The sequence below is a fragment of the Dendropsophus ebraccatus genome, chromosome 1 (genome assembly GCF_027789765.1).
Source record: "Dendropsophus ebraccatus isolate aDenEbr1 chromosome 1, aDenEbr1.pat, whole genome shotgun sequence".
In the NCBI taxonomy this organism is placed as follows: domain Eukaryota; kingdom Metazoa; phylum Chordata; class Amphibia; order Anura; family Hylidae; genus Dendropsophus; species Dendropsophus ebraccatus.
Window position 1 is genome coordinate 94541747 of NC_091454.1, and position 144179 is coordinate 94685925.

The window sequence follows — 144179 nt, forward strand, 5'->3', positions numbered from 1 at the left end:
CTCTCCCCCATCGGTGTCGTTGTGGGTATCTAAAGTAAATGACTTGATGCACATGGAGGATCTCACCTCTGAATTACATGCCAAAGACAAGCGCTTCCATTCCACTTGGTCACCCTGGTTGCAGTATCAGGAATCGGCCGAGTACAGAGACCTTCTGAGATCTCAGTCCTAAGCCTTTGAGGAACATTCGGACAGCTCCCTGAGACAGTGGGGGGTACTGTTCCCCTGCGCTGCAGGGGCAGCCGAGGGCATACCCTACCCCCTTATCCCCTCTCCCTCCTTACCTCCCCGTTCCCCGACCCTTTCTTTTCTTGCTGTCTTTGTATTTTTGTCTTCTCTGCCTTCCTATTTTGTATGTCTTTTCTGTTCTCCTTCTGGTATTTACTGTTCAGTGGTGGACTCCACCGCCGATTATGTTATTGGATAATTGGAAAAGGTGGATTGGGCCGGGCGGGATTGGCGGGCTCTCCGGGGCGGACCCAGTCGGCATACATGGTTCTCGTTTTTGCTTACTGACTTGATGGTTTTTATGATGTATCACCATGTTTAAACTCTGTTTTCATTCTGGTCCTCGACCTGTGGGGCCTGCTGTGTTCAGTTTGGCTCAATGATGTGGATAAATAAAGAATTAAAAAAAATAAATAAAAAATTTGACGGGTGCTGCAACTGTCAAGGGTCCAGTCGGCACAAAGGTATGGTAAACTGCATAAAATAAAAACTTCCCATCAAAGTCTAAATTCCAATAAAATAAACATATTTGGTATTGGAAATGTTCAAACTGTTAAAATGTAATTGGTATTGATCCCGCAGTTAAACGGCCGAAACAAAAACTACCCATCATATCTGGTTACATTGAATCCCAGAAAGATCCCATCTACCCCAGAACTAAGGACTGTGGCGCAAAAATTTTTGCCATCATACAGCTCTGCAGAAGTAAAAAAGAAAAGTGCAATGGGTCAGAATACGTCATAGCCTTTTCTCATTTAAAAAAAAAAAAAAAAATTGTAAGGACACAAACACTATACATTGGGTATCATTGTATTATATATATATATATATATATATATATATATATATATATATATATATATATATATATATATATATATATATATATATATATATATATATATATATATATATATTATATATATATTTTTTTTTTTTCTTCAACAGTTGCAGATCTGTGGGGGTCTGGCTCAAATAGTTTTCTTGTTTCACAGTGCATTTTATGGTTAAATAAAGGGTCTTCAAAAAAGTACAATTAAACCGAGAATTCCATTTTTGGGTCTTCCATAGGCATGGCTTAAAGGACAAGTGCCATGAAAAACTTTTTCCCATTAATTGAAGCACATTACAATTATATAACTCTGTAATATGCTTCAATCACCTATTTGCCTCCCTTCCCTGTCTTTTCCCCCCTCCACCAGGAAGTGTCCTAACTCACACAGACCTAATTACTGTCGTCACCAAGCTCTTCTCTCAGCTCCTTCCCCTGTTACAGCAGCCTCCCCCTCCCCTGCCTTGTCAGGTGACTCAGCTTGCTCAGCTCCCATTGGCTGAACAATTGCAAGCCATCACTTGGACTGGGGAGGGGGGGGGGGGCTGCTGTAACAGGACCTAGAGCAGCCCTCCTGCTGATGACTCATTCTCACAAGAAGGAGCTGCCTGGTGACGGTGACGACAGTCATTAGGTCTGTGTGAGTTTCTTACACTTCCTGGTGGGGGGTGGAGGGGGGAAAAGACAGGGAAGGAAGGCAGATAGGTGATTGTAATGTGCTTCAGTTACTGGGAAAAAGTTTTTCATGGCACTTGTCCTTTAAGATCTCATTAGTTGGTTTGTGAATATTGACAATTATGTTGTTTCTAACATGAAAAAATTATAAAATGAGAAAACATACACACTTTCTATTGAAAATTTAGATTTATTTTCAGGTATAAAGTAGGAAAAACAGAAAAAAAATTCTATTGTTTCATCATTGTTACAACCAAAAATTATTATTCTTGCTGAAAAAAAAAATTCTACTAAGGTTTAGTTTAGCAAATTATCAAATTGAAAAACTTGTTCCAGTTCAGGCAAGTAAGTATTACTTCACAGTGATTAGTAAAGTCTTGGAATGGCAAAGTCACTTAGTAATTAAGTATTATGGGGTGGTCGATAAATGTTCTATCAGAGCATTTTACATGGTCTTTACTGTGCGTGTACAAGTGCTCCAGCTCCTTGGCCATATCCAAATCCCTTGGGTCCAAAATTTTTGGCATAACAAGCTAAAGAAAACAGAAAAATACAAACAATTAACAGACACTAATGAAGCACATTTTGCCTTATTTATGTGTTGTAGACATATCTGCAGCCGACTTGACAGGGTGTTGCTTAGCAGGGTCATCTATCTTTATAAAAGCAGTGACCTTTTCTCAGGATCAGCCATCAAAATTAAACTGGCAGGGGCCTAGCTTGACAAAGTTTTACATAGTTGGAATACTCTTAAGATCCAACATTTAAGTGTTAGTTAAGCCAATACTGTATGTGGTATGAAATTAAACAGTGTGTAAAGATGCACCAAATACAGAAAACAGCACGATCTGTGATAACTTTGGTTCATCCTTGGCCAGTCTGGACCAAGTCTACCCTGTGTATTAAACAGTTCTAGTAGATCTGCCATATTGTATGACTTCAGTTTAGGAACCTAATGTGTCTTTTCCGCTGAATGGATCAATTACATGTGATATTTGATAGCCTGGATTTTACTAGCACAGTATAAAACCAAAGTACAGTGGTACCTTGGTTTAAGAGCGTTTTGGTATAAGAGGTCACAGTTTTTCAAAATTGTGACTTGGTTTAAGAGCTCCCAGTACTGGGTGGTAGGGGGAGTGGGGGGTGGGTCATGGAGGATCATAGCAGATCCACTTCAGGCTGGGGCTTGTATCAGGGGACAGGACTGTGGAGGTAATCTCTTCATAGCTGTAACCCCTCTCTCCCCAGACAGAGAGTGCTGCATGTAAGTGCCTACATATGTCCTGCTCATTCCTTCATGCTCCCTGCAGTCTCTGTCCGCCCTTGTGTTTCCCATCCTCTCCATTACTGTACAGTAACTTATATCACATATTCTGCTGTTTCTGAATGTTTGTTTCATCTGTTTTACATGTTATTCAGAATAAATAATTTTTGGGGTATGGAACCAATTGTCTGCATATCAGTGATTTCTTATGGGAAAATTTGCTTTGGTTTAAGAGTGGATTTGGATTACAAACACCGTCCTGGGATGAATTATGCTCGTAATCCAGGGCACCACTGTACTGTATTCCATCCATTTTCCGAAGGAAGCAAATTCTTCTGCCCAGAGCTTCCTTCTCAAACCTTTAACATCCTATGTTATCATTTAACAACCTTATGTTTTACAGCACAATAGGAGGCCACAACAACTTTTCAGGAAGCTGGAAGTGTAAACCATATTTTCTTTTTTACAAGAGTCATTTTAAAGCAGTATCCTGTGTTATACATCCAAGGTCTGTCTACTGGCCCCTTTTTCAGACGAGAACCAACAAAAATAAATTTGCAGGTTGATACCATAAGCTAGGCATTTCCTAGTGATGCGACTGTTCCACCTTAATCCAGATCTCCTGTATTTGTCTTTTTATGGTCAGCTCAACAGAGCCTTCAAACCAAAAGATTACAGACAGCAAACATAGCATACGTGCTAGCATTCAAGCCTTCTCACCTTTGCAATAGATCTCCCCATCTTTTTCAGTCAAGGTTGTAGATTCTAGACTTTTTCCACATTTCGCACATCTGAAACAATTCTTATGCCATGGCTACAAGGGGAGGAAATAAAGTCAATGGTGAATTATAGAGTAAATATATACGGTATAATAAATTGAATTTATCTATAGAAATACTGCTTAGTCTAGAAAGTAGTTAAAAATGTGCTCTTTTCACCTGTGTTAATTATTTCTATTAACCATCAAAGTGACAGCAATCATCTTCATTTCAGTCTCACCCCTTCATTTCCATAGAAGATAATATTTTACACAGATGTACAATTAAAAAAGGACTAGAAGAACAAAAGCACTAACCTGACATACATAATGTGTGTGGTGGTGGAGGTAAGTAAAAGTTAAAATTTTTTGTGCAATGTTGAGAAGTGGCCCGTAAAATTTACTATGATTAACTCTAGACTTTACTGCGTGACATATGCAGGTCAGCTGCTGCAGTGCCAGATTTATTAAGAGGCCAGTGCATTTTACTATAACCCCGCTTGCTTCATTTCATTAAATTAACAACCGAGTGTGGAAAAGTCCAGTTTTGGTAAGTTTCTTTACTTTAAAAAAAGGAAGCCAAATTAAAGCTACCCTGTACCCACAATCTGATCCCCCCAAACCACTTGTACCTTCGGATAGCTGCTTTTAATCCAAGATCTGTCCTGGGGTCAGTTCGGCAGGAGATGCAGTTATTGTCCTAAAAATCAACTTTTAAACTGGCAGCCCCGTGCCCAACGGCCGGGGCTTAGAGTATCTGTGCCCTAAGTTTGCACCACCCTCTTTCATCATTAAGAATGCCACTGGAATATCTTCTCCTGTCTGAACATTGCACAGGTGACTTAACGATCCAGCCCATGTTTAGTATTCACACAGCTGATGAATAGGAGACAATCTGCCTAAAGCCTTCCGAATGATGAGAAGCGCAGGGAGGAGGGACAGAGAGGTTGTGTCAGCCTAATGCATATACGATCTAAGTTTAAAAGTAGTTTTTTAGGACAATACCTGCATCATCTGCCGAACAGACCCCAGGACAGATCTTGGATTAAAAGCAGCTATCCAAAAGGTCCAAGCGTTCCGGGGTGGGGGGAGGTCAGATTGTGGGTACAGAGTCGCCTTAATATAAAGTTTAATCCATTACCTTTCCAGCTCCCATTACTTTCTCTGCAGCATATACAGATTCACCACATCTGGGACATTTATCAGCTCCACCAAACTTCTGCGCAAACTTAGAAGGATTAACGGAGACAGTGGTACGTGACTGTTGTGATCTGTAACAGAACAAAATTAAAGATTTTTTAATAGTTTTTTTTTTGCCCTCTAAAAAGGGGGTTACAGATAGAATAGATAGACTGCTGGGCTGGAAATTCACCTCAATGTACAGCTGCAGCGAGGAGTTTGAATGCCCCTTGCCATTTTATTCAGTCTCTATGGGTCTGACTAACACTAGCCATGTACAAGAACTCTGTTCCTGTTAGACCCAATGAAAAAAACGTGGCAGCAATGTGCATGTGTGACCATGGCTGTTGTCATGTATATTTGTTCATTTGTTGTAAGAGTACTAATATTACACATGATCTGTTGCCACAACACAAACGGCTATATTTTTTGCATCACTACAGGAACCAATGATTTTGTATACAAAATATAAGAACAAACTGTAAATAAATCATTCTGCCTGAAACTTCTGTGCATTATACAGGCAGATCATGTCACATTGGATATACACCTATTCCTCACCCCAAAGTAAAGGAGAAAGTTACTGATGCATTTAGTACAAGACTGAAGTGTACATAGTAATGAAATATTAACTTACTCTTCAGGTCTAATGCCCAGCCGTTCACCTCTGTCCATATTCAAAGTACCTGCTCCTTGTCCATATCCATAGCCCTTGGGTCCATACTTTTTGCCATAACAGGATCGGCAGTAAATCTCATCCTCATGAATAGCCACAGTTGTGCTATCAAGGTTTTTTCTGCAAACCACTAAAATAAGGAATATATAAAATAATTAATGTGACTGTAATATGTGTTCTGTTATATATTTGCTCTAGTAAATGCAAAGATAGAGGATTTACTTTTGTGCTTTAAAAAAAATAAATCTGTGTGTAAATCTGTGGCTCCACTGATTCAAGCACCCCCCCCCCCCCCCAAATGCCTAACAGGAGGTATACAAAATCCCTTCCTAAAAAAGGACCACCATTCCTGGCCTGCCTGCTTTAGCAATAATGTTCTGCCTGTAAAACAACCATTCTGGATCAGGTTTTCTTATATCTCTGATGTGCTGTTCCTCTGTTATTCCTCCTAGAAATGTATAAATAACAAAGTGTTTGCCACCAATTCCCTACAGTGTCTGGCACAGTCAGACTGTGTAGGGACAGTCAGTTGGTTATAAAGTTAGATTTCTAGTAAGAACACCACAGGAAGGGCACATCACAGGGTTATAAGATATTTAAGAACGGTTATTTCATGGGCATGCATTTGCTAAATCAGACAAGTCGGGAGTGGTAGAGTCCTCTTTGAAAGGGATTGTCTAGCTTTTAGTTTAGGTGGTCAAGGAATCAGCTTTAGCAGTCAAGCTATACAACTGGCATCATCTCTCAACACTGAGCCATGATGCCAGTAAGTACAGCATATGACTATGGAGACTACCAACTGGCTATAGCACTCACATGCGGGGAGCTCGTAAACAAGACACCTGGCGGGGACCACCACAGGGAAACAGTGTTTGTTTTACACAATGGGTGGCTCTTTTCTATTTATGTATTTTTCCCCAAAAACTGTATGGTAGGGTGGGTAATACTATGGAGAGTTGGTAAAATAAACCAGTGAAGTTAAAGGAGTAAAATTGAATATGCCAAAAGGGTGTTCACCTCTATCTGGTCCCCCTCTTCTAAAGGTACTTTTTAGAGATGAGCGAACCTGGAGCATCCTCGAGTCGATCCGAACCCGAACTTTCGGCATTTGATTAGCGGTGGCTGCTGAAGTTGGATAAAGCCCTAAGGCTATGTGGAAAACATGGATATAGTCATTGGCTGTATCCATGTTTTCCAGACCACCTTAGAGCTTTATCCAAGTTCAGCAGCCCCAGCTAATCAAATGCCCAACGTTCGGGTTCGGATGGACTCGAACTCTGTTTGCTCATCTCTAGTCCTTTTACATATAAATATCTGACAGATTTATGATAAAGCCAGGAATGGACTAGAAAATAGGATAAATCTCAGTCTTTCCTTTATGACAGATTCCCTGTTTATAGTTTGTTCCTGACTTTGGCAATCTGTCAGATATCTGTGTGTGTAAAAGGACACTTACATCCAAGATAAAAATTCGGAAGTAGGACCTGCGGGCTCAGTCAATCACTGGGGGAGACGGGACACTGCAGGATCTGTCCACTTAGCCAGTCACCTTTTGCAGCTAAGAACATTGGTTTTAGAAGCAGGAAGAAGAGAAAAGATTGGGGAACCGTTTGAAGGTGATCAGAAGCTGCAGGGAATTTGTGTTAGGCAAGTATAGCTTCTTTTCTATTTCACAGCAGCATGTTCATTTTTACTCGGGCTGGAATAAAGGGAACCTGTTATAACTTCAAAATCTAAATGAACAGTACATGTGAAATAAAGAAAATTTGCAATTTACATTCATTATTATTTTTTAGCCATCATGCTGTAAAACAAAACTATACTTATAGGTCCAGTCTCCGGAAGGCAGATTTTTAGTCTTGTGCTGGTTGTAAAAACAAAAACAAAAAAAGAAACAAAGACTAAACACAGGAAGTCCTGGCCAGTACAGAAAGTCACGGCTCAATGTGTCCATCCATCAAATGACCAGGAATTTCTGTGTTTGGTCTTCTTTTTTCAACCAGCACAAGATTAAAAAGCAGCCTTCAGGAGACTGGACCTGGATACAAGTAAGCATCACTGTAAATCGAGGAACCAATGATTTCGTATAGGAAAAATTAATAAACTAATGTAAATACAGTGGTGCCTTGGATTACGAGCATAATTCGTTCCGGAGCCATGCTTGTAATCCAAATCCACTCTTAAACCAAAGCAAAATTTCACATAGGAAATCATTGAAATGCAGACAATTGGTTCCACACCCCAAAAATAATGATTTTATATTCTGAACAACATGTAAAACAAACAAAACAAACATATATAAACAGCTGAATATGTGATATTTTAAATTACTGTACAGCATAGCAATCAGTATGTGGTGTATAATGTATAATAAGTGCATAAACCTGGAAAACAACAGCAGTTTGTAGATACAGGATGGAACTGCAGATCCCCATAATGCAGTAGTGTAGTACAACAGGCTAGAATGGAGAAGCAGGGGGGATGGGGTGTGTGTTCAACATGGACCAATCAGGACTGACAGAGATTGCAGGGAGCATGAAGGAATGAGCAGGGCAGATGTGGGCACATACATGCAGCGCTCTCTGTACGGGGAGAGAGAGGTTACAGCTATGGAGAGATTACCTGAAGTGGATCTGCCATGATTTGGAAGATGAGGGAGACTGCTTGGGTCAGAGTACAGTGCTGTAGACCACACTATGCAGACCATGCCCCTCCCCCTCTCCCCCTCCCACCCAGTACAGGAAGCTCTTAAACCAAAGCAATGCTCTTAAACCAAGTTACTCTTAAACCAAGGTACCACTGTACATCATTCTGCCTGAAACTTCTGTGCATTATATAAGCAGATTATGTCACTTTGGGTATTCACCTATTCCGCACCAAAGTAAAGGATAAAGTTATTGATACATTTAGTACAAGACCGAAGTGGACAGCTTGTACAACATCTTGCAAACATACTTTAGATCACATCCCCTGTTTAGATCTTGAGTGTATAATGACAGACATTTTAATGCTCATTAGTCTGGAGAGTTGTTTGAGGTATTGCCTAGACTAACAGCCATGTGGTCATGCAGTAGTCCCCAACAGGTATTCTGTTTCTGGCTATTAATACGAATGTTTCAATTCAGTGACAGCAAGCTTTTTAACCAGGTGGAGAACTGCTCATTATATAGTTATAAGGCTGTATATATACACACACAAGATTTTACAGCCCATTTTATTGTGACTCATGACAAACATGATGAACATAACAGAAACAGAAAATATCACCACATATTGTTCATTTAGCGGCCAATGAGAAGTTTGACTTATGGCTGCACACCAACATTACTGTAACAAGCACTGCCATCCTTGTTACAAGCATTAAATTCATTGTACTGCATTTTTATTAAACTGAAGGGGGGGGGGAGAATCCACAAAAATCAGCCAGCTATTATAGCGTTGGGTCAGGCTTGTATAATGGGGACATTCAACAAGTGGAAAATGTGTGCAGTCTGTGGGTAGTCAGCTTCCAGCAACATTTTTCCAGTGGGAATCTGCAAGATGGGAGTCATTAAACAAAAATATAATTGTGCTCAGAGTGCCAAGTAGATGCCATGGAGCTCACTGTTCTCACATTCCACCCTGTAAGCAGCCCTAATCCTCCCAGGCTGATGTGTGCAAGTAGCCCACTGAGCACAAGAAAGAAGAAATCACGACTTTTAGAATGTACAAGTTGTAAAAAGATACCCAACAGTTCTATAGGTTTTATTCAATCTTTGTTCAGCTGGATTCCAGACTGAAAATGGAATATTGTCCTTTTGCGCTCTTGTACACAGCTGTCAATAACTCCATATGAACACGTCCTGAACTGCACATGACAAGTTATATACTTACTGCAGAGGAAGCAGCACTTATGGTAGCTCTTGCCATCACACTGCACCTCTTCGGCGTGGTACACCGTTCTGCCACAGGCCCCACACTTGTTTCCACCTCCCCAGTTAGGCATCTTTTAACTAAAGTAAACAAAGATCAGCCATGTAAATATCAATGCATTTCAATATAGGTCAGAGTCACAGTAAGTTCAAAGACCAGGGACTGTCTTCTCCCCCCAAGCATACTATTACTGGAGATGAGGATCTTAATAAGCCCTTTTTCCAGAATTTTATAGCCATACGTGCATGGGCAGACTTTACTAACTCCACCCCAGCATGTAGTAACTGGTTAATGTCATAACACATACTCCTGTACAGCACAGATTCCTTCTGATTAACCTGAAGTTAGGGCCCTATTCCACCGGACGATTATCGTTTGCATAACCGTTAACGATTAACGATCTCAAACGACCGCTATTGCGAAAGACAAACGTTTGGTCATTTCCATGGAACGATAATCGTTACTTATGATCGTAATTGCGATCGTTTCTCTTCGCTATTTATTCGCTATTGCGTTCGTATCTATTGCGAACGACCGAACAATGTCTTATTCAATGCGAACGATTTGCGAACGAGCAACGATAAAAATAGGTCCAGGTCTTATAAAGCGATCAACGATTTCCCGTTCGGTCGTTAATCGTTAACTGCATTTCAACCGAACGATTATCGTTCAGATTCGAACGATTTAACGATAATCTAAACGATAATCGTCCGGTGGAATAGGGCCCTTACTATAAAGCCTGGCTGCCACCCAAAAGCTCATTTCCCCAACCACACCATTTCTGCTTAATTACAGTAATATATTAAGATTCAGTTGCAGTTAACTTAAAGTTCTATTGTTGCAGCAAACAGACCCATTTCCATATTTGTGTGTTTGGTTTAAAAAAAAAAACAAAAAAAAAAACAAGCAAGCAAACGAGTGGATCAAGGGAGGAAAACCAGGAAGCTCAGGCTGTTAGGTCATTTGTCAGTTCTTATGTTGCAATACTGGAAGTAGTAATTTTAGTTTACGTCATCAGTTTAAATGGGAACATGTAAATTCATCCAAGTAACAACACTTCAAAAGTCCAAGGAGACAAAACAAACAGCTGTCTTGTCTAGTTCTATTTTATTATGAATCTAGCTATACACTGGAGATACTGGGCAATTGAGAAGGTACGTTTAGATCATTTTCAGCCAACCATCAGTGGCTTGTCCTGACAAGAACTACCCTGACAGTGACCATTGGGGGATATACATTTTAAAGTATTTAAAGTATTACATTTTTTTCGCCTCGGTCAGATGGTGGTGTTGAAATGTTTTTCTTAACGATATACAGAGCAGCCCTCATCAATGGGGCCCAGACTAACGGCCCTTTAACATGGGCCTAATGTGGACAAAAAGTGTTGCTAGAAACACTTATTTGGCAGATAATCAACCTATGTAAAAAGGTGAAACGATTCCAGAGGAGCACAAAAACGCTCGCTTGGCGACTGATCCCATAGTCTTTTGTGCAGCCCTATAAATTGTTGCTTACAGGCCACACATCTCCCTACATAAAACAGGAGGCCAATAGCAATGTATTTAAAGGGAATCTGTCAGCACCTATTCTGGTTTACTATAGATATGGTCCAAAATAAATGAAATAAACTCAATGTAACCAAAGCTCCAGGGCCTGATTGATTGTACACCCCAGAGTTCTTAGGGAACTCAGTTCTGTAATTTCACTACCCTTGTATGAAATATTCAGTGTTACTTACTGGTATTGTGCCGAGGGAGTGGCGTAAGGCAAATGTAGTGCCGATCTTCGAAAAAGGGCTCTCGAACTTCCTCAGGTAACTATAGACTCGTAAGCTTAACGTCCATTGTGGGGAAACTATTTGAGGGGCTTATAAGGGACTACATCCAGGAATATGTAGTGGCTAATAGTATTATAAGTGATAACCAGCATGGTTTTACTAAGGACAGAAGCTGTCAAACCAACCTAATATGTTTCTATGAAGAGGTAAGTAGAAGCCTGGATAGGGGGGTGGCTGTGGATATCGTGTACCTGGATTTCGCAAAAGCGTTTGACACAGTTCCTCATGGACGTCTGATGGGTAAGTTAAAGTCTACTGGTTTGGAAAGTTTAATGTGTAACTGGATTGAAAACTGGCTTAATAATCGTACCCAGAGAGTGGTGGTCAATGATTCCTACTCCGAATGGTCCCCGGTAATAAGTGGTGTACCCCAAGGGTCAGTACTGGGCCCTCTTCTGTTTAACTTGTTTATTAATGATATTGAGAATGGAATTAACAGCAATGTTTCTATCTTTGCAGATGAGACCAAGCTTTGTAGTACAGTACAGTCTATGGAAGATGCGCAGATGTTACAGGATGACTTAGACACACTGAGTGTTTGGGCATCCACATGCGCCGTAGTGTGTGGGAGCAGTGCAGGCACACTGAGGGCCAAAGCACGAATCAGGCCGTGGGAGCGCGCACAGTACACAGAACCAGGAAGCTAAAGAGGACATCGCAGGAGGCCGGGGGACGGGCGCAATGAACATTCAAGACAAGCTGGGAGGAGGTAGTGGTGAGATGGGCCAAAGTGCGGCACGAAGACATCACCACTCCCCCTCTTTGACAGTTGTGAAGACAGTTACAGCACAGTTTGGGACAAAGTGCAGGACCGATCTGAAAAAGAAAGGTATGACACACCACTAGGAGACACAGACCTTCATCACACTGTCAGCACCTTAGAACTAGAATAGGTGCTGACAGATTCCCTTTAAATGGTCACACAAACTATACAGGGATCGTTCATGCAGCCGCCTGGTTACTCGATTAGTTGTGCTTTTAAGGGCACTGCAAGCAAGCGCTGATAAGCAAGATTTGCTTTGCTGGCAGTAAGAGGCAGTGCGGGCACCATCATCCACACACATCTTGTTCCAATACATGGTGTCCTTGATATTCATGAACACAGTATATCCTGTTCATAAAGGTCTTGAGTGACCGAAATGTCCAGCAGTGATATGGTATATTAAAATTTATACTGAACCTCTATTACCAGTGTTGGAAACTGTGGGAAAAAAAATTAAATTGCATAAATAAATAAAAAAAAATAAAAAAAAATTGATGGCAACTTGTGTGCAGTTGATATTCTTCTACTCTTCACATTTGTTTCAACCCTCAATCTGAGCGTGCAGACATATTACCAGTTACTCTCCTCCACTGGGCTGGAGGCTTCTGCTGTTTACCCTCCCCTCAGTACCAGTGCTCAGCTCTCTTCATGAGGCTCTAGCAGTGCGTGCTTCAAGATTCTGTCCGTGTTTGAAGTCCTACCCGCCTGGAGCGTTCCGGCATACACAGCGTCTGAGGAACGCAGTATTTGAGCTGTAAGAAGCTAAGTGCCAAGACGGAGAGGAGGGAAACAGCCATTTAAAACGTGTGCCCACCCAGGAATCCAGGACCGCGAGGTTCCCGGATTCGGGGACAGCGCCGCAGCAGCACATCACTCAGGGGCCCACTGGGCCAGGCGCTCAGTCGCATACTAGTAATGTGGGCGGTTTAGGCGGCATGGAAATCCACATGCAGCAAAATCTGCAAGTGTGGAAAGGCAACAGCATACTTACCTTAGCAATCCCCTGGTTCCCCACCAGTATGTTTACCGACCTCCAACAATGGCATGCCCAGTCACAGGCTGTAGTACATGGGTCTCCAAGCTGCGGCCCTCCAGCTGTTGTGAAACTACAACTCCCATCATGCCTGGACAGCTAAAGCTTTGGTTGTCCAGGCATGATGGGAAATGTAGTTTTGCAACAGCTGGAGGGCAGTTTGGAGACCCATGCTGTAGTAGTTACATGGGTTGACATGTCATTAGAGGAGGACAATAAACAAAAAGCAGGGAATTCCCTGAACCCTGCATTCTCAAACCTACAGTATGCAATGTCCCATGAAAGCAGGTGCATTTATTCAGCATAACACTACATGTATGCAGCTGTGATCTGAATAGAGAAAGCATACAGAGCTGCCACTAGCGACAGCAACAGGCAGGTGGGATATAGATTACCAGGCATGTCTTAGAAGGAACAAGGATCTGTTTTTATAATGGTGGAACAACATGGCATTATCATAGAACAGAAATAAATACAAAATATATATTTACATTTTCCTAATTTCATAGGCAGCATTTTCTGCACCCTTCATAGTTCAGGTATATGTTTTGCATTAATGGGATGTAGAAGTGGTTCACACAAACCTTACTAAAAGCAAACTGTTAGAAATTCTATTCTACGTTTGATGACGCAATCCATAGTTTGTCTATAATCTTTGGCAGGCACACATACCTCCCAGATTAACATTCCTTTTCTTTTATATAAGCATTTGGCAGATGGAGGAAACAGCAGCTGACAAAGATCAGGGAAAACTGATTTGTTGTGAATAAGATCAGCTTCAACTGGAAACCAGTCCACGTACTGGTCAGTAATATCCCCAAATAGAATGGGTAGTACACTGTAGTTATTATAGCTATAAATACTGTTTTATGTAAACTACTGTACACACACATGCATTAATATTACAGAACTATCTCCAAGAAGGTTCTTCTAACATGCTTGGTTTCTCTTTTCTCTTCTAGGGGATACTATTCAAAGAAAATGGCAGTCACTGTGCATAATGCATGGTGTGATCCATCACACAATCAGGTCTGGAAAATTGAGTTCTTCTCAAAAAGGTGGTGAAAAGTATCAGGACAACCTTTTATTTTAGAAGTGAAAGGGGAAAACTACTTCGGAATACCCTGATAATGGATGCCTATCTTTTATGCCAGTGCTTCTCAGTTACAGTCCTCATGGCCCACCAACAGGTCATGTTTTCAGACTTCCTTAGTATTTTGCAAGTGATATAGATATAATTATACTTAGTGCATCAGGTATTATAACAGGTGTTCTTTGTACGGAATATCCTCAAAAAATGACCTGCCGGTGGCCCATGAGGACTGGGATTGTTCCTGGTTGTTATTGCAACTTCCCATGCGGATATCCTTTGAACCACAAGAGATATTGCATTAAAAAAAAAAAGAAAAAAAAAAAAAAAAAAAAAAAAAAAAAAAAAAAAAAAAAAAAAGAGAGTACTCCAGGGGTACTCAATGTTTTCATAAAGTAATATAGATGTGTAATTTACTTCTATTTCAAAATTTCAAGTCTTCCCATACTTATGTCCTGCAGGAAGTGGCGTTTTCTTTTCAGTCTGAAAGGCTTTCTATGGGGATTTGCTCCTGCTTTGGACAGTTTCTGTCTCTGACAGAGATGCCAGCAGAGAGCACTGTCAGACTGGACAGAAAGCACCACTTCTTGCAGGACATACAGCAGCTGATAAGTACTAGAAAACTGGATAGAAGTTACAAATCTATAAACCTTTCTGAAACCGGCTGATTTGAAACAGTACCCCTTTTAGCCATTTCGGAGACCATTCTGGTCTTCTTTGACACGCTACATGATATTCCCATAAAACAAAACAAAAAAAACTGTCCTTGATCCAATATGGTGCCCTTCAAGATGGTTGCCATGTTCTAGACAATCTTTTTAATCCTTTTTAATGGAATACCTATCACAGTTCAGTCTGCAGCATTTATTTTCTGAACGCACACACACTTGCCTCTTGTGAACAAAGGCTGTATTTTAAATTCTGGTCAGGCAATGAGAGAAGAGTTTCACTTTGCCAGAAACCATAATGATGACAGAACCATTCAGCAACACACAGATGTTGTGTACTCTATCAGCCAGACACTGTGAAAACACGCAAAACACCACAGTCACTGCACCTCTATGGCTGACAGAACTGCACCTATTATATAGCGCCGTCCTACTCAATGTATACACTTTTTGTTACTTGAAACTGTTATTCTGTAGGATAGTTTTGTTCATTTCCTACACAATTCTGGATTTACAATGACTTGTGGGTCTAAGACTATAGAGGTCTTCTATGGTGTGTTACGCTCTCATTCTGCAGTGAGAGCAGTGTGGTGCATACTAAACTCCTCACTTTGTTACTTGGTGCTCCAAGCAGCAGAGTGTTTTACCAGGACTGTGTCATTCACATGCTGGGGATAAATGCAACAGCACTGTCACAGGGGATGGCTAGATGAATAGCTTTCTTTTTATACATGATTATTTGTATGAGACAATTCTCATATGGATAAATAGGTGTCACAGCCGCACCCAACACATTCCTGCCACAGCCCTATCGGAGGATAAAAATACACAAGCGGCAATCCACCTGCAGCTACAGCTGCCAGTATCTGTACACCAAACCCAGAAGGGGGTCCAAAACCCAGAAGAAGTATAAAGCTTCACACTAGGGTATGTTCACCTGCTGCTAATTTGGCGGTAGGAACTAAGGCTATGCTCACGTAAAAAAGGGGCGTCATTCTCAATATAATGTGCTCCAATGAAGTCAATAGGAAATTGGCCAGCCGTGAACAAACTGTATAGATTATTGGCTGTACAGTAGTTGGTTACAACCACACATTTACAACCTGCTTTTGCAAAATGTCAGTTTTGATCTCATCTGTTCACAATTATTTTTAATGAAAATTAGTCATATTCAGTTTTTATTTTACTGGGTGAACATAGCCTGAATGTGCACCATAAAATATGAAAGGTTATCCTGATTGTTTTACAGTACTTCTTGATACAACTGATTTCAATCTTACTGGGAAAAAGTGAGGCCATAAGACAATACAAAAAGCCTCAACCCTGCAGCGCTACATTGTCACTGGCAGCCTTTTCCAGAGTTTCTTTGTTGCTCACAGCAGGAAGCAGAAATGGATGTTTTTGTAACCCTGCAAGCATTGTCCTCTTTCTATAGAGTGTCCAGCTGTAGCAGGTCTGCACAGTTCTCATATCTGGAATACACGGGCCCATTGTCAGCCTGTTACATGATCTTTAGTCGGAATTCATACTTGTGGCAGTGCTGGCTGAAGCATGTTTTCAAAATCCACAGCAGCATTAATTGAGAAACCGGCAATCCAACTAGATATAAAACACTATGGCCCTATGGTATCGTATGGGAGCAGCTGTATACCTGCAGTAAAAAACAATGATTTCTAAGTCATCCTATGCAGATTAAAATGTTTCTGAAAAGCAAAAAAAAAAAAAAACAACCAAAAACCTGCCTATCCTCCAGACCATTTTTGTGGTTTCCAGTAGTAAAAGTTGCATGGGGAGACCTGCCCCTTAAATAGTGCACTGACATATGGGAGCCAACAGTTCATCCCTCTGACAGTACCTATTGTGGCTGCAGGCAGTATGCTGCCTCTGGCCACAAGAGGATACTCCTGGCGCAGAGCAGGGAGATGAGCCGCCAGAGGAGCGCTGCAGGCAGGCGAGTATGCCCTTGTTCTTTTAAATTACACATGGAAAAGAAGGGGGGGGGGTGAGTTTAAAGAGGACCTGTCACCCCCCGTGTCGGGGTGACAGGCTCCCGACCCCGTTACAGCCCCCTATACTCACCTGATCCCGCCGGGTCCCGCTTTTGGATCCGGTCGGGTCACGGAGATATCAGCTCCCGAAGCCCATCACGCGCGCTGACAGGAGAGTCCGACACTCATAGAGAATGAATGGGGAGTCCGATGCTCAGTCATTCTCTATGGGCACCGTACTCCCCTGTCAGCGCGCGCGCGCCGGGCTTCGGGAACTTTATCTCCGTGACCCGACCTGATCCAAAAGCGGGACCCGGCAGGATCAGGTGAGTATAGGGGGCTGTAACGGGGATCGGGAGCCTGTCACCCCGGCACAGGGAGTGACAGGTCTCCTTTAACTAACCACACACCACACACCTCTCTGGCAAAGTGTCCCTGGAAAAAAAAATGTTTAAGTCTCCCACCTCCCGTTCAGACTTGGCAGTAAATCTGGTGTCTTTTTGAGGGGGGTAGGTATGATCAGGTCTGGTGTGGAGGTGTTGTTAAGGTCTAGTATGGCTGTGACGCCTGCAGCCATCACCTACCAATCCTGTGGTGAGAATTCCTTCGGACAATATGCAGATGGCTCTAACCATTGATTTAATATGGAAATTTGTGTTTTAAGCAGTTAAAAACAATGCCATTCAGACAATGTTTCTACGTTGAGAAATGCATGTGGCCGAAACTACGCTTCCCAAGATGGGGCGTCTTCAAGTTTCGTGCCTAGGGCCACAGCAGCTGTTAATATGGCCCTGCCAACCGTCTAAGGCTAATTTAATGCATGCCTTGTGGCAATGTCCTCAAATACAAACCTTTTGGACAAATGTTCAGAGCTACCTTAAACGAGTGTGGGAGGCTGAGGTACCTCTGAGACTGCGCAATCTAATTTACCACAACTTCACATTAGATCAACCAGAATTATTAATGGGACACACGGGGGCCAAAATGCTGCATTTAGTTAAAAAAAAAAGTGTATCCTGCACCACTGGCTGCAGCCTGAGACCCCAACAATGGGGGAGCTTGTGAGTGTTCTATGCAAACTACTATTATATAACAAAGTAAAGACCAAGAGGCAAAGGGAAAAAAAAAAATTGTAGAGGGCTTTTATTATTCATCATTATTTATTATTAATCATTATATTAGAGGGCTTTTATTATTCATCATTATTTTTGTGCTGAGATAAACGCGCTCATGCTTAATTTTAGGGGTATTGGTTGGTACAACACAGAGGGGTTGAAGGGCATGTTCGGTGTTTTCGGGGGAGACCTATTCTTTTTTATATACGATTTATAATTATGTTCTAGGACATGTCTGAAACAATTTATAGGCAGGAACTGAGTGCCATGGTATAGGTGTCATTCCTGGTAAAATTTGACCCCAGGCCAAAGAGGAGGGCGTCCAGCAGTGATTTTGTGACTAAGTACGGGTAGGAACGTCTGATGTATTAGAGATGTTTTGTAACTAAACCAAAATGGCTGTTCTGTAACCCTTAAAGAGTCACGGTCGTATTTTTTATTTTTTTTGCAGAAATCAATAGTCCAGGCGATTTTAAGAAACTGTGTAATTGGGTTTATTAGCCAAATATGCCATTATCTGCATTTAAAAAGCCTTTTCCCAGGTCCCCCCTCCCTCTTTTCCATCCACTGCAAAAAAATCTGGAAATTGTGACTTGTTGCATCAGACGTACCCTGTCTGCTCTAGGGAGAGGGGAGGGGGGAGGAAGGAGAAAGTTAGCTGACAGCAGAAAGCAGATAACAGAGGATTACAGGCACCAAGCTGGGTGACAGCTGTAATCAGAGCTCAGAGAGGTCAGTGGTGACTGTCAGAGGAGATAAAGGGTGGGGTATTTGTAGATTTAACTCTTTGTTGTCCAGTTTTGGTGTTTTATTTAGCTCTCTCCATAGGAGAACAATGAAGACATGGGGGAGAGCTTCAAACTGTTTTTTTCATAATAAAAATGCATTTTTCAGCTAATAAACCCAATTATAAAGTTTCTTAAAATCGCCTGGACTATTGATTTCTGCCAAAAATTGGCAGTTGGCGCCTCAGTATTCGCTATGCTGTCTATTGAAAACCATAAACATATGTTAAAAAAAAAAAAAAATACAACCAAAGCATTGTGGAGTTTCCCTACATTATCAGCTTAAACTGCATTTCCAAAAATGGAAAATACTTGAGAAATGTATGCACATTAGAAACGGACACGGTTGACAGCTTTGTTGTGGTCAGCACCCACCATTGATACTGCAATTAGGGTCAAGCTACCAAAGCACTGCCAAGGAAAAAAAGAGAACAATTATAACAGACTTATTCATGCAAGGCAGAAGAAAATGCCCATTAACACAATGCAAGACTTGGAAGTAAGACATAAAGAGCTGTTCTGTTCACTGACCTTTTCATCGCCCATTTTTTCAGGAGCAATGGAAAACTGTGTCCTTGCCAGGATGATATTAAAGGTTCTAAAGTACTGTATGTTATAAAAAGAGGACTTCACACCATTGTGGACATGCCAGACTTGGTGCCTTCACACGTACCGGATCTGTAGCGGATTTCACACTGCGATTTGCAGCAAAATCCGCTGCAGATCTTGGTATAATGAAGTGCTCGGCAGCACTGATTGGCTGATGAGGAGCGAGGGGAGCCAGGAGCTTTACACAGCAGCGGTGCCGAGCAGGTAATGTATGCTGCGGGGGTATTAAAGGGGCCGGGTCACATATCTGCGGCAGAATGAAAATTCCACTGCGGGTATGTGACCCCCAAAGCACTTCATTATACCAGGATCCGCAGCAGATTTCGCTGCAAATCGCAGAAGATCCGGTACGTGTGAAGCTACCCTAAATTGGAGGTATATGCCAGAGGGACAGCAATGTATCCTGCTATAGAAGCATATCACCCATACAACCCTGTTTCTTTTTCCATTACCCCACAGCAAACCATTCCTGCTCTGGACAATTCCTGTTACAGACAGAGGTGGCAGAAGAGAGCTGGAGAAACTACACCACTTCCTGCAGGACATACAGAGGCTGATAAGCACTGGAAGACTTTTTTTTCCCTCTTTTTTAAATAATCATTGACAGAGCTGTATAACTTTCTGACTGTACCCTCTACCAGAGACAAAGCATTGGGTGCGGCATCTGGTAAATCTCTTTAGAGATGCACAGCACTAGGAGAAGCTGAGCACACAGGGCTGGTGTGGCACTGCTACTCCCTTCTACTGCTGAGTTCGGCCAGCAGCAGGCTGTTCCTAATAGTTGAGTATCTCTAAATGTCTTTACTGGATGTTGTACCCAATGCTCTCTTTCTCTCGAATAGGGTATAACTATTTAAAGATACACAACACCAATTGCAGTGCAGCTATGCTGTGCCCCTAAACAGCTACAGGACAGCAATGGGTATCCAAGATTGAGGAGTGGGCCAGTTTAGCTACATTTTTGTAATAGAAAGGTTGTGAATAAGTTAAAGCAAATGTACCGTTTAGGTATATCGGTTGGGTTTTATACTTTAATGGATCGGTGCAGGAACTAAGCTGTGGACTGTGCCAATCCATTAAGGTATAAAAACCCAAAGTGATGTAACTGATGGCACATTTGCTTTGAAAGCGACAGTTACACTTTAACTTTTATGAGCCACTTAATGTTATAATTTACAGGGACTCAATGGAGCAACAGGGTCACAAAGCGACTACCAAACAAATGAATTATGCTGCCAATTCCTCCTTTTAGCCTATCCAGTAAAAACCTATGGGAGATTTTTCTGCTTAGGCCTCATCACATATCCATTTTTTTTCTGTCCTAGAACAGGATCCTGATCGAGACAGAAAAATAACCAATTGATTTCAACATGGTCATCCACACATCCAGATATGACCACTGATCCGTTTTGGGGATAAAAAAAAAAAAAATGCCCTTATGCGGTCAGTTGTTTTGGAACCAACAGAAATTAAAGGGGTCTGTTTTTCACTAATGACACAGACGCACCATCCATTTTTCACTGAAGCATTGACTGGCAAGCCCTAGACAGGCTCTACCTGCTGATCTACAAATAAAGCTGCCACACTGATGGTTTCTCTAAGACATCATTGATCCTGCAGAAAAACTTGTGACCTATGCAAAAGTTCATCTGAATTCTTTGCAGGTGGATAATAAACATCATTTATACTAAATAAAAGGAATATAAGTTTTATAAAAGGAACATTTAAGGGGTTGGCCACTTTATAGTAAAATTGCCCAATGTACAGTATTAGTAAGTGTACTCACTGTATATACTGACAGCAGCTCCCTTTGTACCTCAGAGTTAATATCAGACTCCCCTCCTCCAGGCTAGGCTGCCCTGCTCTGTGGTGAGGCTGTCCATAAGATGGCCAACACAGAGGAGCTTGTGGCCATACTCCGCCCCCCCATGTCCACCATGTCTGCCATCTTATGGACTGACTCACCACAGCCTGTAGTAGGGGAATCTGATTTTAGCTTTATTAAGTATACAGGGAGCTGCTGTCAGTAAGTAGACTTAGTTACAGTACACTAAACTATTTTACTATAAAGTGTCCAACCCTTTTTAAGGCCAGATTCACATCTCTGTGATCAACGGGCTGTATATCATACACTGAACTTTTCAACTCCTACAAGACTCCCTGCATTATAACTCATTATGCAATAAGTTCCGAAACAGTTGATGCTCTACACTACTGTACTTACACAGCAGTGCTACTTCAATAGTGGAGTGCTTGAGCCGTTTCAGCACTCACTTGATAAGTTATAGTACAGGGAGGCTCAGAAGTGCTGAAAAATTCAGTCTCTGATGAACAGCTTACAGACATGTGAATATGGCCCTGAAAAAACAATGAAAGAAAATGAGAAATGACATCTCCAACGTGGTAGCATGTACACTACCCAAGAATAAAAGTGTCAGGGATATCATCCAACAAAGGTTTTGCTGCCTCCCCTCCTCTCCATTATTGTACATACATTCCCCAAAGTACCTCTACAATCTGCAGTACAATAGCAGACAGTGTTACGTGAGAATGGTTTTACCAAAAGCTATAATTTTACTAAGGGTATATGACTCATTAAAATGTAGACACAGAATTTTAATGCATTATGTCTGCAGCATTTGCAGTGGCAGCCAAGTAGATAAAGAAATCATCTGACACATACACTGCAGGGGGAAAAAAAAATCTGTGCAGACACTGACTGAGGTATAGATATCAACTGTGAATCACATGTAACATTATAGCATTGTACACGGCTAGATCACAGGATATGGCCATGGCTGTGCTGAGTGAACAGAACGATATACTACACAAGTAGATTTTGTCATCAGCTTTCTATTGAAGCATAAGGCTGCAAGCTCATGACTGTAGTCCTTTTTCGGTTAGAATATACTGATCAAAAAGCCTTTCAAGAGGCTTCAGCAAACCATCAGTATTTCCTGACTGTAAAAACAAACAAAAAAAAGCCATACTCACCTGCAGCCATACTTGTGCGCTGCAAAACTAAAAGGGGGTGGTGAGTATCAGTGTGCCCTCTTATGGCCGGAGGAATAATACTACATCCCCGGGCATAAGAGTGATTGACAGGGTGGGGGGGGGGGGCGTTAAATGGCTCCATGCCCTGTCAAACACAAAGACGCATTTAACACTATACAATACAAAGTAAGTAAAATAGTACTTGGGATATAGGTAAGAAAGTTACCTTCACCCTCAGCGCCCTGTGCACTGTAGGGACATGTCAGAAGGTTAGGTTTGTTTAACCTACAGACAGTTCGGAGAGGAGATACATACACCCAACAATCCATATGCCAGTTACATCCATTGGTACAGGCATTACATTGCTGATGTCCTGCTCATTTGTGGACAACCTAAAGCAGATCTTGTTTCTTACCTCAGAAAGAACATTGACAAACTTGGCTTCGCTACATTGTTTCTTGATATTTAACACTTTTGATGCAAAACACTGCTGTAAATGTACACCAGTTATGGTATAATTAAAAAAAAAAAAAAAGTCTACAGAGTCACCACATATTCTGGCACATGTACCACTCTGATGAATTTGACACAATGTTCACAGACCCATAAAGTCATGCTTGCTACAGTTCCCCCCAGCCCCAGCATTCCGTGTGGCAATGATCACAGCATTTTAAACCTGCAGCCTCCCAGCTGTTGCTAAAAGCCAAAGCTTTGGCTGCCCGAGTACGATGGCAATTGTAGTTTTGGATCAGCTCAGGGCCACAGGTTTGACACCACAGCTCTAGGCACATCAGTTCAAGATCAATCTCCAACCAAAATAAGTATACATACTTATTCAGCATACATATGGCAGATACGTCAATCCACCCCCCACCACCAAATAATCTGGACCCCTTTTTGGCTATGGTCATACCAAATATGGCTAACCAACTATATCTCGTATTAAATTGTAATAAGGCACTGTATATACTATATAACCTCATGGATGGCTGCCCATACTATCATACATTACATAGTAATGGGGCACTGTGTACACTATATAGCCTCATGGGCAACTACCATGATATCATGTATTACATAGTAACAGGGTGCTATGTACAGTATGTGGCCTACTGCGTAACAGCCCACAGCTTGTGTCCCGTTCACATCACATATCATGCACACTCCAGATGTATAGGTCAGCAACCAATTAAAAAGGTTATTATAGGCTTGCTATAGTGTATACCATGGGTCCCCAAACTGCGGCCCTCCAGCTGTTGCAAAACTACAACTCCCATCATGCCTGGACAGCTAAGGCTTTGGCTGTCCAGGCATGATGAGAGTTGTAGTTTTGCAACAGCTGGAGGGCCGCAGTTTGGAGACCCATGGTGTACACTGTGATGTGCTCCAGGCAGGACTCTCAGATAATAATGTAACCCCTGACTTACTTTGTAATTTATTATTATTTTATTTTTTTAGTTATGGAAAACACGGCACTTCCTTTGTTTAGGGTGCGTTCACACGTACAGGATCTGCGGCAGATTTGCTTTGAATCTGCACCATCAAATCTGCTGAAGACCTGCTGCAGATCCTGTATATGTGAACGCACCCATATACTTTTTTTTCCCAGTCTAAACAAAGGAATTCTCATGTTTCCCAGGTAATGTGAGAGCTCAGAGAGAAGGCAGCCATGGGTACGATGGACGCATTGAGCCGTGACTTCATGCTTTCAGGCTTTTTTTTTTCAACCAGTAAACTAGACCCGGATTTCTGGTAAGTACAGCTTTGTTTTACAGGATAACAAAATAAAATAAATGTAATTTGCAAACTTGCTTTATATCCCATCACTGCTGATTTAGAAAGTTATAACGAAAGGGTACACTTTAAAGGGAACCTGTCACCCCCCGTACCGGGGTGACAGGCTCCCGACCCCCCGTTAGAGACCCCTATACTTACCTCATCCCGCCGGGTCCCGCTTCTGGATTCGGTCGGGTCCCGGAGATCTCAGCCGCTGCAGCCCGGCGCGCGCGCTGAGAGATGAGTCCAACGCTCATAGAGAATGACGGGAGAGTCCAGCGCTCCGTCATTCTCTATGAGCGTTGGACTCATCTCTCAGCGCGCGCGCCGGGCTGCAGCGGCTGAGATCTCCGGGACCCGACCGAATCCAGAAGCGGGACCCGGCGGGATGAGGTAAGTATAGGGGTCTCTAACGGGGGGTCGGGAGCCTGTCACCCCGGCACGGGGGGTGACAGGTTCCCTTTAAGGGTGTGTGTCAGTGTGCTGACAGAACAGTATGCCGATGTATACCATGGCGTACCCATGTCAACTGGGTTCTGTGGACCAAATGTAATCTACTAGTGATTACATTTAGTCCATTTCCAAGTTTAAGGTACGTGCACACTGCAGTTCATTCTTGGGAAGGACGGAATCTGCCCGTGCATAGAGTGGAGTCTATGACAAGGGCAGAGACGCGTGCCAACCACAGCCCGCGAGGGGGTGCAAGCTGCAGAATGCGCAACAGGTTTTCCGTCGCCATTCCGTAGTGTGCACGTACCCTTATACAGTTTTTGCAGGTGGTACAGCTTTAACCCCTTGCCAACCAAGGATGTAAGTGTACGTGATCCTGGGTGTACGTGAACCGCCGATATCCTGGGTGTTATTAATAGCCCGGGATCGCGGCTATTAGCGAGCACGGTCCGATTGCTGCGCCCGCTAATGAGCCGTTTAGATGCAGCTATTTAACCCCCATCCCTGGTGTCTATTGGGCAGATCCCCCGCGTGATACGATCGCGGAGCGGCAATATGTTTAACTTACCTGGCCGGGCCTCAGCGTCTGAATGACGCTGATCCCGGCTCAGTATTCTGCTGATCTGGTCTGCTGCAGACCAGACCAACAGAGCACCGATCTAATGGATCGCTGCTCTGTAATATACGCAACATTGATCTCAATGGCAGATCAATTCTGTGTACATAGAAGTCTAATTACCATGAAAAAACAGTTTTTTTTTACATTAATAAAAAGTCCCCTCTCCTAATACAAGTTTGAATCACCCCCCTTTTCCCCCATTTTATAAATAAACTAACATGTTTGGTATCGCTGTGTGCGTAATCGCCCGAACTATTAAATGATCACATTCCTGATCTCGCACGGTAAACGGCATAAGTGCAAAATTGTGCATTTTTGGTCGCATCAAATAAAATAAAGGGTTCGTGTGGGTCTGTAGGTGAAAAGGAAGTACTATGGCCTTTTAAACGTGAGGAGGAAAAAACAAAAAGCACAAAAAACGAAAATTCACATAGTCCTGGAAGGGTTAAAGAGAATGTACACCAGTACATTGCTTTTGTGAATTTTACATGGATAGACTGGCGCCAGTGTGAGGATGATGTTGGCGTGGTCCTTTTTTTGAACAATGGCCCAATTCCCGTGTACAGCACCAGTCTATTAGGGGAGGGCCCATTGTCACACTGGGGGCTGGCCCACCTGCAGTGCTTCACCCCCAGCTGGTGCTTGGTAATAGACCGCCACCAGTGGTACATTCTCTTTGGAATTCTGCAACGTAACAGTGTATGGCCACCACCACACAGTCTTTTTGCCCAGCTGACAGACTTGTTTTAAACGGCCATCATTTTGCGGCTAAATAAATTCTATTATAAAATAACGGCTGTTACCGTTGAAACAGATGTTATATGGCCAGGGAATGACGGCCATCCAAAAAAAAAAAAACAAAAACAAAAAAAAAACACCTTTATAAGGGTACAAACCCACACACCGTATACGCAGCAAATACGCAACAAATACGCAGCAAATACGCAGCAGTTTGATGGTGAAGATTTAATGCTGAGTTCAGTTATTTAGATCTAATCTGCTGCGTTTTTGCTGCGTATTCGCTGCGTATCGCAGCAGTAAATACGCTGTGTATACGGTGTGTGGGTTTATACCCTAAAGGGATTGTCACAAAACCCTATCCACTTTCTTCCAGGACCAGCACCACTCTTCCCCTCAGTTTGGGGGCAGTACTGCAGGTCAGCTGTAATGAGGAGACCGGCTGTGTAACATCACACACAACCTGTGTAGTGGAGAGGTAGCTGATCCCAGCAGCTGCTTCCCATAGACATCAGCACCGGCCCCGAGCTCTGGTGGATTCTATAGTAACAGGCCACGGAGGTCCTGCTGGTGGTCACAGTGGGGAGAGCAGTGGAACCCACCGGGACAAAGCAAATGAGCATCAGAATCAATGGGGCAGCCAGAATGCCATTGCAGGATATGCGGACCTCTATATAGCCGCGGGTGTACAGGAGCCATGGTGTGAACGGGGCCCTAGATTACACCTTGTGCGCAGCGCTCGCAGCTGACAGGTTCCCGGCTGCCAGGAGAGGACACAGCCCGGGTAGTAACGGCAGCCTCCTACCCCACTGCGGAGCCGGGTCCCCGAGCACACAGCCGCCCGCCGGTAACTACTGCTCAATCAGAAGTTTCCCCACTAGGTCTATGGGAGAAGTTTCCATGACCGGACACCTCTCACTGATCACTAGAGCACCGGGGCACATGTCAGCACACGGCTCTATGGAGACCAGCAGCAGGTACACGGAGGCGGCGCTCTACCTCCCGCACATCCCTGGCTATAACACTCACCAGTCCGCAGTCTCCGCCAGTTCCTTCCCGAGCACTACAGTAGACTGAGGTGCGAGATGTCCGGGCGGGGCCCTTACTACAGAGGATGGGCGGAGCCAGGAGGGAGAGCATAGGCCCTGCCACATAACGCTTCTTTTACCGTCTTATGACGTCACAGCCGCCCTCCCTTCTCAGCCGCGATGTCCTGAGTCATTACATGGTTACTGCAGGAGTCACTTCTCTCATCACAGTGTCGTATACTTTGAGGGCATACGTCATACTACAGGAGTCACTGTATACACTATAACCCAGTTCCATATACAGTGGGGATATACCTCACAGTAGGGCAGTCACTGTATACACTATAACCCAGTGCTATATACAGTGGGGATATACCTGACAGTAGGGCAGTCACTTTATACACTATAACCCAGTGCCATATACAGTGGGGATATACCTCACAGTAGGGCAGTCACTGTATACACTATAACCCAGTGCTATATACTGTGGGGATATACCTGACAGTAGGAGAGTCACTGTATACACTATAACCCAGTGCCATATACAGTGGGGATATACCTCACAGTAGGGCAGTCACTGTATACACTATAACCCAGTGCTATATACTGTGGGGATATACCTGACAGTAGGAGAGTCACTGTATACACTATAACCCAGTGCCATATACTGTGGGGATATACCTCACAGTAAGACCCTGTTCCCACTGAGAAAAGGTAGCGGAATTCCGCGACGGAATTGTCCGCCGCGGAATGCCGTTAGCCTCCCGCTCATAATGGGAGTCTATGGGAGGCGCGGGCTCCTGCTCTGTACGCGCTGAAGAATGAACATGTTCCATTATGAGTGGGAGGCTAACGGCATTCTGCTACCTTTGCTCAGTGGGAACGGGGCCTAAGGGAGTCGCTGTATATTCAGTGTCCCAGAGCCAGAGCCCACTGCTTTCATGCAGCATATGTAGGTGTACTATGTGTTGTATGCTCTGGGGCTGAAGTTTGAACTCTCACCACCAGATGTCCGCCTCGGAATTCCGCCTCTCTTGCTCTGTGTGAACGGGGCCTTACCTGTAAAACTGTATTGCCTTATGTTTTTTCTATTGTGAATGCCACAGTATTATCCAAAGAAATGTAGAGGAGACTGCACGTCTAAAGAATCTTCACTTTAATCACACCAGTGCAATGTTTAGACTATAAGAGCAGCCTTTCTCAAGCAGTGATAGTGATAGTATCACTGCTTGAGAAAGGCTGCTCCTATAGCCGAAACGTTGCACTGGTGTGATTACAGTGAAGATTTTTTGGATGTGCAGTCTCCTCTACATTTCTTTGGATCTCTATACGGACCTAGGTCCGGTCCGGTGAGACATGCACCCAAGCTCATACATTGCCTAACTGGTGCTGCTTAGACTTTTTTTCTTGGACTGCCACAGTATTATGTTTTATCATGTACCAATCCCTAAGATGGGTACTCCACAGTTTTTGCCTCCCTGCCCAATCTGGACACCCCTTGGGGATTTAAAGAGAATCTGTCAGGTCTGTGACAGGTACAGAGCTGCAGACAGACAGATAGATGGTAGGGAGATAAAACAAGTGATGCCTTTGTCTTTGCTGATGGCCATTTGCAAAGTTATAAAATTGCGTTTTTCATCAGAAGCTGAAGTGCCACAGCTATCTGCTTGTTTCATTTCCTTGGAATCTGAAGTGGCACACCTGTCTGCAGCTTCACCTAGTAGGGACCTGACAGATTCCCTTTAAGTACTGAAGTATCAGTAGTTTGGGGGATTAGATTGGGAGTAGAGTATCCATAGTGTGCCAGAGAGAGAGAGAGAGAGAGAGATCCTACTGAGGAGATTCTTCAAGGGCCTGGCCTGGAGACCAGGACCCATTTGTGGGACTTTAGGAGAGACGTTATCTATTTTCTCCTACAAGTATCTATCCTACACCACACTTGCACCTGTTCTAGCTGTTGTCATAACTTTCAAAATCTAAATCAGCAGTAGATGTAATATAAAGTAAGTTAGCAATTTACATCCACTATTTTTTTTTAGTTATCATGGAAAACACGTCACTTCCAGTTTTCGGACTCTTTTTTTTTTTTTTCTCAAAGAGTCAAAAAACAGGACGTCCTGTGTATCCCAGGCTATCTGAGCGCTCACAGAGAAGGCAGTCATGTGATTGACATATTAAGCCATGACTCTCTGTACTGGCCAGAATTCCTGTGTTTAGTCTGTTTTTTTCAACCAGCACAAGTCAGAAAAATTTGCCTTCAGGAGACTGGACCTGGATTTCTGGTAAGTTTAGCTTTGTTTTACAGCATGATAACAACAACAAAATAATCGATGTAAATTGCTAACTTGCTTTATATCACATCTACTATTGATTTAGATTTTTAAAGTTTAAACAATAGAGAGACTAAATGTACATCCAGGGGTGGGCACATATCCCTCCTGACCACCTTGAAATGTGCCTCAGCAACACACCACCATCTTGCCCAGCTAAACACCACCTGGCTCCCCAAGTTACTGCATATACTGTGGGAGTATACTTCTTAGTATGGGAGTCACTATGTACACTAAATGACGTGTCCTGCAAGGTATACGTCATAATCTAGAAATGACTATATACTATATCCTAATGACATGTTCTGTGCAGTATGCCTACAGCTCCCAGCAAATCCCCTATTAAACTGCTGGTTTACCCCAAACCATCTTTACTGCCCTCACCGCAAGACCTGTGAACCATGAAACCACTTGTGTATAGACTGATGGTTCTTATATTATAGGTGTTTTTTTTCCTAATAGTATTAATCTGTACATAAGCAAAAACCTTAAAAATATTCATTATTATTATTATTAATAAACTAAATCTACCAGTTCATTGTACTTAATCAGTAGAGCGGCAGTGGTCACTCAAATCATTGTCAATTTAGTACATAGAAATGCAGACAGAAACACCATTTATGTAAGATAAATTTAATTTCTTTATTCTTTAATAAAGAGAGGTGCGGGGGAGGGGGGGGCTGCCCTGGTAATTTGTAGATCGTCCGGGAAGCCCATAGAGAATGGCGGCGGTCTGCTGCCGCTCCTCCTATTTCACGGAGTAAGGGCATCAGATTGTTGATATCCTGGTCGTTTATCTTTCAACATGTTGAAAGACAAACGACAGCCGACATCATTCATGTCGGTTGATCACTGCCTTCTATTACACTAGACAATTATTGTCCGTAATGGCCGATATTGGCCAAATACGGACGATAATTGTTTAGTGTAATAGGGCCTTAACACTAGGGAAATGTGCATTTTCCCTCCCACCAGGAACCTCTGCTATCGCAGTAATGTCATTCAGGCATGCCTTTGCCCCATGTTATTGAAGACTGCAAGACAATTGTAGACCGACAGAGCGTGTACTTTTGCTAACTATTGCTGCCATCTTGTGGAAAAAGTGAAAACATACATCTTTACTTTTATATACAAATTCAGAGTCCAGACCCAGCATTTCATGTGTTTGGATCACGAAAAGCATAACGTGCATCCAATACCTAAGGTTATGTCGTCACATGCTGCAGAAGAGATAACTAAATTGTTGCTTTGATCGGTTAAAGGGATTTTCTCAGATAAGAAGGGAATATCAGACATATTTAAGGGCAAATAGTTAGCACTTAAAATCTGATGACATTCTTGTTTGAGTGAAATATAAAATATAAACCTGCACCTCTCACCAGCTATTCTTAGCACAACTGCAGCTGCCTTATACAGACCAGTAATATAGCTGATTATGATTTGTACATGTACAGCCAGCACCGCTACACAATTCATACAGTAGCCGCACGGGATAGTTGTTGCACTGAATGGTGGTGTGAGTTCTGTCGGGTGGTGCACAGATAAACAGCAAAAATATCCAGCAAATATGAAGATACAAAAAATCCGGCACTCACCATAAACCAACGGTGTGTAAGGTTTATTTAGACACACATAAGCTGTAGCGTGGAAGAAGAAAGGTCACTAGCAGGCCCGTCCTGTAACGTTTTGTCGAGCCAGGGACGTCAGACAAAAAGGATAGGTGCAAATTTATCAGGTTAACACAGGTGAAATAAAGTAAAATGCAAACTGTGAAAAAAGTAACAGAAATTACTATATAAACACATTCAGATTATTCCTTTCATTAAGGCCTAATGGGTCAGTTGCTTCTAATTTCATGATCCAAAACGCTTCTCTGCTTATGCCTGTCTCTCCTGTCATGAAAGAGATTAACTCTTTCTATACCAATGAATTGGAGAACCTTTGGATTGTTACTATGGGCCTTCTAACATGTTCTATAAGGCATGGAACGCCTTTCCCAATGCGTACGGAATACAAGTGTTCCTTAAACCTCGTCCACAGAGGATGTTTTTGGTTTTACCCATGTAATACCTGTGGCATGGGCACATGATTACATATACCATATTGCCTCCGAACATTACATAAGTAGTATTCAGCATCTGTGGACAGTATTGACACTGCCCACAGCGCTTGTTCCCTTTTGGCAGGGTCTGTTGATACTAATTTGTTGGACTTATTATTGATTTTCTGTTCAATAACAAGGACATCTTTCAATACGTGATTTTTTACTATAGGTTATTAGAGGTTTCCTAGTAGTTACATCTCTTAACCCTTTAAGGACGGGGCCAATTTTTGTTTTTGCTTTTTCGGTTTTTCCTCCTTGTGTTTAAAAGGCCATAGCACTTGCATTTTTCCACCTAGAAACCCACATGAGCCCTTATTTTTTGCATCACTAATTGTACTTTACAATGACAAGCTGAATTTTTGCATAAAGTATACTGCGAAACCAGAAAAAAATTCAAAGTGTGGTAAAATTGAAAGAAAAAAACGCATTTCTTTTATTTGGGGGGAATGTGTTTTTACGCCATTCGCCCTGGGGTAAAACTGATTTGTTATGCATGTTCCTCAAGTCGTTTCAATTAAAATTATATATAACATATATAACTTTTCTTGTATCTGATGGCCGGTAAAAAATTCAAACCATTGTTAACAAATATACGTTCCTTAAAATCGCTCCATTCCCAGGCTTATAGCGCTTTTATCCTTTGGTCTATGGGGCTGTGTCAGGTGTCATTTTTTGTGCCATGATGTTTACTTTCTATCGGTACCTTGATTGCGCATATACGACTTTTTGATCGCTTTTTATTAAATTTTTTCTGGATTTAATGTGACCAAAAATGCTGACACCGTTTACCGTGCAAGATCAGGAATGTGATTAATTAATAGTTCGGGCGATTACGCACGCGACGATAGCAAACATGTTTATTTATTTACTTTTATTGAAAACCTGGGAAAAGGGGGGTGATTCAAACTTTTATTAGGGGAGGGGACTTCTAGTTTATACACTTTGATCTGTCATTGAGATCGGCACCGAAAACAAACGAGTGCCGAGCCGTGGACGGCGCCATCTTGGAGCAGTCCCCAGCCGGCAGCAGTAACGGAGATCACTCCTCCGGGACAACATTCCGGAGGAGCGATCCCCTCCACTAGACACCAGGGAAGTGCTGCATCCGGTAATCGTATGCAGCTGTCATGTTTGACAGCTGCATCTGATTACTGTATTAGCGGGCACAGCGATCGGACCGTGCCCGGTAATACCCGCGGTCCCGGCTACAAGCGGTACCTGTGACCGCGGCGGTTCAGAGCGGGGTTGCCGCGCGGCCCCGCTCTGAACACCTCTTACGGGCACATGACATACGGGTATCAGAAAGTTATATAGATTTGTAATTTACTTCTATAAAAAAATGTCAGCATGATGTCAGCAGAGAGCAGTGTGTCAGACTGAAAATAAAAAATTTCCTGCAGGACATACAGTGGCTGATAAGTATGGGAAGACAAGATTTTATTTTTTTTTAATAGAAGTAAATTACAAATCTTTACAACTTTCTGACACCAGTTGATCTGAAAGAAAAAGATTTTTGCTAGATAACCCCTGTTTGACCAAATGATGTGGTCTACAGCCTCCACACCCACATCATGAGGGGTGCGAGTATAGAGGCTCTTCACATCCACAGATGCAAGTAAATAGCTGGGCAACCAATCAGTAGCCTCGAGAGCTTGCAAAAAGCTGTTTGTGTCCTTCAGGTACAAGGGGAAGTTAGGAAGAATAGGATGCAGTATCCAGTCTGGGTACTGAGATAGTCCTTCGGTCACTGCTACTTGTGGATTTTGAGCAGCAGATACCATTTCGGTACCCTGGTGGACTCTGATATTAATTTGAATGCAGTCTTTTGGTTCAACACTTTTTTTTTTTTACTGTGTATTTGCACAGAAGAGTCTGCAGCACTTCTTTGATTTTCATAGTGGGGTCCTTCTTCAACAATTCGTAAATATTACCCTAATTTTTCTTACAGCTTTGTACAAATCCACCTTGTTTGAAAAGAAAAGTCTTAATTTATTCAAAAGTTCAGACCCCTACTTAACCCCTTCAAGACTAAGCCTATTTGGGCCTTAATGACCAGGCTCATTTTTCAAAATCTGACCTGTCTCACTTTATGCGCTCATAGCTCAGTGATGCTTTAACGTATGCTAGCGATTCTGAGATTGTTTTTTCGTCACATATGGCACTTTATATTAGTGGCAAAATTTGGTCACTACTTTGTGTGTTTTTTGTGAAAAACATCAAAATATCATGAAAAATTTAAAAAATTAGCATTTTATGAACTTTGAAATTCTCTGCTTCTAAAAAAAGAAAGTCGTAGCACATAAATTAGTTACTAAGTCACATTACCAATATGTCCTCTTTATTCTGGCTTCATTTCATAAACATATTTTACTTTTTTAGGGTGTTACGGGGCTTAGAAATTTATCAGCAAATTACCACATTTTCGTGAAAGTTTCCAAAACTGATTTTTTTTAGGGACCAGTTCTTTTTTTAAGTTGATTTAGGAGGCTTGTATACTGGAAACCCCCATAAGTGACCCCATTTTGGAAACTAGACACCTTAAAGAATTAATCTAGGGGTATAATGAGCATTTTAACCCTACAGGGGCTGGAGCAAAGTATTCACCATTAGGCCGTAAAAAAATGGAAAATTAAAATTTTCCAATAATATATACATTTAGATTAAAGTTTCTCATTTTAAAAAGGAACATGATAGAAAAAGCACCCCAAAATTTGTAACGCAGGTTCTCATGAGTACAACGGTACCCCATATGTGGGCATACACCACTGCATGGGCACACAGCGGGGCTCAGAAGGAAGGGAGCACCAATTAGCTTTTTCAATGCAGATTTTGCTGTAGAAGTTTCTGAGCGCCAGGTGCGTTTGCAGAGCCCTGTAGTGTCAGCAGAGTAAAATCTCTCCATAAGTCACCCCATTTTGGAAAGTACATCCCTCAGAGAATTCATCTTGGGGTAAGATGAGCATTTTGACCCCACAGGTATTAGAGGAAAGTATTCAAAATTAGACAGTAAAAATGAAAAACTCGAATTTTTCCAATAATATGTTCGTTTAGTTTGAAATTTCTCAATTTCACAAGGAACAAGAAAAAAAAAGTACCCCAAAATCTGTAACGCAGGTTCTCCTGAGTAGAACGGTACCCCATATGTGGGCATAAACCACTGTATGGGCACACAGCGGGGCTCAGAAGGAAGGGAGCGCCAATTAGCCTTTTCAATGCAGATTTTGCTAAAGAAGTTTCTGAGCGCCAGGTGCGTTTGCAGAGCCCCTGTAGTGCCAATGGAGTAAAATCTCCCCATAAGTCACCCCATTTTGGAAAGTGCACCCCTCAGAGAATTTATCTTGGGGTGTAATGACCATTTTTACCCCATAGGTATTAGAGGAAAGTATTCAAAAGTAGACAGTAAAAATAAAAAACTCGAATTTTTCCAATAATATGTTCGTTTAGTTTGAAATTTCTCAATTTTACGAGAAACAAGAGAAAAAAATTACCCCAAAATTTATAACGCAGGTTCTCCTGAGTAGAACGGTACATCATATGTGGGTATAAACCACTGTATGGGCACACAGCAGGTCTCAGAAGGGAAGGGGCGCCAATTAGCTTTTTCAATGCAGATTTTGCTGTAGAAGTTCCTGAGCGCCAGGTGCGTTTGCAGAGCCCCTGTAGTGCCAGCGGAGTAAAATCTCCCCATAAGTCACCCCATTTTGGAAAGTGCACCCCTCAGAGAATTCATTTTGGGGTGTGGTGACCATTTTGACCCCACAGCTATTAGAGGAAAGTATTCAAAAGTAGACAGTAAAAATAAAAAACACGAATTTTTCCAATAATATATTCCTTTAGTTTGAAATTTCTCAATTTATTGAGGAGCAGGAGAGAAAGTTCACCCCAAAATCTGTAACACAGGTTCTCCTGAGTACAACGGTACCCCATATGTGGGCATAAACCCCTGTATGGGCACACAGCCGGGCTCAGAAGGAAAGGAGCGCCAATTAGCATTTTCAGTGCAGATTTTTCTGAGAGCCAGGTGCGTTTGAAGAGCCCCTGTAGTGCCAGCGGAGTGAACCCCCCCCCATAAGACACCCCATTTTGGAAAGTGCACCCCTCAAAGAATTCATCTTGGGGTAGGATGAGCATTTTGACCCCACAGGTATTGGAGGAAAGTATTCAAAATTGGCCAGTAAAAATGAAAAACTCAAATTTTTCCAATAATATGTTCATTTAGTTTGAAATTTCAAAATTTCACAAGGAACAGGAGAAAAAAATGTACCCCGAAATCTGTAACGCAGGTTCTCCTGAGTAGAACAGTACCCCATATGTGGGCATAAACCACTGTATGGGCACACAGCAGGGCTCAGAAGGGAAGGAGCGCCAATTTGCTGGAGCAAAACCGCAGCTAGTATTAGTTATTAGAATAGCGCAGTTACTAAAATAAAATAAATAAAATGAGACTACAGGTAACGTGGGGTGGTTACGGACAGTCTGGGGTGGTTCCGGGTAATCTGGAGGTGGTTACGGGCAACCTGGCGTGGTTACGGGTAATCTGGGGTGGATACGGACAACCTGGGGTGGTTACGGTGAACATGGGGTGGTCACAGGCAACCTGGGGTGGTTACAGGCTACCTGACGTGGATACGGACAACCTGGGGTGGTTACAGGCAACCTGGGGTGGTTACAGGCAACCTGACAAGGATACGGACAACCGGCTGTGGTTACAGACAACCTGGGGTGGTCACAGGCAACCTGACGTGGATACGGACAACCTTGGGTGGTTACAGGCAACCTGGGGTGGTTACAGGCAACCTGACAAGGATACGGACAACCGGCTGTGGTTACAGACAACCTGGGGTGGTTACAGGCAACCTGACGTGGATACTGACAACCTGCTGTGGTTACAGACAACCTGGGGTGGTTACAGACAACCTGGGGTGGTTACAGGCAACCTGGGGTGGTTACAGGCAACCTGGGGTGGTTACAGGCAACCTGCTGTGGTTACAGGCAACCTGGGGTGGTTACAGGCAACCTGACGTGGATACGGACAACCTGGGGTGGTTACAGGCAACCTGGGGTGGTTACAGGCAACCTGGGGTGGTTACAGGCAACCTGACAAGGATACGGACAACCGGCTGTGGTTACAGACAACCTGTTGTGGTTACAGGCAATCTAGGGTGGTTACAGGCAACCTGCTGTGGTTACGGTAAACATGAGGTGGTTACGGGCAACGTGGGGTGGTTACGGACAATCTGGGGTGGTTACGGACAATCTGGGGTAGTTACGGATAAACTGAAATGCTCATAGGTAATCTGAGGTGGGTACCTGTAATCTGGCGTGGTTACGGGCAATCTGGAGGGGGTCATTGGCAATTTGGGGTGGTCAGAGGCAAGGTGCGGTGGTCAGAGGCAAGGTGCGGTGGTCAGAGGCAAGGTGCGGTGGTTACGTGCAATCTGGGGGGGTTACATGTAATCTGGCATGATTACGGCAACCTGCGGTGGTTAGGGCAACCTGGGGGGGGGGGGGGTTACAGACAATCTAGATTTGTTACGGATAAACTGAAGTGCTTATAGGTAATCTGGGGTGGGTACATGTAATTTGGGGTGATTACGGACAATCTGGAGGGGGTCACGGGCAACGTGCGGTGGTTACGTGTAATCTGGGGGGTTACGTGCAATCTGACGTGATTACGGGCAACCTGCGGTAGTTACGGGTAATCTGGGGGGGTTAGGGGTAATTTAGGAGTAAACTGCAATTATTACTATAATAAAAAGTGTGTGTTTTATTTTTTTGTATGTTTGTCACTTTTTGTACTTTACACATTCATTTTCACTGTATTACTATGATTACTGTGATATTTTCTATCACAGTAATCAAATTGGTCTCTGTCACTTTAAATTTTCAGAGTTGGCTGGTTATGTAGCGCATGCGCACTTCATAACCAGCCAGGACGTCGAGGAGGAAGGAGCTCCAGGATCAGGTAATGTATAAGGGGTAGGGGGGTGACTGGGGAACGGGGGGTGACTGGGGGGGGGGTGGGGGGCGACTTGGGGGACGGACCCTGACACTTTTTATCCCCTGTCACCAATCATTGATGGTGACAGGGGATAAAAAGTGCATCCCTGCACTGTGAACAGGCGATCGGCGGTATATAGTATATACCGCCCATCGCCTGTTCCGGGACCCCACAGGGGGGTCCCCGATCACTGCCCCATGCTCTCCGCTACCTTTCCATCGCTGTGAACAGATATACTCATGTTCACAGCGAATGCGGCGGCCATCTTGGATCCGATGGCCACCGGGGGAAGGGGGTTAGTGACTGGCTACTAGGAGGGGGGGGCTGATCTGGGGTCTGATTCACTTATTTCATCTCCCCCCACCGTGGATTCACGGTGGGGGGAGATGAAAAGCACTGCAGCGCCGGCCCATTAGTGACCGCCGTATCGGCGGTCACTAAGGGGTTAACTGCCGGGATCCGGGCTCGGCGCGGATCTCGGCAGTTGCGGCGGGTGCCCGGCTATCACTGACAGCCAGGCCCCGCCGGGGATGACAGGAGTGCAGCTCCTGCGCCCCTGTCATCCCGTGGACGTACCGGCACGTCCATCTGCAGGAACTGTATGTAGATTTGGACGTGCCGGTATGTCCATATGCGGCAAGGGGTTAATAACCCTTCACATTCACTAGGTAGGGGGGTTCCAAAAACGTTGACCACATTCGGAGTTGTTATTTTTTGAATATGATATTGCATCTTCCATCAAAAATCTGCTTGCTAAATATCTTGTTGCATACTTTAGGTATGTCGACAATATATTTGTGGTTTGGAAAGGGCAAAAAAAATTCTTCTCCGATTTGGTACATTTTTGAATACACATAGGGGGGGATTATTTACGAAGACCGACGTACAAGTATGCCGGTCTTAAATAAGGCCAAGCCCTCTTTTTTCGCGGCAGGATTCACTAAGAGGCGCACAGCTCCTAGTGTATCTGGCTGGCCGGGCACTCGAATCTGCGCCTGGCGTACCAAATCTACACCTGCTTCCAGCAGGTGTAGATTTGCATCATGATATACGCCTGATAAATGAGATATCATGATAAATGAGGCGCGAGAGGAAGCCACACCTCCTCTCCACCTCATCACCCCCCCCCCCCCAAGCTCCACCAACCCGCCCATCGGGCAAGCGGGGCGTACGGGTAGCGTACGCCAGGGAGAAGGAGCGAATCTGCACCTTCTCCCTGGTGTACACCTCTGGCATAATGTTCATAAATGTTTCCCATAATGTTTTGAACATGTTATTCACTAGTGTCTTTGGAGGAGATACTTTAGAATTTTTAGATTTTTTGGTCAATATTGAAGAGGGCAGGATTTATACATCGGTGTTTCGTAAATCCACTGCCAGTAACTCAGTGTTACATTTCCAAAGCTCACATCCCGATCACATTAAAAGGTCAATTCTCTTTAGTCAGATGCTTTGTATGAGACGCATCAATAATACCGATGCAGGGTTTCATTCTCAGGCAAACGAGCTTAAAGAGGATGTACCACCAAAGCTTTAATATAGAGATATACCTGTCATCCTGTTGGCGCTGCTTTGTAGAATGCAGTGATGTGGAGCTTTTGTCCCTCAGTTCCCGTATTTTCACTGAAATGTACACTACCGTTCAAAAGTTTGGAGTCACACAAACAATTTGGTGTTTTCCATGAAAAGTCACACTTCTTCACCACCATACGTTGTGAAATGAATAGAAAATAGTCAAGACATTGACAAGGTTAGAAATAATGATTTGTATTTAAAATAACATTGTTTTTACATCAAACTTTGCTTTCGTCAAGGAATCCACCTTTTGCAGCTATTACATCCTTGCACACCTTTGGCATTCTAGCTGTTAATCTGTTGAGGTAAGCTGGAGAAATTGCACCCCACGCTTCTAGAAGCAGCTCCCACAAGTGGGATTGGTTGGATGTGCACTTCTGGCGTACCATACGGTCAAGCTGCTCCCACAACAGCTCAATGGGGTTCAGATCTGGTGACTGCGCTGGCCACTCCATTACCGATAGAATACCAGCTGCCTGCTTCTGCTGTAAATAGTTCTTGCACAATTTGGAGGTGTGATTAGGGTCGTTGTTCTGTTGTAGGATGAACTTGGCTCCAATCAAGCGCTGTCCACTGGGTATGGCATGGCGTTGCAAAATTGAGTGATAGCCTTCCTTATTCAGAATCCCTTTTACCCTGTACAAATCTCCCACCTTACCAGCACCAAAGCAACCCCAGACCATCACATTACCTCCACCATGCTTAACAGATGGCGTCAGGCATTCTTCCAGCATCTTTTCATTTGTTCTGCGTCTCACTAACGTTCTTCTTTGTGATCCAAACACCTCAAACTTGGATTCATCCGTCCACAACACTTTTTTCCAGTCTTCCTCTGTCCAATGTCTGTGTTCTTTTGCCCATCTTAATCTTTTTCTTTTATTGGCCAGTCTCAGATATGGCTTTTTCTTTGCCACTCTGCCCTGAAGCCCAAAATCCAGCAGCGCCTCTTCACTGTAGATGTTGACACTGGTGTTTTGCGGGTACTATTTAATGAAGATGCCAGTTGGGGACCTGTGAGGCGTCTGTTTCTCAAACTAGAGGCTCTAATGTGCTTATCTTCTTGCTTAGTTGTGCAACGCGGCCTCCCACTTCTCTTTCTACTCTGGTTAGAGCCTGTTTGTGCTGTCCTCTGAAGGGAGTAGTACACACCGTTGTAGGAAATCTTCAATTTCTTAGCAATTTCTCGCATGGAATAGCCTTCATTTTTAAGAACTAGAATAGACTGTCAAGTTTCAGATAAGAGTTCTCCTTTTCTGGCCATTTTGAGCGTTTAATTGACCCCACAAATGTGATGCTCCAGAAACTCAATCTGCTCAAAGGAAGGCCAGTTTTGTAGCTTCTGTAACGAGCTAGACTGTTTTCAGATGTGTGAACATGATTGCACAAGGGTTTTCTAATTATCAATTAGCCTTCTGAGCCAATGAGCAAACACATTGTACCATTAGAACACTGGAGTGATAGTTGCTGGAAATGGGCTTCTATACACCTATGTATATATAGAGTGTATATAGATATTGCACCAAAAACCAGACATTTGCAGCTAGAATAGTCATTTACCACATTAGCAATGTATAGAGTGTATTTGTTTAAAGTTAGGACTAGTTTAAAGTTATCTTCATTGAAAAGTACAGTGCTTTTCTTTCAAAAATAAAGACATTTCGATGTGACCCCAAACTTTTGAACAGTAGTATAGATATGCTAATTACCCTCCTATGCTAATCCTGAAACATTTCTTCTATGAAAAGAGTCCGGCCTGCTGCACAGCCCCGCCTTCTGTCTTCTTCACAGCCGCCCCGTCATCACACTGTGGTCGAAAGCGCTATTATCAGAGCAGGGTACAAGTCCTACTGTGCAGGCTCATACCCTGCTCTATGCTTCTCCACTGTACTGACAGTTCTCCAATGCAGCAGCATAGAGCGGGGTATGAGCCTGCACAGTAGAACTCGTACCCCGCTCTGATAGTGGCACTTGTGATCACAGTGTGATGACGGGGCGGCAGTGAAGAAGACAGGAGGCAGGGCTGTGCAGAAGGCCGGACTCGGCATAGAAGAGATGTTTCAGGATTAGCATAGGAGGCATGCAGGCATGAGTACGTCACAGAGGGGGGAGGAGTGGAACTAGAATTCCAGGCGCCCAGCCAGCCTCCAGTGCTTCACTCAGGGTAATTAGCATATCTACATTTCAGTGAAAATAACGGGAACCGAGCGACGGAGGGACAAAAGGTCCACATCACTGCATTCTACACAGCAGCGCCAACAGGATTTGGTGGTACATCCTCTTTAAAAGTAGGTTCCTAAGTAGAGGTTATAGATGAGATAGGAAAGATAGGGGAGAGGGAGATATAGATGAAGCATACAACAAGCATACAACAAAGCTTTACGTCGTGATCAGTCCTCCCCTCTTTGAATTTACAATTAGGTCTAAGATGTTTGATTCGTCTAGTAAGTGTTTTACGTTTGCACTGCAGAATTCACCAATGATTTCTGTGAATACTAATGACATTAAAAATATATTTTTGTGCTTGACAGGACATAGATTTAAGAGATGTAACTACTAAGAACCGTCTAATAACCTATAGTAAAAATCATACATTGAAAGAGGTCTTTGCTACTGAACATTTGCAAAAAACAAAAGGGGTCCATGGAGTCTCAAACGACAGAAATAGCCAGATATTCCTAGTCTGTTGCCAACCCCCCGATATGTAGCCCCTTAAGTCCCACTCGGTTGTGAGTATTGGAACATAAATAGGAAAATACCAGGGTGGTCCCTTTTGTGTCCAAGTCTAACTCTGTTACGAGTATTGCAACATGACAAGGGTTACCAAGGCATCCATCCACAGACAGCTGTTTTGGGGTATTTTCCCCTCATCAGTGTGGAGCAGGATTCTGGCTTGCGGGGGAAATAGAAAATAGACCAACAAAACACAGCAATCACTGAGCTTAGGGAGATCAGCAATAAAAATTCAATGAAGTACTCATTTAAGAGTCTCCCCTGATACATTGCCCCCTATAAATTTAAATATGCAAAAAAGGTCCGTGGAGCCTCAGTTGCTCAGCCAGCTACGCATTTCGAGGAGGCCACCCTCCTCTTCATGAGGCATCATGAAGAGGAGGGTGGCCTCCTTGAAACGTGTAGCTGAATGCAAATAAAAAACTTCTTTCACCAGAACGTAGAGTCAGTGTCCAGTAACATTGAGAAAACCTAGTGATCCAGACATCAGACTCCTGGTCCAGATGGATTGCGCCAAGGAAGCCACTGCTTTATCATTTTTTCTTTGTGATAAGCAGTTTCTAATCAGAGAAGCATTTTGGATTATGACATTGGAAGCAACTGACCTGTTAAGCCTTAATGAAAGGAATGATCTGAATGTGTTTATATAGAAATTTTTGTTGCTTTTTTCACAGGCCCGATGATCGTTTAGCGAGGGCTGCAGGGACATTGTTACCGATGTCCTTGCAGCATACATTACTAAGCATGTCTTCTCCTCCGCTCCATCTTCATCCCAGTCCCGCTCGCAGCATGAACTCCGGAGCTGTGATTGGCTGAGCGGTCTGACAGCTCAGTCAGGCGGCACCGAAGCTGCTGCTGCGCGTGGTAACGAGATGAAGACGGAGCAGAGGAGAAGCCCTGCTAAGTAATGTATGCTGCTTGAATCGTCGGTCGCCCGCCGCGCATCGCTATTCCACACAGCGATGCGCGGTGGCTGACCGATGATTTTAGGTTTGGGCCTAAATGAATGATCATCGGCTGATCGTTTTCTCTGTTCCACCGAGCGATAATCGGCCGAATTGGGCTGATAATTATCGCTCCGTGGAATATGCCACTTAAACTTTCTCTCTCTTTTTTGTCTTAATGGTGACAATAAACTGGGTATCATTGGGTACTACTAGGGCCTGGGTGTCTGAAGTTTAGGAAGATTGCACCAATTAATTTGGTGCACTCACAATTTTATTCTGGTTTATTAAATATTCATGCACATGTGTCAAATATATGGTGAATTATACTTAGATAATTGTATTTGTAGGAAGTCTACACACGTCTCCTTCTGATTTTTACAATCATATATAAACAAACATTTGAAAAAGAAAGTGTAGAAAAATTTTAGAAATAACCATTGCAGGAGGAGGATATGCCTTCAGTTTCCTCAGGACCTTGAAATGCCTAAATTATTGGAGGAACAGAGTGCAGTTTCAGTCAGGAAAATCATTCGTCAAGAAGTCCTCCACCAGATGGTTTTTAAATAGAACCCTATAAAATCCTTCCCCTTTAACAATTCTTGCCAACTTTGTTAGTAACAGGGAAGAATGTTTTTACAACAGAAAGGCAAAATCGGTTATAATTTCCTTTTACATTATACAAATTTTCCAACTGAAACAATTTTAAAAGAAGGGCAACAGAATATGCTCATTGTGTACATTTAAATCACAAATGTTATTTCATTGGATGCAGATAAGGGTTTTGATTCCATTTCTGTTTTTTTCCCACTTAGCTTTAAAGGGGAACTCCAGGTAGAAGTTAAAAAAATTACTTCTGCAGAAGCATAAACCATTACTTACCTATCCATCCCAGTTTTGAAACTACCAAAAATCCATTTGTTTTAGGGGTTTTTGTTCTGTATTGTGTTTCTGTCCTTCCTGGTTGAGCAGTTCCCAGAATTCAGTACTGGTTCCAGAATACAGTGCTGGTTCCAGAATACAATGCTTTCCCTCAGCTGTTCATCATAGTCCACAGTCCTTGCTGCACCTGCTTCTGGCTGGACACAGATGGTGAATCACGTAGGGGATTGGGGGATCCAGCCAAGCCTCCTGTGACATCACGCCCTGCTACCTGTCTGCATCATCAACCTGTCCTCAGCAAACACACACAATGTGAGACAGAGACATGGAATATTTGTCTAAGGTGGGAGAGCAGTGCGAGCAGGAGACAAAGCTCAAATTTACTCACCGAAATTTCTTCTTTCCATGAGTCCGTAGGCAGCACAGAGACATAAGGGTTAACCAGATTATCCCATACTGCTAGGCAAAAGAAACAAGATTAATTAATCATGGCAATTAATTCATTAAACCATTAGGCCAACACCATAAAACCCCGCCAAAGACAAGGAATAGACGTGTAAGTACTGCAGCAATAACATAATTTATTAGGGTGGGATGCTGTGCTGCCTACGGACTCATGGAAAGAAGAAATTTCGGTGAGTAAATTTGATCTTTCTATTTCGTCCTACGGCAGCACAGAGACATAAGGGAAAGCAAAGCAATGTCAACACAAGGGAGGGTAATATTAGCCAGAGAACGCCTTTTCCAGCACTTTTCTGCCAAAGGCCACCCTATCATTGGAGAGAACATCCAACTTGTAGTGTCTCAAACGTAGTAGGAGAGGACCACGTAGCAGCTGAACAAATCTGTTGCAAGGAGACTTGAGCCAGTTCAGCTCAGGAGGTGGATGTAGAGTGTGTAGAATGGGCCCTGATTCCCATTGGTGGAGTTAAGCTCTTAAACTTATAACACTCTGCGATGACATCCTTGATCCATCTTGAAAGGGAGGCTTTGGAAGCTGCTCTACCTTTATTTGGACCCTGAAATTGTAGAAAGAGCGAGTCTGACAATCTTATATCTTCTGTACGAGACAGGTAGGTGAAAACTGATCTTTTAACATCCAACAGCTGGAGTCTGTCCTGGTAGTTATCCTGAGGCTGGAGACTTGGGAGAATTATCTCCTGGTTAAGATTAGCAATAGAAGGCACTTTTGGGAGAAAACCTGGTCTGGTACGTAGAATGAGACAGTCATGCTTAATAGAAAGATATGGCTCTCTGCATGAGAGAGCTTGCATCTCACCGACACGCTTGGCTGAGACTATAGCCACCAAAAAAAGCGTTTTCCATGATAAAAACTTTAGGGAAATTTCATTCAGAGGTTCGAACGGAGGACCAGACAAGACTTCAAGAACTATGGAAAGGTCCCATGTGGCTACTGGACTTTTGACTGGAGGGCGAAGGTTCCTAATAGCTTTGAAAAATCTTCTTACTAAAGGTTGATTTGAAAACTTCCCTTCAAACACATAATTGATTGCTGAGAAATGTACCTTGAGGATATTGAATTTTAGCCCTTTAGCGAATCCTTCTTGAAGGAATTTTAGTACATCTGGGAGAGAAGGCACAGACACCGCCTGAGATCCACACCAAGATCTAAAAACCTTCGCCACTATTATAAACTTTCATAGTTGCTGGTCTTCTTGAAGACAATAGAATATCGGCCACATCGTCCGAAAACCCTTTTTCCAGAAGGTTTAACCTGTCAGCTTCCAGGCTGTTAAATGTAGATTCTGGGGGCAAGGATAAAGAAATCCCGCTTGGGTGAGAAGGTCCGGGCGGACTGGAAGATTCCTGTAGCAACCCTTCGAAAGCCATAACGCGAGCGGGAACCAGGCCCTTCTGGGCCAAAACGGGAGAACTGCTATGACCAAGGCATGATCGTCCAGAATCTTCTTGAGAATTCTCGGGATCATCGGAAAGGGAGGAAAGAGATAAATCAATCTGTTCTTCCAACTGATGGATAGCCCGTCTATGTAATCCGGATGGTCTTGTTTGTAGATTGAACAGAAAGCTCTCACCTTCCTGTTCTCTCTTGTTGCCATCACATCGATGTCCGGATGACCAAAGATGCTGCTTATCCACGAAAAAACCTCGGGATGGAGACTCCATTCTGATTGACATAGCCGATTCCTGCTCAGCCAGTCCGCTGCTGTATTCAGGACTCCCCTGATATGGACTGCTCTCAACTCCTGCAGATTCTCCTCTGCCCACGTCATCAGACACTGACATTCCTTGATCAGCAAGGGGGACCTGGTACCCCCCTGTTTGTTCAGATAGAACACGGTTGCTGAATAGTCCGACTGGATCAGGACATGTCGGTTTTGGACATGATGTGAGAACGAGACCAGGGCACGATGCACTGCTCGTAGTTCCCTCAGGTTCGATGAACTCTGACCCTCCTCTGTGGTCCACGCCTGCTGGACCCACAGTTCTCCCATATGTGCTCCCCAACCCACTTTGGAGGCATCGGTGGTGATCAATACCTGGGGGGGCACTGGAAAGTGATCTCCCCCTGCAAACTTTGTCCCGTCTCAACCACCACTAAAGGTCCTGCCGGGTAGCACTGAGGAGAGACAGAGGCCGGTCTAAGCCCGATTGGAGGCGGTTCCACCTGGAGAGAATGTTCTGTTGGAGCAATCTCATGTGCGCCCGAGCCCATGGTACGGCCTCCAGTGAGGCAGTCATCGACCCTAGAACTTGCATGCCCATTCTGATTGTTATTTGAGGACAGGAGAGGAGAGACTGGACCTCTGACATCAGCTTGGATGTTCTTTCTTCCGTTAGGTAGAGCTTCATCGCCAGTGAGTCCACGATGAAGCCTAGGAATTTGCATACTTGGGAAGGAACTAGGTTTGATTTGTCCAGGTTAAGGATAAATCCATGACTCTCCAGAACTCGTCTGGTCATTTGGATATGAATCAGAAGACTCTCTCTGGATGAGGCTTTGACGAACCAGTCGTCCAGGTTGGGGACGATAAAAACTCCTTGAAGCCTTAGGTGCGCTGCCAGGATGACGATGATTTTTGTGAACACCCTTGGTACCGTAGATAGGCCGAAAGGAAGGCATCTGAACTGGTAGTGGAGAGTCTTCTTCCCTTTGAGTATAGCCACCCGAAGGAACCTGCGATGGGACGGCAGGATGGGGATGTGGAGATACGCATCTTTTAAGTCTATGGTGGCAGCAAAATCGTTTTCTTTGAGAATGGCGATAACCGATTTGATTGTTTCCATTTTGAATCTTTTGCAGGTGATAAAACGGTTCAGAAAAGACAGATCTATCACTAGACGCCAGTTGCCTTCCTTCTTCGGTACTGCAAAGATTCTGGAGTAGACACCTCGGCCCTGTTGGTGAAGAGGAACTCTCTCCAATGCATTTTTCTGTAAGAACTCTGATAGAAGCGTATGAAGTTTTGGGCTGTCTTTGTTGCGCAAGAACACATTCGGGGGAAAGTGAGAGAATTCTATGGAGTATCCTCTCGAGATTACCGAATTGGCCCATGCGTCCGAGGTAGTTTTTTCCCATACTGATGCGAAGAGGCTGAGTCTTGCCCCTACCGCTGTGGGAAAACATCTGGCGTCATTGTTTTTTTATCTTTGTCTTCAGCAAATGGCTTTTTCTTAAAGCTGGAATTATCTCCTCGCGGTCTGAATCTGTTTTGTCTCCCTTGGGGAGCGGTTCTCTTGCCTGCCGGTGATCTTCGAAATGTTTTACGAAAGGAACGATTTTGCTTTCGTTTAGGATAGGGAAAGGAAATTCCCTTGGATTCATTGAGGGATTTCAATATGTCCTCCAACTGTGGCCCGAATAAGCCTTCTGGCTGGAATGGGAGGGAACAGAAATGAGTCTTTGATGACAAATCTCCAGGCCAGTCTTTCAACCACAAACTTCTTCTGGCAGTAGTGGCCATAGCCATGACTTTAGAATTTAGACGCAGAGAGTCTAAAGGAAAGTCTGCCAGAAAATCTGAAGCCAACTTCATGGTTTGAACGTCCTTCAGCAGATCCTCCCTTCTAATGCCTCGTTCAATGTCTCTGGATAACTCACTAAGCCAGACTCTTAGAGCTCTTCCTACTGATACTGCAGACATTGCCGCTTTAGCATTAAAAGTTGATGTAGAATAAATCTTTTTGAGAGTAGAGTTCGTCTTGCGATCTAGAGGGTCTTTAAGTAAAGCGGCTTCCTCAGTAGGATACAGAGCTTTTTTAGAAAGTCGGGCAACCGCCAGATCTATTTTTGGTGGGTTATCCAATGACTTGGAAGCTTCTGCTAAAAGACTGTATGCTGCTTTGAAACGTGAACTTGGATCAAACTTTTTCTCAGGCTTTTGCCAATCTTGCTCCATAAAGTCCTTCAGGAGCTGATGGGAAGGAAGCATCTTGTGATTTGTCTTAGGAAAAAAGAAAAGAGCTTCTTTCTTTGGCAAACTGGAAGAAAAGGGTTCTCCTTCCAAAGTGCTTTTTACTGACTTAATGAGCTTCCTGGCATTTTCTTTTTTGAATAAAAAGAGATCCTCCAGGGAGCCCTTATCAGATGCTTCTGAGGCTGAAGAAACTACTTCTCCTTCTGATAGGATCTCTTCCCCCATATCCGAGGAGGATGCGGCAGATGGTACTTTGACATGTTTAGCCCTCTTAGCTGGCTTTTGGGTGACTTCACTCAGTTTCAGATAGTTGAGACTTGAACCACCCAAAAAACTGTTGAGCTTCTGACTGGAATGCAGAGATACCAGAAGCAGGAGCACAGATGATGCAAGTATCTTTTCCATAGTCATCTGGCAGGGGCTGGGAACAGGATTTACAGAGCCTGTGTCGTGATTTGCTCCTCTTTTTTCCCTGCAGTATGCCGACTGGCCATCTAGAAAAAAAGGGGGTAGAAAATACATAAAGCTACTGGATCTGATAAGATACCATAGTCTGCCATTGGTCCCTGCAGAGAGGAAGATACCTTTAATTCCAATGAATGGTGCTGCCCGGCAGAGTGCTGGATAGAGCAACCGCTCACCAGCACAGCTTTAACACATGTGAGGGATAAAGCCGGGCGGAGCTGCGCAGGTGCAGAGAAACAACCCAATGCGCATGCGCCTCCCAAGAATACTCTGCCCCCTCCTGATGCCGGGACGCTGAGGAAGAAAAAAACGGCGCCAGGGTCAACATAGCGCAGGTAATCCAACATATGCGCGCCTTATTACCTTCTATCCCTCCGGACGGAGGAGTTAGCTGTGATCGGGACCGTGATTACCGCTCAGCGGCATACTGCCACCTCCAAGATGGCGCCGGCGTCCAAAGACCGGAAGTCCCGCCTACCATGTGGACCGTCTCTTGCAAGATGGCGCTGGCACTTCCGGTCCGGCTAGCGTGCACACGAGATGCTGGACGGGAGATTCGGGACCCCGGTGAGGCCGCGAGCTACCGTGCGCCATACCAGGAGTGACCAAATGAATAATCTGCAACTCCCACTGGTAGGCAGCCATAACAGAGGACAAACAGAACCCTGTGGTCAGTGCCGTTCGGCCTCCCTGCAGGCGAGGTGAAAATAGAGCAGGGGATGAGGCTGACTACCTCATAGAATCATGGAGCAGTCTTTGCAGAAAAAAGGGAAAAAAAAAAGAGAACAACTTCTGCCTGCAGAAGAAACAAAACACGTCTATTCCTTGTCTTTGGCGGGGTTTTATGGTGTTGGCCTAATGGTTTAATGAATTAATTGCCATGATTAATTAATCTTGTTTCTTCTGCCTAGCAGTATGGGATAATCTGGTTAACCCTTATGTCTCTGTGCTGCCGTAGGACGAAATGGAATGTAAATTGGCACAGAGGTCATTTTTCTTGACTTCCTGGATTGTGGCAGAACTGTACAGATAATACATTATATAGACACATCTAGACATTTTCCTTATGTGGAGTTTCCCTTTAAATGGATTATGTATGTGCTCATGGACCAGAAGGCGAATAAGAAGACAAGCTCCCAAACCCCCCAAAATCTCATCCTGGATAGATTAGGTTTTCTACATCTTTGACATTTAGGCTAGGTTCACACATAGTAAAATTAAAGCTAAATATGACCGGTAATTGAGTAAAAATAAAAATTTGGGAACAGATATTATTTATATTATCATTAAGGCTGTATTTTGCAAAAGCAGGTTGTGTATGAGCTTGATCATTATTTAGATGGTTGTAATCAACTACATCTATTCTATACGGTATGTGCACTGTTGGCCAATTTTCAACGGATTTTAACGTAGAGCATTATTACATTACAAATTCATCTGTATTTTATCCTCAAAATTACAGCCATATTTTACCTTTATTTTAGTGTTAAAGTGACTCTGTACCCACAATCCTCCCCAAACCGCTTGTACCTTCGGATAGCTGCTTTTAATCCTAGATCTGTCCTGGCTGTGCCCTAGAATATCTGTGCCCTAATTTTGCACCACCCCTCCGTCCCTGCTCCCCACCCTCTTCATCATTAGGAATGCCACTGGCAGAATTTTTCCTTTTTCTCCGTAGTGAACACCGCACAGGTGCCTTAACGATCCAGCCCTTGTGCTGTGTTCTCACAGCTAATGAATAGGAAAATACCTGCCTGGGGCGTTCCTAATGATGAGTAGGGCGGGAAGGAGGGACAGAGAGGTTGTGCAAGCCTAATGCACACACACTCTAGGCCACGGCCGTTTGGCACAGGGCTGCAAATTTAACCCCCAGACGAGCTTGGCAAATTAGCTTTTTAAATGCAGCTGTCAAAGTTGACAGCTGCATTTAAGACGCTGTTTCTCCGGTACCTGGTGGTCTAGTGGGGGACACACACACACACACACACGTTGCGGAGGAGCAATCCCTGCATCTGGAACCGGACAGGGTCTGCACTGTAATCGCTGATCCCGGCTCAGCATTCTATTGATTTCGGCTGCAGCAGCTGAAAGCAATAGAGTGTCTATCTGATCGATCTATGCAGTATTACTATACTGCATAGATCTTAATGAGAGATCAGTGTGGCTATACTATAAGTCCCCCAGGGGGACTTCTAGTATATGTGTAAAAATAAAAATGAACAAACATGTTTTTTTATCGCCACATGTGTAATCTCCCAAACAATTAATTTATTTAATTCCTGTTCTCACACAGTACATGGCGCAAGCGCAAAACAACTCCACAGTGCAAAATTGCGCATTTTTGGTCACATCAAATCCAGAATTCCTCAATTCCCAGGCTCAATGTGGTGGTGCAGCCTATGGAAGGGGCAGGGGGGGGGGGAAAAGACCCGAAGTCCTGCCCAATCCCTGCCACCGGTAAGCACAATACTGAGCCCCATCCCAGAGGGCCCCAGCACCTCTAGGATTGTGCTGACAGGGACAGGAAAAAAACATTGTTGAGGGGAGGAAGGGTTTTTAACACCTCTGCATGTTTCTTCTCTCCCAAATCAGTAGGCAACAGTCTTAGTTGTGCTTTTATAGAGAGGATGGTGGGGAACGTATGCTGCACAAAAGTAAAGCTCAGATACTACTAGCCTTAAGTCCATTATTTTATTGGTCATTTAAACTTATTAAGCAATACATAAAAACCCTGTACACAAGTTTAGAGCTATGGGAAACATAGCTGAAGGATCACAGAAAAATTCTAACTGTAAGAGAACACTTAAAGGACAACTCCGGCGGGACCCCCCCCCCCCAAAAAAAAAAAAAACACAGACACACACAGACACCATACTCACCATCCCTCCGGTGACGATCGCCACTCCATTCGCCCGCCGTCCGCCTCACCGTCACCGCCGTCCAGCGATGTCTCCTTCTTCTGGGTCCATGAGAGAGAAAAGGCTGCCAGCGCGCTTGCGCACCGGCAGCCTTTTCATTGGCTGGAGCGCATCACATGGCTTCCAGCAAGCTCAGCCAATCAGGGCTGAGCAAGCTGAAAGCCATGTGATGCGCTCCAGCCAATGAAAAGGCTGCTGGTGCGCATGTGCACCAGCAGCCTTCTCTCTCCCATTCACTCTCAATGAAGACGCCGAGGAGGAAGAAGACCCGGACCGCCCCCAGCTCTGACATCACCCGACACCAGAGAAGAGGACCGTGACGACCGTAATAGGTAATGTATATATTCTTTAACTTCCGGGGTGGGGGGGTCGGGGGTCGGAAAGTGGGGGAAGGGGGCCAGACCGGGTATTTAACCACATTACAAAGTTATATATAAACTTTGTAATGTGTGTTAAATAAGCCAAAAAAAATTTCGCCGGAGTTGTCCTTTAAAACCAGCAGTGCAATAAAAAAAAAAAAAAAAAATATTTATATATATATATATATATATATATATATATATATATATATATATATATATATATATATCACACTAAAAGCAGCGCTAAAATCTGAAAGTAGGCTAAGGAAGCAGTGGGGAATAGCACCATGTGATAAATGTAAACTTGGTAACATTTTCAAGTATTGACAGTCCCAATAACACTAAAAACAAGAGATGGTTTGGTAACCATCCAGTCTGCAATTTAGTCAGTGCAAATAAGCATCACCTTGTTATAGACAGTGTGATTGCTAGAAGAGTGAGCAAGCATATCTATCCATTTTAGGGCTGTGACTACATGCACATTAAGCTAACTTTAGCGGATGCTGCCGACTAAAGTGTGCCCTTCAAAAAGAAAAAGTAACCAACAGTTTGATTAAAATAATTAAAAAAAGTATATAGCTAGAAATACTATTTAAGGCAATAAGAACTTGATAATGACAATAACTACCACTGTAGTGTTAGCACCTACAAAACTTATGTTCATAATATCCTGCCCAGTGTTGCTGGTCCCTCAAAATGCTCTGTTCAACAGTAAAGAGGCACAAATTGGCCTATACACTCAAGTACAAAAACAGTATTAAATAATCATAGAATTATCTACCTGGTACCTCTGCATATTAGTCTCATGACGTACATATGTTTAGTAAGCATTTACTACTAACAGTGTAGGCTTAACTTTACTAGTGAAAGTAAAAATTAATAAAATAAGGGGAAAAAATACCCTCCATGTAAACGTATGACGTGAGCACAGGTTTCTGGACCATGGGTATGTAGATAAAAATCATTCACAGTTAAATTGTACGGTCCTATGTAGAATACATTCTTTTCCCTGCAAATATTGTAGGTTTTTCGTATTCTTGTTTCATATGCAAATAATATTCAAGTAATAATTCAAGTTTTCAAAAGGTCATATGCTCAGGACCAGTACTTGGGATGGTTAAACCATAATTTCTTTAGTGTAAGTATTGAGATTTTCTGCTTTTTAATAAAGCTTCCACTAACTTATTGAACAGAACCAATCATGTAAGCAGCGTTATGGAGGGCAGCTGAACAAGGTAAAGTTTGTCAAGTGCTAGGCTGTTCACATTTCATTTCACCAAAATGAATATATGTGGTTGTAATCCTAGGAAATTAGGATTAGGTTTCATAGCAACAAACAAATCAGCATAGTCTACCTAAAATTTAGGTACATAGAGACTCATATGAACGCCTACACCCCCCCCTCCCCCAAAGGAAGAAAATGACATTCAGTTAATGTGCTCTCATCTAAGGTACGTAGCTGAAATCAGTCTTTGCCATACGGAGTATACAATATTAAAAGACGGACTGCATTCAGTCATCAGTGGTACTGCAGATGTCTAGCCTTCGCTGTGCAGAGCTGGAATTTCTAGCATGGGCCCTTTCACTGTTCCGGAGAGCTGGAGCGACTCCCAAGCTGCCAGGTGTCTTAAAAAACGCGTCTTTGTGAACTGGGCGGTTGCTCTTTGGTGTTAATGGAGTAGGAGACTAAAAAGAAAGGAGGGGAAAAGATTTATATAAGATTTGCTCAACCAGACCTAGAAGTGTTACATTAGCACACTAAGTTGCATTGCCCATTAAAAACAAAAAACACGAAAAAAATCAATGATTTCTCACAAACTATTAAAATGTGATCGATATGAATGTATTTCCTCAGAAACATGTTCTAACATTGGTGATCCTGTACAATATAGCAGTCATGCTATATCAACTTATGAAAACATATTTTACAAAATGTTTAGGTAGAAACGACAACTTTGGTTTAAAAGGTCTCTCGTGGCAGATTTTTTTGTCTAAGAAGGTCGGGCAGAGAAAGTCCCCCACGACTGTGCCCCTGTCTCCATCAACATTTGTTTGGGAGGACCCTAAACACTTTATACTGACAGCTGAACCTACCGCAAGTGGTGGGTTCAGCCAACTTTTATATAAGTCTTGCTTTTAATGCAATTATAGCAAGAAGCTATAGTATAAGGCCAGCTATACAGCTTAGATGTGTTGGCTAAACCCACAGATTTGCTGTTGTCGAAAGACTGGACATTACCTTTAAAGATAAATAAATTTAAATCCAATATAACACTTTGATTCTTTACCTTTTGATTTTTAGCAGGAGTTGGCTTAACCGCACAGAGGGAGGAATCATATGTCACAGGACTAGAACACCGTGGACTTGCACTTCCAGGAGTAAAACTTTGTTGCATGTCAGGAGATTGCTCAGGTATCAGTGGAGATACCACTGAAGGAGTTCCGAACATGACTTGAGGTGGCAGCGTTGTCATGGCAGGTGAGCTGTAATTCATGCTTCTAGTACTCACAGCAGCATGGTCACTGGAGGCAGCAGTGACAGAGCTGGTAACCGCAGGGGAGCAGATAAATGGGAAGGCTGCCAGGGCGGTAGATGGCACCATTACATAAGGGACATTAAGAGGTGGTAACTGATTCTGAGAAATGCTCAGAGCTCCTGTAGCTTGACTAGAAGGCACAAAGAAATTGAAGCCATTCAATCCTAGAGGGCAAGAGAGAAAAACAAAACAGGTATTAATAAACAAAACGTGTACTATAACCCCACGGGAGTTCTGACAAAATAAACTATAGCTGAGACAAAAGGCTCAGTCTGATCTGCCTAATCCCCAACCCATGCAGTTTTGGTGGTGCAAGTCCCTGCAGATCAGTGCTTCCTGGTGCACATCTCAACACACAGGAAATGCCCGCTTAGCCAATCACTTAGGTGGATCACCATTGCATCCAGTGATTGGTTGAAAAACTAAAACAAATCCCTTTAACAGGTCAAAATACTTCTTTAGCAGGTGGGTAAGGGGTTGTTCCGCTCAGTAACCTCTTTATGCAGACTACTTGAAGAATCTTTCCTACTCACCAGCTGGGGATGGAATATATAGATACTGGGGTAGTGCAGCAGATGCAACTTGCTCTTGTGAATCTTGCCCTTTGGTCACCACCAGCTCAGGGGCTTCTTCTTGGCAGGCAGCTGAGGGGAACGAGCTTTCTTCTTTACAAGGCTCTGGTGATTTACGTGGTAAGCTCAAATCAGAGGTTCTCTCAGATAAACACACCTAGCATCAAAAAACAATACACCGAATTAAAGAAATGTCTTACACAGCACAGTCTCACCCACTAATACATTCACAATTTTTCAGCCTTCAAGGGGAAAGTCACCCAAGAATTCTTTGGTGGGGCAATGCCTAGGCATAATTTAGTCTAGCAAGGCAAGAAGAAACCTGTTATGTAACTACCCCATCTAGAATGCAGTACTTCAATAAAACTCTGGTGAACAACAAGAGAAGATTGAAAACGTACCAAATACAAACTATTAAAACCTACTTTTGGAACTACCAAAGGAAGCGGGGTATCATCCGAGCTTCCAATCCTCTGTCTTTTTGCTGGTCGGTTACTATCTTGAATGGCCATTGGATCAGACTGCGATAAGCTGCAAGCTCCATGTAGTACATCAAGAGACTTCTCCTTTCCGGGGTTTTCACATAGCATGAAGACAGAGGTTGAAGGAACATACATGTATGGTTGATTAGGTAGAAAACCATGGCCATTGTATTCCATGCTGGAGGGAGCCATAACAGTTAGCTGAGATTTTAAATTTGTAGATGCAGATGGCTTCAGGAGCCCAGATTCTCTGGTGCAATAATCTGGATCCACTGGGACAGGCATTACAACAGGTAAGGGCAGGTGCCCTACATTTCCGTGGGCAGGGTTATTTGGAGAAAATTTGGAATCCCTGAAATGCAAAAATGGCAAATAGTTACACAAAAGGATTCTACATGTTTTATGCTTTTGGATCTTTCCATTTCTTGCACAAATGTCTTTAACAGATCTGTATTAATACATATTGGTGATACAGTTTTTGTCTTTGGTTTTAAAAATGCAAAAAACGAAAAATAAAACAACACACAAAGTCAATACACATTTTCATTATGATGTATGTAGCCACATATCTGGAAGGCTTGGTTGATTTTTTTTTATTTTTTTTTCACATGTTTATTGAGCCCTTCCAATTTGTTTGGCTCTCCTATGAAAGATGTATGTGGTGTACAGATTCAGTAAAAATCTATACAACGCTTACTTCGCACACAGCACTTAGCGTTGCCCCATTATTTTAGCGATAGGTAGGAGTTTCCACAAGGCCTCTTAAACATCCGGCTGTCCCATAGACTCCATTCTAAGGTTGGGCGGATTCCGCCGTCCGCCCAAAGAGTTGACATGACATTTTGGGGGGGGGGGGGGGGGGGGGGGGGGGGGGGGGGGGGGGGGGGGAAATCCACCGGAGCTTATCCGCATTTACTCAGTGTGCAAGGGCCCTTAGGTCTTATTGCCCCGTTCTGTGCACAGGCCGTATAAATGGCCAGTGTGCAGCGGAGCGGATTATCTGAACGCGCAGTGTTTATAGGACGTGGCAATAAGGCCTTCGATCTCCTCCCCCCCATTTTGAAACTTGTTACAAGTACGTATGACATGTCAAAAGGTTAAGGTACATTTCTTTTTTGAACCAGATCATTTTTAGTCAGATTTTTCAAAGGATGATAATTAGAGAGAGTAGTTAAGTACACTTCAACCATAGCCCTACAAAAAGGTCCGGTGTATTTTTACACTGAATCTTGCATTGTCCATGGATGTGTCCTTTCACTAGTCGCCTATTTTTGAAATAGCGCAACAGGTTGCACTATTCTACACACCAAATAAAAGGAAACCCCAAAGAGGCCAATGCTACTAATTGGCCTCGGTCAAGTAATAGAAGCGTATGGCTACTTTTATCTTTTAGGAATCGTGCACACTGAGGAACTCAGGCAGTTCACCCGCAGCTCGCATCTCTGCCTGTGCCATAGACTCCATTCTATGCACAGGCAGAATCTGCCAGTGCATAGAATGGAGTCTATGGCACAGGTGGAGATGAGAGCTGCGAGATACCCTGCGGGTGATCCACCCTGCGGGTGATCCACCCAGATTCCTCAGTGTACGCATACCCTTACACTGAGCGTGTTCTCTACACATACAGTAAATACACTAGACACCGGAATAGCCATTATTCAATTATGTGAATTGTCTGGAAAGCCAGTTTAAACATTTGTTAAAAATGAACTCACTTGGAATCTTCTTCAACCTTCTGCCTGCATATAGCTGCTAAATGTGCCATCTTCGAGGAGTAACCAACATGTTCCAAAAGAGCTGGGGGGTGAAAGGAAAAAAAAAAAAAGTTTAATATATGGTACTCCCAAATACTTCACATTGTAAAGCCACGGTTTGCAGATGCTGGAAGGTCTTAGTACTTTTTGGATATTTCATGAGAGACTGAAACATCCTCTATCCACACAGGAAGAAACCTGAAGTTATATTCATTTTACCTTCTTGTGTTTTGTGTGGACTACTTGGCTCAGAACAGACTTTCCTCTTCACAGTATTGCTGGACTGAACATGACTAAATGAGGAGTGACGGAGCAATTTCTGCTGCCTGCTGTACTCAGTTGTGACATCTCTCTTTGTTCCTGGAGAGCAATTGGTGGTTGTAACTTCCATCTTTTGGTCTAGGAACATAAAATAGTCACATTATAAATACAACATGCCTAAATTATGCAATGACAGGTAAAAAAATAAACTTGTCTAGAGTATATTAAAGGCATGCTCCCAAGTGGTAAATAGAAGCTCTTGGTACATGCCAAATGTATAGTTATTCTGTATGATAATATTAAAGGAAATGAACTTACCACTTTCTGTTCTGAAATCAAACGGTCCTATCCACTTAAATGCAGGTTTTCGTCCACGTTCTTCAGTAACATGGACCTTTTTAATGAGGCCGAGGCTAGTCAGAACATTAGCTATGTCATACAGACGTCGTACCTTGGCTATATTAGGAAGAGATGTAGATATATGGGTGACTGAGCATACAAAACTGAGAACAATTCTAGCTAGTACAAAAGGTAAAGCAGGCCATATCTAAGACAAACATGCTTAGCTGTGTGCACATTTATCGGGAAAATCAAACCAAAGAACAGTTTATATTACATTACCACTACAGACTCTATATTGCCACAATGTACAGATGACTATGGTTTGTGTATATCTGATTTCATTAAATTTATCATTGATTTCTTGGACACCACTGTTTTAGTTTCCCACAACCATAATATGGCTGCAATTTTAGCACGAAGAAAAAAAATAATTTTTAAAACATATGATCATATAGTGATCCAAGTTCCAGGTGAGGCCTGGGTGTCCGTATCAAGAGTGGATATACAAGGCAGCTAACAGAATCACACCTTATGTCAATGTAGTGCTTACTTTTAAACTTGCTGTGATCAGAAATATCCTGGCTCTCTTCAATAAGGATTTTGGCAGCAATCTCAAGAGTGATTATTCTGGTTGTGGACACCAGGAACAGCATGACGAATTTCTGACTCATGATCCTTAGAGATTTGTCCTTGCGGCTGCTTGCTGAAGCTAGGAGAAAGCAAGATGTTATATTTACTAAACACTGCCAACAAAAAAGCCATTTTATCTGACCATTATGTGTACAGTTTAGTCTGTGCCAAAATGTAGCTCTCAAGACTTTATCAAATTTATAAAACTCTAGTACTGCTCCTCTTACCTGAAGGACAGTCCACATCAGAAAACTCCAGAGATAGAGCAGGCTGGCTGGCAATGGAATCTTTTCTTTGCTCTGTACATAGGTCCTTATGCTGGAAATAAGCAATGTGCACACCATATTTTTGTCTCTCTCCTTCCTGCTGCAGGTTTCTTAAAGTTTCTTTTAGATTGTGCTGGCCATGCCAGCAGTACTGATTTTTTGCCACACGGCTAACTAAATGTAGTGATTCTAAAACATTCACAATGTCGTAGATACGTCTACGCTCCACTCCTGCAAAATACATAAAATAAATGTCCAATTCTTAAATATTATTCTCAGTTACACACACATACTAAAGGTGGTAATGCATTCTGAATATGATAACTCTGATTATTATTCTGCTTACCAAGGCTTGAAGCAGCTTCATCCAAGGAAATGGTTGTTTTTTCAGTTGATATAGGATAGCTGGGATATCTAGCTAAAAACTTCTGACACAGAAGACCCAAACTTTTTTGCTTCCTGCTTGGTCTCTTATCCAAGTCATCCATATCATCTGCAGTCTCAAACTGATAGGAGGAAAGAAAAATAAATGTATGCCTTTGCAAGCAGTTTCTATTATTACACAAAGAACCAGGTAGTTGTGTGGTGGTTAAGTTGGATATTCCATAGAGACTATTTTAGCACAGTTAAAGGAATTCATATTCTGCTATCCAAAACTGTATAGTAGACATCCCTCTAAAAAGGACTACTAGAGTAAAGTGAAAAATGATAGAATCCGAGCATAATTCATGCTCAGCAAATCTGGCAACACAGACAAGAGAGCCTGAGCCGCATCGTAAACGAATGGTTCGATAAATGTGCAGCCCTAGCGTTAATCAGCCATCGCTCGCACATCCCCTACTACACAGGGAGACGTGCGGCCAACTGCATATTGCTGGACAGGTCACAACTGAGCAATCATCTGACAATCGGCTAATCACTGGCCCTAATTTGGCAGATAATCTGTCCATCTATTAGAGCCTTTAGGCTACAGATATAGATAGTTTGCATATCAGTGATTTTCTGACCAAAGCAAAGAAGTCTGCTGGTACCGAAGTGAATTTTCAGCAAGTATTATAGTGATTGATGACAGATCTATCCATCAACACTGTCTGCAGCAAGAAGAGATGCAGTCATTGATCAACTGTCTACATTACTTATGGAAACCAATGTGGCAAACGTTTCCAAGAATTGTTCTTTGTCTTGTGGGTGCCAGAAGCGGAACCAAGAACAGAAATCCAGTGTTAACTGACCAGGAACAACCACATCTTATTTTTTTGCAGTGGCAACTTTATTTGGAACAGAGCAAGATGTTTTGATCCTAGGTTCAGATCTTTGTAAGGCACAGCAGACATATACACAACCTATGTTTTATACATTAGATTAGGGGTACATATGTAAAAGGCTAGCAGTCTACCACTTATGCCCTCTACTTATACTGGCATGTACAGTTACACGCCATTAATGCCCAGCTTTTCCTCTAGACCCCTTATTTTGAACACAAGGTGTTAGACCAATGCACACCAGTGTAATGACAATACAATTGTGGAAGTTCATTATACCGACTGACATTAAGTACTGGGTTCACACTGGCATAATACTGAAGAATTATCTGTATTAAGCTAGTGTAAACCCAGTGCTGAACCCCTTTAATCTGACCATCATGCTATTCATTGCTTCCTCTAACCTGCTGTGCATCAAGTCCAATGTCTTCTTGTTCATTATTTTCAATAGGACGGAAAAGCTCTTTTTTCTTCTCTCTGTCGCGGATTTCTGGGCTGGCAACACTACTGAGCATCTTCAGGTTGGCTGTGGGGGTCCACGGATCAGATAGCGGACGATCAATGGCTTTTACTGGGGTGATTGGATACCTTTCAGGAGTGAGGCCTTTCTGTTTTGATAAATCAATAGGCTCCCCTTTTAATGGCACCCTTGGGCTAACCCGGAATCGGTCACACATATTCTCCTGCATAAAAGTAAAATAAAGGTTTGTTACATTTTATTTATTGATGTATTTACAGGATATCTATGATAAATCAGTTGTGCCCTCTGAACCCAAGACAAAGAGAATATACCAAACAATGACAACTAATGCAAAAAGTCCAATCAATATAAAGAAAAGGTTCATACGATTTGAGGAGCTTTCAAAGATTATTGTATTAAAAAGAAAACTATTCATAGGGGCTCTCTAAGGTAACATGACTTGTTGAACTTATAAATAAAACTGTATGGATCAAAAGTAGCATTGAGCGGTCCGGTCAAAAACTTCTGCAGTCACAAGGGAATGAAACGCAGAGCGTTCAGATAGCGTTACTGAACTCAAACATTTTGACAGGTTTACTCAACAATAATCCTAAGGCTAGGTTCACACTGCATTTTTGCAAGCCGTCTTTTTCACCCGTTTTTTGAAAAAAAAAACAAAAAACAAAAAAAAAAAAACGGATGCATGTGTGTGCATCTGTTTTTCCATTGACTTCCATTGTAAAAAAAAAAAAGATCAGTTTTTTTTAACAGACAGAAAACTGTTTTTGTGTCCGTCAAAAAAAACAAGGATCAGTTTTGATCCATTTTTTTTTTTTTTACAATGGAAGTCAATGGAGAAACGGATGCCCACAAATGCATCTGTTTTTTCCATAAAACGGATGAAAAAAAAAAACAGATTGCAAAAACGCAGTGTGAACCCAGCCTAAGGAAATCTTCTTAGGTTGGTAAGTCATACATTAGATATGTTACTGGGCAATCTGATGATAATTCATAGACATGGCCTGGACTGGCACACCGGTCTCTGAACTAGAACATGGGTCAGACTAATTCATAGCTTATTTCTGGGTCATCTGTTAAAGCTGAGACTATTGTGAGCTGCAGAAAATAAGCTGCATCATATGTTGTGTGCACAGGATTCATGACTGATCTGTGATGATCTCCCCTGACTCCAGCCACTGTATAATGATCACTGAAATCTGACATGTATGAACACTGCCTTATTATGGGATTGTCTATACTAAAGGACTAAAGACTAAAATAAAAAGGCATTGCTATGGTAAGTAGACAACATCTGCTATACTGTGTGCAGTGCTCCCATCCTACAGAACCCAGACCACCACAAGCTGCCCCCATCTCATACCCACCTTCTGGGAGCTCCTGGCATCCTTGTCTTGGTCTCCTTTGGCTTTCTTGGCTCCCCCCAGGTCCTTCAGTGTCAGGCAGCCTGTTACATCCATCTCTAGGGATACAGCACATACAACACACTTCAAGAAACTTTCAGCAGTAAAGTAGCACCGTCTAATAAAGGGGGTAGGTGTGCTGTGAGATTGGGCGCCTGATCTGCCCGGACTTCAAGGGGCTGTTAATTTTGGCGCAAAGGAAATGGCCAAATCCCGGGAAGGCGAGTTAAGTGAGTGTAACTTGAAACCCTGGGGAGCGAGCAGAGTGCCGCCTGGATTAACCCCTTCCGTGCCGCGCCCAGGGAGGCGCCTGCTGTGCTGCTGATGGAGGGAAACTCCGGACCAGCACGGAAGCGGTTAACAAGCAACAAGTGCTAGGAAGTCCCGAGCCGAGACCTAGGCGCTCTGTAGACGGGAGAAAACTACATAACTGGCCGCTATGGACCTGCCAGTGCCCCAGCTGGGAAATGGACTCACCTGGCAGCCTATATTATACAGGATAGCCGAATGAATGAATGAATGGGCGGGTGGCTGGGTGAGTGAGTCGGTCTCCAGGCACAGGCGATCAGCTATAAGTCACTAGCTGGAGAGCAGTGCGCCCGCTCCGGCATCGCCCGCTCTCTGTAATGATAAGTCCGTGTAATGGAACGTTCTCACTTCCCCGCACATCCCGCTACAGCTTCTATTCTGGCGCCCCCAGACGTGACATTTCCAATCCACCAATCAGCCGCGCCCGTAGTCCTGGGCGACCAACTAGCGCCCAGCTGTGGCCCCGCCCACGCCCCGCCCCCGGCGGCTGTGAAGGTAAAAGTTAGCGCGCTGTCCGCTCCCGCTCCCGCCTTCACCTTGTGTGTGAAGCGGCTGCAGCGGCACCTGGGGAAGGCTGAGCGGCTGGACGCGCTGCTCGCTTTGTTATTCATTACTGGGAGGAGGAGGGGACGGGTGAGCGCACAAACCCCGCCAAAGTGCGACAGTCCCCTCCGGCCACTTATATGCCTGACTAATCCTGAGGGGCAGGTAATGGGCTCAGCAGGTCACTGGGCAGGCCATAGTACGGCTATACAGATACGCCTAGGGACAGTGTTCATGAACTTGTGCAACTACAGATCCTATCATCCTGTCCTATCATGCCCTGACTAGAGATGAGCGAACCTTGAGCATGCTGGAGTCCATCCGAACCCAAACTTTCGGTATTTGATTAGCGGTGGCTGCTGAGGTTGGATAAAGCTCTAAGGCTATGTGGAAATCATGGAAATAGTCATTGGCTCGCTCATCTCTAGCCCTCACAGACTTTGCCTGTAATCCTGTACTATCTACACACCTAGGTGTCACCAGGCTCCCTAGCTGTTGTACAACTACAACTCCCATCATACCCTGACAGCCCTTGGCTGCTGCTCAGCTACAGACCAGAGCCTGGCATGTTTGTGCACACTCTGGTCTGTAGTAATTAGAGATGAGCGAACCGGGTTCGGGTTTGAGTCCATCCGAACCCGAACCTTCGGCATTTGATTAGTGGCGGCTGCTGAACTTGGATAAAGCTCTAAGGTTTTCAGCAATCAATGGAGATCCAGCAGCACTAGACGGTCCGTCTAAATAGGCACGATATGTGGATGCACGCAGGAGCCCACTATCTCAGTAGGTGGGTGTATAAGCGGAAATAACAAGAAAGTCCAACAGCATCCAATCTTCTAAAGAGCCTTCAAACCTTTATTATGCTCACAAGCAATACGACGTTTCGACTCGCGATGAGTCTTTGTCAAGTATGCTTGACTCATCGCGAGTCGAAACGTCGTATTGCTTGTGAGCATAATAAAGGTTTGAAGGCTCTTTAGAAGATTGGATGCTGTTGGACTTTCTTGTTATTAAAGCTCTAAGGTTGTCTGGAAAACATGGATACAGCCAATGACTATATCCATGATTTCCACATAGCCTTAGGGCTTTATCCAACTTCAGCAGCCACCGCTAATTAAATGCCGAACGTTTGGGTTCGGATGGACTCGAGCATGCTCCAGTTTCGCTCATCTCTAGTAGTTATGTACCACAGAAGTTGTGTTCTCCACCATTGCCATTGTAAAGTATTTACTAAGGCCCTAGGTACTCTAGTGTTTTTTTTTTTTTTTTTTTTTTCATTTTGTTATTCAGATTGCTCATTCCATTGGAAATCAGTTCACACAGTGCACTTCTGAACTCTGACAACCCCATTGACCAATCCCTTGTTAGGCTCTATTCACACTTTGTGACTGTGTCTGTAATGGTAAGTTTCAGTAAAAATGGAAACCTGATTGCCCTGCTATAAGGGACCAGGGGCAGATGAAATCTGTCATTGATTCTGATAAATGGATGCTATGGTTCTATGGCAGTCTAGCATAGTTTCTGAATGCTTCAGTCATACAGTTTATGAAACGCCAATTTTCTATAAACTGATGGATATGTTTACAATTTTTACACAACATTTTTGCGGCAAGGTATGGCATGCATTGCTGATGTATTGTGTATGGGCAACTCTACTTATATCACTAATCAGAAGACAATGAATTGATCATGATCTGACATTTGGGCTCCTCCCTATCTATAAAATAGAAAGTTTTTAACACTTAGGCCTAATTGCCACGTTCCATTTTTCACAGAGATGGAAGGCCTGCAGTGTAATCATGGCAAGATGTTTCATTACAGTGCCACACATATTCATACAATTTCCCCACTCCCAACATCATATTGGAGATGCTGCCGGTTGCTATGTGGGAAGGGGGGGGGGGTGTCTTTCCACATCACTTTCATATTTGAAACATGGAATGACCCAGCCTGAAAAACCTTTAATGATCAGGTCATTTTTAAATTTCCATCTCCCTGTGTTTCAGGAGCCAAAACTTTATTGATTGTTTTTATTGGTACGATTCTATGTGGCCCTTTTTATGCAGCAGACCTTTTTTCCCCAAGGAGGAAAAAAACATTGACAATTTATTGTTGTATTTCTGTTTTTAACAAAGCTTAAAAACCCAGACATAGCCCAATAGAAATGTTTAAATAGTGGTTCTTTATAAAAAAAAAAATCTTTTTAGAATGCAGACCCAATAAACATCTAGCACCGATGAACCCTGTCACTTTTGGTCATGAAGCCCATGGTCAGCCAGGAAATGCAGTCATAACGGGTGCAGAAAGTCAGAAACTGGTGCTAGTATGTAGGGAATCCTGGATGTGGCCAGCATAATTTGCAGAGAGAAATTGTATAGTTAGAGATGAGTGAACTTGCCAAAAGTTCAGGTTTTCACAAACTGAAACAGTTGGCTACATCTACCTACTCCATGCAGTGGGATTTAAATTCCAAGGATTGTCTGGAGAACATGGCTAGAGCTGGATTCAAATGCTGATCGTTCGGGTTTTACTGGTTTAGAGGGAAGTGAAAAGGAAAGTGCTTCATTGGATCACATACAAGATTGTACCAAAGAATATCATTGTTTTTATACTGTGCTTCCAGGATCCTTCTGGAATGAAACTTTGCTCCCTCCTTTGTGTGCACTCTGATTTTGTAAGTCCCCTCATGGGGTTAAAAACTTAAGTGGCTATTTAATGAAATGAAGAGGCTACTTTACAAGATGGCATTATTCCTAGAAAAGTGGCACTTGACTGGACTGCTTCAAATACAATACTGAGTAGGGGCATTTTAACTTTGGTTTTAAACACAGTGTAGCCAAAACTACTTTTTTTGGACTGAATTAGAAACAGTTTGGAAGACTGATTCCACCTGGTCCATCCAGATTGCTGGTATATTATTTCCTTTTTTTTCTTATCTTAGGCTAAATATATTGTTGTTTTTTTTTTGCTAACATGCTGCTTCTGATCTACAATGTAAAAGTACCTACTTAAACTTGTCACTGGTCTACTAGAAACTGTCAGCATTGATATCCTTTCTTCTAAAACATAAACTAGTGGGTGTGCTTTACAGTCTGAGGGTTTATAGACAGCTATAGCTGGCATAGAATACTATGTTTCAGCTCTTTACTATTTTGTAGAAATTTTGCTTTAATCCACCACTATGTTGCGGGGCCCTTAAGTGCCGCTGACTTCAGAAGCAGACAGCCACCTCTAATACCCTAAACAGTGCGGGCTATTAATTGTTTAAAGAAAATCTGTCAGCACCCGGGCCCTACTTGAGGTGCTGACAGTGTGCTGTAAATAGTAGTCCCCTAGTGACCATGTTGCCTTTTGGTAATTTGTTCATGGAGTGGATTTTATGCAATTTGAGGAGTACTGAAGAGTCAAACAGCACTCTGTCATGTCTCACCGCTTCTATCTCCTCTAGTGTTGTCACGATACCAGAATTTTGAGTTCGATACCAATACCAACTTTTTTTTTTCAATGCTCGATACCAATTCGATACTGAATAAATTACATAAAAAACCCTCACAAGAATAGAAATTGAAACACTAGCTAGCTGGGGATGATGGGAGTTGTAGTCATGTAACACACACCAGCTATCAAGGGGATGGTGGGGGCTGTAGTCATGTAACACACACAGTTCAGCTACCAGGAGGATGGTGGGGGCTGTAGTCATGTAACACACTTCAGCTACCAGGAGGATGGTGGGGGCTGTAGTCATGTAACACACACTTCAGCTATCAAGGGGATGGTGGGGGCTGTAGTCATGTAACACACACTTCAGCTATCAAGGGGATGGTGGGGGCTGTAGTCATGTAACACACACTTCAGCTATCAAGGGGATGGTGGGGGCTGTAGTCATGTAACACACACTTCAGCTACCAGGGGGATGCTGGGGGCTGTAGTCATGTAACACACACTTCAGCTACCAGGAGGATGGTGGGGGCTGTAGTCATGTAACACACACTTCAGCTACCAGGAGGATGGTGGGGGCTGTAGTCATGTAACACACACAGTTCAGCTACCAGGAGGATGGTGGGGTTTGTAGTCATGTAACACACACTTCAGCTACCAGGGGGATGGTGGGGGCTGTAGTCATGTAACACACTTCAGCTACCAGGGGGATGGTGGGGGCTGTAGTCATGTAACACACACTTCAGCTATCAAGGGGATGGTGGGGGCTGTAGTCATGTAACACACACTTCAGCTATCAAGGGGATGGTGGGGGCTGTAGTCATGTAACACACACTTCAGCTATCAAGGGGATGGTGGGGGCTGTAGTCATGTAACACACACTTCAGCTACCAGGGGGATGCTGGGGGCTGTAGTCATGTAACACACACTTCAGCTATCAAGGGGATGGTGGGGGCTGTAGTCATGTAACACACACTTCAGCTATTGGGATGATGAGGGCTGTAGTCATGTAACACACACTTCAGCTACCAGGGGGATGGTGGGGGCTGTAGTCATGTAACACACTTCAGCTACCAGGAGGATGGTGGGGGCTGTAGTCATGTAACACACACCAGCTACCAGGAGGATGGTGGGGGCTGTAGTCATGTAACACACTTCAGCTACCAGGAGGATGGTGGGGGCTGTAGTCATGTAACACACTTCAGCTACCAGGAGGATGGTGGGGGCTGTAGTCATGTAACACACTTCAGCTACCAGGAGGATGGTGGGGGCTGTAGTCATGTAACACACTTCAGCTACCAGGAGGATGGTGGGGGCTGTAGTCATGTAACACACTTCAGCTACCAGGAGGATGGTGGGGGCTGTAGTCATGTAACACACACCAGCTATCAAGGGGATGGTGGGGGCTGTAGTCATGTAACACACACCAGCTATCAAGGGGATGGTGGGGGCTGTAGTCATGTAACACACACCAGCTATCAAGGGGATGGTGGGGGCTGTAGTCATGTAACACAAACTTCAGCTATTGGGATGATGAGGGTTGTAGTTGGCTTGGTGACCAGGATCTGGGCGGCAGGGTAATCTGCAGGTTACAGCCCCCCTCCCCCATCAGAGCACGGCCGACCTCCTGGTCATCCCCCACTGATGTCTGCCCGGGAGTTATCTGAGGGCCCTGGCCGCTCCTCCTCACAGTCCTGCGGCCCCCACCTCACAGTGCAGCCAGATGAAGTGGCCGCATCTCCTCTGTCCTCCTCTCCCCGACACCCGCTCTCCCTCTTCAGCCTCCTCACCTCCTCTCCCTTCTCCTCCGTCCTCCTCTCTCCCGGACCGCCCGCTCTCCCTCTTCAGCCTCCTCACCTCCAGCCTTCTCCTCCGTCCTCCTCTCCCCGACCCCCGCTCTTCGTCTTCAGCTTCTTCACCTCCAGCCTTCTCTGTCCTCCTCTCCCGGACGTCCCGCTCTCCTGCGTGCAGCTCCACATGCCACATAAATCATCTCCCTGATAACAGAGTCTGGCTGAGCCGGACCCTATTATCAGAGAGACATCGGCAGCAGGGGGTCTGCTACACACAGTAGCCGACCCCTGCTGCATACGGAGCGGCTCAGGAGGGGTTAATGCCGCTGTCAGTGTGACAGCGGCATCTACAGAGTTACACAGCCGGCACTAGCAATTGCTATGTGCCGGCTATTTGAAATTGGCGCCGCCGGGAACGGAGGGAGAGAGAGCGCGGAGGAAGTGACAGGTGGGAGCAGGGGGTGGCACACAGAGAACACGGCCGGCGCTCAGATAGCCGCCGGCCGTGTTCTCTGCTCTATACTTTGTTAAACTGCGCTATAATGCTAATTAACAAAGTTTCGATACCAGGAAATCCTGGTATCGAACCGTTTTTTTTGCCCGAAATATCGATAGTAGTATCGATATTTCGGTGCATCGTGCATCCCTAATCTCCTCCCTCTTCTTTGTAAATAATCTCTGCTGTCCAACCTCCTACTCACTTGCTCTGTCTACAGAGGACTGATCTGCAATCAGATATTATTGCATCTCCTAGTTGGGACTGTGTTCTTGGGGTAAATCAAATGTGTAGAGATCAACAGCAGTTTCTTTTTTTCTGAAGTGAAATAGTTATTTTTTTTCTCATCATTGTTTAATTTTTGAAAATGCAAAGCGTTCCCAATCAGGTCAAAATCAGTTTCAAAATTCAGTTTTCTTATACAATGACGCCATACAATAACTGTTATCATTTCAATCAGCGGAATTGAACCTATGCAAAAAACCATTGTTACAGGTGAAGTCCGGCGAAAATCTTTATTAAAGTATTGTATTGCCCCCCAAAAGTTGTACAAATCACCAATATACACTTATTACAGGAAATGTTTATAAAGTGCTTTTTCCCTGCACTTACTACTGCATCAAGGCTTCACTTCCTGGATAACATGGTGAAGTCACTTCCTGGATCATCCTCTCCAGCAGCCACAGCCTGCATAGCTCTGGGAGTCGGGTCGTGAAATCACCATTTTATCCAGGAAGTGAAGCCTTGATGCAGTAGTAAGTGCAGGGAAAAAAGCACTTTGTGTATTTCCCGTAATAAGTGTATATTGGTGATTTGTATAACTTTTGGGGGGCAATACAATACTTTCATAAAATTTTTTGCCGTGCTTCTCCTTTAATCCCTGAATAGGTGATTTACCCCTAGGCCACGGCTCCAACACAGTTCTGATAATTCCTCTCTAGACAATTTTTGTCTTAAAAATACGCTTAGGGACACTTGCTGACAGTGTGCGTCAGAGGGTGGAGGAAGAAGTGGGGAAGCCTCCCAGAGTGTGGCACAAAGGTTGAGCCACAACTCCTCTTTGACTCTTAATTACAGTAGGAGACATGAGATTGCACATAATCCACTCCACGGAGCTTAAAGGGAAATTCTAGATAAGGAAAACTTTTAAAAGTTATATAGATTTGTCTATAGAATGTATTACCATATCTGTGCGGTTCTGCCACACTGGTAGCTGATAAAATTCCAGAAAGTAAAGAAAAATGGCCTCTGTGCCAATCCACTTTGTCTTCTGCTCCCTCTGCTCTCCCACCTTGGAAGACAAAGATTCCATGCCTCTGTCTCATATTGAGTGTACAACTGCTCAACCAGCAAGTACAGCCACAAAATACAGAACGAAGACCTCCAAAACAAATAGATTTTATGGTAGTTACAAAACAATGCTATATGCTTCTGCAGCAGGTTTATTTATTTTTTTAATCTCTACCTAGAGTTCCCCTTTAAGGTGTTCCTGACTTGACTGGTGCTGCCTAGATCAGTGGTGCAATCCACTCTTCGCCCTGGAAGTTTATCTATTCAGGGCTATGAACACGCTAAGACCATAATGTGCGTGACCCCTATTGGATTAAAATGGTACATGTCTAATCTTGGATATCTTCTTTTAATACTGTAAATGCATGTCATTGGTGGTATCGGGGATAAATATAGTCATGTATCTTCTAGCTACATGACTACAGGGTGTTGTCATGCCAGTCAGGGACCTGTATTAGGGCTTTGTAGTTTCTGACCAATCTATTGCTACAGCCAAGCTGTAGTAGTAGTGTCGATTTGATGGGTCAGTGTAGTGCTATAGCATTCCATTAATCTCTATAAGAGTAACCAAGCAGTTGCTTATAGAAGTTTTCTATGGGGACTAAAAAAATTATGTTGAAGTGTTTAAAAAAAAAAAAAAAAAAGTTTTTAAAAATATAAATCATGTCCCGAATCAAAAAAAGCAAAAAAAAAAAAGCAACATACAGTATTTGGTTTTGCATGCAAAATTGTCCAGACTATTAAAATAACATTATTGATCCCACATGGTAAGCAGCGTATATAGAAAAAAAACATTCCTCTATACAACTTACTAGAAAATGGTAAAAACATATATTTAGGTTTGTCTCTTCCTGGTGAATTATGAAAATATTCTAATATAAAATTGTTTTTGAGGCAAACACAGGAGTTTTGTAGCCACTTTGGCTGAAAAAAACAAACAAACCTGCATCACAAACAGCATGCCTGAATTTTGTCAAAAAACTTGCTTCCAAACATTAGACAAATCATTGATTGTTTCACTGGATGAGAATATATTTACTGCCCTCCTTTCAATAAAATGTGATGTTCTGTGTTTCTGCATCAGTTAAACTGAAATGTAAATCTAGTATATGCGTCATAATGTGAGATGCCAAGCTGAATGTAGCTGCAGGTAAGTCTGTGAACAGTTTGAGTAACGGACATTTCAGAAAAATACCCTCTGTGCATTATGTTCTGTTCACTAACCCCTTATTATCCTAAACCACCTTGCAATCTGCTTTTGCCACTACTGAAATTATGAGCAGCAATATGCCATCTCTATTGTTGTGGTTTCTAAACAGAATCTAAATAGTGCTGAAAAAAAAAAGCTTTTGAGATTTTCTGATGCATGGTTATTAAGCAGCTTCTTGACTACATATAAAAATAGCCTGAAAAATCACAAACCACAACAACTAAACATGCCTATCACAAAGGAAAAGAAATTAGCATCAAATCCTGGATTTTATTATACTAAAAATCCATTTAATTCAGTGCCTAGAATTGCTGGGTTTCTCTGTAACAAACACATTTAGAGATATACTGATCTTGCATCATGTAATAATAATGAAAGTTATTTGTATAGCACCAACATATTCCATAGTGTTTTAAACACTAATAATCTAAAGAGGAAGAGTCCGGATCCTGCAATCTATGTAACCTTCTCCTCAATTATAACAAAAAAATGCATGCTCAGCTGATTCAAGGCAGCATGTTGATGGTAGTGCTTACAGTGTATAGCTATCAGCTTTATGGAATTTTAAGGTGAGAATGATTGAAGGTTCCATGCCTGGATCATTATTGGAGGCACTGGAGTCACCAATATAGTTTTGGAGTGACAAATCTGATATCACCGACAGCATAAACAACTTACAGTTACAACTCCCCGTTTTTACAAAAAAAACCCCAGTGTGACAGGCCAAATATACGAATTGATGGTTATTGGTCATTTGTATTAATTGATATGGCTGACAAAAGAGGCAAATGATCTGAAAGTTTGGACTTGTAATTAGCCTAACACCTATCCAGTTAAGGCTATGTTCACACTACGTAAAAGTACGGCCGTTGTTGCCATTGTATACGCTCCAGCCGGGATCCCGTGTCATTTTTTTGCGGCTGCAATTCAATGAATTGCGGCCGTCGGAAACTCTGTCAGTTCACACAGTGAAGCGAGCGGCTCCGGCCTCCTGCTTCAGGGTAAGCCTGATCAGCTTCCGTAGCTGTGACACCAGGAGGCTTTGGGGAAGCCCCCTGATGTCACAGCTCCATCGAGGCTGTGCGATCTCACCACACAGCCCTGATGGGGGACTATAGGTGCTGCGATCACACTAATCACAGCACCTATAGGGTTAACGGTGGGTGCCCGGCTATCGCTGACAGCCGGGCCCCCCTGCGGGTGACATGGGTGCAGCTCCTGCGCCCGTGTCATCCCTGTGACTTGCCAGCACGTCCATCTGCCAGAACGGTGTGCAGATTTGGAAGTGCCGGTACATCCATCTGTGGGAAGGGGTTAATAAAAACAATAGGGCTGTAGGGTAGTTGTTTGCACAGTGGTTGTCCATTAAGGATTACTACAATACTTTTGAGCAAGTGCTAAATAAGTCCTCATAAGTGGCAATATGTTGTAATCATCAGGAGGATTATCTTGCTAAATACACATTGTATCAGTATAGTAATGCAAAGATTTAAACAGTTTCTTAGCTCCCAGCATCATAATAAATCATGATGTAGGGAGTTCCACATTTCTGTCTGTAGCACATCTTCCTGTTATTATGAAACGTGTAAATTCGCCTTTAGTCCCAAAAGAGGTGAGTCAGTTTAATGTTAAGGCCCCCATGTGGCATGGGTCACTCTACCATGGTAAATGGATAACATAATTTGATAAAAAATGTGTGCTTAGAGATTCAGTTTTACACCTATAGTAAATATAGCAGTAATACAGTAGTTTGTGTTGCTATAGGTTTCTTTGTGTGTTTGCATTTGTGTAGCTGTCAGGGCAGCATGCATCTGTGCAATTAGCATTAATTCTGCTTGGAGGTGCTGAAGAAGTTCAATGATTTGCCCATAACCAACCAATCTGGTCACCTATTCTCTTACACAAAAAAGTACACATGGAAAATGCTTTTTCTGGTGACAGTCCTGCTCACATAAATACTTCTCTTCAATTAAAACAAAAAGAAACAATTCAACCTCTTTTTTTTTTTTTTTCCTGTGAAAATTAAGCTTGAAATGTATGTGAATAATAAATGGCCTTGAACATTCTGTAAATGTTGATTAATGTTGTGTAATGTATAATTGAAACATGAAAAAATATGACTTGGGAGAAAAAAGCAAAATGGATGGCTTTAAAGAGTTTCTCTTATTTTATTCAAAATTAATTAAGAGCCCATGTCATCTCTGTAAGTATGAAAGTAGATGTTAATATAATTCCTGAATTTAATTAACTTATAACATCAGGAATGGCAAAAATGAAAAAGAAAATTATACACATAATGAGAGTGATAGTATACTATGATGAATCAATCTGCATTAGATTTTTTTTGTACTTGCATTGGAATGTTTCAGTCTTTATAAATATTGAAAACTTGAGCATGTGGACATCATAGAGGAGGTTTCTCTGTCTGGAACCTCCTTAGGTGTGACAGAGGCTGCTTCAAGGAGCATCTCATATTCTGGCCACTTCGGGACACTTGTGTATCATGTGGTCATTCATTTATGTGAAACACAACATTTTAGCTACATGGCCCTTGCCTTGGTTATGACTAGAGATGAGTGAAGCATATTTCAAGCGAATTATTAACAAATTCATTAAACTTGTCGGCTGCGATGGCCTTGGTTCAAAGCAGTCAGTTCCTGATTTCTACCTCTGCCTTCTCAGTGGAGCACACTGATCAATCACCACCAATGTTGAGATAGCAGTTGCTGTCCAAAGCCATCACCAGGACAACAGTACTCCTTTAACCACCAGATGACACAGAAGCTAAACACCTAGATGGCTAAGCCTTTTGTCCTGGAGTCTCTCCTGTTCAAGTTAGTGGAGTCAAGGCCATTTAGGGACCTGATGGCTTGTGCAAAACCGAGATGAAGTGTACCAAGGGGCTATTTTTATTGCCAATAAGGCTATTTTATATATGCAAGCATACCTGCAGGAGAAGGTTGGCAACTCTTTGCGTCGCTCTGTCTCTCATCGGCCGCACCTAAACGTGGACGTATGGAGTTCAAGCTATGGCCAGGGGCCGTATATGTCTGTGACTGCCCACTGGATAAATGTCCTTCCGGGAGAGCTGTAGTGGTAACAACAAGCAATAGAGGTCACACTATCATCTCTTTTGAGATTTTGTGTTTAATATCTTAAGACCTCATCGTCTGCCTCCACCACCTTATCTGGTCATCAGGCCCCCCCCCCCCCCCGTGCCTTACCAACGCTGCCAAGCCCAGCACTGTCAGGCTGTCCTTCACCTGCACAGTCTGGATGTACGCAGCCACACTGGGCAGAAACGTCTTCGGACCATGGTGGACGACGTATCCAAGTGGCTGACACCTTGGCATTTGCAGACGGACAACCGCAGGAAAATAGTTTTGGCACTTAAACTACCCGGTGGAACTTATCCCTCCACGTGTTGGATCGGTGGTTTCTGATTTCCCTTTTCACACATTCTGGTAGCTTCACACAGAACTTCAATTTCCAGGGCAAGATTGGCAGATGATGTATGATGTCTGCTGATTTGCTGGTACCCTTAAAGGAAGCAACTTTGTTGGCCAGCCGCAACAACTACGATGTGCTTCATGTCACACAGCTTAAAGGACAAGTGCCATGAAAAACTTTTTCCCAGTAATTGAAGCACATTACAAAGTTATATAACTCCGTAATGTGCTTCAATCCCCTATCTGCCTCCCTTCCCTGTCTTTTCCCCCCTCCACCCCCCACCAGGAAGTGTCCTATCTCACACAGACCTAATGACTGCTGTCACTGTCACCAGGCAGCTCCTTCTTGTGAGGATGAGTCATCAGCAGGAGGGCTGCACTAGGTCATGTTACACCAGCCTCCCCCTCCCCAGTCCAAGTGATGGCTTGCAGTTGTTCAGCCAATGGGAGCTGAGCAAGCCTGTCACCTGACAAGGCAGGGGAGGGGGGAGGCTAGTGTAACAGGAGAAGGAGCTGAGAGAAGAGCTTGGTGACGGTGACGACAGTAATTAGGTCTGTGTGAGTCAGGACACTTCCTGGTGGGGGGTGGAGGGGGGAAAAGACAGGAAAGGGAGGCAGATAGGGGATTGAAGCACATTACAGAGTTATATAACTTTGTAATGTGCTTCAATTACTGGGAAAAAGTTTTTCATGGCACTTGTCCTTTAATTTCATGGAGACTGCACTGAGTAACAACATTGCCGAGGGGACTCGTAGCAGTGTGACCATCTATAATACCAATTTGAGCCTGGAGATAAATGAATTTGTGGTGGAGGAGGTATACAGCCAGGTGTTCCAAACACTAGCCTCTCTAGCCTGGAAAGACCAGAGTAGATTGAGGAATCTGTTCCAGATAAGGAGGAACCCAGCGCACCCTGGAGTTAGAGGACACTGGTGAGGAAAGGTGCTCAGTGAATCTTGTCCATATGGCCACGTACTTGCTGGAGTGTTCGAAATGCGACACGCGCATAAAGGACATGCATGCAAAGTCGAACTGCACCATGAGCTACTGTGCAGTCATTTGGTTTAGGCCTATCGGTAACAACACCAGCCTGCAACTCCAACAAGTCATGAGGACAAATCCCCATGACTATAGTTCACAAAGAGGACATTTCCCTTTTTAACCATAGCTGTGGGTTTCAACCAATCTTGTACTTTTTTTTTTTATTTTTTAAAGTGATTTGTTTTGTTTTTTTAAATTATGCAGACAATGCCACTTGAGGAATTTAATCAGTAAATAATGTCAAAATGACTGTACAGAAAATCACTTTACTATACCATGCTAATTGTTTAAGACTTCATAGGTTTCGTCATCTTAGTAATGTCAATATGAAACAAGATCACCATAGCAATGTACACAAAAGAAACATTAAGGACTAATAAGACAAATAAGGACTAATAAATAAGGCTTATTAAATAGTAATTTTTATTTTCTAATTGTAAGACCCTACAATGATTTGAAATATGACAAATATAAAACCACAGTATTGCCAGTATTCGGTTGTGCCATTGACCCTCTAGCAATGTGATATCCTGAAATTTCCCATTAAGCCACCAAATAATTAGGGGAAACTCACATGCTGCCAAAATGCTGTGTATTTAACCAGCCAATTTGTGCCCATAAAGTGTATTACCCTACCAGGTAAATGACCATTTCAGTCCACTGGTTGTGGTTTTTATTTCAAATTTATATACGGTGGAGATTATAGAATCTTGTCAGTTTTTGTTTTGGATTTTCACAACACCTTTCAGTTTTATACCTTTCAGTGTGACAAAGATAGAATATTATGCAAATCTGACAAAAAAAAACAAACATGTAAACTGCTGTGGATTTGTGTCAGAAAATATTGCAGTGTGTGGACCTACCATTATCTAGTGGAAGTATGTTGTGCTGACATCTAGTGGTCAGTGTAAAAGCTGCATTACTTGGTATCATGTTTATGTAGGTGGAATATTGTTTTCTGACAGACCAATATAATTTTAATACAGTATTCTGTTTTCAGAAAATATTACTCCTATTGAAATACGGCGCTGCATTTAGTGCCTATATAGCAAATATACAGAGTGCAGCCATTCTGAAAACACTAATGCAGGGCCAGTTTTGTTGTAGCTTCATAGGCCTGGTAAGTTTCTGTAATGATTCCATAAAGAGAAAACAATAGACATGGCAGCACATCCAAAATGGTTAACATTGATCATTACACTTTTTTTTTTATTTCTTTTTATTAAAGGTTTTCAATATAAAAAGACCGGACAAAATAATGAAAAGAAGTCAGCGGAAATGTATGTAGTAACAACCAACAGACTGCCAAGTGGCAGAAATACGGTTCCACACAGGGCAGTTTCTAGGTCATTTTAGCTACATGGCGAATGTGAAAAAAAGGCCCCCCCCCCCCCCCCCCCCAAAAAAAAAGGTTTGGATACATGTACATTTTTTAAACGTCCCTATTTCCAAATAATACAATTTAGCAAATAATACTCTGAAAGGCAGATAATGTGCCAATAAGATAAATTATAAATAAAATAAATACTGACACACAGGCTCCAAACAGGAATACAGGAGCACACAGGCTCCATACAGGAACAATACAGGAGCACTTAGGCTTCGAACAGCAGCAATACAGGAGCACTCAGGCTTCAAATAGTAGTAATTCAGGAGCACACAGGGGTCTATATACTACTTGGGGAGCGTACAGGGGTCTATATACTACTAGGGGAGTGACAGGGGGTCTATATACTACTGGGGGAGTAACAGGGGGGCTATATACTACCGGGGGAGTAACAGGGGGACTATATACTACTGGGGGAGCGCAAAGAGGTCTATATACTACTGGGGGAGTAACAGGGGGGCTATATACTACCGGGGGAGTAACAGGGGGACTATATACTACTGGGGGAGCGCACAGGGGTCTATATACTACTGGGGCGAGTAACAGGGGTCTATATACTACTGAGGGAGTAACGGGGCTATATACTACTGGGTGAGTAACAGGGGGTCTATATACTACTGGGAGAGTAACAGGGGGGCTATATACTACTTGAGAAGCGCAACACGTGTACTACTGATGTTCAGCTCAGACCTTTACCTGACAATAGACCCCAGTAAGTGGCTCCTCACTAAAAGTTGTTGAATACCCCTGCCATAGATTGTGAACTACAACTTCTAGCATACCCTGACAGCTATATACCTTCAGTAACTGCTGGGAGTTATAGATCTCCCTACAACATCCTTTTTTATTTTCATTTAATTGGGAGAACTACAACTCCCAGCAGTTCCTAAAGGTTTCTAGCTGCTAGGGCATGAAGGGAGTTGTAGTTCCCAATCTATGGGGTTGGGTGTTACATAGTTCTGGAAAATTCATTTACATGATTAAAAAATGTAACACCCAACCCCATAGATTGGGAACTGCAACTCCTAGCATGCCCTGCCAGCTATATACCTTCAGTAACTGCTGGGAGTTATAGTTCTCCCTACAAAATACATCTATTTTTATTTTGTTGGGAGAACTACCACTCCCAGCAGTTCCTGAAGGTTTATAAATGACAGTGTCAGGGCATGGAGGGAGGTGTAGTTCACAATTTTTCATTATAATCTATTTTTTTTAATTCTAGGGGCCCAGCTTCCACACATAAAGCTTACGTTACAGTTTTCTTCATTTATACTTATTTTTACTACCTGCTGCTGCTCCTGTGCAGCCTTTCTCTGCTCCTCACTACAGGCCAGGCGGGAATCTGCAAATGGCGGCCAAGAACAAGATCAGGGGCGGGGGCGGCGCTGGAGAGAAGAGGGGGGCCCTGGGAACGTGAGGGCGGCGTCTGAGTAGTAAGGGCAGCGCTAGGGATGTGAGCCGGGAACCGTGGAGGTGACGTAGGCACGTCACAGTGGGCAGGGGATGTAGCTAGGCATAGAGGGGACCGGCCCAGGAGGCCAGCAACTTCACCTCACAGCACCCTCCGCGGCACACCTGATCTCCGCAACCCCCCCCCCCCATTAGTGCTTTCGATCACATGTGCCGGGGGCGGCGCTGTGGCAATCAGGTGTCCCGGGAGGGGCGGATATCACATGTGCCGGGGGGCGGCGCTGCTGCATTCAGGTGTCCTGGGAGGGGCGGATATCACATGTGCCGGGGGGCGGCGCTGCGGCAACAGGTGTTCCGGGTTGTCGGCGATCACAAGTTCCTGAGGGCGACGCTGCGCCGATCAGGTGTCCCAGGAGGGGCGGTGATCAGATGTCAGTGCGGGTTACTGCGCCCTCCTCCCTGTCAGCGCCCCGGGCGGCCGCCCGGCGCGCACGGTGGTAGAAACGGCCCTGGTTCCACACACACAAAAAAGATATTGTTAACAATAAACAAATCCTTGTCAAGCTCCAGGAAGACAAAAACCAGGTATAAGGATTGCGAGCAAACATCCTTGCTCAGAAGGCTGCCTGAGAGAAAACAGACACAACAAGAAATATTTTGTGATGTATGATGGGGACAACAAGCTTGTGCAAAATAGGAAACCCAACTCAGACGTGAGAAAGTAAGGAGAGGGGGAAACGAAGAAAAAGCAAAAAGGAGTGGATATAGAAGAAAAAGGACAGAAAAGGGGAGATTATCTTGGACACCTGTCCCAGAACATATCCCAGGACTCCCAGACAGTGTTGGGCCCTATTCCACCGGACAATTATCGTTTGCATAAAGTTAACGATCTCGAACGACCGCTATTGCGAAAGAGCTGAAAACGTTCACTCATTTCCATGCAACGATAATCGTTACTTATGATCGCATTTGCAATCGTTTTTTCTTCGCTATTGCGTTCGTATCTACTGCGAATGACCGAAGGATGTCTTATTCAATGCAAACGATTTGTGAACGTTTTGCGAACGAGCAACGATAAAAATAGGTCCAGGTCTTATAAACCGATCAACGATTTCTAGTTCGGTCGTTAATCGCTAACTGCATTTCAACGGAACGATTATCGTTTAGATTCAAACGATTTAACGATAATCTGAACGATAATCGTCTGGTGGAATAGGGCCCTTAAACTTTTCAATTGTATTGTTCAGGGTAGCCGTGAGAGATTCCATGCTGCAGACATCCCTAATCCGTGTCAGTAAGTCTAGTGAAGATGGAGGAGAGGTGCTCTTCCAATGAAGAGAGATAAGGCACTTGGCAGCAGTGAGAATGTGGAGGAGCATTCTGGCAGTGCGACTCCCAATGGACTTAGGGGGGACATTAAGAAGGAAGTGTAGTGGGGTCATAGGAACCTGTATATCAAGGACATCTCATGATATTTCGGACCATCAACCAATATGGAGTAATTAAAGGGCATTCCCTAAATATGTGGAACAGTGTACCAGGGGCAGACTGGCACCTCCAACATATGTTAGGGTAGGCAGGGATCATACATTTTTTAGCACTATTAATATTAACATCAAGAGATAGTTACAACTTGATCAATGTGTATGAGACCACACACTGAATTACCGTTTCTGATTTGTGTGGGTTCCTAAACTTAATGGCGTGGGGAAGTTTCTGTAAGGGTGTCTTCACACGTATCGCTGTGAGTTTCTCGCACATAAATCCACAGTGGTACTGATTGTTATCAAGCCAATGTATGTATATTCTCACTGCGTGTTTGGTTTGATTTTTACATGCAAGTTTTGATTTTCATATGATTTTCACAGGTGAGTTCAACACTACAAAAAACGCAGCTACTTTCATGCGAGTTTGATGCGAGTTTTGTGCGAGAAATAAGCACCCTAAAGTGAAGAGAGAAGCAGACAAGTTTGCTAATGATTTCTATGCATCTTTCTTGACTGTCTCCCCTAAATTAGCTTCTCTGAAACTAGAGGTATACTGTGACTTTGTCAATTCTTTCAGCATGTTCTATTAAGACAATTTATATTGATAACCAATAATAGTGCACTTCCTGTTATATTGATATGTCTACTTTTATTATTGTGTCAAAAAAGTTGGTTTAATATTTAAGTAGAAAAAATACAGCATACACAATATTGCTCCTTATTCCATTGCCACCCTTCTTGCTCCTCAATACACTACACTAGAGGACTAGTGCAGTGTTTATAGTAGTGATCTCATGATCAATGCAAAAGCCTCCTTGTGGGACAAGAAAAAGTAAAAAAAATATAGGTGTTAAAATTAAATTTAATTAAAAAATTTCTCTTAATCCCCCAAAGTAAACAATACATTTTCCCTTTATTATCCCCTTTTCTAAATGAAACCTAAATACACATTAGGTATTGTCATGCTAAAGACCTGAACAATAATATTATTTTATTAAACACCATAGTGAATGTGGATAAAAACTAACAGTTAAAAAAAGCTAGGATTGCAGTATTTTTTTTTTCCACCTCCCAAAAAACTTTAAAAAAATAAAATAATAAATCATACATAAATGGTCCAATTTATTCCAGGGGAAGGGGTTAATGTCACCTTTTATTTCTATTGTGTGTGTATTTAAATGTCATGTTTACAATACTATAATAACACTCAACAGATGCCTGAATGAGAAAAATGTTCCATGGCAATTTTTTTTTTTTTTGTAGCTACTTTCACACGTCCCGTAGTTTTGTCCGTAAATTCCAGATCTGCAGGTCCCATTGAGTTCACTAGGGCGGTTTACACTCTCCGTAGTGTTACGGATCCACAAAAATGGCATTGACAAAAATTGACATGTTATAGTGCAGACCGTAATTGCGGCACAGATCATTCGATTAAAGTCTATGGGAGTGTCTGTAGTATTTGCTGATCCATAATTATTTATGAAAACGTCTGTAATCTGCAAAAAACTAAACATTTTAACCATTCCCACTTATATAACTTCACCTTCCCCTTTTTTGCGGGAGTATGGCTCCCGGCTGTACTTTATACTGTGGTCAATTGTAAATTGGAGTGCAGGCACACCCCAATGTGTTTGCATTCCAATTAAAATCAAAAGATGTTCACCTGGTCGATACTGCTGTATTGGCCGGGTGAACATGTAAGACATTGGTTGTGTCAAACAGCCAGTGTTCTCACACTGTGTGAACATGGCCTAAAGGTGCATTATGGATGATTTTTTTTTTTCAGATTGTGGAAGGAGATTGTGAATGTAGCCGAAGTGAATTTAAAAATGCCATGATCCTGCCAATGATCCTGTTTTTAGGCCATTTTTGTATATATACATTTTTAATGTATTTTCCTAGCAATTTTCATGTCATTTAATGAGAATTCCATACGTACTGCTTTTTAAAAAACAGAATGAAAATAAAAAACCTCAAATCCTGCTCTTTTCCTAGAAAAACACTGTGAAACCACTCTTGTAGACATACCAGGGTAGAGACTGTTTATAGTCATCCTTGTTATGTTAATGTATGGCAACATTTGGTTACAAAGAGGACACTTGCAGGGCTTTTATCACAGATCAAATGAAAACAACATAGAGATTGGTAAACATCTTAATTACAGCATCTTTTCGCTGTCACAATAGTACAATAGAGTTTAGAGTAAAAAACACAGCCCTCTTCATACAAAGATGAGTCCTAATGACGATTGAATGTATCTAATCTAGTCTTTACAAGCTTTATTTGGATGTATTCATTATACACAAAGTGGCAAGGTTAGATTGTCTTGTCTAGGGCCTATATAAGTACATGCATATACAGTGTTTCTCCAAAAATAAGAGTGTCTTATATAAATTTTTGCTCCCAATGATGCGCTATGCTTTACTATCAGGGGATGTCTTATTTTTCCATGAAGAATTCCCACTTATTGTTAAACAAAAAATGTAAACTTTTATTATATACCGTATAGTTGTTGTCATCACAAACCAGCATAACCAGATATAACCCTGGTGGAGGCGGGGGTCTTACGTTCGGGAGATGCCTTAATTTCAGGGGGATGCCCTATTTTAAGCTATTCTGTACATCCTCCACTATGCCTTATTTTTGAAGGATGTCTTATTTTCGGGGGAAACAGGGTATGTAACATATTAAATAGACTACCTAATTCTCAATGACAAATGCATTTACATGTTTCTGATATGTATGATATCTTTGAATAGTTTTAGGGCTTCTTAACCGAAGGCCCATTACTTTACACTTTAAAGGAGTTGGCCACTTTATAGTAAAATTGTTCAGTGTACAGTATTAGTACGTGTACTCACTGTATATACTAACAGCAGCTCCCTGTGTACCTCATAGAGCTAATATCAGACTCCCCTCCTCCAGGCTGGGCTGCTCTGCTCTGTGGTGTTCCTGTCCATTTAATGGCCAACATGAAGGAGCATGTGACCCGCCCCCCCCTGTGTCCACCACTGAGTCTGTATATGCCTATGGAGGACACAGGGGGCGGGGCCTGGTCACATGCTCCTCCATGTTGGCCATTTTATGGACAGAGACAAAACAGACCAGGGCAGCCCAGCCTAGAGGAGGAGGGGAGCCTGATATTAGCTCTATGAGGTACACAGGGAGCTGCTGTCAGTATATACAGCGAGTACAGTTACTAATACTGTAGACTGACCTATTTTACTGTAAAGTGGCCAACCCCTTTAACCACTTTCTGTGGCTTATGTGACAAGGGCTGTGATTTAGAGGGAAATAAGTAGGACCATACTGGAAGGGGATATGGCTTAGAATGTGCTAAAATGTAAGCATACATTTTTAAGTGATTTTTTTTTTTTTTTTTTTAATTTTCCATTTTACTATCTTTGTAAAATAATCCTAAAAGTTTGCAGATTTTATTTTGCCCCAGGCTTAAAGCTAAATTAGAACTTCTTGTTCTGTACATATAATTTACCAGCAATGCCTATTTTATCAGACAGGAGTACAGTGAAATATGACACCAGTATATACTATGGAATGAAGCCACAAAGCATGCTCACAAATGTGTTTCATATAAAGAATTGAGTTTGGAGATGTTCACTGCATTTAAGGGCTGTATTACATGGCCCAAACCTGCACTGTAAGTCGAACTGCTAGATTGATGCTTGCTTACTGAGCCTATTAAACGGGATGAAAATGGTGTGGGGGGGCTGAGCAGACATCATTGGTGCCGCTGCAGCCCTTGCTGCAACCAGTTGTCCTATTACATGGGGAGATTCGTGGTCTGTGGCCGATCACTGTGTCTGGGGTGATATCTGCCTGATTTGGCAGATAATCCCTTTGTGTAATAGGGCCCTAAGTGTACTGAGAATTGCCATTTTGTGATCACACCAAATTAGAGATGAGCAAACCTGGAGCATGCTCGAGTCCATCCGAACCCGAACTTTCGGCAACCCGAACCCGGTTCGCTCATCTCTACACCAAATATTATTGATTAGCACTTCTATTTTTTAAAAGTATTCTTACTTTGTAGCAATTTTCCATACCTGCCTAAATTTTTTTAATGTTTTAATTTTTTTTATGTTTTTATTTTTATAGCGCACACAGATTCCGCAGTGCTTCACCTATCTGTATGTTTTTGGGTGTGGGAGGAAACCGGAGTACCCGGAGGAAACCCACGTAAACATGGAGAGAACATACAAACTCTTTGCAGATGTTTCCCTTGGTGGGATTTGAACCCAGGACTCCAGCGCTGCAAGGTTACAGTGCTAACCACTGAGCCGCCGTGTTGGTATTTTTTGGACAAATTTTTATACAGTACTGTATATAAATAATTATCTATGTGTTGTAAGGGATTAGCTATTCATCCTCCTTTTCCTGACCATATTATAATTGTTAAACATCTGGCTTCTGAAAACCCATCCCCCTTAACTCTGATTGTAGTATGAAGCCAAGAAGACTAAAGGTGCCTTTACACAGAGATTTATCTGATAGATTTTTGAAGCCAAAGCCAGGAACAGACTGTAAGCAGGGAACAGGTCATAAAAGAAAGACTGATTTCTCTGCTTTTCAAATCCATTCCTGGCTTTTGCTTCAAAAATCTGTCAGATAAATCTCTATGTAAAGGCACCCTTAAAGGACAACTCCGGCCAAAAGTATTTTTTAATATCAAATTCTCTGAAATTCGGTGACGTCACAAACCAGGGTGTAATTCCAATGGAGTGTCCAGCAGGGGGCGCACTATATATAGAAGTCAATGAGTACCATTGACTTCTATATATAGTGCGCCCCCTGCTGGACACTCTATGGAATCAATTGATGTGTATGTAAATGTAATATACAGAATGTTTTTGATTGAATACATTTATGGAGCAAAGTGTCCTTGCTCCCCAAAGTATTCCATAAATGTATTCAATCAGTACATTTGGAGGGCACCGAGCAGGGAGGGAGGGAGAGAGGTGCCTGTGCATCTACCTCCCCCCCCCCCCCTTCCTACTCGGTGCTGGACATATATACACAGTACTACTACTCCCATCATCTTCTCAGTATGAGCAGATAATGGGAGAGTAGTATCAGGGCCATCACTAAACAGACCGCCCACCCCCCTCCTCGCCGCCGGCACTGCAACCACCACATATGCACTGTACTACTACTCCCATCATCTGCTCAAAGGATGAGCAGATGATGGGGGAGTAGTACCTGCGCTATCCCCTTTACATCTCTGCCGCCCACGCCGCACAGCTGCTCATCACAGGGGCTTCATTATGCCCCCTCCTCCGCTCACCCTCCTCCTCCCAGCTTCCAATTTCTAATGGTGCTTTTAGACGGAACGATTATCGTTTGAATTTGCACGATAACGATCGGATTCGAATGATAATCGTACGTGTAAACACTGCGAATGATCAAGCGACGAGCGATAAATCGTTCATTTTGATCTTTCAACATGTTCTATAATTGTCGTTCGCAAAAAAAAGCGTAAAACAATTTTTCCGTACGATGTATCGTTTCGTCTAAACGCTGATCATTATAAAAAACACATCATTCATTCAAAATCGTTAATCGTGCGATCGGGCGAATTATCACTCCGTCTAAAAGGACCATAACAATCCCGCCACTCACTGCTGCTACCTCTCTCTGCTCCCATAGAAGCTGGGAGGAGAAGGGGGATGAAATAATGAATGATGAATAATAAAGCCCTTGTGATGAGCAGTTGTGCGGCGCGGGCGGCGATGTGATGAGGATAGCACAGGTACTACTCCCCCATCATCTGCTCATACTAGGAGCAGATGATTGGAGAAGTAGTACAGTGCATATGTGGTGGTTGCGGGGAGGGGGTGGACGGTCTGTTTATGGCCCTGATACTACTCTCCCATCTGCTCATACTATGAGCAGATGATGGGAGTAGTAGTACTGTGTATATATGTCCAGCACTAGGCAGGGAGGGGGGAGGTAGATGCACAGGCACCTTTCTCCCTCCCTGCTTGGTGCCCTCCAAATGTACTAATTGAATACATTTCTGGTATACTTTGGGGAGCAAGGACACTTGCTCCCCAAAGTATTCCATAAATGTATTCAATCAAAAACATACTGTATATTACATTTTGAATTCCATGAATTGATTCCATAGAGTGTCCAGCAGGGGGCGCACTATCTATAGAAGTCAATGGTACTCATTGACTTCTATATATAGTGCGCCCCCTGCTGGACACTCCTTTGGAATTACACCCTGGTTCGTGACGTCACTGAATTTCAGAGAATTTGAAGATTCGATAATCTACTAAATTAAAGGAAATAGCCCTAAATGGGCATTTCCCATAATTAATGTACATTAGAATTTTGTCTAACTTTCCATAAGTAATAACATATTTAAAAATACTTTTGGCCACACTTCTCCTTTAAAGTGACACTCACCCCCTTTTTGCATTCTGACTTCTCTACACAGGTGTAATGGGTAAATTTAGCGGTTTTTATACCTTATTTTATATGATACGTCATGGTGCTTGTTCAAGTAAAATGTGATCTTTTATTAACTGCAGATTGTGCTAAGTGGGCGGGGCCTCACACCCACAACGTTGGCACGCCCTTTCGTGATGTCAAAGGCACATAGGCCCTGCCCCCTCAAGACCCATTGGTATGGGCTGACCTAGGGGGGTGGGGCCTAGACCACCCACAAATTATATTTCAAAAAGTTTATAAATTTTATTGAATATGATTATTACACAAAAAACTAGACACATTTAAAAACACTTAAAAAATGAAATGTGCAAAGAAGCAGACATAAGCTGACTTCCACACTGGAGAGCTACCTTAAAAGTGTTGAGGGATCCACAATCATGCATACCAAATAATATCATAAAATATTCTTAGAAAATTGTTGTTGGTTCATATCACTATATCCTACTCCAGTGCCAATGCAAATAATGTGATTACCAATAATTCATGCAATTATAAATATGAAAATAGATATACACAAATAATATTAAAGTGCTAGTGCCTATTGTGCAAAGTCATGACAAAAATATAACACCGCCTAAATAAAGAAAACCAAATAACTGGCTGTTCACTACCAAGAAAAGAAATGAGACACCAAACACCAAATCAATAATACGTGATGAAAACAAAATAGTCACAAATAATACCCAGGCTCCCTGTGAGCTACTCCAGATCAAAACCCTACGCGTATCGTCACTTCTGTACGGTGTCTTCGTCAGGGGCCTTGGCACTGGAGTAGGATATAGGGATATGAACTAACATCAATTTTCTAAGAATATTTCATGAGATTATTTTGTATGCATAATTGTGAATCCCTCAACACTTTTAAGGTAGCTCTTCAGTGTGGAAATCAACTTACGTCTGCTTCTTTGTACATTTCACCCGTTTGGGTGTTTTTTAAGTGTTTTTAAATGTGTGTCTAGTAGAGATGAGCGAACTGGGTTCGGGTTCGAGTCCATCCGAACCCGAACGTTCGGCATTTGATTAGCTGGGGCTGCTGAACTTGGATAAAGCTCTACGGTTGTCTGGAAAACATGGATACAGCCAATGACTATATCCATGATTTCCACATAGCCTTAGGGCTTTATCCAACTTCAGCAGCCACCGCAAATCAAATGCCGAAAGTTCGGGTTTGGATGGACTCGAGCATGCTCCAGGTTCACTTATCTCTAGTGTCTAGTTTTTTGTAGAGTATAGTAATCATGTTCAATAAAATTTGTATACTTCTTTGAAATATAATTTGTGAGTGCGCCTATTAGTCTGTTTTCTGTTTTGCGTGGTTGATCGTTGGTCAAAACAGCTGGCGGCATCTCATAGAAATATTATTAAGGTAAGCTCCCTGTTTACATAATATAAATGGGCCTAGACCTTTAGGCCAGCCTGTTCCAATGGTTGGCAAGGGGGTGGGGCCTATGACGTCATGGGGGCAAAGTCAACGGTGGCACTGTGGGCGGCCTAAGTGGCGCTTTTGCCACTTAGCACAATCTGCAGTTGATAAAAGATCACTTTTTATTTTAACAAGCACCATGACGTATGATATAAAATAAGGTATGAAAACTGCTAAATTTACTTTTTACACCTGTGTAAGTCAGAATGCAAAAAGGGGGTGACAGTGTCTATTTAAGGGCAGATTTAATAAACCATGTTCAAAGGAACAATGGGGGACGTTGCAGTTACCAACCAATAAGATTATTTTATTTCCTTAAATAAAGCCTCTGGAAAACTAAAGAAGCAATCTGATTGGTTGCTATTGGTAACTGTTTCACTTTGTTTCTTTACACAAGGTTTGATAAGTAATAAGTACTTCCCTCTCTTACCTAGGCCTCATGTCTGAACCGTGTTTCATTGTTTCAGTTTACAGCAATGCTACAAGGCTATTTCAGTAGCAGACTTTCAAAAGTGTGAGCATATTTTTCATCTGTTTTTATTCATGTCAGTCTAGATACAGAGGGGACTCAAAAAACATATGGTTTACCCACAGCAACAGCAAGGAAAGCTCTGCTTTCATATTGTAAGGAGCTCTAGTAAAATGAAAGCTGAGCTGTGATCGATGAATTGATTGAAAAAAATATATTTTTGCTTTTTGCCACAATTTTTATATACTCTCAAATCAGTTTTCTGCAAGTCTATAGGATTCAGGAAAATGTTTCTCAGACATAGGTGATTTCTCCTTTTTTTTCCCACATTTAGATTCAGTTAAGCATGACCATTAAACAATTCTGTTGGCGTAGGGCCTGTTCACATTACATTACAGGGCCCACAAAATCTTGCCCAAACAATCAGTAAGGTGCCACACTATGGCAGTCACTAAATTAAGGTCTGTGGTTTTAGAGTTTTTAGTTTGTAGCTGGAATGACAACTTGTTTAAGGATCATATCCAGAGTGGTGGTCAGTGGTCATGTCCTACTCTAATGGTCCATTGTTATAAGGGGTGTACCCCAAAGTTCAGTACTTGCCCCCTTATGTTTAACTTATTTATTAATAAATAAGAGGATGGGCTTAACAGCGCTTTTTCTATCTTTACATATGACACCAAGCTTTGTAGTACAGTATAATCAATGGAAGATGTGTAGATGTTACAGGCTCACTGAGTGTTTGGGCATCTACTTTTCAAATGGGATTCAATGTGGATAAGCGTCAAGTTATGCATCTATCTGCTAAAGACTTGCAGGCCTTATAATTCCTAATAGGAGTTAAACTGGGAGAGTCAATGGGAGAGAAGGACTTGGATGTACTCATAGATTATAGACTACAGAACAGCATGCAATGTCAATCAGCTGATTTTAAGTCCAGCAGGATATTGTCATGTATCAAAACAGGCATAACAATACAACCACTTTATAAATCATTGGTGCAACTTCATCTGGAGTGTGTTGTTCAGTTCTGGGCACTGGTTCATAGAAAAGATGCCCTGGGACTAGAAAAGTTTTAGTTTTTTTCATATTACCCTATTAGAAAACATTATACTTACCTCTCTATGCTCCTGCGGTGTCCTCTTGTGGTGTGTTCGATGTTCCCTGCTGACTGCAGCCCTGTCACTTCCGAGACAAACGTGGTTCCTAGTTAAACCGCCTTTAAAAAAACATTCTCTCCACCTGGAGAATAAAAAGGTTCAGTCTCTGGAGGCGACAAGCAGTGTTTACCATGAGAACTGTGAATCTGTGGAACAGCCTACCCTAGGAGCTGGTTACAGCAACAACAGTGGAAGGCTTCAAAACGGGCTTATGTAGAAATATAGAATTTATCCATCGCCCTTCACTTGGTTGAACTTGATGGACTTGCCTTTTTTTGAACTGCACTATGTAACAGCTGACAGATTAAGGGTAGCTTCACACACACTGTATCGCAGTGGATTTTATGCTGCAGATCCGCAGCCGATTTGATCTAAATAACTGAACATAGCATCAAATCTGCTGCAGATCTTGTACATGTGAATGCACCCTTAGGCTGGGTTCACACTACGTATATTTCAGTCAGTATTGTGGTCCTCGTATTGCAACCAAAACCAAGTGGATTAAAAACACAGAAAGGATCTGTTCACACAATGTTGAAATTAAGTGGATGGCCGCCATTTAACAGTAAATAACGGCCATTATTTCAATATAACAGCCGTTGTTTTAAAATAACAGCAATTTCAACATTGTGTGAACAGATCCTTTCTGTGTTTTTAATCCACTCCTGGTTTTGGTTGCAATATGAGGACCACAGTACTGACTGAAATATAAGTAGTGTGAACCCAGCCTAAAGGGGTATTTTTTTATCATCTAAACTGCAAGTAAAATTGTTTAGTTTAGCTTTTTGCCCCCTTTCTCTCCCTGTATAGTTGATAGACTGTTGCCTAGGTGTTCAAGCACTGTTCTCCACGGAGAGCAGTATACAGTTTTCCCTTCTCCTATGTCTTTCTCTGGGGTTACACATGTGTCACATGTGTATGCACAGGGATGCAAAGCTGATTCAGCTCAACACTGCTGTATGATGTCCTCACCCCCCACTCAGTAGCCACGCTAACACTCCTGCCAAGAGGAAGGAGGAGTCTGTTTCCTCCGAAAAGGTCCGCGGGGAGGACGTGCCTAGACGTCCGAATGTTGAGTTCACATCAGCTGTGAGCCAGATACTTTTTGTAAATGCTACATCTATGAATTTAATAAATGAACTTAAAAGTCAAGACTACTAAGTGAGTATATTGTGCTCTGCATGTACAGTGCACGGCGGGTTCAGTAACCTGAAGATGACAGCAGATTGGTGAGAGCCTTAAAATCTTTTTTCCTTCACATTCTTTGTTGTATAATACTGCTGCCAAACCAGGGAGTATGAAGGGAAAAAGTGATGCCGAGCTGAAAGTTCGGCACCAGAGAATACCCTTTTAACTAAAGAATTATCACATAATGGTAAACATCTGTAAAAAATAGTAACAACTAGTAGTTTTGAACATAGAAATACATATCATGTGATTGACTTCAAAAGAGTTGTTTTAACCTAACAGTATATTTTATTCATTCGGTTATTTATTTATTTGTTTTCTTTTTGAAAATAGGCCTATTCTGTTGAAAGAAATTATAGATTGACCTAGAAGTATAAAATAGCCATTGTAATGGAAACACATGCTCTGGATAACGGTCACAGTTTTAATCAAAATGACTTTGAAGATAAAAAGAACAAAACACATCAATCTAGAATAAGGGGACCACATATTAAGTTTTTTGTTGTTGCAGAAAATCAATAATTCAGGATGACTTTTTCTTTGAAGAATCGTGTGTGCATTGTAACCTTCTGCTCCATTTTATTCTCATTAAATACACAACACACACAAAAGAACTCTCTCTTACACCCTGGACTTATAAAGCTGGTTTATAGGCTGAAATGCTAACCCCCAATTTGAGCAATGTTCTAACATTTTCATGAGATCCATTTAAAAATTACTCTGATTATTGCTCTGATTTCCAAATGTTACACCAGATTTTCCTAGCCACAAACAATAAATCTGAGACAGAGACTTGTTTAAATAAAATCTGTGTGCATTAAAAATATTAAAGACATTAAAACATATGCCTCGTTAATGCAGGTTGCAAAATAATCAGAACCCATGATATGATTACACTCCTCTCCATCTTCAACACTGAGCTGTCAGCAGTTTGGGGTATTCAAAACTGCTGACAGACTCCCTGTGAATGTAAAAATCCTATTCATTGCCTTGGGGAGCCTGGAGCTATTACTCTGTGCTGTCTGTACTAGCACCTGCCTAACATAGAGATTCAGAGAAATGCTCTCAAACAGATAACCTGCTAAGTGTAATGTTCTGTAAAGCCATAAACTACATAAACTGGTATCCCCTTTCCTGCTTTCCCACCCACAGAAGCATACATATGATGCACCCTCCCTCCTAACTTCAAGTTGTTCTTGGTCTCTCACAGCAGTGTACATTGCTTTTCTCATTAAAACTGTCAGGGAGGAGGTGAATGAACAAAACAACATGCACTTACCTCCCTGGCTCCAGTGCTGGGGTCTGCTCCCAGTCCTTGGCCGCTTTTAGGCCTGAGTGGGATCTGGGATGTGATGTGCCAGGCCGGCTCAATCGGCAGCAGAGGTGGGACAGCCGTAGTGGCGTCCCACCTCTGCTGCTTACTGGCTGAGCGGGTTTGGAATGTCACGTCCCAAGTCCCCTCTTTAGACCAGGAAGCAGCCATAGTGGTGGCCCACCTCAACCACTGACTGGCTGAGTGGGCCTGACTAATCACATTCCAGGTCCCACTCAAACCTAAAAGCGCCAAGGAATCACAGCGGACCCCAAGCACTGGAGACAGGAAGGTAAATGTATGTTTTATTCACCCAATTTTGAAGGGGCTAACAGCAAATTGGCACAGATTCTGCTTCCAAATCAGTGCAGACCAAAGCCATGTGAACATAACATACATTTAGAAAGCATACACAAGGAAATCTTGAACACCTCATGTCTAAATGTGCCCATACACCTTAGATGCTTAGCCAATTACTAGCTGAGATGGGAATGTGCCACAGTGATTGCCAGTAGTGAGTGGCCAATCACTTCAGAGACAGCTTTAGAAGCTTCAGTGTGGGCTTTCGTAAGTGGGGTTGTGGTGGACAGTCCGGGTTGGCTATATAGGCTGTTATGAGCTCGGGCCGTCCCAGAGAAGCCCTATGCCCAATGTAGCCTTTGTACTCTGTGGTGAAGTGATACTCGTACTCACGTTTAGGCTAAGTCTGACCAACTTCTGCCCCCTGGTATCGTAGAACCTGTCCCAGGTAGGTAGCATGAGCCCTAGTCGTTTGTTATCTGGGTGTAGCTAGGTGTCTGAGATTTCCCAGTTACCTGCACTGCGCAGTAGGATATGTAGACCTTTTTATATGGTAGCTTTGTCCTACTGGGATTAGCTCCTCTATCTTCAGAAGTCTGTCCTGCACTTTTTCGACACATTCATGGCATGGGCTAGGGTATTCCTTGATGGCTGCTCTCCCCTACTTTTGTTTAGCACTGCATAGTTAAAGTAACTGCTTGCATAAGGAAAATCTCTGTCAGAGCTAGTCTGTCACACATCTAACCACTAACTCCTCCCACACAGAGCTAACTCCTCTTACAGGGTGAGTGCGTGTAATAGAGGACAGACAGGATAGGATAAAGAGAAAGAGCACCTGTGATAGGTCAGCATAGAAACACATGAAAACTTAGCCCATAACCTTCCTTTAGCTGTGCATAGGTAATACATACACATACATAAGAAATACTGACATCTAGTGGAAAAACTGAATACTATATCCACCACTTAATCTGACTGCGAACTTTAGGACAGGTGCATAAGAGACCGGTAGTAGTGGGACACCACAGGAGAAAGACAGTAGATCTTTGGGGAGTGTGGACAGGTAAGGATAATGTTTGTTTGTTTTTTTCTACACAGTCATCAGCTGTCACTATTACATGCAGTTATTTATTTATAAAATGCCCTTGATTTCAGAGCGCTATAAAAGCGATAGGGGTTAACAAACTGGAACATTACAAGATCAAAACACATTATATGAATGTAAATGGCAGACGGTACATGGGGAAGGTGGATCCTGCCCATGAGTGCTTACAATCCATAAGGTACAGGGAGAGAAACAAAAGGTCAAAGTGTGATACAGAGTTGTTTATAGGTTATAGTCTAGTTTAAAGAGATGGGTTTTCAGGTTACTTTTAAAGGTCTTGATGGTGGATAAAAGTCGGATTTGTCGGGGTAGTGAGTTCCAGAGTATGGAGGAGACTCGGGCAAAATCTTGGTGGTGTTTGTGTGAGGCATGAACAAGGGGGAACGCAAAAGGAGGTCATTGGTGGATTGGAGGTTGCGTAAGGGATATCAGGTCAGAGATATACAGAGTGGATAGGTTGTGGATGGCCTTGTGGTCAACAATTTAAAATCAATATGTTTGGCAATGGGGAGCCAGTAAAGGGACTGGCAGAGTGAGGGAAGAGGTGAATTAGTTAGGCTAATTAGTAAGGGAGCAAAGGTGTTAAGGCCCTATTCCATGTAACAATTATCGTTCATAAACTCGCTCCAACGACTGCTCGTTAACGATAATCGCTTCGTAGAATTGGTGTAAACGAGCGAACTACAAAGGCGAAATCGTTATATTGTTCAAAATTGTTTTTCAGCATGACGAAAAAAAATTGTTGGTCTTTGAAAGATAATTCGCTAATCGGTACGTAAAATTAGAAATCTTTCAGTCGTAAAAAGATAAAAAAAAAGTAGATGTGTCGTATGGTCATGATCACACCGGCGAACGTTTTAAACGACCATGTAACGACCGCAAAATAATCTTTACACTACATATATCATTCATGTTCCCACGTGTGTTATGTGTTATCGTTCGCTAAAAAAAATAGGTAACGAGCGGTCGTTGAAGCAAGTTTATGAACGATAATCGTTCCGTGGAATAGGGCCTTTAGATGGAAGGCCAGAGAGGAGGAGGATGTTACAGTAGTCCAAGTGAAAGATAATAAGACCATGTACCAGCAGTTTTGTTGAGTCGAGGTTGAGAAAAGAGTGGATTCGGGAAATGTTTTTGAGGTGGGGGGGGGGGTGCAGGAGGTGGTCAAGGTCTGAATGTACAGTTTAAAAGAAAAGGGTAGAGTAAAAGGTGACCCTGAGGCAGTGGACTTGGGGCACAGAGTGCAGCCACATCGCGAGCCAGGCCTAAACTGTTTTATCATTTATTCTTGTGCTCTCCTTTTGTAAGAACTGTAGTATTCTGTGTAGTAAGATAAGTGGGAGTGGCATGGACAGGTAAGGCTAGGTTCACACTGTGCAAAAAACGGATGAAAAACGAATGAAAAAAAGGATGCATTTGTGTCCATCCGTTTTGATCCGTTTTTCCATTGACTTCCTTTGTAAAAAAAAAAAAAAAAAACGGATCTTTTTTTTTTTTGATGGACACAAAAGTAGTGTCAGCTACGTTTTTGTGTTGGTCAAAAAAAACGTTTTGATCTGTTTGTTTTACAATGGAAGTCAATGGAAACAACGGATGCACACTAATGCATCAGTTTTTTCCATCCGTTTTTTGCAAAAAACGGATTGCAAAAACGCAGTGTGAACCTAGCCTAACATTGGTACACGGTGCAGTGTTGTGTTATACTGTGCACCCAGGCCTTGAAGTTCGGACAGGTAACACAGTTTTGCTTCAGGTTTGCATTTAATAAATTAGCAACGGTGAAGCTATTTTATTTTTAACTTTATTCCTCAAGTATGAACGACTTTCTGTTTCCTTTACAATATGGTCCGAGTTTGCATTTCTTGGCAAACAACTCTTCTCTGATCAAGTGCCTCATTCGCATGTGTACAGAAATAATGCCTGTATTCTCCAGGAGAAATTTAGCTGGATGGGAAAAAAGCATTAGAAAAGGGACCTTTTTCAAGCAGCCAAGGCCAGAAGGGCACTGACCGAGATGACCTCTGAGAAAGTGAGTATGAATTTTTCAACTCTTAAATGTCTAGCTAAACACAGCAGCTTTAGTCCAATAGCAATCACTACATATGTCTGCAGAGATGTTATGGTCGGCCATGTTAGATCAGGCCTAGGCATTTGATAACTTACATATTAGTAAAAGGAGTGTTATTAACAAAACTTCCAAATGTTAGCAAAGCTAGTGTATACCTATGTGGACACTATTTGGAAGCCAGAACACAGTAAAACACTTGCAGCCAACAAGGTAGAGAATATTTCTAACTTTTACTGCCATTGTTGTGTGGAAAAGGTTAAGCAAGTATGTATACTAGAATCTCAGTTAGAAGAAGAAACACAGTGTACAATTGAAAGGAAATTTGTAATAATCAATAATCTCTGATCAAGAGATACTGTTCTGACATGGACAAAGAAATTCTTAGGTTGTATACTGAAATTAACCATTTTAAAAGTAGGGTTATTGCGAACTTGCAACTAATCATCACAGAAGTGTCTCTGCCTAGTGCACAAGGCATGCCCTTGCCCATGAAACAAGTTTGTCTTTCAGGAATGGCACAGGGGGACACAGGAGCAAGTTCTCCTATGCCCAATATGGATGATAGATCTGTGACTCTAGGTTCTGATGCTAGGACACAGGTGTAACACATGTTACAATACTCTCCAACACCCTTGGAGAATAGACATAACAACCGCTCACACAGGGAGAAATTGAATTGGGAACTGGAAAGCGGATGGGAGACTGTAAGATCCACTTCCAGTCTGCCAAAAAACCAAGATAGAACACAGGTGTTTAATCCTAACCATGATGGCATGGAGAGGATAAATTTCCTGTTAAAAATTTGTAAAGAAACCCCAAAGTATGATCCCAATGTGGATCTATTTACTACATACCATATCTTTGAAGGCCACTGCAAAAAAAAAATCACATATAAAGAAATACCAAAGTATTATCCCAATGCTGATCCATTTACTGCATGGGATAATTGAATGCCACTGCAAAAAAATTTCTGTGCCTCCAGAAAATCGTTCAAGCTATGGTTGCCTACACACTTCCAACCAGAGATATGAGACAACTGGGGGAAAGGATCCCAAAAATGGCAAATTTCCTGATAAGGAAAAACGCCTTTCAATACTTATGAAACAAGCAACTTGCCATTGGGATGTTACTCTAGATATCAACGGATCAAACCCACCATACATGATGAGCCTTTTTCTCTCTGTGGCAGGTTTGAAGCCATGTACAGGAAAGTTACAAAAGATCAAGGTACAACAGTTCCACGGGGCATGGTTTGCATGTTTGTGGAACGATTCCCATATCTTAAAACTGCAATTCGGTTAAGTGCAGCTAAAGAACCACTGCTTGCTGATGCAGCAATGATTATTGAGCAGTACAAGCAAGAGCAGTACAGGCAAGATCTTCTGCACAATAAAAAATCCATAAAAGTTAAGGATTGAAGAATGTCAGTTTTAAATCACATGATGAACGTAGTCACCATCCAAAGCCAACCCTAATCTTTAACATTGGAAAAGGCAGGAAACATACGTTGTTTCCTGTGTTTACAATATGGACACATGAAAAGAAATTGTCCACAAGGAGTCCACAAGACTCGTCCCACCCGAGAAGCAAATGGCAATAATAATGGCAATTTCAGGATTTAACTTAACTATGCCAAACAGGCTGGGTAACAGGCAGAGAGAACTCTGGGACATTGGCAACTGCGGGCACTAAAACGTGTGGCGATTTTGTAAATGCCCCTGACAAATCAGAAGATGCAACAACAGGTGCAGAACCTCACAAGTCTACATATAGGGTCCTACAAGAGAAAACACAGGTGGCAGTATGTACCACTTGGCTACCTACTGGGACTCTGGTACATCTTGATTGAAAGTTAGTGATCCCTAAAATCTGGCTACAGTATGCCTCATCATACTGCATACCTCTGGGAGAACATATGTCGAAGCCAAAATAAAAGATCAACCCTCAAAGATTCTGCTTGACTGCTGAAATTTCTGCTGAAATTTCTATCACCAATTTCTATCAGCCCTCAATGTGTGGTGATTGGATTTAATCACCAACCTGGGGGATAGATGATGGATGGATCATTGACCTGGCAAACTGCATTGTGTGGAGGGGTCCTAGACAGTCAAAGGTCTGTGTCATGCAATGCCAGAATATGAGTTCCCCCACCCGCAATCGAAAATTGGCTGTTGGCTGTAACATAAATGGCCAGAGGTCTCACAGAATGTATCCCTTGAACCAACTGTGTATGAGCATCCCGATTTGTGGGCCCCAAGCAAGAATGAATGTGGGAGAATAACTTGCATTCAGGTATACATCCAAGTGCCAGACTCATTACCTCAATGACAGTACCGCTTCCCAGCTGAAGCAATGCAGTCAATCCTGGACACAATGCGGGATCTGGAAGAAAGGGATGTGGTCATGGAGTGTAATTCAAAGTCCAATAATACACTTTTGCCTGTTAAAAAGAAGGGCACGCCTATTACATGTAACTATTTATCTACATGTCCTGAATAAATACACCCCCATGTCTGCACCTGTAGTTGACCATACTCCTGACATCATGGCAAGAATAAGTGGCAAAAGTCACGTATTCTCAATCATTCATATTGCCAATGGCTTCTTTTCAGAAGCCATTCTTCCATGGGGTTCCACAGCTGCCCTACATATTTTCACCAGGCATTAGCGGCTATACTGAATGTGTTCTCACGGCCAGAGTGTCTGCTGTAATATGTAGATGACCTGCTCCTTCACACAGACCATGGAAGAGCACTTGGTTCTGTTGAGTGAACTGCTAGGACAGGGTGCAAATTGACCCCTAATGAGGCACACTTGTAAAAAGGGTTTATATTAATATATTAATATTCTGATTAAATATTAATATTCATAATGTTAAAGCGACTCTGTACCCACAGTCTAACCCCCCCCCCCCAAACCGCTTGTACCTTCACATAGCTGCTTTTAATCCAAGATCTGTCCTGGGGTCTGTTCGGCAGCCAATGAAGTTTTTGTCCTGAAAAACAACTTTTAAACTTGCAGCCCCGTGCCCAACAGCCGGGGCTTAGATTGTGTATGCATTAGCCTAGCACAACCTCTGTCCCCTCTCCCCGCCCTCTTCATCATTAGGAATGCTACAGGCAGATTGTCTACTATTCCTCACCTGTGTCAGCACGGCACATGGGCTGGATCGTTAAGGCACCTGTGCAATGTTCAGACAGGAGAAAATGTTCTAGGAGCATTCCTAATGATAAAGAGGGCGGGGAGGAGGGATGGAGAGGTTGTGCCAGCCTAATGCATACACTATCTAAGCCACGGTTGTTGAGTATAGCACTGGCAGTTTAAAAGTTGTTTTTTTAGGACAATAACTGCATCATCTGCCGAACGGACTACAGGACAGATCTTGGATTAAAACCCCTAATCCCTCTTTATATCCTCCCCTCCTTTGTTCACACTAAATATTCTACAATCCACAGTGAGAATGACTATGATCTACATGGCACAATACAATGTAAATACAATCATCATAGATTTCAGTTCATTAACACAACATACACACATCACCTGACTCCTGGGAATACAACACATAAACCCCTGCTACCCAGCATACATACACAGATGCAATCTTATCCCTGGACTCTGATACTCAGCTATGCGCGGCTTGCTAAAAGACAACGATCAGCCAATGATTGGCTGACCGTTGTCTTTATTACATGGAGCAATATCTGAACTGGCCTGATTCAGCAGATAATCACTCCATGTAGTAGGACCTTAATTGTGGCTGGTTATCTCCAGTGTCCTATAGTAGCTGATGCACATATGAGGAATTGACATATGCAGGATGCCATCCTTTTCTGATTGATTTCCTTGCCCTTCCTATATATAATATATATATATTTTAATACATCATATTTTTTATGCCTTGAGCAAGGGCTCCTCATTTTTGTAATGTTTGCCTCTAAACTAAGGTAAGCTCATCTTTTTTTCCATTAAACTTTTATTTACAAAATCAATATGTGGAACAACGCAAAAACACATTCTACAATAAAACAATTGATGACTAACGTATATAAAAGTGAATATAGCTACCTACCCTATCCTCCATGAGAAGGAAAAAGAAAAAAAAAAGGAACCTTACTTATAAAATTTCTAAGTGCATTAAAAAAACCTTCTCAAAAATATGGTTTTGGGACTTATCTCCCAATAATGCAAGTTGTAGTGTTTTCGGGAGAGCGGCTCCCACCTTATCCTCTGTTCTTGAAAATACTTGACTCCAGAAATCAAAAATTTCCCAACATGCCCATAATAGATGTAAGAGAAACAGATCACTGATCTCGGGGAGACCAGCCAAAGATAACACTGTCGGCCGCTAGTTAAAGCGATCCCGGAGGGATATCTGGCTAGTCCTGTGTTTCAAAACTGTTAAATGAGGCTCCATGGACTCTTCTTTTTGCATAATAAATTTAGGAAACCAGCACCTCCCTCCCCACACCTAGGGCATCTGTCATGTGACCATTTCTTAATCTTATATAGAAAAACTGGAGTATAGTAAAGTTGGTGAACTATATTGAACTGAATCAGCTGATTGTTACCTGACTTAGATACCTTTTTGAAGTACCCCCTCTCCGCCCTGTCGAAGGCTTTAATAACATCCAACAACATGATGGAGTGGGAGTCCGGCTCCCTTGTGAGCTGCATATTTTCCCATAATCATCTTATGTTTGGCCATACGTCCTGGCATGAACCCACACTGATCTTTAGGTATTACATCTCCTATCACTTTAACTAGCCTATTCGCCAAGATTTTGGCAAATAGTTTAGCATCAGTGTTTATAAGAGATATGGGCCTGTATGATTCTATCTCCAGGTATTAAAATTAATTGCAAACATGCTTTACATCACACCCCCTGTTGATTAAGATTTTGAAAATTATAATGCAATTTTTTTCTCTTTAAATAGTTTTTTATTCAAGACTTCAGCATAACCAGAACTTACATGTAGTCAGGTATGTAAGAAGCATAAGAAGGCATATAGGTGATACACGAACAGAATACTATGATTATGAACAATTGCATCAGTTAAGCTCAACATGGAAAAGTCTTTTGCGGATGCTGAAGCTTGTTAATACAATAACATTAAGGTATTAGGAAAGACAAGGGAAGAAGGGGAGGAGAGAAATAAGGGGGGGGGGGGGAGAGGAGGGAAGGGGAATGCCCGTGGATCTCCGCATGCTCCTGAAGATGCCCTTGAAAGTGGTTAGGTTTCCAGTGCGGTCCCACAAAATTGTATTAAATCGGCGGGTCGTCTGCTAGTTGTCTGGTAAGATACCACGTTGTGTTTTGGAAGGTATGTCTAATTTTGTCCTGAATTCGGAGAGGCAATGTAGGAATGAAAGTTTCCCAAACTTTAAAGAATTTTTCCACCCTACGTTCTTTGAGGATGGATGCCTCCATCCAATCCATTTTAAACAGAAATAGTAGTTTATCCAAGAATAATCTACGAGAGGGAGGGTGTGGGGACTTCCAAACTTGTAAGATGGCTTTGCGTGCCGCTGCAGCCAAGAGATGTAGGAGCTTACTCGCTCCCCAGTCACAGTTATATTTAACTGGATCTATCCAGCCAAAAATCTATGCAATTTTTTTCAATGAGAAAATGGTCATGTAGCATATCAAAAAAGACTAGTCAGAATTGTCTGAGGAATAGATTTGCAATTTTGTGGTTCAAAAATTAACACAGAAAGTTGAAACAACAACCAGAAACATTCCATGTGATGCACAGTGGAGCAACTTTTTGCAACTGTTGCAACTTTTTGTGTTGATAACTTTCAAACCACAAGAGATATTATAAATCTAATTGTTGCCATCCATTTCTGCACCTGCAGTTGTGCTCAAAAGTTTACATACGTCGGCAAAATATTTGCTTTCTTATCCTTTTTTCAGAGAATATGAATGATAGCACACAAACTTTTTTTTCCACTCATGGTTAGTGGTTGGGTGAAGCAATTTATTGTCAAACTACTGTTTTCTCTATTTAAATCACAATGACAACCAAAATCATCCAAATGACCATGATCGCCCAGTTCTTAATACCATGTATTGCCCCCTCTAACATCAATGACAGCTTGAAGTCTTTTACGGTAATTGTGGATGAGGCTCTATGTTTTTTCAGATGGTAAAGTTGCCCACTGTTCTTGGCAAAAGCCTCCAGTTCCTGTAAATTCCTGGGCTATGTTGCATTAACTGTGCAGATTTCCCCAGTGGCTCAATGATATTGAGGTCAGGAGACTCCAATGGGCACTCCAGAACCTTTTACTTTGTTCTGCTGTAGCCAATGAGAGGTCAACTTGGCTTTGGTGTTTTGGATCGTTGTCATGTTGCATTGTCCAAGTACATCCTATGCGCAGCTTCTGGGCTGATAAGTGCAAATTTGCCTCCAGTACTTGCTGATAAAATGCTGCATTCATCTTTCCTTCAAGTTTGACCAAGTTTCCTGAGCCTTTGTAGCTCACACATCCCTAAAACATCAGCAATCCACCCCCATGCTTTACAGTAGTAATAGTGTTCCTTTCATCATATGCCTTGTTGACACCTCTCCAAAGGTAACATTTATGCTTGTGGACAAAGTTAGATTTTGATCTCATCACTCCAAATAACCTTGTTTCAGAAGTTTTGAAGCTTGTCTCTGTGCCGTTTGGCGTATTGTAGGCAAGATACTTTGTGGCATTTGCGCAGTAATGGTTTTCTTCTGGAGACCCGACCATGCAGCCCATTTTCTTTCTTTTTTCTTTCTTTATTTTGCATCTTGAAACAGCGACACCGTTAGTTTTCAGAGAATCTTGTATTTCAGCTGATGTTATTTGTGGGTTTTTCTTTGCATCCCGAACAATTTTCCTTGTAGTTGTGGCTGAAAAGTTTTGTTGGCCTACCTGAGGGTGGTTTAGTTTGTACAGAGCCCCTGGTTTTCCATTTGTTAATCACAGTGTGAACACTGCTGACTGTCTTTATCAAATCCTTGGATATCTTTTTTATACCCCTTTCCTGTTTTATACAGTGTAACTAACCTTTTCCCGTAGATCCGTTGACAATTCTTTTGCTTTCCCAATGACTTCCAACCCAGAAACATCAGAAACACAATCCAGACACATTAGATGCAAGAGTCTGTCTGGATTCCAGAAACTCGCTTAGCTTTTATGCGCACACAGATTACAAGCGCATAGGTCAGAGATGAGGATGTTACCTTTAGTAGCCATTATTAAGCCAAAATCATCAGGGTATGGAAACTTTTGATTGGAGTCATTTGGATGTTTTTGGTTGTCATTATGATTTAAAAAGAGAAAAAGCAGTGGTTTGACAATAAATGGCTTAACCCAACCACTATCCATGAATGGAAAAAATGTTGTGTTATCATTCACATTCTTAAAAGGACAAGAAAGCAAACATTCTGCCAGGGTATGTAAACTTTTCTATACAACTATATATGAACAAACTTTTCCATTACAAGTGCTATAATAAGGCAATAGTATGGAAACACCCAGGTATTTGACATGTAATGATTGCTTGTTTCTGGGACAATCTCCACCCTATGGGCCCTATTACATGGAGCGATAGTCAGCCAAATCGAGCCTACTTCGCCGATTATCACTCCATGTGATAGACACAACGATCAGCCGATGACAACGATCTTTGGCTGATCGTTGGTTTAGGTTTGTACCTAAAATCATCAGGTGCCGACCATGCATCACTACGTGTAATCGCGATGCGTGGCTGACGATTGCCCAAAGACCTGATACCTTACCTCTCCCCGATCCTGGTCTTCTCTCCTATGCCCTGCAGCCTTCTGGCCCCGGTGGCTGCAGTGTCTGAGTGGCCTGTAATCAAACTAGTGTGAAGTGGAATTGTCTTAGTTGCCCCTAGCAACCAATCAGATTCCACCTTTCATTTTTCAAAAAATCTGTAAGGAATGAAAAGTGGAATTTGGTTGCTAGGGGCAACTGAGACAATTCTACTTTACATCAGTTTCGTAAATCTCCTCCTTGGTTTTATTTTCATACCTTATATTTAAAATAGTTAATTTTCAAATAAAAATGACCTCTTTACTGGCAAGTGGTTAGGTTATTACTTGGTGCATCATGCCAAACTTGTATTATTTGTCATAACTTACTCTTTAATAAAGATATCAAGAAACATAACAGCATCTCTTGTTCAAAGCAAAAGCCTTTTAAGTTTGTTGACATTCTATGACCGGAGATTTTAAAACATCTGCTGCACAATCTAATATCTGTAAAATAGTGAGTGTTACTTTATCTTTTTTTCCTATTAATCCATCTGTGCCACTTTAATTAAGTGAAATGGATGCTGCCTGACAGCAGGCATTGCCCTGCTAATCTAACAGAATCCAGCAGTGAGCAGCTCTGACTTCCAATGATGCAGCTTTTGTTACCATAGAAACTGAGAGCAGAACATTATCTAACGTTCAGGAGTGCTTTCAATAAAAAGGTGAAATTTGGGCAGGTTAAGACCACAGATGAGAGTGAGCAAAAAACTGTACTAGAATTTTATCTGCCTCATTGGACATAGTTGAATTGTGAACAGAATATATAACTTGCCCCAGACACACAGATAATTAAACTTATATGACCAGTAAATGTCCCGTCAAAGAGAGTCTTGCTGGTACCTAAAAAGTATGAATGTAGTGTAACTTACATTGTTATTCATATATGCACAAGTCTACCAAATATAGTTATTTATTGGTTGTATACAGTGTTACCATCAGGGGTTTGCAATGGAGAGTAATGTACCACACATACAGACCTTCTATAAAAGCAGTTGGCAACTAGGGGTTTCCAGCCCTATACATAAATATCTTTAGCCTAGCTGTAAGTGCTGTTTTAGAAGAGCCTTTGGAAATGTATTATTTGTGGTATTCATGATGCTGTTTGTATGTCTTAAAGTATCTGTTTTTGTCTTGCTTGTGTGCCACAAATTTATCAAGTTATCTCACATTGTTTAATAAATTAGTTGCAACTATCTAACTATCTATCTATGTAAACTGGAAAACATATGTGACACATGATGGGAGAAGTCTGCTCTGAGCTGGAGTCAACTTTGTACCTTTTTAAAAAGGTTGCATTTTATACTGTAAATCTTGCTTCAATGCTAGAAGTGGGTCACTTTAATGCCTTAATGTAGATTCACGTAAGTGTACGTGATTTTGGTTTTCAGGGTGTATGGTGGAGGCACATGACTCCACCATATCTGGCAGGTCCCAGCTGCTTTCAGCAGCTAAGGGCTACTGGTAAGAGCCAACATAAATCATACTCCCTTCCAGCTATTAAAGGGGTTGTTTGGCCTGAGAAAAGTTTTTCTATATAGCTGCATTTATGTAGACAGTTAGAAATAACCTATGCTTACCTCTCTGCACTCCCTGGTCTCCTGCTGCAGCATCCCCCGCTGACTGCAGCCTCGCCACCTTCGAGACGTACTTGTCTCAGCAGTAACAGCTTGCTCAACCAATCACTGACAGACAGGATAACGCTGTGGACTGTGATTGGCTGAGTGGGCTGTCACTACAGAGATGATTCTCTGGATACATACTTAAGATTCTTATGCCCTAAAGGGCTGGGCAAACAGTGTGGCTTTCAGACTTTCCTATATTGAGTTGGGTGGACATGTATTGTGCGCCATCTGCTGGTATCAGTATGGCACAGCAAGAAGTATAATATAAATGTTGTATATAAGGAAGATCATGTGTAAATCAATATTACAGAAAACGAGTATAAAGTTCCTTGTTAACAACCTTTTTATCTGTTACTTGTAGTGACAAGTTGTCATGCTTTCTGTTATTAAATGTGGTGGGAAGATCCACTCTGCTGGTGGAAGTTCAGGTCTCCATGGCTATGATCACGTATCTGACCATAATGTACCCAGAGTGGAATTCACCGCTGATCCAGCAGCAGTCCTGATGACAGGGACAATTTTAAGGCATAACCACAAGATATTGCATAAATGTCCAACAGATGCAGGTTCTACTTCCAGGACTGAGATCAAGGGCCCTGCTTTTCTGCATGAAACTGAAACCAGATGAATGGATTGTCTAAGGGCCCTATTACACTGGACGATTATCGTGCAAAAAATCGTTAAATCGTTCAAATTTAAACGATAATCGTTCTGTGTAATTGCAGGCAATGATCGAAAAATCATTCGTATGTCGTTAATTAAGAGCCCTATTACACGGGACAATTATTGTGCAAAAAATCGTTAAATTGTTCAAATTTAAACGATAATCGTTCTGTGTAATTGCAGGCAATGATCAAAAAATTGTTCGTATGTTGTTGATTGTTGATTAAGATCTGAACCTAAAATTATCGTTAATCTTTCGCTAATCGTTCACTGTAATTCCACATTCGTTCTCTCAAGTTCCACATTTTTTCACTAATCGTTCAGTGTAATAGCACATTGCCCATTGTTTTCCTGAGATCAGAAGAAATAAACGATCGTATCTAACAACCATCGCTCTGTGTAGTATGGTGAACAATTTCAGGTTAACGATAAACACTCTCGTTTGTGATCGTCTATCGTTAGTCGTTAATCGTTAAAAATCGCTCCGTGAAATAGGACCCTTAGATCTGAACCTAAAATTATCGTTAATCATTCGCTAATCGTTCGCTGTAATTCCACGTTCGTTCGCTCAAGTTCCGCGTTTTTTCACTAATCGTTTTTCTGGGATCAGAAGAAATAAACGATCATAGTAACGATCGTAACTAACGATTATCGCTCTGTGTAATATGGTGAACGAATTTCAGGTTAACGATAAACAATCTCGTTTGCGATCGTTTATCGTTAATCGTTAAAAATTGCTCAGTGTAATAGGACCCTTTTATAGGACCTGTAATAGGACCAGTTTATATAATGCTGCATTTACACGGAACGATTATCGTGGGAATTTGCACGGTAACGATCGAATTCGAACAATAATCGGACGTGTAAATGCAGCGAACGATCAAGCGACGAGCGAGAAATCGTTCATTTTGATCTTTGAACATGTTCTCAAATCATCGTTGGTCGTTCGCAAAAAATTCGCAGATCTTTCCATGTAAAAAGTCGTTCACCGATTTAACCTACGTGCGAGATAGGCTTAAGTGATTGCAAAAGATTTTTCCGGACGATATCGTTCCGTCTAAACGCTGATCGTTATGAAAAAAAAAAAATAGTTGGATTTAATTGGATTTCAGGAAACAGTGTAGCATTGTCAACTATATTGTTTCTGTATCTCTGGAGTTATGTAAGTGGCTTTGTTCACTGGACTTAGTTCCGTTAACATCAACAAGGGTTACCCAAACTGAGTAAGAGCACAGATCTGCTAGATTGGTGCACGTTCACTGAGCCTATTATACAGCTCTATTATTGTGCAGCAAGGGCTGCGTAGAGATCATTAGCGATGTATGTGCAGCCCTTGCGTTAAAAGTGTAATAAAGTTCATGCATTACCTGTCCAGGCTCCTCCGTATCTTCCTGTCTTCTCCCCATTCCCCACAGTCGTCAGTGCAACTGCAGAACCGGTCTCTGAAGTGACAGTTTGCTCAGTCAATAACTGGCTGGCCAGTGCTTGGCTGAGCGCTTGTCACTTCAGAGACCGGCTCTGTAGTTGCACCGGAGGCTGCAGGGAGAAGACAGGAAGACACCGAAGAGCGGGGACAGGTAATGTGTGAATTATTTTCTTTACACATTCATCAGCTGTTCGCCACGCATCGCTGTTACACGTAGTCATGCACAGACAGCCAATGATTTTAGATTGGGACCAAAGGACACGATCAGCCGATGATCATTGTCATCACCGGATCGTTGCCTTTATTAGGGTGCGTTTACACAGACAGATTTATCTGACAGAGTTTGGAAGCCAAAGCCAGGAATGGATTTGAAAAGAGGGTAGATCCCAGTCTTTCCTTTATGACCTGATCCCTGTTTATAGTCTGTTCCTGGTTTGGGCTTCAAAGATCTGTCAGATAAATCTGTCTGTGTAAACGCACACAATCTGCCTGATTTGGCAGATTATCATTCCATGAAATAGGGCCCTAAAACATCCTCCAAGGCTGTGAGATTCTCAATGTCTGTCCTTACATGTTCACAGAATCCCCTAAGAAGTTAAACATTTTGTTAAGAGATAAGAAGGAAATAAATTCTCAAAAAATATGTTTTTGAAAAGCATCAATTAAATAACAGCATCTGAATGGATGCAGGAGGTGAAGGAAGTGTGAAAAAGACAGTGAATCACACACAAACCTTTTAGCACTTGCTTTTTCTGAATGTGTGAAGCATTTACAAAAAGTGACAGGCTGTAACAAGGTATTGTCTGTAGAGATTTACGGATCATGTTACTGATAATGTCATACAGTGTTTAGTTTGAGTAAATGCCAGTTTTATCTTCTAGATTTGCTGTAAATATTTTTATTGCTGTACAGGATAGTTCGTCTGGAAATAATTTCCTTAGATTTCTTGCTGATTCTTGCTCATTCTGATGTCAAGAAGTGTTCTGTAGCAATAACACAAGTTAATTATACTATCATAACTCCACCACCTACCTACACACACTCCTGAATTTCTTGGGAACATAAACAAAGCAGATCTAAACTGATCTTGTTTCACTTGTGTCATTTAGGATGGTAATCGATGTTTTTGTAGCTAGCCAAGGGGCTAAGAAGAGCTCAATGTTGATTGGAACATATGCATAGTAGAGATAAGCGAACCTTGAGCATGCGTATCAGGGAACCTTAAGCATGAGTATCAGGGAAACGGAGTACACAGAAGAATACTAGTGGCACGAGTGAGGGTACGGCATACCAGCACATACTGCTGTGGTACTGTCCTATACATGGTATAAAATAGTGCCATTTTACAGCAATTATGCAAATTATGGTGAAATTATGGCTTTTTTTTTGCATAATCGTGGTAAAATTGCACTATAGCGATTTGCATAATTGTGGCAGAACTGCACCAGGGAACTCTGGGCAAAGGGGAACTTTGGGCAGCCTTGTTAAAACAAACATACAAACGACAACCTCCAAACAATACAAGGTACTTACCCATGTTTCCCCCCACACTGACTTCATGTTCTACATTAGTCCTACTTCTCTGATTCTATTTTCTGCCTGCTCCATATCTCTTGCTGTTCTTCTTTCTGCTACCAGACTACATTTCCCAGTAGTCTTTGCAGTGCATGCTCAGAATGTCCTGTAAAATAGGTAGACTGTTTTAATAACCTCCACTCCCTGTTGCACTGTGAGTATTGCTCCTCATAGCAGAAGTAGTCACATAGGGGAAGATTTATCAAAAATATATGCCTTTTTTTTGTAGTGGAAAAGTCGCAAAATTTTGAGCAACCGCATAGCTGCGTAAAATGTTGCAACTTTTCCGCACATGCACCAATCATGCCTACTTCAGCTTATGCTGAAAGTAGGCATGATTTATCATGTGCGACTAACTAAAATAGTCGCACATTGGTCGCAGACTGACTCCACACTAGAGGTGGTGTATTTTACCACCTAATGTGGAGCCGATATGCTCCGTTGGTCGGGTGCTGTGCGTCTGGTCCACGGAGTGTAAGGGTTTAAGTAGTGATACAGCGGCATGACTACTAACCCTCTGGGGCTGTACAGTAAGGAGGAGTACATAGCGCACCCCTCCTTACACTACAGGAACAGGGAATTCCCTCATTAAGCTGGGATTCCCTGTCCTACGAGGTTTCTCACCCAGAAGCAGAAAGCTTCTGCTTCTGAGCGGGATATTTAAAATCCCAGCTCAGAAGTTACAGTCTGGCTCCCAGGGGCTCAAGCCCCTGGAAACCAGACTGTCCTGGCACTGCACCTGCACCAGCAAGGAAGGGGGTTAAGTGCCCCCTTCCTTCTTGGGGCAGATGCAGTGCGCTCTGCATGAGCGGGGGGGGGGGGGGGGGGGGGGGGTCGCGGTAAGTCGCGGTAAGCCCCATCCCCCTTGATGGTAAGCCCCAGCCCCTACCATTAACACCCCCCCCCATGGATAGCACACTGCATCTGCCACAGCAAGGAAAGGGGCACTTAACCCCTGGGAAAGCTGGGTGACCAACCAAGCAGAAGCAGTCTAGTAGTACCAGGGTGGGAAGGACCATTTATTGTGGCCTTCCCCAGGCTAATAATACCAGCCTGCTACCGCCCAGTCCAGGAGCTCCAATTTTGATGCTCCAGGACTACTGGCACCTGGCTCTTCCCAGTACCCCTGCTGACATTGGGTACTGGGGTAATATTGGGGGGGTTAGTGTTAGCCAATTTATACTGGCTAACACTAAGTCCTGACTTCTAAGCCTGTAGATTAATGAAAGAAAACACAACACACCTGGACTTTTTTTTTTGTTCAAATAAAAACACCCCCACACCCCTTGTTGACCATTTTATTGAACATTAAAGTCCGCTGGTAATCGACGTAGTCCAAATGAACCCAATGTATTCCTCTGCATGCCGGTATCCGAAAAAGAAAGGGAGAAGAAAATGCTCATTACCTAGGAGGCAAACCAGGGCCAATGAGACTATTTAGAGACTATTCTGAGACAAACAAATCTGCACCACAGAAAACAGACGCGGCTTATCCCTGATAGTAAATTGCACTTTAAATTGACCAGTCTATTCTTGCCAAAGGAGAAATAGACCACACATAGAAAAATCCCCTGTTGATAAATCTCCCCCATAGTCTTTGTATAATTAACCATGTGCTATGGGTAGGAACACAGTTGATCCCCCAAGTGGGGAAGCAAACCATGTAATATCTTCAGATGAAAAGACCCAATAATATAGTACGGTGGCTAAGAATGGTAATTAGGAGGTTTAAATGGAAAAGGGAACAAATAACCCATGAAGCCTCATGGACTTCAATGTTTATGGTGCATGTTGATTAGAAGATTAAGGGATCACTTCCTACTTCTTATTACATGTACCAAGTGGTGGAGCGGAAGTGATTTTAAGTTTCCCCTGAATTCTAGATGGAACTATGGCAATATGCAGTAACTGCCCAGTATTGCAAAAAAAAGTTCTCTAGATCTTTCTCCTTCAGGGCCATGGCCTACACCCAGTCCATTTGAAAGAGAAAGGATTTTTCTATAAATAGTTTGTGAGAGGAAGGAAACAAAGGGGACTATGTTGGTAAAATAGATTTTCGAGCTGCTATGGAAACCAAGTAGAGAAGTTTTCTGGGGCCAAGAGCACACATACTTTATGGTATCATTCCAGCCAGATAGTTCCCCCCTCCTCCCTAGTATATTGTTGGGTACATACAAGATTAGGTGTGATTATGTGAAATGTTTAACCTTTTGCCAGAATCCCTTGGCCATCATATAGGGCCAGATCATCTTCTGGGGCCCCACATTTAAAACAGTGGTGTTTTGGGAAGATGCCCCTTATGGGTGTGGTATAGGATTTGGGAAAAATTCTAATGGTCATTTCTACAAATCTTGCAGAGGGTTGAGTTTTGATACATTGATAGGATATCTGGGACATCTAGGTCTGGCAGGGTTTTTTCCTACATTGGGAGATCTGTGGTGATACTCACAACTGACATCTTCATTCCTCACCAGAGCCTGGCACACTGAGCTAAAAGTGTGTCAGGCTCTGGATCTTCAAATCTGTCCTCAGCAAATCAGCGTCTGCAGTCGGGACATCGCCTCTGCCACTGATCGTCTGAGATGGGACTGCACCAGTGTCATCTCAGCCAATCAGCGGCTGCAGCTGGGTCTTGGCTCAGCCACTGATTGAAAAAAGACAGGGAGAAGACCGTCTCTTGCCGCCCCTTCCCCCTAACTGGCCCACAGTCTGGCCCACAGGGGGTTAAGTTAACTCCCTGGGGACCAGACATTGCCCTCTAACCGCCCATCCTTCCCCAGAAAACTCTGTGTCTGGCACCCGCTCTAGCAAGGAATGAGTCATTTAACTTCCTTTTTGGAACAGACGCATTCCGGTCAGCATTTTGACCCGAACATGGACTTTAGCAGTGAAGTCCATGTTCGAATAAAAACGCAGACACGAAAAACGACAAAAGTTCAGAACAATTATTAACACATAAAGTAAAAAAAACAACAAACAACTGCATGTAAAAAAAAAAAACACCATGTGCAATATTGGCGTTTTTTGTAGCTTTTTATTAAATAGGATTTGTGAGGGCACCCTGATACAGTTGATGTAAACAAGTCCCTGACTGGCTTTATCTGCAACATTGTAGCTTCTTTGTAATGCTGGGAGGATTAATCACAGTTCATTAACAACTTTGCCTCGGAATAACCCTCACAGCAACGGCAGACACAGATTGCAGAGGGCCCCTGTGCAAAAAATGGGTTTGGGCCCCCATAACCTATTCTTATGTCCACCTTTCTGCTTTAAAGGTGCACACATATGTTCGCCTGGGTATCCAGTACAGGTGTCCTGGTTTCTCGGGAGGGCCCTACAGCGCAGCACAGATGCCAGGACCCACTAAAAGACTGTACTGCAGTCTGTGCAGACCCCAGTGTGGGACTGGGGTACCTGTGGCCCACCAACAGTTATTGGCAAAAAAGGCATAAACGTACAATCAAACATCAGCATCAGATTGGGGGGGGGGGGCTCTGTGCTTTCTCTTACACAGTCCACCCTCTATCCTACAACTTCCAGCAACTACAACTTGCTGTTACTCCTCTTCACAGTCCCGTCCCTGGCAGCCATAACCCTGCAGGATCCCTCCAGCCCCGGTCACCACATGCTCTCTGTCCTCTCCTCCTCATACAAAGTATGCCGGACAGTGGAGTACAGAAGAGGGACAGGCTGTCAGTAAGCAGTGTGCAAGAGGAAAGGAGGAGAGAGGAGAACCAACCCCGGCCGGGTACAGCATCCAGTGACTAAGTGGGCCTGCACTTCCCGGGTGCTGATGCCGCCTGGGGGGCCCACTACAGACATGCGCCATGCTGAGCTGACACTTTAGAGTCTGAGCCTGGCGGGCCCCTCTATTGGCCTGGGCCCCTGTGCAGCTGAACAGGCTGCACAAGTGATATGTCCGCCACTGCCTCCCAGCACTAAAAAGAAGCTACAATGTTTGGGCCCTATTACACCAACAGATTATCTGACAGATTTTTGTAAGCCAAATCCAGGAGTGGATTTGAAAAGACGAGGAATCTCAGTCTTTCCATTGTTACCTGTTCTCTGTTTATAGTCCATTACTGACTTTGGCTCGAAAAAAATCTGTCAGAAAATAAACTGGTGTAATAGGGCCCTTTCAGATAAAGCCAGTCAGGGACTTGTTTACTGTCTCAGAAGGTAGGGGGGAGGTGGGGGAGACAGAGAGAGAGGCTCACGCACAATTTTGTGTCTTCAGCAGAAAGCAGCAGCTGAGAACTGGTGAGAAGGAGACTAAATAGGTAATAACAAGTATGGAATGAATTATAAGTCTCACCATGGGCAGCAACATATCAAAAGTTTTTTTTTATGGAATTCCCCTTAAACGAGTGGAGGTTATAGAGGCATTACTGAATTGGTTGCAGAAATATTGTGTTAAGGGCACCAATTTGGAACAAATTACTGTAGTTGAGGCGGCTCAAAATGGGCAACAAGCTCTGCAGGGATCAGCCATGGTTAGGAGAAGTGGTCATGATGGTATGGGTTGATTAGAGAAGAAAAGGAAAGTGAATGACTCAAATCAGAGTCAAGATGTCCCTTAAAGTCACCGGTTGTGTCTATACTGTATGCGTTCTACAGCTGAATTATACCCTGCTTCTCATATACAAGAGCATCATAGCTGCTCAGTGGTTAGCTTTGCTGCCTTGCAGCAATGGGGTATAAATAAAATGATTCAATTAATTTCTTTTTTTCCATGTAATATTTATACCACACTGTGAATAGATGTGCATTACTTTGTCAATACATATTTACTAGTTAGAACTAATTGGGAAATGGAAAACACATAAAAGGTTTTCTTTAATCCAGCATTGATTTTTTTCCCCTCTGTTTAGGTCTTTTGTTCTGCTTTTCAGACACTTGTACAGAATATTAAGGCTGGGTACATGCACTGTAAAATGAAAAAAAAAAAGGACATAAAATAGATATAAAAAAGCAGCATTTAAAAAAATCTTATTAATCCTTAGAGGATAGGGCCAATTTCCATTTTTGTGTTTTCGCTTTTTCCTCCTCGTGCTTAAAAGGCCATAGCACTTGCATTTATTTTTTTCACCTAGAAACCCACATGAGCCCTTATTTTTTGCGCCACTAATTGTACTTTGCAATGACAGGCTGAATTTTTGCATAAAGTACACTGCAGAAAAAATTTAATGTTTGGTGAAATTGGAAAAAAAAAACCCACACACATTTTTTTTATTTGGAGGGGTTTTGTTTTTACGCCGTTCGCCCTGGGGTAAAACTGTCTTGTTATATATATTCCTCAAGTCGGTATGATTACAACGATATGTGACTTGTATAACTTTTATTTTATTTGATGGCTTTTAAAAAATTCAAACCATTTTTTAAAAATATATGTTCTTTAAAATCACTCTATTACCATGCTTATAGCTCTTTTATCCTTTATGATCTGTACTTTCTATCGGTAACTTAATTGCGCATATGCGACTTTTTGATAGCTTTTTATTACAATTTTTCTGGATTTGATGCAACCAAAAATGCGCAATTTGACACTCTGGAATTGTTTTGTGTTTACGCTGTTTACCGTGCGAGATCAGGAATGTGATAAATTAATAGTTTGGGCGATTACAAACGCAGCGATACAAAACATGTTTATTTATTTTTATTTATAAAATGGGAAAAGGGGGGTGATTCCAAATTTTATTAGGGGAGTTTTTTTTTTATTAATAATAAAATATATATATATATATATTTTTTTACACATATACTAGAAGCCCCCTGGGAGACTTCTAGTATAAGTACACTGATCTCTCATAGAGATCTATGCAGTATAGTAATACTGCATCGATCGATGAGAAAACAATAGAATGCCAACCCCGGCCGGCTCCAGATGCAGGAATCGCTCCTCCGCGACCACGTTGCGCAGGGGGGATCTCCCCCACTAGACACCAGGGAAGGAGAAAAGCTGCTTTTAAATGCAGCTGTCAATTTTGACTGCTGCATTTAAAAAGCTAATTAGCGGGCATAAAGCACCCGGGATCGCAGCAGTTTAGAGTGGGGCCGTCGTGCGGCACCCCTCTGAACTCCCCTAGCGACGCCAGGACGTACAGGTACGTCCCGGGTCGTTTATGGCAGGGTTTCTCAACCTACGGTATGTGTACCCCAGCAGCACGGCTCTGATCTCCCTTCAGCAGCAGTAGCTCCCCCGCGGTACCAGCATTCTGTGTGATGCTGCTGGGGGAAGGAGAGATGTCAGGGCCGTTCCTATCAGTTGGCGACCACGGGAGGCGCTGGCAGTGACACCCCGTACCCTATTTGGCTTTTGCGATAGTGTCCTTCCCTCTAGACCCCTTTCTGAGGATAGCGGCAGCCCGCCCTCCCCCTGGCTCAGCATCGATTGGGTCCCGGGAAGGAGGGCATGGGTGCTTTCCATTTCGGGACCCATCACCCGATGCTGAGCCAGGGGGAGGGCGGGCTGCCGCTATCCTCAGAATGGGGTCCAGGAGGGAAGAGAAGTTGGGGCAAAAAATTACTATTACTATTGCAAAAGGTGAGTAGGATACGGGGTGTCACTGCTAGCGCCTCCCGTGGTCGCTGTCTGATCTTCTCCCCTCCTCTCTCCTACCATCATCTGCCCCTTCCCCCATCATCTCCTCTCTGCCCCCACTGCCTCCTCTCACCCCCATCATCTCCTCTCACCCTCCTCTACCTCCTCTCACCCCATCATCTCCTTTCTGCCCCATCATCTCCTCTCACCCTCATCCACCTCCTCTCACCCCCATCATCTCCTCTCACTTTCCTCCACCTCCTCTCACCCCCATCATCTCCTCTCACCCTCCTCCACCTCCTCTCACCCCCATCATCTCCTCCTTTCACCCCATCATCTCCTCTCACCCCCATCATCTCCTCCTCTCGTCCCATCATCTCCTCCTCTCTGCCCCCATCATCTCCTCCTCTCTGCCCCCATCATCTCCTCCTCTCTGCCCCCATCATCTCCTCCTCTCTGCCCCCATCATCACCTTCTCTCTGCCCCATCGCCTCCTCTGTCCCCCCATCACCTCCTCTGCCCCCCCATCACCTCCTCTGTCCCCTCCCCCATAATTTCCTCTCACCCCCATCACCTCCTCTTTGACCCATCACTTTCTCTCTCCCCCCATCACCTCCTTGCTGCCCCATCACTTCCTCTCTCCCCCATCTCCTTCTCTCACCCTATCACCCTTCACCAACCCCTTATTCCTCACCCCCTCTTCCTCTCTCCCCCTTTACCTCCTCTCTCTTCCTTTCTCCCCCCCTTCACCTCCTCTCTTAGACCTTACTCTCCCCTTGATCTCCTTGTGGCTCAGAGGCTGGAGAAGAGAGGAAGACCCGCTTCATGCCCGGATTACGTGAGTATGAATTTTTTTTGTGTGTGTTGGGGCAGGAGAGGGAGGGAGTAGAATAGTGGGCATTACTATAGGGGCAGGGCAGGTGGCATTATTACAATATGGGGGGGTCATAGAATGGGATATTATTTTTAAACCCACACACCTACTCAGTTTACAGCGCATGACACCAAACAGCAGAATTATTACTGTATGGGAGCCTATAGGTAGGAAAAATGGAGGGAAGTTAAAGGAAAACGGTGGCGACTAAGATGTCTGGCAGGTTCTCTGGCAAGAGATAAATTGATACCTTCCCAATTGCTACATGGGTAGGTATCTGGCTATAGAAGGAAGTATCTTAACTACATGGGGAGATGTCTGGCTGCAAGGTATCTGGCTACATAGGGGGAGTTATCTGACTACATAGGGGGAGGTATCTGACTACATAAGGGGAGGTATCTGGCTACATAGGGGGAGGTATCTAGCTACATCGGGGAGATACACTACCGTTTAAAAGTTTGGGGTCACAATGAAATGTCCTTATTTTTGAAGGAAAAGCACTGTACTTTTCAATGAAGATAACTTTAAACTAGTCCTAACTTTAAACAAATACACTCTATACATTGCTAATGTGGTAAATGACTATTCTAGCTGCAAATGTCTGGTTTTTGGTGCCATATCTACATAGGTGTATAGAGGCCCATTCCCAGCAACTATCACTCCAGTGTTTTAATGGTACAATGTGTTTGCTCATTGGCTCAGAAGGTTAATTGATGATTAGAAAACCCTTGTGCAATCATGTTCACATATCTGAAAACAGTCTAGCTTGTTACAGAAGCTACAAAACTGACCTTCCTTTGAGCAGATTGTGTTTCTGGAGCATCACATTTGTGGGGACAATAAACGCTCAAAATGGCCAGAAAAAGAGAACTTTCATCTGAAACTCAACAGTCTATTCTTGTTCTTAGAAATGAAGGCTATTCCATACGAGAAATTGCTAAGAAATTGAAGATTTCCTACAACGGTGTGTACTACTCCCTTCAGAGGACAGCACAAACAGGCTCTAACCAGAGTAGAAAAAGAAGTGGGAGGCCGCGTTGCACAACTAAGCAAGAAGATAAGCACATTAGAGTCTCTAGTTTGAGAAACAGACGCCTCACAGGTCCCCAACTGGCATCTTCATTAAATAGTACCCGCAAAACACCAGTGTCAACATCTACAGGGAAGAGGCGGCTGCGGGATTTTGGGCTTCAGGGCAGAGTGGCAAAGAAAAAGCCATATCTGAGACTGGCATTTGTTTGTGAGACGCAGAACAAATGAAAAGATGCTGGAAGAATGCCTGACGCCATCTGTTAAGCATGGTGGAGGTAATGTGATGGTCTGGGGTTGCTTTGGTGCTGGTAAGGTGGGAGATTTGTACAGGGTAAAAGGGATTCTGAATAAGGAAGGCTATCACTCAATTTTGCAATGCCATGCCATACCCAGTGGACAGTGCTTGATTGGAGCCAATTTCATCCTACAACAGGACAATGACCCTAAACACACCTCCAAATTGTGCAAGAACTATTTACAGCAGAAGCAGGCAGCTGGTATTCTATCGGTAATGGAGTGGCCAGTGCAGTCACCAGATCTGAACCCCATTGAGCTGTTGTGGGAGCAGCTTGACCGTATGGTACGCCAGAAGTGCCCATCCAACCAATCCAACTTGTGGGAGCTGCTTCTAGAAGCGTGGGGTGCAATTTCTCCAGCTTACCTCAACAGATTAATAGCTAGAATGCCAAAGGTGTGCAAGGATGTAATTGCTGCAAAAGGAGGATTCTTTGACGAAAGCAAAGTTTGATGTAAAAACAATGTTATTTCAAATACGAATCATTATTTCTAACCTTGTCAATGTCTTGACTCTATTTTCTGTTCATTTCACAATGTATGGTGGTGAATAAGTATGACTTTTCATGGAAAACACAAAATTGTTTGGGTGACCCCAAACTTTTAAACTGTAGTGTATCTGGCTACATATAAGGAGGTATCTTGACTACATGGGGAGGAGGTATGTGACTACATGGAGGAGGTATGTGACTACATGGGGGAGGTATCTGACTACATGGGGGAGGTATCTGGCTACATGGGGAGGTATGTGACTACATAGGGGGAGGTATCTGACTACATGGGGGAGATATCTGGCTGCAGAGGGACATATCCAGCTCTGTGGGATATATCCCACCTGCTTCTCTGGCACCTGGTTTACTGACGGCCTGCTGAGCCCATCAGTGCACAGTCCCACTGTAACCACTGATTGGATAAGCGGGCTGTCAGTGAGCCGGGAGCCAGAGAAGCAGGTGGAAGTACAGGCAGGTAAGCATGATCTGTTAAGGGCCGACAGCCAATTAGGTAAATAGGCTACATTGGGGGACGTACATTCTCGCAGCAGGATTAAAATCCTCTGTGAGAATGCAGAGCTATAGGCCATAACAGTACAGAGTATTGCAGTGGATTTTGCTGCGAAATGTACACGTGAATCTACCCTAAGGCAATGTTATTATTGGATGGCATCCTTGGTGGTACTCGGCTGGAGCATTTCGTTGCATGGGGGTACTTGGCTTGAAAAGGTTGAGAAACACTGGTCTAGGGGTTAAAAAAAAAAGTCTAGGGAAATATTGCAATTGTTTTTATACAGTATATGTGTTAATGACCAAAAAACTTGATTTTTCACTAACTGGTGTCAAAAAGTTATATAGATTTTAAGGTTCTATTTAAAAATCTCAAGCCTTTCTGTACTAATCAGCAGCTATAGGCCCCACAGGAAGTGGTGTATTCTTTCTAGTCCCATTTCCAAAAACTGCTGGCGGTCAAGGATTGCCCAAGGCTGGGTCTGGAGGTTGGTTTGCGCCTACTGAATCCCCTTGAAGTTTTGGGACTTGGCTTGGTGCTTCTTCCTTGGGAAACTATATGTGAGGACAATGTGAAGTGCAGGAACTCTGAGGGTCTGGGATGTCCCCAGGAGGACTGTGGAGGCATGATGGAAAGCATGGAGCATTTTCTGCTTCATTGTCCCTTTAATACAGAGGTTTACAACAGGGTGGGCGCTTCCATCAGGTGGCCCAGCTTTATGCCTGATTAAGGTGGTTGTACCCACCGAAATGTCGCTTTTTCTTATTGTGTACATTTAATAAACATCGCTGGAAAGAAACCTGTGACCTACCTTCTACGCTGTGGCCTAGTGAAGTCTTGTGTTATTCCCAGTCAGCATAGTGGCCAGGTACTACACACGGAGTGCACAGTGTTTGGGGACCTTGGTATATACAGAAAATCCTAGGCTGGTTCATGGACGTCTGTTATCATGTCCTGGGGGCATGGGATGCAAAACCAACTCAGGCCCCCCCACCCAAAAAAAAAAAAAAGTTTGGTGTGGGGATTTATGTATGTATTTATTTATTTGTGTATTTATTTTATGTGGAGGGCAGCTATTCCAGGGGTTTAGTATAGAGCAGGGATGGGGAACCTAAAGATAAAGCTTTGGCTGTCCAGGTATGACGGGAATTGTAGTTTTGCTGGAAGGCCGAAGGTTTCCCATCCCTGGTATAGAGTATAGTTCTGTTAGTTATTGTTTAAGTTATGAGTTTTGGTAGTGTTACTATTTGTGTTATTATTGTTGTGTTTGTGGGAAAATCTAGTTTGCACATGTGGGGGTTATTACAGTGGTGTGTTTGGTGAGAATGAGACTGGACCAGCCAATACTGTTATTACATGTTACTTATATTGTTGGTTTGTTGTTGTAATGTTTTATATTTTTAAATAAAAGATCTACAGGAAGTGGTGTATTCTTTCTAATCTGACATTGTGTTCTCTGCTGGCACCTCTTTCTGTGTCAGGAACTTTCCAAAAGAATAGAAAATCCCCATAGAAAAAATAGAGCACAATGTCAGACTGGAAAAAATACACCACTTCCTGCAGAACATACAGCAGTTGATAAGCACTGGAAGAATTGGGATTTTTAAAGTAATCTATATAACTTCCTGACACAATCTGATTTGAAATTAATAACCCCTTTAATAGAACACATTATTAAATTAAAAAGACTGCTTTTTATACCTATTTTATAGCTTAATGTTTTACTATATTACAATGTTATAAATGAGTGACGTAACTGACATATACATTCAGTCATATGACTGACTCCTTAAAGGAGAACTCCAGCCAATTTTTTAATATGTCATTTCCTAAGCACAGTTAGACAAATTACTAATGTACACTAATTATGGGAAATGCACATATAGTGCTATTTCCTTCAATTTAGTACTTCAGACAGGGCTCAGTTCATCTAAAAAAAAAAAGGTGACCTGAAGTGTCCAGCAGGGGGCGCAGTGTATGTAGACATTACATGGTAAAAATAGCTGGGGCCTCTCCTGTGCTTTAGGCACAAAATTCATCTACTGTGTCCCCCCCCCCCCCCAACCTCCCCAGCCCTATCAGGAGCCCTGTAGTGCAAACATTTTCCCCCAAAGACCCCCAAACTCCAATCTCATCACAAGTTCCAGCAGCAGCCTCGTCCTATGTGCAGTTTACACTGCAAGGGGAGCATACACTGCACATAGGACAGGGCTGCTGGTACTTTTTCAGGTATATTGAGGGGGTCGAGATGTCACTTTTTTTTTTAGAGAGAAATTGAAGCCTGCCTGGAATAGTAAATTGAGGGAAATAGCAACATATGTGCATTTCCCATAATTAGTGTATATCAGGACTTTGCTTAGGAAATAACATATTAAAAAATACATTTTGACCGGAGTTCTCCTTTAATGCCCTGGAATTGGCAGATTTTCTATATATCTGTAACACGGATATGCTTAAACAAAGTGAAAATCCAGGCACAGTTCTATTATTGTAGATATAGTTATAGAAAACTCTAGATGCATTTTTATGCTTGACAGAACTGTCATCTTCACTGGCTTTAGAGACTTCACTTGTCATGATTACCTTAGAAAGGTAGTCATCTAGCAGTAGCTAGGTATAATCCAAAGCTATCCATACAGAGTTTTGTTAGGAAATCACATCTTTTTATAGCAATTTTTATGTGTATAGGTGCTGATACAACAAAAGAATACTGATATTGTTGGATTTGCATTTAGCAGATCTTTTTTAGTCTCTTTAGGGATAACTTTAAAGGAGCTATTCCAGATTTAAGTATTACATTTTTGTGTTAGATCACACAAAACATATTTTTTAAATAAAATAATTAGCATTTACATACTTTTTATGATGTTTCCTATTAATGCCCAATGAACATCTATCTATTGTGTCTGCTACCAATGACACACATATCTATTCTCACTGATCTGCTTGTACACAGGCAACAGACTGATTCCTGCTATTGTGCAGGTCAGCCAATGTCAATCTTCTGGGCTAGAAGCTGCCTCTTCTTAATTATTTAAATAGTAATGTTTTGCACGATCTAACAAAGAAATGTAATATTTAAAGGACAGATCCCACAAACACTAAAATGAGCAGAGGGGGGTGGAGAAAATAAGTAAACTCACTCCTCCTCGTGCCTTGTAGCACCACTTCTGGGTCCCGTTCACAGCAGCCAGGGTCCTTCAGCTCTGCTAGCTGCAACGTCACGTCCCTGGCTGAGTAATTGTCTACTGAGCCAATCAGTGACTGGGACGGGACACCACCCCAGTCACTGACTGGCGTAGGGAGCAATCGCTCTGCCAGGTGGTGACATTGCTGCTGGAACAGCTGGGTATGTGATGTACCTGGTTTCCAGCAAAAGATGACAGTTGGTTGCTGTGAAAAGGGCCTGGGAGCGGTGTAACAGAGGCACAGGGATGGGTGAGTTCACTTGTTTCTTATACTCTTTCACCCCCTGCCTGCCTGCTGATTTTAGTGTTTGTGGAACTTCCTCTTTAAAGGGGTTATCCTGCATTAGAAAAACACTTTTTGCCAGAGCGCACGGTTCTTGTCTCCAGTTTGGGTGAGTTTTGCAACTCAGTTCCATTGAAGTGAATGGTGTTTCATTGCAAACCACACCTGAACTGGATAAAAGAGTTGTACTGTCTCTGGAAGAGAGTGGCCATGTTTTTCTAATGCTGGATAACTCCTTCAATAAATCATATTTAAAGGGGTTATCCAGTGCTACAAAAACATGGCCACTTTCCCCTCTGTCTTGTCTCCAGTTCAGGTGTGGTTTGCAATTAAAGGGTTTATCCAGCGCTACAAAAATATGGCCACTTTCCCCCTACTGTTCTCTCCAGTTTGGGTGGGGTTTTAAAACTCAGTTCCATTAAAGTAAATGGAGCTTAATTGCAAACCGCACCTGAACTGGAGACAACAGTAGGGGGAAAAGTGGCCATGTTTTTGTAGCGCTGGATAACCCCTTTAAGCTCTATTTACTTCAATGGAAGTGAGTCCCAAACCCCACCCAATCTGGAGAGGGGGAAAAGTGGCCATGTTTCTGTAGCGCTGGATAACCCCTCTAAGGCTATGTTCACACTACGTATATTTCAGTCAGTATTGTGGTCCTCATATTGCAACCAAAACCAGGAGTGGATTAAAAACACAGAAAGGATCTGTCCACACAATGGTGAAATTGAGTGGATGGCCGCCATTTAATGGCAAATATTTGCTGTTATTTTAAAACAACGGCTGTTATATTGAAATAATGTCAGTTATTTACTGTAATATGGCGGCCATCCACTCAATTTCAACATTGTGTGAACAGATCCTTTCTGTGTTTTTAATCCACTCCTGGTTTTGGTTGCAATACTGACTGAAATATACGTAGTGTGAACGCAGCCTAAGGCTAGGTTCACACTATGTAACTGTGCGGCAGTATTTTTTATGCGGCTGTAAATGTGCGGATGAAACTACGGCCGTGGGAAAAAATAGACATGCGGCTCAAAACATACGGTCATTTACTTGGAAATCTGGTTCAACTAAAAATAACAAATAAAATCTTAAGAAAGTGATGCAAACACCTCTGGATGCATCTGGGAAAGCAGGGAACACAGTTTACATGAATCGCTATTACCGGGGTTTGCGATCCTCTGCAGTAATGCCGATGTCTCTCATGGTTAATATATTAAAATAATAAAACACATTTTCGTTGTAATAAAGTCCCTTTCGTTGTTCAATAATTAAATTTAAACTAATCCATCATTTTGCAATTAAATATACTGTTAAAATAAATATATATATAAATAAATGTATATTTATATATATATATATTTATTTTTTGACAGTATATTTAATTGCACAATGATGGATTCGTTAGAATTAAATTATTGAATAACGAAACTGAATTTATTTCCACGAAAATGTGTTTTATTAATTAAATATTAATTAGTACAGGAAGCTCCATAAGCCGTTAATTCACATTTTTTAATTATTTATTTATTTATTTTAAAAAAAACGCATAGGGTCCCCCCTATTTTTATAACCAGCCGGGTTAAAAACCAAACGACAGCAGCCTGGTAACACCAGGGTGGGAAGAGCCATTGGTTTAGGCCCTCCCCAGCCTAAATCTTACCAGCCTGCTGCCGCCTGGTCCAGGAGCGCCAATTTTGACGCTCCGGGACCACTGGCACCCGGCTCTTCCCAGTACCCCTGGTGGCATTGGGTACTGGGGTAATAATGGGGGGTTAGTGTTAGCCATTTTATACCGGCTAACACTAGGCCCCAACTTAGTAATGGATTCCGTCTATTAGACGGCTTCCACTACTAAGTCTATAAAGTAAAGAAATAAAGAGAACACACAAGTCAAAAAAAACACCCCCACACCCCTCATTGACCATTTTATTAAAAAAAAAAAAAAAAAACGCTGGTCATCGACGTAGTCCACGGAATCCGACGTAATCCCCAGGATACCGATATCTGAAAAACAAAAAGGGAGAAACACACAAAAAACACACAAACAGGAGCACAACACCCATCATTGTGAGCGGTGTTGTGCTCCTTACAGTATGCAGCATCTTTACAGATTGCTGCTTACAGTCTGGCCCCCAAGGGGTTAAGGGAGGATGTATTGCATCCCCCTAAACCCCTTGGGGGCCAGACTGATGTCAGACTGCACCCATCCCAGCAAGGAAGGGGTTAAGTGACCCCCCTTCCTTGCTGGGAGGGGTGCAGTGCAGGGGAGGGTGTGGAGAGAGCTGTATACTCACCCCGATGTGTCCTCTTCGCTGGTCCGCAGCACAATGAAGTCACTGTGCTGCGGACCGGCTCTTTATATGTGCGCTCAGCCGATCAGCCAATCAGCTGAGCGCACATATAATTCTAAATGTTTCTTCTAATAATGCTATTGTGATAACATAATTAGAAGAAACATTTGATGTTTTCATAAAAGTAAAGTGATGATTAGTACAGAATGCTCTATTGCCGGCAATATGAATTAACGGCTTATGGAGCTTCCTGTACTAATTAATATTTAATTAATAAAATAAATTTTCGATGAAATAAATTCAGTTTCGTTATTCAATAATTTAATTCTAACGAATCCATCATTGTGCAATTAAATATACTGTCAAAAAATAAATATATATATAAATATACATTTATTTATATATCTATTTATTTTAACAGTATATTTAATTGCAAAATGATGGATTTGTTAGAATTAAATTATTGAACAACGAAAGGGACTTTATTACAAAGAAAATGTGTTTTATCAATGTAATATATTAACTATTAGAGGCATCGGCATTCGGCATCATTGCCGGCTATTTTTGAAGTACTCTGTACGGACCGCCTGTCAATCCACGGCCGCGTTTCCAGCCGCAAACAATGGTCTTGTTCATTTTTTACGGGTCCGTTTACGATAAGGCCGTAGATTCATACATAGTGTGCACTGTGCAGCCGTATATCCTATACTTTCCAGCGTACGCATGAACCACCAAAAATACCGCCGCACAATTACAGCCGCAAATACAGCCGCACACTTACATAGTCTGAACCTGGCCTAAAGGTGTATGATGGATCATGGGACAATATTGATCTGTAGCTTACTAGTATTGTACAATATTAGTCATCTTCATGTGTTTGGGTAATTTAGACAAACATCACTTGCAAAATTAACTGAAAGCACCCAACTCTTCTTACTCATATATGGCATAGAACCTCTATATATTTCTGGACTGCTTCTGGCTGCTGCTGTATGCTGGGAGACTGGTGCTGGCCACTCAAGTATACTGCTGGAACGGTGCTGGCTAACCTTGTACTGTATATGGCTGGACTGATGCTGGCTACTGGCTCATAGCATTGGGACAACAGTCTCAACTGCCTAAAACTCATAAATGTGTATTTGGTCAGCTCTCCTAGAACACCATTCACACTAGGCAGGAGCACGTTGCTATGGCTGAAGTTGCAAACACACAAAAACACAAAACAGCTCGCCGCAATGGCAAGATAAAGACCCACTACAGACATGAAAATAGTTAAAAGCAGCCCCCCCAACTGCTCAATGAGAGATCAGAATAGTAATACTAGAAGTCCCCCAGGAGGACTTCTAGTATGTGTGTAAAATTAAATAGAAAAATCCCTTTCCCCATTTTATAAATAAAAATAAATAAATAAACATGTTTGGTATCGCCGCGTGCGCAATCGCACAACCTATTAATTTATACTATTCCTGATCTCTCACGGTAAATGGCGTAAGCGCAAAAAAATTCCAAAGTGCAAAGTTGCACATTATTGGTCGTATCAAATCCAGAAAAATTGTAATAAAAAGCGATCAAAAAGTCACATATGTGCATTTAAGGTACTAATAGAAAATACAGATCATGGCGCAAAAAATTACACCTCACACAGCCCCATAGACCAAAGGATAAAAGCGTTATAAGCCTGGGAATAGAACGATTTTAAAGGAACATTAAGTAATTAAGGTTTAAATTTTTTAAAAGCCATCAAATAAAATAAAAGTTACACAAGTTACATATCGTAATCGTAACAACTTGAGGAACATGCATAACAATTAATTTTTTTTTCAGGTTTTGCAGTGTACTTTATAAAAAAAATTAAGCTTGCCATTGCAAATTACAATTGGTGGTGCAAAAAATGTGGGTCTGTAGGTGAAAAAATGCAACTGCTATGGCCTTTTAAACACGAGGAGGAAAAAACAAAAGCGCAAAAATTAGTCCGGTCCTGAAGTGGTTAAGGTCGCATTTACACGTTCCGTTACAAAGACGTGCAATGCATGTAACAGACTTCTCCCCCGCCTGGGCAGCATATGTGGTAAGATGCTGGGGGTGGGGGAACTGTATTTATATGTGCCGCATTGTAATAACAGCGTCACACGGCTACAGCATATAAATACAGTTCCCCCTCTCCCAGAATCTTATCATAGATGCTGCCCGGGCAGGGGGAAAAGTCCTTTACAAGGATTTCAGGTCTGTGTTCTGTGCAGAACTTGGAACATGTGAATGCGGCCTAACTTCTAGCAGCAGAATGGATTTCTCACTGATCGGGTCACCATACTTCACAAAAGGTACGTTTTAACAAATAATTACTAACAGTCACAAAAAAAATCATTAGTGATCAAAAAGATAAAATAAAATACCATGGTTAGTTTATGATCAAATTTCTACTGGCAAACTGTACAATAGCAGGAAGAGAAGAGCCCTTACATCTCCCTCCTGATGTGTAGCACACTCATGAAAGCACTCTGTCACATCTACATTCAGTTTATATTCTTAGGGCCCTATACCACCGGATATTATCGTTTGCATAATCGTTAACGCTTAACGATCTCAAACTACCGCTATTGCGAAAGACCTGAAAACGTTCACTCATTTCCATGGAAAGATAATCGTTACTTATTATCGTAATTGCAATAGTTTTTCTTTGCTATTTATCCGCTATTGCGTTCGTATCTATTGCGAACGACCGAATGATGTCTTATTCAATGCGAACGTTTTGCGAATGAGCAACGATAAAAATAGGTCCAGGTCTTATAAACCGATCAACGATTTTGTTAATCGTTAACTGCATTTCAACCGAACGATTATCGTTTAGATTCGAACGATTTAACGATAATCTGAACGATAATCGTTCAGTGGAATAGGGCCCTTAGCCTTTTTCCACCTAATCCTTTGTTCACCTTTAGATGTTTACTACTGGTTTAAGATTAAATTTGATACAGGACATACTTAAAACAAGGAAGAAAATTAATGATAAAACTAAACTTCTATACCTGTATATCTTTGCATACAATTCAACCAAGCAAAATGGGCCCTGTAATGTAGATTATATATTAAACCAATGAATGTAATAAATTTATTTATTCAGTACTAATGCTGTACCCTTTTTGTCAGCTAAAGTAAGGCTTCCCTCTCATCTCAGTAGCAGTTCACTGCTTAGTGCTTCCTGCGCACACAGCACATTGCAAGCCAGAGCATCTGTAACCACTTCTCCCTCCACATGCCTCTATATGAGCGTACTGTAAACCATCCCCTAGCACAGTATGAGCTTTTTAACTCCAGTTTATTTTTACTAGTAATATATAAGGGTATGTGCACACTACGGAACCTGGCACAAAACCCTCGCTGCGGGTTCCGCAGCTCGCCCCCCACTTGCCGACACGCGCATTTCCGCTGCTCCCATAGGCTTCATTCTATGGTTTGCCAGATTCCGCCGTCCGCTCAATGAATGAGCGGGTTCAATAATTAGTGTGCAATTCTGATAAACGTTAATATTCAGATTCCACACCAGGTCCCTAAATGAATTACATTACCGATGGGACCGCAACAATAAGGAGGCTTTCTGACTGTTCTGCTCTCCTGAGCACACCTCTCCTCCTAGACCAGGGGTAAAACAACTTTTAGCGAAGGTCCACTTACCGGGGTCTATTGTCAGGTGAAGGTCTGAGCTGAACATCAGTAGGAAACGTGTTTTGTTACTTTTCACAAACGTTGTTGAACTATTTACTATACAGAATTGCTGCTTATTAGTGGGAAAACTGTCATTTTCTCTCTCTCACCAGCCCTTTAAAATTAGGTACACAGGGGGTGACTGCCTTAGTAGTATATAGCTCCCCCTGTAGTATATAGCCCCCCCCCTGTGCGCTCTCCCCAGTAGTATATAGCCCCCCCTGTGGCTCTCCCCCAGTAGTACTGTATATAGCCCCCCTGTACGCTCTCCCCCTGTAGTATATAGCCCCCTGTGCGCTCTCTCCCTGTAGTATATAGCCCCTGTGCGCTCTCCCCCAGTAGTATATAGTCCCCCCTGTGCACTCTCCTTCTGTAGTATATAGCCCCCCTGTGCTCTCTCCCAGTATATAGCCCCCCTGTGCTCTCTCCCCCTGTATATAGCCTCCCCGTGCTCTCTCCCCCTGTATATAGCCCCCCTGTGCTCTCTCCCCTGTATATAGCCCCACCTGTGCTTTCTCCCCCTGTGCTCTCTCCCCCTGTATATAGCCCCCCTGTGCTCTCTTCCCTGTATATAGCCCCACCTGTGCTTTCTCCCCCTGTGCTCTCTCCCTGTATATAGCCCCCCTGTGCTCTCTCCCCCTGTATATAGCCCCACCTGTGCTCTCTCCCCCTGTATATAGCCCCACCTGTGCTTTCTCCCCCTGTGCTCTCTCCCCTGTAGTATATAGCTCCCCTGTGCTCTGTCCCCCTGTATATAGCCCCCCCTGTGCTCTCTCCCAGTATATAGCCCCCCTGTGCTCTCTCCCTCTGTATATAGCCCCACCTGTGCTTTCTCCCCCTGTAGTATATAGCCCCCCTGTGCTCTCTCCCCCCTGTATATAGCCCCCCTGTGCTCCCTCCCCTGTATATAGCCCCCCTGTGTGCTCCCCCCCTCTTATATAGCATAAAAAAGAAACCACTTATACTCACCTAAGTCCTGGGCGTCCTCTTCTCTTCCTCCTGTGGCTGCACTGCAGCGGTCACTAGAGGCCGCACTTCCCGCCGGCGCAGGAACGTCATTCGGCGCCGACACCGGAGGGGGAGTGCGGCCTCTTGTGACCGCTGCGGCCAGTGAGAGGTGACTGACAGGGAGGAAGCCAATGGCTTTCTGTCAGTGCTGCTGCCGCTTGGTGTCGATGAGCGCTCATTACGAGCGCTCATAGATACTTACTGTGCAGGGAGCAGCGCCGCAGCCGGAGTCCGGACAGCTGGCCGCCAGTTGGGGACCCCTGTCCTAGACTAATGAAGGCACTCTTTAGCTGATCAGTGTGTCCATCAGTCTAAGGAGGGAGCAGTAGCAGTGGGGACCAGCAGAAAACTTTTATTTTCTATAAAATATACCTCTATCCTTCTGCTGCCCTACCAACCCCTTGTTTTCACCCTTAATAGAGGCATTGCATTACATTGTAAAGTTAGATGATTGGTAGGAAATGATTGTTACAGAACAGTACATTTCTGTCTGTTGTGCGGATTAGTGGTCAGTGTGAAACTGCATACTTTCAGAATTTCATTTATTTCATTAGGGAAAAAAACCCGCCACCACTTATTTTTTAAAGTATGTTATGTCTTTCAGTTGTAGATCGTCTAGTTATGTGTCCTGTGGCCTAGAAAAGCCTCTTGATTTCCCCTCTGCATGATACTCTGCCAGGGCATAAAAACCAGCAGATCATCCAACATACAATAGAATAGATCTTCTCTGATAAGATGGCTTTGAATGTGTCAGTGTCTGGAAGAGCTTGAGAGGATGCTGTTGGCAGATAAAGATGTAAATAATTAGTGTACTGTCATGGAGATGTCTTGTCTAGTAGAAGAATACTCCCCATCAGACTGTTCCATAAGGATATAGTGCTATGATAGTTCCTTGTATGGGAAACCCTGCAGTCATAAATTAGTGGCTGTATGAATGAATTATAGTAAAGTAATAAAAAATGACAATGGCATCTATACGGCTGCTGTGTTTGTGATGAGCAATGTCCTTCATTTGTACAAAAGCATTTTCTGTGATAAATTTAGCAATTAAATCCAGTAAACATTTCTGTCTAATGGATACTTTGTCGTTATGGTAACCATCCACATAAAGCCGGCTACATGTTATGTGCATCTCTTCAATAAAGGCTCACAAATAAACCTCTATATCAAAACACTGGGTCACATAAAGAGGTCAGAGCTGCACCACAGACACACGTACTTATTCTATTCTAGTAATTGTAGAGTGAGAAAAGCAAGACTGACTTCCCATACAGCACACTTTATTCTCACCTTGGTTTTGCATGGTTACATACAGCTAATCTAAGGAATGTAAACGCCGGATCGTGTTTGCACACATGCCTTGTTGATTTCCATGTTAGTACATGGTCTGTAGACAGGTAATTTAACACTTATTTTACCAACATCATTTGTTATTAGAAGGTGTTTGATAATATCCACAGCATTACTGCAGATTTATGTTTAGTTACAAAATCTACAACACTGCATTTTTGGGGGGATTCTGACCTTCCAATTTAAGTCAATGAGGAAAATCTGTAATAAATCCACAGTCTTCCACCAAAATTGACATCCTGTGGATTTAAAATGCCCGTCAAATTTCATATGGATTTTAGGAAAATTATTTTACAAACAACAGATTTTGTTGCAGAAATATCTGTAGCTAAAATGTAGTTAATCTTCAACTGAAAGTTCTATTCAGAGAACTGGGACAGTTGTCATAGGTCATGCAAAGAAAACTGCTACAAGGGAGTACACCCTTAGGCTATGTTCACACAATGTATAAACAACGGCTGTTATTTGCTGTGTAAAACAATGGCTGCTGTTTGACATGTACCTGCAGCCGATATGGTAATATCAGTAATACATGGAACCTCAATTCGTTTTTATTTGATTGCGGACATATTTGGGTGTGTCTGCACTCCAATCAGCCTTTAAAGTCTATACAATGTATGGCTGTTAGAATAGCCATACATTATGTGAATGAAGCAGAAACAACGTCCGTTGTTCGCACTTTAGTGGTCGGAAATAATGAACATGCCAATTATTTCCACAACCTTGAGGTCTATGGGGAACAACAGCCGTTGTTCACACACTGTATTGAACGACAGTCGTTGTTCCCCATAGACTTCAATGCTGTGCATTATTTTAAGGCAAGAAGGTTGTTTTAATCACCAACAAAGGCCATTGTTGCCTTAAAAAATACACTGTGTGAACATAGCCTTAGGCTTCATTCACAAAACCTTACATTTGACTGGCCCTGTTCACAAGTCCATACGGATCTCTGTTGTCTATATGCTGGGTCCATGGTTTGTGGCCTACTACGGATGTATATCCGTAGGAACGTGTGAATGAGGCCTTACAGCCTGAAAGATAACAGCGACTTAGGAGAAAAGTTATTAATAACCACAATATTATTCTGAATACATATTATGTATTATATTGTTATTATTATTATTATATTCTTCTGACCAATACAGAGTCCAATGCAAACTTGCATCACTGGCACAGATTATTATTCAGATTTATGTAGCCTCCATGCATTAAAATAGTCTATGTCAGAAACTGTGGCACAGATTTATCAATTTGCAACAAATTAAAATGGTGTGCTTTTGGTCATAGAAACCAGTCACAGCTCATCTTTCATATTATAACAAGCTGTGGTAAAATAACACCTGAGATGTGAATGCTTGCTATACAAGAATGGTGTTGTTTTGTTAATCTGTCTCCTCAAAGAAGTAATAAAAAGCAGAAGTGGTATTTACAAGAAAATCATACCAATAAAAACCAACAAGAAATGGGAGAACCTCAAGCATGCTCCGGTTTGTCCAAACTCGAACATCGAGCATTTTATTACCGTTGTCTGAAGAAGTTGGATGCAGCCACAAGACTATCTGACAAAAAGGGAAACCGCCATAGGCTATATTCCCACAAAGGCTTTTTTACATGAAAAATGTACAAATTTGATAAAGACGAATGTTTCTAATTATTATGATCATTAATAATGTCTGTCTTTATCACAAGACAGACATTTTTCACATAAAAAAGAGAATAGGCTGTTACAATGTTTTCCAGGACTCCCTAGGGCTGCATCCAACTACTTGAGGTTCGCTCATCTCTCTCTCTCTCTCTATATATATATATATATATATATATATATATATATATATATATAGAGAGAGAGAGAGAGAGAGAGAGAGAGAGAGAGAGAGTAGAGTTTAGAATTTACCAGTAGCCTCTGCTCTCTATTATTTTTGGTACAGCTGCTTTTTGCTTTAGAAGTTCATTTCTGTAATATACCAGCTTGTCAGAAGCCTTCTGTAGTGGATAAGGTCTAGGGTCGGCTAGATTCACTGCTGCCTCCTAGCTAGCTGCCGAGCAGACGTCAACATCATGTTATAACAGTTTTGTTCTTTATTTTTTTCTTTTATAGTTTTCCCTTAATCATTAAACTGCTAACACTCTCTAAATCCATAAGTGTGTTGACTGGAGATTTGTTATGGCTATACACTGAATGTTAGACTACACAAATATAATTTGGTACTTCTCCACTTTGCAGAATTGTAAGCCCTTAACACTCATTATCCACCATGTCTTGTGGAAATGCCCCGGAACCTTCAGTAATCTGGTCTATTTCATGGATTTCTTGCAGTTACTTTGGTATTGTGTAGTGTACCCCAGCAACAATTACATTTTTTTATTATTTAACATATGTTCTACTGTTAAATCCCCAAAGTATCTGACCGGTCCATGCATCTTTTTAAAATTTAAATACATTTTTAATGTTAAAAAATATATATTTTCCTAATATTTAACTTACTTTCTGATCTGTTGAATGTTAAATTTTTAGCATTATTTTTTATTATTTTTAATGCATATTGATACTTTTCCTATAATTATTAGTAAATAATATAGTACATCAAATGTTCAGTGTCTTACAGGTATAAATAGGGTTAAATTTTAGGACAATAATATGTTCTTCTGTTGCCCACTTGGTGACATCATGCTGTGCATCCTAAAGCTGGAATATATGTAAGGCTAGCACTGACATTGATTAGTGTCACTACCTTGCCTCTCTCCTTATTGTTCGGTTTAGCTAAGGTTGCCAGGCAACGAACTGAGTGGAGATTTTAGTGGAAGTCAAGACAAAGCATCACAGACAATACACAAACCAGATGAAAACCGCAGAACGAATCAGTGTATTACCAGTGTTATCTCCTTATGGTGTTATTAAACTTTTTTATAAAATCTCTTCTAGACATACTTCACTTTATACAAAATAGAAAACAGCAGTATTCCTACACAGGATGTTTAAACTTGTAGTCAGTGCCAATACTTTTTCACCTGGACAATTATCACAGCTATGTCACTCAATATAGTGGATGATTTTACTAGATGTTTTCCTTATAGACATTAATAAGAACCAAATTTACATTTGTACTGTAAGATCTTGATTGATTATTTTGATACGCTTTCAACATATGGGTGGGTTCACACTACGGAATCCACGCAGATAAGTTCCAGCAGATTCCGTCGCTCGTACTTGCTTGCGGCGCCGCACATCTCCGTCCGTCCCATAGACACTATTCTATAACCAGGCTGACTCCGCTGTCCGGCGAAAGAATTGCCTTGTCAATTCTTACAGCAGAACTCACCCGCCCAAAGAATGGTGTCTATGGGAGTGGTGGAGATGCGTACCGCGAGCGGGTATGAGAGACAGAATCCGCTGGAACTTATCCGCACAGATTCCGTAGTGTAAACCCACCCTATATCTGTAACAATGAAAAATATTAAAGAAGAACTCTACCTAAAATCTATTTTTTAATTTGTTATTTCCTAAGCAAAGTTAAACAAATTCCTAATGTACACAATTTATGGGAAATGCACATATAGTACTATTTTTCTCATTTTAGTAGTTCAGACAGGCCTCAATTTCTCTAAAAATAAAAGTGACATCCCAAACTGGGTCTATACACTTGAAGTATCCAGCAGGAGATGCAGTATATGTAGACATTACATGGTAAAGATAACAGAGCCCTTCCTATGCTTTAGGCACAAAATTCAGCTAATGCCCCCCCACCCCACCCTGACAGAAGCCCTGCAGTGCAACCATCCCCTAAAGCCCCTCTCTCAGTTTCTCAGGACTGGATCCAGCTTTTCCAGGCACTCGGAGAGGAGCGGCATGGAGTCCTAAGGCAGTCGGCTGAAAAGCTGACCGCTGAGCATAGCAAAGTGCTTTGCTAGTACTGTAACTTCGCTCATCCCTAATTAAACCTTGTTTGCAATTTATCTGCCCAAGCGTCCAGCTTCTCCGAAACCTTCTGTAATATTAAATTATCCTCCTTTGTGGTGATTACTTTACCCAGTTTAGTGTTATTTACATACATGGAAAGTCTACTTTGTACCCTGACTACAAGGTCATTAATAAACATATTTAAAAGAAGTGGTCCCAATACTGAGCCCTGCAGTACCCCACTTGTAACGGTGACTTATTCAGAGTATGTCCCATCAATAACCACTTTCTGTTTCCAGTTGCTAGCCATTTACATAAATACATACATACATATTTTCCAGTTTAGAGGCTAAACTAATAAAGGTTACGATTTACACTTAGGCTGGGTTCAAATATAGGCTGCACTAGAGCATGCCCTTTTTTGTGGCGAATATTGCAGTCCAAATACAGATACATAAACTTACGGATATGTATAAGGGCCCATAGGAATAAATGGGTCTGTATTTTGTCCAAATCCGCAAATATGGACAAAAACTACTGATGTCTGAATGAGGCCTTAGTTTTTTTTTTCACAAATATATACACGTGTAAATACAAAAAACAACCAATATGAATAAACCTGTAAAGCAAGTGAAAAGAGAAATAACAATACTTCCTTTAAAGTGTCACATGCTATAATAAAATGCAGTGCTGGAGGAGAAGGAAAAAAATAATGCAAGTGGCAGCCCTAACCCTACCAAATGTGAGATTTTAGACGCTTGACTTTGATAGTCTTTATAAAAATTCATCCAACAGGCTTTCTACCCTGTCAGTGTTGGGGGGGGGGGGGGCGGATCTTGAAGGGCAGCTCACACATACTGTAGGCCTTATACACACCTTCCATACTACATTACAATGCCATGAATATTCAAAGACATTCTCTGCTCCCAGCATCATATTGTGGAGCACTCCACTACGGGGCTTCCACAGATGGCACGCGCGTCCATGAAACACAGAATGTGTGTATAAGGCCATACTCTGAACGGAGCAGATAGCACACAAAGGGCCGTTTGCAGGGGAGAATCGTATGAAAGGAAATAGAGCTCACACAACAAACTGTATAAGAGAAACTAAGCAAAGACCTATGAAAATATGTTTTTGTGCCATAAGTACACAGCAAAAAGATAAAAATGCTTTTCAAAGGTTTAACCTTTAATGCTGCTGTATACGAATGAGATATAGTTAGAGATGAGCGAACCGGGTTCGGGTTCGAGTCCATCTGAACCCGAACGTTCGGCATTTGATTAGCTGGGGCTGCTGAACTTGGATAAAGCTCTAAGGTTGTCTGTAAAACGTGGATACAGCCAATGACTATATCCATGTTTTCCACATAGCCTTAGGGCTTTATCCAACTTCAGCAGCCACCGCTAATCAAATGCCGAACGTTTGGGTTCGGATGGACTTCGCTTATTTCTAGATATAGTCTATGAATACTGTGCCTGGTTTTCATGTCAAGCACACCTCATGTATTTATTTATTATGTTATGCCATTGATTTCGAGTTATTGTCATCCATTTGCCTCCAGTTATTACAGTCTCACAACGATTCCATGATCAGGCCACAAATGATAGAAGGACACAGGAATGAGCCATTTGATGCTAGTTAATGTGTGTTTACTTATTAAACGCAAGATGTTAAATATCAAGTAAACATAAATACAGAAAATGAGTTTCAGAACATAGGAACTAACTAGCATTTTGGGAGACATATAAAGCAAACAAAAAGCAATAGGCTAGATAATAACCAGATGCTTGGGTAATATATCTTATCAAACAGAGCTATAGTGGAATGTTTTGTTGCTCATAGTAACTAATCGCAGCTCAGCTTTAATTTTACCAAGGCTTGTGGATATAAGAAATCTGAACTGTGATTGGTTACTATGGGCAACAAAGAACACCCCTAGTGTAAAACTGCTTAATAAATCTCCAACTATAATTGTTATTGTGAATGTAAGGCTTGGTTCACACACAGTAAAAAAAAAAAAAGCTAAATATCTGAGATGAACGAATACGATTCGATCAAGATGGTATTCGATCGAATATTGCGGTATTCGAAAGATTCGAATTTAATCGAGTAGTGTGACGGGAAACATTCGAATGCCCTCCCATTGCACTTGGCACTTTTTTCTATCCAATCACCATGCAGGAAGGCCTTGAGGGACCTTTACCTCCCCGACTTGCACCAGCACATGTTCGGTAACATCAAGAGAGGCCTCAGATACTCGGTGAGCCTTAAGGTCCACCTCACCACGGATTGGTGGACAACCGTCTGCGGTCAGGGACGATACATATGGGTCAACGTGGTGGAAGCTGGGACTGGGTCTCAAACTGGGAGGCACTACCTCCGACCCCCCAAGGTAATTTCCAGCACAGGTTCTGCCAACCCCACCACCTCCTCCTCTTCGTCTTCTGCCTTACCATCTTCCTCAGCCACTGGATGGAGGCGCTGCAGCACTGGCGTGGGCATACGGCAGCAGGCTCAGTAAATTTAAACTACTAATATGAAAAAAAAAACAAGAGGAGTGTAAGGTATTATAAATTAGGGTTGGTATATTAAAACAAAAAATAAAAACACCCCTGTAGCAAAATATAAGCACATGCAGATCGATGATGTATCAACGGGAGGCACCCAAGATGATGGTGGGAGGAACAAAGAAGAGAAGGTTTTACTAAAGTGAATGCCAAGGTGGCACCTCTGTCAGATGCAAACTTAGTGGTTGGTAGGGATTGTTGCATTTCTAAGCTATGTTCACCCAACATCGAAATGACAGTGGTCATTTAATGCAAAAAAAAAAACATTTTGTCACTCAAAAATGTTCTAAATTAGAACATTTTTGAATTTTCCTGAACCCGATGAAAAAAATGATTAGTTATTCCAATAAAATTTTAAAGATATAATTTTATGGCCTTGGTCTCATTCACGTCTATAGTTCTGTGTGCCTTTGTTAAGCTGCTCTCACCTCTTTGGAATTTATTTTTGCTCAGCTTCATACGTCACAGCCCCGGGTCCTTTTGCTGGAATATCACAGCTCTGCTGATGGATTCCATGCTCAGCTAGTCAGTGACTGCAGCGGTGTCCTCCCCAGTCACTGATTGCCTGAGTGGGCAATCCATCAGCGGGGTATGTGATGTTCCAGCAGCAGGAGCTGCTGGCGGCCAGTGGCTGTCCTGTATTGTCTTCCTGTTTTTTTTTTTTTTTTTTAATTTTATTTAATGGGACAACTTAAATACATAAAACTTCTGCCTTAAATATACGGCAGGTGGTGCTATGGGGTTAAAGAATTGCTATTAAACAAGTTCAACAAGTCAGTGTGTGCATTCAGCAGTCTCCAAATATACTTATTAAAGTACATTTTATGCAGATTAACAGAGAACTGTTGGCTTTTGTGACCCTAACATTTAAATGAGTGTTTTTTATCTTGCAGTAATAAGTGACCTCTGCTGAACAATCTTGGCCATGTATTTATCTGATGGTAAAATAGGTTACAATTGAAATTCAGAATCTCATGCACATCTCAGTATACAGACAGACTGTTTCCTTATCCACTTGATAACTATTGTGAACGTATCAGCTGTGTATATTTGAGGATGATATAGAGATATATATATATATATATATATATATATATATATATATATATATATATATATATATATATATATATATATATATATACTAAGCTAAAGGTCAGGGCATTGGGAAGGCCACTCTGGCACTACTGCTGTGTTGAAGAGAATGTATTGCCTTTAACTCAATTACCCCACTATTTTTTTCTGTATTTCTTTTTTGCTCCCCACCTTCCCACAGCCAGAAAATCTTTATTTTTCAGTTGACAGAGCTGTATGAGCCATTTTTTTTTAAATGTATGAGACATTTTTCTATAATACAAAACAAAAAATATTTGTGGGCTTTTGTTAGTTTTTGCTTTTTATAGTTAAAACAAAACGATTTATAGTGATGTATAGTTTTAATTGGTAGATAGTACCATGGTACCATTTTCTTTGGTCTGGTGTAAAATATATATATAGTTGTTTTGAAGAGCAAGGAGCACACCACAATACTGTGTCTAATCAGTAGATGTTGGGGGTCGCCCTAGATGGTGTAAGGTGTGCTGGAAACCATACAACAAAGATTTTTCCTCTTTACAAGTGAAGGTCCTCATTCACATTTTCCTGACTATTCTTTGGGGTCACAATTTGAAGGACTGCTGGGGAACCTGAACGTCATTAGGCCTGGCCAGAAGACTACATAGGGGGGCCTAAAATAATAGTAGGGAGCACTTGCACAACTTATCTCCTCAGACAAAAATTAAAACATGGCAACTTCTGTGGGTGCAGAACTGTACACCTGCTCCTGAGCATGTTTAGGTTTCTGCCATGATTTACACCTGCATGCAGGCATAAATTATGGTAAATCTGGTGCAATAGAAGACCTTGCTGCTCCCCCTTCCCTTCAAATTTTGGAATGTTTAATTTTGTATACCATTCACTATGCAGTAAAAATGACATGTTATAGTTATTCTTACAATTACTGTGATATCCAATTTATAATCTCACAATATATGTGTTAGGAACCGGACAGCAGGACAAGACAACACAGTGAGCCCTAAGCTCAGCCCCGCCCACTGTCCTCTACCTATTTGGGCGTCAGTCCCTGCACTGGCTAGGTGGGACACAAGGACAAGACAGACAGACAAAACACAATAAAGAATGGTCGACAGTCCGGGTCACAACAATCGGGCAGCAAAAGTACAAAATCACAATCCAAAGGCAAGGTCAAAAAACAGGCAGTATGGTCAGGGGCAGGCAGCAAACAAGAATGGTCAGAAAGGCAAAGCAGAGTCAGAATAAACAGAGCAAGAATAGCAAACACAGAACCAGGCAGAGACAAGCTCAATATCCGGCAAAGATATCCCAGACTGAGGTAGTTATATAGGAGGCCAGGGTTCTGATGCAGAACATAATTGGACCATCCCCCTGATCGCCAAGCACAGACAGCTGAGAACAAAACAGATCCACTGGCAGGAAGACCTGTCAGTCACAGCAGAACCAAAACACAGATTAACCCTGACATGGCCAGACAGAACTCAGCAGGTGAAGTCGGGTGTGTCTCCCAAAGAGAGCAAATAAACCAGTGTTCAGACACAGCAAAACAAAACACAGAACAGAATAAGAGAATATCAGCGCCTTCTCGGCCGCACAGCACGAGCAGAGGGGCGCATAATGCTCTGCAAAGATACAGTCCTGACAGTACCCCCCCTTTTATGAGGGGCCTCAGGACCCTCACAGGACTCAACCTCACTTAGAAGATTGCCATCTGACTCCCATTCATCAGAAGACGAGTCCATGGCATGGAGAACAGGCTTACTGACAGGACGAGCAGAACAACATGTTAAATTCACATCAGATACAGGCAAATCAGGTACAACAGAACTAGAAATATTAATTTCGCCGGAGGGTACCTGTGCGCCCAAGTGACCTTCCTGGGAGTCACCTGGACGCCGATGATCTGGGTGCAGGTTTTCTTGCCGCTTGGGCCGCTTGTGGCAGAAACTGATGAAATGGCCACTGTCACCACAGTAGTAACATAGACCATTGTGTCTCCGGTGTTCTCGCCTGGTCTTGGCGTCTAATAGTCCCAGCTGCATGGGCTCGTCCTCAGGAATAGTAGGGGTAACAAGAGGGGTTTTGACAGAATAGGAGACAGATTGTTTAGAAGAGTCAGAGTCTACTTTCTCCCTATGTCTGTCACGGAGCCTGCGGTCTATACGAATAGCCAAATTCATGGCCTGCTTAAGGGTGGAAGGTTCTGGATGCCCTGTCCAGGCATCCTTAATGCCATCAGACAACCCCTGCTTAAACTTGCATCTAAGTGCAGGATCATTCCATCCGGATGGAACGCACCACTGGCGGAACTCAGCACAATACTCCTCCACCGGTCGCTTGCCCTGTCTCAAAGTAGTCAACTGCCTCTCAGCTGCTGCTGCCCTGTCAGGGTCATCATACAGTAATTCCAATGCAGAGAAAAACTGATCCACAGAAGATAACTCAGTGGCATCTGGAGGCAAAGAAAAAGCCCACTCCTGCGGAGGTCCTTGCAAGAGTGACATAATAATGCCTACTCTCTGGCTCTCATCCCCAGAGGACCGGGGACAAAGTCTGAAAAACAACTTACATCCCTCTCTGAAGATTCGAAAGGCCTTTCTTTCGCCTTTGAATCTATCAGGAAGCTGCACTGGAGGTTCTGGGGGAGCAGCAGCAGATAGCATGGCATTTTGGCCCAGGAAAGACTCTACCTGCTGCACCCGTTGCGTAAGGTCCAGAACAAGCTGGTTGAGACTTTGCATTTGCTCAACCAGAGCTTTCATGGGGTCCATAGCAAGGTGGAGAGAAAAAAAAAAAAAAAAAAAAAGTATGGCCGGATATTCTGTTAGGAACCGGACAGCAGGACAAGACAACACAGTGAGCCCTAAGCTCAGCCCCGCCCACTGTCCTCTACCTATTTGGGCGTCAGTCCCTGCACTGGCTAGGTGGGACACAAGGACAAGACAGACAGACAAAACACAATAAAGAATGGTCGACAGTCCGGGTCACAACAATCGGGCAGCAAAAGTACAAAATCACAATCCAAAGGCAAGGTCAAAAAACAGGCAGTATGGTCAGGGGCAGGCAGCAAACAAGAATGGTCAGAAAGGCAAAGCAGAGTCAGAATAAACAGAGCAAGAATAGCAAACACAGAACCAGGCAGAGACAAGCTCAGTATCCGGCCAAGATATCCCAGACTGAGGTAGTTATATAGGAGGCCAGGGTTCTGATCCAGAACATAATTGGACCATCCCCCTGATCTCCAAGCACAGACAGCTGAGAACAACACAGATCCACTGGCAGGAAGACCTGTCAGTCACAGCAGAACCAAAACACAGATTAACCCTGACATGGCCAGACAGAACTCAGCAGGTGAAGTCGGGTGTGTCTCCCAAAGAGAGCAAATAAACCAGTGTTCAGACACAGCAAAACAAAACACAGAACAGAATAAGAGAATATCAGCGCCTTCTCGGCCGCACAGCACGAGCAGAGGGGCGCATAATGCTCTGCAAAGATACAGTCCTGACAATATGTAAAAATCAACAATTCAGGCATACACACACACACACACACACACACACAGTGGTACCTTAGTTCTAAACCATAATTTTTTTTATTGAAAAATGTACAATTTATTTACAACAGTACAGTATACTCTACATGTAAAACAAAATAGTGCACAAAGGGACTCTCACACCTTATTCTTTATATTGTAGTTGTATATTGTCAGCAGGAGGAGCAAGCCGGTACAGACAATACAGTAAAGGGGAGAACTAAAGGGGACGGCTCAAGTAAGTGGCAAACAACAGGGAACACAAAGCTGTGCAGACATACAGTAATACCAACAGCACCAGCACTTGCATCTCAGTGTCTCTTTGTGAAATCTGTATTTGTTATACTGAAAAGGTCAGGAATCAGCCCAGAACTACATGGGATGACCTAAAAAGAGCTGGGACCACAGTCTCAAAGATTACTGTTAGTAACATACTACGCCTTCGTGAATTAAAATCCTGCAGGGCACATAAGGTCAACCTGTTTATGCCAGCACATGTGTCCAGGCCCAACAACCATTTGGATAATCCAGCGAGGGAATGGGAGAAGGTCATGTGGTCAGATGAGACCAAAATAGAACTTTTTGGTATCAACTTCACACGCTGTGTTTGAAAGAAGGAGTATGAGGACAACCCCAAGAGCGCCGTTCCAACCATGAAGCATGGTGGTGGAAACATCATACTTTGGGAATGCTTTTCTGCAAAAGGGACAGGATGACTGCACCACATTAAAAGGACGATAGATGGGGCCACGTATCACAAGATTTTGGCTAACAACCTCCTTCCCTAAGTAATAGCACTAGGCAGTCTCCAGACCTGACCCCAATAGAAAATCTTTGGAGGGAGCTGAAATTCAATGTTGTCCAGCGAAAGCCATGAGAACCTGAAATATTTGGAGATCGGTATGGAGGGCTGGGACAAAATCCCTGTATTCAGCGATTGCTACGGGCTTCTTGTAGCAGCCTGTAGCAATCAAATGCCGAGAAAATGGATAAATGGATCGATCTAGTACATATGTAATGCACTGATTCCTATGAGCATAGAAGTGAGCATTGCTCATAGCCTATGGCTATGTTCACACAACGTTGCTGGTACATTACCCTAGTATAGGTAGACTGATGGGCCTTTGGGTGTGTCTTTAATTGAAAAATCCATTGAATTTAATAGTAAAAACTGTGAAAGGATGGTAAAAAAAGAAAAACTGTATGTAAGAAAAAAAAATCGTTAGCAATAGACATCCGAAAATAATTGTCATGATCATTATTTTAATGTTCATTATTTTATACACCATGTGCATTAGACGTCCGTCATTCCATTGACTTCAATGCATTGCATTGAAGTCAATTACATTGCAGCATTAAAGGCCGCCTTTTCTCTTTTTTTGCCGTTGTGTAAACATAGCCTATAGGTGTATTCATGTTTTCCAGGACTCCCTAGGGATGAATCCAACTTCTTCAGCCACCAGTAATCAAATCTTATGTCACTTTTTTTTATATCCCTAGGAAATCTACCCACTTTGTCTTACTTTGTCCCCCTCTATACTTTGTTTTATTATTCTCAGAGTGGTGACAGAAATGAAATTGTTACCCTGGACCTATTTCTTCATCTATGATATCTGAAAAAAAAAATGATAGTGTTATCCATCCTCATCTCTTAGGTACAAACAATATACAAATAATACATTTTAGAAGAGCACCTGAAAATAGAATAATCGTAAATCACTAAAGCTCTGGCCTAATGACATAAAATATAGTCAGTATACTTGAAATGACTTTCTTGAAAGTGAAATAGAGGAAGAAGTGGTATCTAATTCTGATTCAAGGTTTTAGTCCTGCTGCAGTGAAACTCATGCTGTTTAGGACATCAGTTTATTCTATGTGACATTTTCTGAATGTATCATGTTCCTACTAAGTGCATTACCTACGCTGTCCGTGTAAATAAAAAGCTTTGGTAATGTTCTACCATCACAAAACATTTTACAATACTCAAGGTGATACTGGACAAATGACCTGATACTGCTATTTCAGTAGGTGCAAAATAATAGCCATGATCCTACTGACACCTACAGTCTTATAGCAAGGTATGCTGAGCTGATTGCCATAGCTGCATTTCACCTAGTTAAACCATGTATTTCATTTACCTTGTGTCAGTGTACAACACAGGCCACTTGTCTCCTACAGCAATCTTAGAGTATACCACACATAGTGGTCGCCACAGTGCACCCAAAAACCACGTTGATACGCTGTTTATTACATTTTTAAAAATTGATCGGTAATGGTTGTGTCAATATGTATAGAGATGAGCGAACCGGCCGAGGTTCGGGTTCGTATGAACCTGAACTTTCGCTTCTGATTCCCACTGTCTGCCCGCTTCGTGGAAAGAGTGGATACAGCCTGAGGACTGCCTGGAAAACTGAGATACAGCCTATGGCTTTGGCTGTATCCCAGTTTTCCAGGCGGTCCTCAGGCTGTATCCACCCTCTCCACGGAGCGGGCAGACAGCGGGAATCAGAAGCCGAGAGTTCAGGTTCATACGAACACAAACCTCGGCCGGTTCACTCATCTCTAAATATGTATGAAAATGCTGCCCAGCTGCAAAATCAAGCTGACATTAAAGCTATGTTCACATACTGTTAAATAAAAGTAAAACGCTGCTGTGAAATAGGTATAAAACATGGCTGTATTTTAAATCTAATAATGTGCAAAATTAAAATCTATGGGCCAAGCGCACACAGTAAAAAAATGTCCCACTGTGTGCCCTTAAAGTGACTGTACCACCAGGCCCAGGCTGAAGCACTGGAGGCGGGCCGACCCTCCCTTAGTGGGAAGAAACCCCAGTCCCTCCATGACGTGACTCCATTAGAATCAATAGAACCCTATCATAGAGGGGTTAGGGTTTCCTCCCACTAAGGGTGGGTCGGCCCGCCTCCAGTGCTTCAGCCTAGGCCTGGTGGTACAGTCACATTAAACTTGTTGGTTGGTGTGGTTGCACTACCTTGCTCTCATGTGTATTTGCCATATTTGATATTTTTGTGTTGTTCTTATGCAATTGTTATGATGTTACTGCCTGTGAGAGTAATCCCATGTACTTCAATACCCATTATATAGGAACATTCTAGTCAGTGGGTGGGACCTGCACTAGCCCAGTTCTCTACCTTGAGGAAGTAAACCTAGTCTAACAGAGTTTAACTTATAGTGAGGTAAAGAAAGGATTGTCTCCCTTCATTAACAATTAGGCCTAAAGTCCTAGAGAGTTTAAAGCGAATTACCAGCGATATTCAAAAACCTTACTGGATATGGGACACGCATACATACCAACACCAGGTTATCGATTCGACAAAGTGCAAGATGCAACCCATGCGTGCATCTCTTGGGGTGTTT

The 144179-nt window shown here is 42.5% G+C and overlaps 2 protein-coding genes and 1 long non-coding RNA gene across 4 annotated transcripts; 1 reads left to right on the forward strand and 2 right to left on the reverse strand.

Moving 5' to 3' along the window:
• Positions 1-1944: 1944 nt before the first annotated feature.
• CSRP2 (cysteine and glycine rich protein 2) lies at positions 1945-27126 on the reverse strand. Its single transcript, XM_069975510.1, has 6 exons — positions 27018-27126; positions 9485-9603; positions 5573-5741; positions 4898-5027; positions 3720-3813; positions 1945-2268 (listed from the first exon to the last, which is right to left on the reverse strand). The coding sequence occupies exons 2-6, from the start codon at positions 9594-9596 to the stop codon at positions 2192-2194; spliced, it is 582 nt and encodes a 193-aa protein (XP_069831611.1). The 5' UTR covers positions 9597-9603; positions 27018-27126; the 3' UTR covers positions 1945-2191.
• Positions 26570-60510, forward strand: LOC138795861 (uncharacterized). The gene is made up of 3 exons (XR_011363678.1): positions 26570-26835; positions 54027-54203; positions 60282-60510. It is a non-coding gene; the product is annotated as an uncharacterized lncRNA (long non-coding RNA).
• Positions 51956-62422, reverse strand: E2F7 (E2F transcription factor 7). 2 transcript variants are annotated; one of them, XM_069975484.1, is made up of 13 exons: positions 62189-62422; positions 61676-61770; positions 60235-60513; positions 58915-59074; positions 58530-58799; positions 58223-58381; positions 57649-57786; positions 57289-57468; positions 57031-57112; positions 55259-55667; positions 54795-54990; positions 54013-54425; positions 51956-53410 (listed from the first exon to the last, which is right to left on the reverse strand). In XM_069975484.1, the coding sequence occupies exons 2-13, from the start codon at positions 61766-61768 to the stop codon at positions 53237-53239; spliced, it is 2553 nt and encodes an 850-aa protein (XP_069831585.1). In that variant the 5' UTR covers positions 61769-61770; positions 62189-62422; the 3' UTR covers positions 51956-53236. The 2 variants fall into 2 exon arrangements, with proteins under 2 accessions (XP_069831585.1, XP_069831596.1); XM_069975495.1 differs by lacking the exon at positions 62189-62422 and having other exon boundaries at positions 61676-61814.
• Between the last annotated feature and the right edge of the window lie 81757 nt (positions 62423-144179).

What these genes read in the sequence shown, in the direction of transcription:
- CSRP2 (XM_069975510.1), bottom strand. Translation starts at nt 9,596, where the DNA reads ATGCCTAACTGGGGAGGTGGAAACAAGTGTGGGGCCTGTGGCAGAACG. An exon ending in CTGGGCATTAGACCTGAAGA is followed by an intron (nt 5,028 to 5,572) that starts GTAAGTTAATAT and finishes GTTCTGTTACAG; the next exon opens with ATCACAACAGTCACGTACCA. An exon ending in TGGGGAGATCTATTGCAAAG is followed by an intron (nt 2,269 to 3,719) that starts GTGAGAAGGCTT and finishes TGTTTTCTTTAG; the next exon opens with CTTGTTATGCCAAAAATTTT.
- E2F7 (XM_069975484.1), bottom strand. Translation starts at nt 61,768, where the DNA reads ATGGATGTAACAGGCTGCCTGACACTGAAGGACCTGGGGGGAGCCAAG. An exon ending in ATATATTCCATCCCCAGCTG is followed by an intron (nt 54,426 to 54,794) that starts GTGAGTAGGAAA and finishes CTTGCCCTCTAG; the next exon opens with GATTGAATGGCTTCAATTTC. An exon ending in CTCCTGCTAAAAATCAAAAG is followed by an intron (nt 53,411 to 54,012) that starts GTAAAGAATCAA and finishes CTTTCTTTTTAG; the next exon opens with TCTCCTACTCCATTAACACC.